General features: G+C 38.2%; 4 protein-coding genes, 1 long non-coding RNA gene, 1 other non-coding gene and 3 pseudogenes across 9 annotated transcripts; 6 read left to right on the top strand and 3 right to left on the bottom strand.

Moving 5' to 3' along the window:
* Window positions 1-886: 886 nt before the first annotated feature.
* On the top strand, window positions 887-4,464 carry LOC110760909 (uncharacterized). Its single transcript, XR_015826222.1, has 4 exons — window positions 887-1,140; window positions 2,063-2,207; window positions 2,287-2,618; window positions 3,617-4,464. It is a non-coding gene; the product is annotated as an uncharacterized LOC110760909 (long non-coding RNA).
* A 16,128-nt stretch (window positions 4,465-20,592) lies between these two features.
* LOC110760908 (phospho-2-dehydro-3-deoxyheptonate aldolase 2, chloroplastic) lies at window positions 20,593-24,932 on the top strand. The gene is made up of 5 exons (XM_021963262.2): window positions 20,593-21,183; window positions 21,688-21,965; window positions 22,872-23,148; window positions 23,407-23,652; window positions 24,392-24,932. The coding sequence occupies exons 1-5, from the start codon at window positions 20,704-20,706 to the stop codon at window positions 24,656-24,658; spliced, it is 1,548 nt and encodes a 515-aa protein (XP_021818954.2). The 5' UTR covers window positions 20,593-20,703; the 3' UTR covers window positions 24,659-24,932.
* Window positions 24,933-25,956: 1,024 nt separating this feature from the next.
* LOC110760905 (protein EXORDIUM-like 2) lies at window positions 25,957-27,179 on the bottom strand. Its single transcript, XM_021963258.2, has one exon. The coding sequence runs from the start codon at window positions 27,086-27,088 to the stop codon at window positions 26,207-26,209; it is 882 nt and encodes a 293-aa protein (XP_021818950.1). The 5' UTR covers window positions 27,089-27,179; the 3' UTR covers window positions 25,957-26,206.
* Window positions 27,180-68,129: 40,950 nt separating this feature from the next.
* On the bottom strand, window positions 68,130-71,398 carry LOC110747408 (homeobox-leucine zipper protein HDG2-like; annotated as a pseudogene). Its single transcript, XR_015826357.1, has 7 exons — window positions 71,159-71,398; window positions 69,938-70,039; window positions 69,608-69,811; window positions 69,314-69,488; window positions 68,885-69,156; window positions 68,663-68,752; window positions 68,130-68,537 (listed from the first exon to the last, which is right to left on the bottom strand). The product of XR_015826357.1 is annotated as a homeobox-leucine zipper protein HDG2-like (transcript).
* Window positions 71,399-74,133: 2,735 nt separating this feature from the next.
* On the top strand, window positions 74,134-78,054 carry LOC110744993 (uncharacterized). Its single transcript, XM_021945041.2, has 10 exons — window positions 74,134-74,442; window positions 74,533-74,613; window positions 74,715-74,805; window positions 74,893-76,054; window positions 76,143-76,387; window positions 76,472-76,675; window positions 76,748-76,837; window positions 77,125-77,238; window positions 77,316-77,639; window positions 77,754-78,054. Exons 4-9 carry the CDS (start codon window positions 75,775-75,777, stop codon window positions 77,514-77,516), a joined length of 1,134 nt encoding a protein of 377 aa, XP_021800733.1. The 5' UTR covers window positions 74,134-74,442; window positions 74,533-74,613; window positions 74,715-74,805; window positions 74,893-75,774; the 3' UTR covers window positions 77,517-77,639; window positions 77,754-78,054.
* A 10,630-nt stretch (window positions 78,055-88,684) lies between these two features.
* LOC110744996 (uncharacterized) lies at window positions 88,685-96,012 on the top strand. 2 transcript variants are annotated; one of them, XM_021945045.2, is made up of 6 exons: window positions 88,685-88,910; window positions 90,205-90,484; window positions 90,819-90,914; window positions 95,025-95,170; window positions 95,314-95,533; window positions 95,636-96,012. In XM_021945045.2, exons 1-6 carry the CDS (start codon window positions 88,807-88,809, stop codon window positions 95,837-95,839), a joined length of 1,050 nt encoding a protein of 349 aa, XP_021800737.1. In that variant the 5' UTR covers window positions 88,685-88,806; the 3' UTR covers window positions 95,840-96,012. The 2 variants fall into 2 exon arrangements, with proteins under 2 accessions (XP_021800737.1, XP_021800738.1); XM_021945046.2 differs by having other exon boundaries at window positions 88,691-88,910; window positions 90,272-90,484.
* A 5,193-nt stretch (window positions 96,013-101,205) lies between these two features.
* LOC110744994 (cytochrome P450 704C1-like) lies at window positions 101,206-102,470 on the top strand (annotated as a pseudogene). Its single transcript, XR_015826356.1, has 4 exons — window positions 101,206-101,535; window positions 101,619-101,935; window positions 102,055-102,260; window positions 102,384-102,470. The product of XR_015826356.1 is annotated as a cytochrome P450 704C1-like (transcript).
* A 15,300-nt stretch (window positions 102,471-117,770) lies between these two features.
* LOC148292334 (uncharacterized) lies at window positions 117,771-118,828 on the top strand (annotated as a pseudogene).
* A 3,398-nt stretch (window positions 118,829-122,226) lies between these two features.
* Window positions 122,227-122,333, bottom strand: LOC148292333 (small nucleolar RNA R71). The gene has a single exon (XR_015827221.1). It is a non-coding gene; the product is annotated as a small nucleolar RNA R71 (small nucleolar RNA).
* Window positions 122,334-129,869: the final 7,536 nt, after the last annotated feature.

The following is a 129,869-nucleotide window of genomic DNA, read 5'->3' as shown; positions in this document are numbered from 1 at the left end:
CCAGCAGCCTCCCATGTGCAGATTTCCAACGTTGGTTTTGTGGTTTTGGTTCCAAACTGAGTGCCAGAGTCTGAGCTAGTTTCTATCCTAATTATGTTGGCTTTTTATCCACATGATCTATCCAATGGATGGGGTGGCTTTGTCAAATGTTGGACTTTTTGGTTAGTTTACTCTAATTGGACCAATGGGCTTATTTTGGCTAGTTTATTCTAATTGGGTTAATGGGCTATTTTGGTTGAGGCAATGGTTCATCTCCTTCCTTGTGCTTACCCATGTTTGGGCTTAAGAAAATGGGCCTGAGTCCCGAGGCCCCCAAGCGACCCGAGACTTCCATTTCTTAACCCATTGATGGGCCCCATGATAACTTGTTACTATCCATACCACAACCCACTCAAGCAAGCCCCGGGCATTTGAGTGGCTTGGGCCCACTTAAGCTTGCAGTGTAATTGGGTGTGAAATAACGATTTCCCGCTTGGCATGGCATGTTGCTTGGCATGCTTTTAATTACGACGCTTGATAAGATAATTAGCATGGATTTGCAGAGCTAAATGCATTTTATGCTTTTAATCTTATTTTCTAGCATGATGGATTTTTATTTGGCATGGCATGCGAAGTATAACTCGTGCATGGCAGATTTTTGCGTGCTCCAAATCGAGTCTTTTCTCGATAATATATCGCTTTTGGGCCATGAATTCATTCGGGCCCAACCATGGATTTTTTGGGCCTCAACATTAGCCCCCTTAATTATTAGGGCCATGGATAAGTGCTGGAATGGGCCTGATAATTAAAACCCAACCCAAAAATCAAATTTGCACCTGCAGGAAACCCTTCTTCTTCCCGCGTGCAAAATGACGATGTGTAATGATAATCTCCAACAGTTACTTGCGGTTTCCCAATGCCAACTGCCTCATTCTTCTTTTTCATTTATTATTTCTTCCTTCTTCTCCTTCTTCAAGAATCCAAACCCGTGGGTACTGTTCATCAATTCAGAAGTAACATTTCGAAAGTTCCGATCAGAAAACTTTCTTTATGAAAGTTGTTCATCTGCTCGAAGACTAAAGCCTATAAAATTTTGAGAATTTTCTGAATTTTTCTGATGCCTCAAAACGGGTCTGTAGCTTCTGTATTCATCAATGGCTGGTGAGTTCCTGCAGATTCGGTTTCTGCACTTGTTCTTGATATCTACTGCTCTGGTGATTGTGCTTACTTCATGAAACTTGCTTGAAATTATGTTGTTTACCACATATCCAAAATTGGGGATCATCCGACCATTGTATTGTTCTCTGCTCTCATTTTTCCAAAGTGTGTACATGGATTGATGTTGATGCCTTTGATGCATGCTTGTTTTCTTGAAGCTTGAGTTCCTTCGTATTTCTCAAAATTTGTGAATTAGGCACTGAATTCTGTGGTTGAGCTTGTGATTTAGGGTTTTAGCTTGGTGATAAACAAGACTTCCACAAGCTTACTTAGGTAATGCATGCTAAGTGTTCGTGAAAATGACTCAAAGTAGCTTGCTGGCTGTTTTTTGAACTTTTGAAAAATTTCTTTTCAAATCTGGGTTGGAGCTTTCGACATATGAAAATAGGCTTTTCAATGGTCATGTTGGAACTGGTCTTGTGTCATTTGAAGCAAAAATGAATTTTTGGAGTAGTTTCAAAGTATGGGCTAAGCTGCTGAGGTTGTGCAATTCCTGCTGCATGACATGTTTTGGGAATCTGTTTGACAGCCTTCCCGAACTCTAAATGTAATGAAATTTTAGAAAAATGAAGTTTGATATGTCTAGTAAGAATCTGGAAAGTTTGGGATTTTTTGGTTATAGGCTTGATTTTTAGCGATTTTCCAAAGGTGGGATGTCCAGCTGACATGGTAGGAAAGTTCATCTATAAGTTTCGCTTGGCATGTTTTAGCATTGAGCGTGTTGGCCTCATTTATTCCTCTATGAGCTTGGCATAGTATATGTTGTGTGAGTTGGTATTATACCATGATCAAATGCTTGATTAATGAGCTTGCCTATTATCTTTGCATGTTGTTTGTGCATTTCTCTGCTTGATCGTCATCCAAGGCTAGTGCAAAAGTGGTCGCGATTAGCCCTCTCAAGGCCGGAGAAGAACTTTCTGCACCAATCCCCAAGCATGCTCAGTATGTGAAGTCTTCTGTGACAACTTCTAACGCTCGCATCCATAATAGCAAGTCAATTAAATGTCAAAGTAAGCACTGCAAATGCGCTGCAAATGTACTCTTGAGACATGATCATTCTTCTTTAATTGATGTATTTATGTTTTTCAGGAGTTGTCATATAGCCACGAGAAGAAGTTCTTGCAAGTATTAGTTGCCGAGGTATCCATCTTCAGAAAGACCAATTCTCAAGTATGCCTGAGAATAATGATGATGCCAAAGTCTATGTAGAAGAACATGGGGATAATTGCAATGATGGGTCAGCTGGTTGCATAAATAATGAGATCAACAATGGTGCTGAAGGAGATGGTAGGGTGAAATAGTAGATACGATATTCTTTTAGCACCAACTACCCTTCTCCCGGCACCAACTACCCTTCTTCTAGAACCAACTTCCCTTCTTTCTTGGTGCATTTGAGGTCGTCCTTCGAGGTGATTAACAAGGTATGCCCTTTCCTCTTTGCAATTTCTTGAATCTATTGAGGGGCTTGTTGGGTTCTTCATGCCCATGGGCTTTGCTTGTTTGCTGGAATCTCAGGTCCTTCTTTTTAACTCTGTAGGAATAGATATAGACTGATATCTTGGCCTAGGCTTGTTTTTCTTATGAACGCATGCTTGAATAAATCTGGACTTTTCTCCCATGTTGTGGAAATAGAAATTGACAGAATGCATGCTCTGCAATGCTTGAATCTTTTTGCATTTTGAGGGAGAATTTGCTTCTCATGGGAATTGCTTGAAAATTTTGCTTGCCATGGATAAATTGCATGCTGCTTGGATATTTGCTTAAGCGTTTCCTTTGGCGTGCGCTTTACCTGCCATGCTTGGCGTGTATTTTGCGTGTGCTACGTTCTTGACCACCTTCTTGATTGTTGTTGAACTATATGGATCAAGAGCGTATGCTTGTAACCGCATGATTAATACGTAAGATCAGAGGCTGTTTGAAAGCTTGAGGAAAGCACAATTAGTTTTTTTAATTTTTAATTAATTAATTAATTTATTTATTTATTTTAAATTTTAAATTTTTATGAGCTTAGAGCTTGTTCATGGATGGCTATTTATTTTTTTGGCTTTAGATATAAACATGTGTATGATGGGTCTGCAAGGATGCTGTGTAACTCATAGGGGTTCTGTTTTTTTGTTTTTGTGAAAAAGGTTACTAGGAGGTAAACAGTGTTCAGTTTGTAGCACTTGCTTTGTGAAAAAAGGGTCTGCTGGAATGATTGATTGAGCATGGAATGGGAAATTTTCTTGTCATGAGCTTGAGTAATAGATTGCATGATGCTTCGAAAATATTTTTTTTGTTTATGCATTTCGCTTGGCATGAGATAGCTTGCTTTGCTTGGCTTGTAAAGTTCATATCGCTTGCATGCTAGTGTGGAGATTGCTTGGCTTTAACACAGAGAACCATTTTTCAGCATATTCTTTGTTGGCAATTCTTGCAGGGATTCATTGCTTGTCAAGACCTGCCATGACATCAACCCGTTGTCAATTATTAGTGACCACCTTTATTCACTGGATGATAAATTGAAGAGGGGAAGACCCCCTCCATTGCTCAAGAATGCTTGTGAACATGTTGCAGTAAGCGAAGAGCCAGTGACGGAAACTGCTTCAGTGATTGATCCTGCGTCTATATCGAGGTGCTGCATAAAGAAGGGTTTGGTTTCGGCAGCCCCCCATGTTCTTGGGACATCCGATGCAGGTGTAGACAATGCCCTACTCCTTCCAGCAGTGCTGCCTCCTACTCCTCCTCTTCTCGGAACATCCGACATAGCTGCCGGCATGCCTTGCACCTTCCAGCAGTGCTGCCTCCTACTCCTCTTCTTCTCGGAACATCCGACATAGCTGCCGGCACTGCCCTGCACCTTCCAGCAGTGCTACCTCCTACTCCTCTTCTTCTCGGAACATTCGACATAGCTGCTGGCACTGCCCTGTACCTTCTGGCAGTGCTGCCTTCTACTCCTCTTCTTCTCGGAACATTCGACATAGCTGCTGGCACTGCCCTGTACCTTCCGGCAGTGCTGCCTCCTTTTATTTCACAGGTTGTTTTCTTTGGCTTGGGGTCAGTTGGCTCAGTGCACAGCTTCCATCTTTCTTGATACCATAGGATGTACAAATCTTCAACATGTGTAACTTTGTTTTTGCAATGGCCATGTACTTTTCAGATAGTCTAACGACTATGTCGTTACGACTTTGTAATGTACTATTGAACCGCTGGAACCTGCATTAATTTCTAAATGCTTGAGGCATGTTGTAATCCGTACATCTTATATATATATATATATTGCTTGGTTGGGAGAATTTGCTCTTGTGAACTTCTTGAAATCTTTCTGACAGGTTGGCTAGCCTTAAGAACAAGGTATATGCTGTCGAAATTTTGATAGGATCTTTGAGCTAAATCTTCGATGCATTGCTCTTTAAAACTTTCGCAAGGCTTGTCTACTCATTTGGCCTAAAATGCACCCTCTTGCCGCACCTTTAAAAGGGCCAGGCCATTGTATGCATGATTTTCACAAAGGCTCCTGTAAGAATTTCTGGATGTCGTGAAGTTTTGAATTGCTCATCGAAAGGCTACAATGGTTTCGTTGTTCCGGCACCTCAAGAATTGCATGCCCTTTTTGTAATAGCTTGGCTTTGCATGACTTGTGCTATTTTGCTTAGGCATGATGCTTGTTGACAGTTCGGGATCCCATCTAGGTGGCTTTGCTTGGTATAGTTACTGCTGAAAGGCTTAGTTTTGTAAAGAAAAGTTTGCTTGTCTATTTTTTTTTTTTCAAAGAACATGTTTTGCAAAACAGAAGAAGGTAAAAGCAAGGAAGAATTCTAGAGGCTTTTCCCTTTTCCAAAATACTCCATTCTCATTGCAAATATCGTCTCACACCTTGGCATGCCATAATGGTGGTGCATTTTACAAAAGTTGTGAAAGCATAGGGTGAAAATACATAAGAAGTTCATTTTTGAAATAAATTTGAAAAGCCAAAACAAAATGATAGGTGCAAAAGCAATTCAGCAATAATAAGACTTTGAGCCACTTTGCATTGATGAATACTCCAATCAAATCAAGCCCCCAAGTATGAAAAGGCCCAGGCGTGTGCATGACTTGCAATAGCATGAAAGCTTGTGGCCTAGGTTGGCATGTATTTGGCATGTGTTGTACTAGGATATCATGCTCTGCAGAGATATTTAATAGAGCTACAGTTGCTGCTTTGCTTGCCTGCAGCTCATAACCCAACTAATTAAAGAGTGATTTGCAGCTCATAACCCACTGTGAGTTTATGAGAGGTTACAGCAGCTGCTTCTTGATAATCTTGATGACCAAATGAAGCCCCCGAGTGGCTTTCTTCTAGCATGTCCAATGTGAATACTTCGCTGTTGGAACCATTCTCCCATCCATTTGCAAGTAGCCATGGGGTGTCATAGCTTGCAGATTTTGAATATTTGCTCTAGTAGGCCTTCTCCATATTTCCACAAGGTTCCCACATTGCCTCCAGTGGATTTGGGTCATTCTTCCACGGGTGGCACAATACGTTGTCGTCGAGCAAGTCATCAAAGCACGTAATGACAATAGCCATCTACTTTCCCCTTCGTTTTGGCAATAGCTTGCCTTTTAGAGTTCCTTCATGTATCTCGGCGTGCAAGATCTTCTTTAGAGTATGGAAAGCAGTGGTCGGATGTTGCAGGTGAAGAATAGATGAATATAGGAAAATACGCTTCCAGCACCCCTTTTCTTGAAAGCTTGACATCGCTTCAAAAATTCTGATTGCTTGGTAAAATAAACTTCATCTTGACAGCATTTAGGTTCTTCCAGCAGTATCATAGCATTACCTTCGCAATATCTTCAATTTGTCATGAATTGAGATGTTTTCCTTCTTGAGTACAACATAGTGCTTGGATTTCTTGACTAAGGCTTGGGGCTTGATGATGCTTGATTATGGAATTGCGGCAATTGAGACATCCCAATAGCCTTTCGGTTTTGACTCCTAAACTTGGTCATTGGAATGGTCAAGGCTTAGAAAGTTCTTTGAGGTGCTGGAGCATATCAGTTACGACAACTTTGGTATTGTTTGTTGCAGCTGTTGTGAACATGTTTTAGGGACCAAAAGCTTGGGCTTGGCTATTGAAGCTTGAGCTTTGCATGTGGTCACTGCAGCAAATGTGTTGGGTTACAACAACAAGTGATGGCGAACTTGGAGGTCATTGTAACATAATTGGAATTTCAAGGAGATCTTTGGTCTGAGAATAGTGGTTTTGGTAATAATGGATTTTTAAGCTCATTTGGGGTTTTGGAATCACTGCTGTGGTGATTGCAATGAATTCCTTCCTCAGCCCCCAAGTGCACCATAATCATTAGAAAAGGATTTGATGGGCATAAGCTACAAAAACCCTTGCAACATGGCCTTCTTAGTATTTGTTTGGGTCATTGCATGGCATGATGAACTTGGGATATCCCTTTGTTGCAATGGTGACAATTTGGCATGATTCGGTGGTGGTAGCATGTGCTTCTGGCAGCGGCTCTTCCAGCAGTGGTGTTTGGATTTCAACGACTGGCTCTGTTCTTCTTCCAGCCACTCTTCCGGCGGCTTTTCCAGTGGTGCCTGAACTTCTATGACTGGAAGTATAGAGAGATATTTGTCTAAGGAATGGATGATAATGGCAGTGTGTTGAGATGTTGGGTAGGAAACATAAGAGCCTTTGTTTTCTTATTTGTTGTTTGGAGGCTCGGGTCCTTTGCACATGACCAATATATTGCTTGGTGAAGTCATTCGCAGAGATGAGGCTGAGAGCATTGAGCAAGTGTTATTGAGTTGAGTGGTAGTAACTCTTTCCTCATGCTGGAAGTATTCTTTACAGAACCTGCCTGCCAAATCTTCCTAAGAGCATATGGAATTTGGTGCCAATGTTGTGTACCACGTATAAGCACGATCGGTAAGACTTATTGAAAACTCCCGGAGAAGGAGATTATGATTTCTAGCGTGTGGTCCCAAAGCATCAATGAAACGGTTGACATGCTCCTTCGGGCTTTTTTTCCTTCTATCGAAAAGGAAAAAGCTTGGTGCTTCATAGCCTTTGGGGTATGGCTGCTGGAGTAGGCTTGATGGATATGGTGGCTGAGGGGCATATTTCCAATCATCCTGGCTTTGGCTTAGTTTCTTCTCTAGCATGGCGATGGCATCTTCATGGGCGACAAAAGATGGCCTCTTTTGTTCAGAACCTATTCCGGCAGCGATAGACTCCTCTTGGGATGGCCTTCCATTTTCTTTGCTTGGCTTGGAAACTGAGCTTTTTGGCTCTTTGATTGTGTCCACAATCTCCCTCTGGGTTTCTTCCATAGCATGGATGGTTGCAACAAGGTTTGCGAGGGTGAAAGCTCCTTCACCTGCATGTTCTTCTTTTCTATGAGAGGCATCTTGCCTTGACTCTGAGTCACTGTGGTTCTGTCTATCGTGGGAAAAGCAGAGTGCTTGACAAATATATAATTTCTGCATGACCAAAGCAGATGGTGGTTAAAATAACATATGTGTTGCAACTGCAAATGAATATAGTAATATTTGTCGATTTTAAATGGATGTCATCCAACGGTATTAAACAACGAATGAATCACACATCAATATTAAAGCATGTGGTGATGCTCGTGCTTTTGGTGGTGTGTAAATGTCTATCGTTTGTATTCCTATCAAAGTGAAAGACAAGAAATAAAGGAAGCTTAATAGTCCAACTTTACTATGTTGGTATTAGCCTAAAACATGATATATCTATACATATATGTCAAGAAGGTAATTTATCAGTACATGTTTACATTTGAATAGATGACATGCTCGTGTTATTTTTGCAAGTATAAATGTAATGGCATATGGCATGATAATATATATTTTATTGTGAAATCTAAAAGGTAGGAAAAAAGAGATGTTCTTATCTTTTTTGTTGGCCTCCAACAGAGGGCATTTAGATTGTGGAACTGACATTGGCATAGAGAGTCGAGGCATTCTGTGGGTAGGGCCAAAGATGGAGGCAACGCAAGCAGTGTTTTGGAGAGGACTTGTTTAATTTTGAGTTGAAGAGCATGCGTAGCTTTGTGCAAGATATGAAGCTTTTCTTTTTGCGCTTCAAGATACTTATGGCATATTTTGGCTTCTTCAACTGCTGGAACATCTTAGGCAGAAAACTTAAAAAGAAGTTCAATTCTCTTTGCAGATGCTTGGCTTGTGGCTGGCTTTTTCTCTCTTTTTTTTTTGAAAAAAATTTGCTTGGCACGAAGCCCCCAAGTAATTTGGGCTTTGCATGTGTAGCTTGCTCAATGGCATGAATAATGGACTTGCCAAAGCCCTCGGCCTTCATACAAGGTCTTTTTTTGCTTGGAAATGGAGATCTAAGACACAAACAAAGAGAGCATGTGAGTAATTTATATTATGTTTGTTCTGCAAAGTCGATAGCCAACAAAAGGAAAAAACAAATAAAGACATAGGGAATGTTCTTATCTCTTTATTTTCTCTGGTTTATTGCTTATGGTCTTCCTCTTTAGGAGTATTGGTGAAGATAGCGGCCTAATCCCCAGCAGAGTCGCCAATTTATGTAGGGGTCTTTTTTCTTCCAGCAGCAAGTGGGCTGGGCTGATGAAGTTGTCCCCTTTGTCTGAGTTCGAAAATTAAGCCCCAAAATGCTTCGAAAGGGCAGCAAAGCCTTAGGAAGTATTTTGGTTATCTTCACCAACAAAAACAACAGCAACTTACAGATAATTTCTTCATGTTTACAGATAAACTTTCGGGCTTGGCATGAGAGGCATGTGGCATGGGAGCAAAATTATCATAGGTTTAGCACTTTAGAGAGAGAGAGTTGTGGGCTCCTACGAAGGACAGAGGTTCTAATGGAAGAAAGGAGGGGTTCTAAGGAGGATTGGTGGAGAGTTTTGGGTGATTTTTGTAGCTTCTGGCAGCTTGGCGGAGACTCTGCCAAAACTTCTGTCGATCAGCCAAAACAGAGGAAATAAAGGAGACTTGGCAGGGATAGCACGAAAATTGCTGGGTTTGCAAGTGAGAGAGAAAGCTTGCTCTCTGAAGGTTGTGGGTTGTCGTTCTGGCTGGGTAGAAGAGGCCCTATTTATAGTTGCTGGGGTTTGCTCTTCTCCAAGAAACCCTAATGGTTTCTTCCTAACTTAGCTAAGTTTTTCTCTTCCTTTCTTCTCTTCCTTCTTGACTTATCTCATGGTGGCAAAGCCAGCTCTGCCCTATCCCCTAAAATCAGAGATTTTGGGTGCCCCAAGCCTCTTCCAGCGGCTGCCTCAGAAGGGAGCTTCCCCTTTTCACTCATCTTCTTCCTCCTCTTTCTTCCAATTTCCATGGTCAAGTCTGATGAAGGAAAGAAAGTGGCTGTACCCGTTGGTTTAAGGGGTGGCATCCTTCTTGCGTGCTAAAATTCCTTGGTTTCTTGAATTCCTATACTTGGGACTAGTTCCCAGCAGCCTCCCATGTGCAGATTTCCAACGTTGGTTTTGTGGTTTTGGTTCCAAACTGAGTGCCAGAGTCTGAGCTAGTTTCTATCCTAATTATGTTGGTTTTTTATCCACATGATCTATCCAATGGATGGGGTGGCTTTGTCAAATGTTGGGCTTTTTGGTTAGTTTACTCTAATTGGACCAATGGGCTTATTTTGGCTAGTTTATTCTAATTGGGTTAATGGGCTATTTTGGTTGAGGTAATGGCTCATCTCCTTCCTTGTGCTTACCCATGTTTGGGCTTAAGAAAATGGGCCTGAGTCCCGAGGCCCCCAAGCGACCCAAGACTTCCATTTCTTAACCCATTGATGGGCCCCATGATAACTTGTTACCATCCATACCACAACCCACTCAAGCAAGCCCCGGGCATTTGAGTGGCTTGGGCCCACTTAAGCTTGCAGTGTAATTGGGTGTGAAATAACGATTTCCCGCTTGGCATGGCATGTTGCTTGGCATGCTTTTAATTACGACGCTTGATAAGATAATTAGCATGGATTTGCAGAGCTAAATGCATTTTATGCTTTTAATCTTATTTTCTAGCATGATGGATTTTTATTTGGCATGGCATGCGAAGTATAACTCGTGCATGGCAGATTTTTGCGTGCTCCAAATCGAGTCTTTTCTCGATAATATATCGCTTTTGGGCCATGAATTCATTCGGGCCCAACCATGGATTTTTTGGGCCTCAACACACCTCTTCTTTCGCATTTTGTACACACTCCTCTCTCAATTCGGCTACTCCACCTTCCTCGGTTTTATCACTCTCCTCTCCAGCATCCTCAATCTCATGTCTCTCCTCTTCAGCATCCTCAGTCTTATGTCTCTCCTCTCCAGCATCCTCAGTCTTAAGTCTCTCCTCTCCATCATCCTCACTCTTCCTGGCATCTGCATGACTGGTACACTTTTCCAAGCGTAACACTCTCTCCTCCAGCTCACCGTTCTCACGGTGCAATAGTGCAACCTCATTCTTCAACTGCTGCACAACAGAGTTTAATTCATCAACGTCCTTACATACCCGCGGGCCTGCACTAGGTGCATCACATTCAGGAACAACTAATCCCCAACTCCAATATGGTTGCCTCATCTCCAATTCACTTGGTCGTAAGAGCCGCAGTATAACTGTTGCGTCGATTCAGCTGCACCAAAATGGATTCAGCTGCATCCTCAACTTGTGATACTCGCAAGTGCATGAGCCGTTCGGTAGTATAGCATATGTAAGTGCGAGGTCGATTCCATAGGGATTGGTGATTGAATAATCCAATTCAGTTTTCCTACACAAAACAAAAGAACATGAAATAAAATAAATAAAACAAGAAAGAAAGAAAAGAAAATAACTCAAGTAGATAAGTTCCCAAGTTCAATTAGATTAACGGATTGATTCTAGCTAAAGTATGATTAAGCCATGGTGTTTGGTCCTAACCTTGTGTTCCTAATTCCCTAATTTGATCATTTGTTATCCAACCTAAAATTAAGCATTAGGAACCCATTAAGCATAGAAGAACATTTTAAACAACCAAGTATGTATCTAATCCCTATTGTCGAATGTTCATACATACTCTTCCTATCCATAGTTCAATTCGAATTAAAGCATGGTGTCTACTCTTAATTCAAACCAAGATAGCTAACATGCAAGCCTAAATGGTGATCAATCATTCAAACTAGCATATTAACTTATAAGCATAATGAATAAGAACAAAAATCATAATTGAAACTTGGAAACTAATTAAACTTGAATACTTAAGAAAGAATGTACATTACAAATAAAATTAAAGTAGAACTTGAAAACTTGGAGGAAAATTTAGTAAAATCATTTTGTTACAACAATTGACAACTTGAAAGGAAACTAAGAGAATTTGAGGGAGAGAAGGGAAGGGAGCTCTAGAGAAGTGTTTGAGAGCTCCCCCCCTTGGGGTGTGTTTTGAAGCTTGAAGACTTCTCTATTTATAGGGCTAAGAGGGAGGAACATCATGATGAATTCCAACACCACCATTCCTCTTTTAATACAACTCATAACTCTCACTTCATCTTGTCTATGTTAGTGTGGTTGGAATCAATTCCATCCCATACTTCTTTTGCTGCTCTTGAAGCTTTCTTCACATGGGTTTTCAAAGGTGTTCAATTGTGGCTGCCTTTTGCTTCCAACCCATGTGGTTTTCTTTTGATTGCTGAAAAGAAATGATTCTTCTGAACCAGACTTGGTGTAAGAAGGCCAGAGGTTTCAAAACGTATCCAATGGGGCTCACATTTGGATATGTTATACTAGACACCCATTGGAACAACTTCTATGAAGAAAGTATTCCCATCGGAGTAGTAGAAGTATGCGTTTTGGGCCTTGCAAATTGGCTGCCGAACAGAGACTGGAATTGACTTAATTTCATTTCATTTCATTCTTTTTGCTTCACATTCATGCACATGCTTCTCTTTAATAGCTCCAGCATGTACCAACTTGCTCCTTTAGACTTTCATAGCTGGAATGCCTCCCTACTTCACTCATTATGTTGGGTACAAAGTCAGTTATGGCTAAAAGGAGGCACATGGCTAAAAGCTGGCAGCTGCAAATCCTCCTGAGCAGGGTTCAGTGTTGGATGGGCTAAGGACTCCAGATATGTTCAATTGGGCTGAAATTTGGGTATGTTATAGCACACACCCATTGGAACAACTTTCATGAAGATCTTCACCTCATCCGAGCCCCAGAGCATGCTGATCCAAGGCCAAGAAGTTGACCTACGAAACTGGGCTGGCAAGGGTTTGTAGCCAAAATTAGTTTGTCTTTAAGCTCTTCTTCCATTCACCCAAATCAGGCCTTAACATGCATGGATTGCATCATTTCCTATCCAAAGCCATCATTGTTACCTAAAGCTCAATGAACTGAAAGATAAACACAAAAATGATTAAAAGCACAAGTTTAACTAAAAAACATAACCAAATCATAAGCTAGAATGGTACAAAATGATATACAATTATGAACCGATCAATAACAGGCTGTCAAACATATACAGTTAACAGGTCATATACAATAGTAAACACATTTCCTCATGAAACCAACATACTATTGAAATCAATTATTAACTACACACATGTTTGCTTTGAAATATATAAGCGTTCAGCTTTCTAAACTCGGGCACTTTCTCTGTGGATTCCCACCGGCAAATTCGAGGGATTAATGCAGTTTCCTCGATCCGCCTACAATCTCTAAGGGGGGGAATTCCCAATTCAGCAATTAATTCATACGCCCAAATCTACAACAAATAGATTATCAAAGTCAGTACTTAGTCACGAACTTAAATTTTACAAACACTAATTTTGAACTAAATCATACCTAGAAAGCATAGCTCAATCCCTTTATATTCCATGCAGGTCTGTTAATTCTTTTAGGCTTCTCATCCTCCACGTTTTTCTTCCCTTTTCTCACTGAACTCTGCACCGCCTTTTTTCGCTTTTTCTCCCCTTTCCCCTGCCCATCCTTGTCTTCATCTCTCTCTTTCTTCTCAGGAACAAACAACAGAGAATCTTACAGACACTCAAACGATATAGATCCCCACGGATATTTGTTGAATTCATCCATTTTATGAACCAAATGTAAGTAGTCCTCATTTATCTTTACATTTTGGGGTCTACCCATTATCATAGACTCCACAAAATACAGCAGTCCCAATTTGAACGAGTCCTCGCTTCCTCTTTCGGACTTTAGGAATGCATTTTCTAAGTCCTGGCCAGTAATGTGACTCATGTTGGTAAAATGCGCTTTCATAAATCGCTTATGATCTTCCCCGGCAGACGTTATGTCAGGCTCGGTTCCACATTTTAGACCACTTATCAAACAAAAATATTTTACACTGAATTGAGCAACGTTGGACCCTATTGCATAACTAAGGCCCATCATGTCCTTCACACCAAGTCCTCCGACTCGCCAGAGTGCCAGACCATGCAAAATTTGACCACTAAATGCAATTTTATGGAGTCCCAACAAGTGCCCAAAACAGCTCTCTCTAAATCTTTCCATAAGCGACTCACTGAAATGCGCCCCAAAATTACAAAGTACTGTTTGCGCCACGCACAGATTATTCACCCGCGCAGAATAGACCTCTGACTCCGGGAAACAAAGCTCAAACCCACAATCCATTTTATACCTGCGAAAGACACATTTTGCTTAAGAAACAGAACTGATACATGCTGACAATATTATGACCACATTAACATACAGAAGTGATACATACTCCAATATTATCTACACATTTTTAAACCTACAAACACTATTTTCAACACATTACATAATTGATACCTACTAACAGAATCTTCAACATATCAAGTTACAAAACTGATACACTATTTTCAACACATTAAGATACATAATTTCACCTACAAACACTAATTTCAACAAATTCAAATACATAATTGATACCTACTGTTGGAATTTTAAAAGATTTTAAAAATTTAACTGTTTTATTTACTTAATTATTTTTTTGTTTTATTTTATTTATTGTGGGGGTTATAAATATTTAATATTCATGTTTTATTTCTGGTTGGTGAATGCCTTAATTTTTGGTTGGTGAACTTTTATGGTTGGTGAAGGTTACTTGTTTTTGGATGCCTATAAAAGGCCACTCCTCCTTCACATTTGAAACACACACATTACACCATCAGAATATTACATACCACAATCACCACCATAAACTGATTCTCTCCTTTTCTACTTTTATATATATTCTCTACTTTATATTATTATTTTGGCAATGGTTCTGTGACTTGGATACCCATATCCGTCTATGAACGTGCTCATAGCGGATCTTGAGTTTGTGTACAAGGGGTCGTATCTTGGAGTCTTGTAGACCGTCAGTACCTGCACGTAGGGAGGCTACAAAGGCTTTAGGACAGCGTCTTTGACGTGCTTCACCGTACCAAACTCACCTTCTTACTTATTATTTATTTTCCTTTTACTTACCTATTATTTTGTTTTCTTCAATTTCATTATACCTTAAAAGCTTTCTTATTTATTTATTATAACATTATTTATAATATAATGTTTTGTGTTTGGCTTTACGGAAAAGAAAAACTATATTTTGTATATTTTTTTTTATAACAATCTAAAGCCTTTGTATGTTAAAATCATTTTCTTTCCGTACTGCTATAGGTTATTTGTAGTTTACAATTGTTGCAATTCAATATCTATATTTATAATATATATGTAAGCTCTGCATAGTTTAATTTTACAAAATATTTATTAAGTGTGTTTGGTAAAAGGCGTGCTGGTTTGAAAATATTAGTGTGATGATTTGAATTTATTGTTTGAACAACCAAATATGTTCTCAACCTTTTGCTCAAAGACCTGTTTATCCATAAGTTTCAAAGTTCTATCAAAATATATTTTTATTAGTTTGTTGGTTAAACATAATTATTGGTTTGTATAATTTTGAGGAAAAATTATTTGTTTTGTTGCATCTTTGTCATGCTATATATATATATATATTGCACAGTTCATTTTGTATACTTGAAACTTTGCACAGTTCATTTTGTTGTTTGGGTTTCGGCCTTTTTCAAAATTAAAAATTAAAACGCATTTGGCCGATTTATATCATATTATGCTATATACTTTGAATTAATGCATTGAAATTGTGACTCTTATGATTATGCTATTATTCCTCTAAATTTTTATTCAGACATTATTCCTCTGTATAAATTTTAGTTATATATTTAATTTGTGATTTGCAGTTGTAAGTTACTCAAAGAACACTTGTATTTTGAAATTGAGAGTTTGCTTTGATAAAATTTAAGAGCCTATTAATATATTTTCTTTAATTAATAATTTACATTACACTGACCATTCATTTGGATTGACTAATTGATATTTTGTAAAGTTCTGCAACTTATTTTATTAATATGTCTAATTAATGACCTTATTTCAATAGCGTTGGTATATTAATCATATTATTGCTGATTTTGGATATCAATTATCTTTAGTTTTTGGAAAATGGATCAAATTACGTTATGTGTGGTGTCTTTCGAGTATTTTATATAAATGTACATATATATTGCACGATTGTGTTAAAGGTTTATCTTATTTATGGGAATAGAGATTTGCGTTATTTTCAATTTGGAGTTATGATGGAATCGGTATCAGGGGTCCAATATCATGTACCACAAAATAAGTTCTACCAATTAATACTTTATCTTATGCAAGTGTGAGCATTGCTATAAATTTATGTGATTCGAAGAAATTAACTTAGTTTGAATTTTGTGAATAAGACAATACAGAAACTTATCATTTGGCACTTGTTTAGTCTTGTCAAATTTTAAATAAATAAATAAATAACCTGAAATGGAAATCTATTTCATGATCTTATCTACATGGTCCTTTTGTTCTTTACAAATCAGAGTGTGTATTGTGTTTGTTTATTGTTTTACTTAATCTAGAAATGCCAATCCATGAGAATACTTCTTCTTGATTGCATACACTTATACCTTTTCTTTTCTCTATGGAATTTCTTTATATTGGTGTGAATGCCCAATTTTGTCAAACCTTAATTTGGTGAGTTTTCTATGATTACTTGTTTTGAAACCAACTTCAATTTATTGAGAATTAGAATTTTTACATTTATGGAGAAATTAATTTTGACTATTCTATTTTGTGCATATGCATATGTTTTCAAAATTTTCATTACTCCCATATAATGTGCTATATTGAAATCTTAAATGTGGAACAATTTATTCTGGACGTTAGCTTTTGAGATCCATTGTTGTCATTAACTTTAATTAGAAGCTTTGCAACGGCCATTTCATTTATATAATTGTTTTGTACTTTGGTATTGCTTTAAATCATTATTTTAGTGGCTTCATTTCAATTGCTCTTTCAAATATGGGAATTTCTTAATGTGGTGATTATTTTGATTTGTTGAAAGTTGATTACAATTTTTTTTTTACTGAAGCAATCAAAGTTTTTTTTTCTCCCAACCGTGTAATATTCCAAGGAAATTCTTCATTCAACAAAATCTAATTGTTTCTGGTGAAGGAATTAATGGATTTTAATGGTGCTTCTCCATTACTTTTGTAAACGTATAATTATACAATATTTCAGTGAGTATGAATTAGCATGCCTTCTTTATTTTGTCGAATTGAAAAGGCGTGCACGCATAATTAAATTTTTCCTAAATTCTTTTCTTTCTTAATTGTTATATTAATTCTTTTGTATTCAATTGCGTCAGTTTTGGTATTAATTGTTTGAATATAAAATCTAGGAGCCTTATTTTTGGCAGTTAAGTTGTTGATATTGTTAGGTGATTATTGCCTTTAATGTTCTGAACATTTATGCAATTAATTACATTTAGTTTAAACATCTTGGATTCATTTTAAAGTTGCCAATGCCTATATATTTCAATTGTGCAATCCTTCATATTAGTTACTTGAGTTAATCTTGATAAAATATATTGAGTGAACTAATGTTCTTTTGATTGTGAAGTCTTAACAGCTGCCACATTGAGTTAATTGCCAGGAAGTGTACTTTGTGAAACCTTCTGGAGAAAACTGACATAAATGATAAATTATATCACTGTAAGCGGCATTTAATTTTGAGTTTTGGTGTAAGGTTTTCAACCCGTAAATCCTCTAAGGTATTATGGCATATCTTATGAATTTAAAATTAAATAAGGATTTGGTACAATGTTCACATATGTTGAAATTTTCCTTAAATTGTGGGGGTTGTTGTCTTGCAATCAATTTGCTTTGTAATTTATTATTTTTATTTTTATTTTGTGGCCAAAGTTGGAAACATAGAAGGGATGGGTTCTACGTTAACATATTTTAAAATGTGGGGGCTGCCTTAATTTCATAACCTTGATATTATCTTTAAGTAATTATAAAATGAGCATTTTTGGAGAACTTGGTGTGAGTGAAATTTTCTTATACTCCGAAATTTTATTATGAGACTAATTTTGTCTTAAATTTTGATATGAAAATGTGTGCAACTAATGATGATTTTGGTATAAAATTTTGGTAGAGACTTCTTATTGTCTTATAGGTTCCTATTGAGAATCAAGAAGATACAATTTCAACCTGGATATGCGATCATGATTTCAGCCACTTTGAGTGCACAAAAGGGAGTAAGAGTATCCTGAAATACTCAATGTTTATAGTTAAATTTATTTAAAGAGTTAATTGTTATATTGTTGTTCATAAGTGGTAGCAGGTGTACTCAAAGTTTCATGGACTTGAGAGGTACTCTTGATCATAAGATTTAATGTATGATGTTTTTTGTTATACTTAAATGTATACCAATCCGTATCTAATTTCCGATTATACTGAGGTGAAATCCACTAATCATTTGTGTGCAAGATTGTGTAGGAAATATTTCCAATAACATGCAGGTTTAGAGCGCGCTAAAACGAAGAATAAAGATATGACCTACATTATATATGCCTTGTGAAGGCTAGTCTTGATATGCATGCCTCGTGGAGGAGGCTATTAATGCAAAATGTCGAGGGGGATGTGCTTAAGCCCATAAGGGAGTCACCTAGGGAGGTAACCCAACTTCTGTGATTGGAGATCCCATGAAGGAAGTTCAATGTGGTAGAAACAATCCATATTGCGTGACTCATATAGCACTCATAAAACTATGGAGATATCCTTGAGATATTCTTCTGCTCATCCCTAAGGCAAAAGTGCTATTTTATGTGACGTCGGGAAGGGATTTATCCCTGAATGAGTTTCGAGGCGGGCAAACTCCCGCAGGGTGCAGGTCACATGTACTCTTGGAGAACTCACCTAAGTGAGAGACGTCGTGAGGCCGCGACTATGAGAATTGGGCTATTCTCTAGTAACTCTCATGAGAATCAAGATTAGCGCATGGCCATAAATAGCGCTACCCCGCATCCAAGTCTCAACTAATACTATGTGTGGGATATGTTGAAGTTTGGTCAAAGGTGCCGAGTTCAATACTGTGTACACTCAGGTTCCTCAAATGGAGACTATCATCACTAAGTGAAGGTTCAAGCCCGGAAGGCACCTACACCTATTACATAGTATTATATTGCCATATATATTATATATTTTTCACTGTTTTTTGTCACAGTAAAATTTTGAAAATCTTGTGGGGGATTGTTGGAATTTTAAAAGATTTTAAAAATTTAACTATTTTATTTACTTAATTATTTTTTTGTTTTATTTTATTTATTGTGGGGGTTATAAATATTTAATATTCATGTTTTATTTCTGGTTGGTGAATGCCTTAATTTTTGGTTGGTGAACTTTTATGGTTGGTGAAGGTTACTTGTTTTTGGATGCCTATAAAAGGCCACTCCTCCTTCACATTTGAAACACACACATTACACCATCAGAATATTACATACCACAATCACCACCATAAACTGATTCTCTCCTTTTCTACTTTTATATATATTCTCTACTTTATATTATTATTTTGGCAATGGTTCTGTGACTTGGATACCCATATCCGTCTATGAACGTGCTCATAGCGGATCTTGAGTTTGTGTACAAGGGGTCGTATCTTGGAGTCTTGTAGACCGTCAGTACCTGCACGTAGGGAGGCTACAAAGGCTTTAGGACAGCGTCTTTGACGTGCTTCACCGTACCAAACTCACCTTCTTACTTATTATTTATTTTCCTTTTACTTACCTATTATTTTGTTTTCTTCAATTTCATTATACCTTAAAAGCTTTCTTATTTATTTATTATAACATTATTTATAATATAATGTTTTGTGTTTGGCTTTACGGAAAAGAAAAACTATATTTTGTATATATTTTTTATAACACCTACTACAAGATGCATTGCTCCTTATGCATCCCAAATCATCTCATATTCAGAGTTAAGATTCAATTTTCTCTTATACGTAGATCAACTGGTACTTATTATTATTTATTTGCCAAGCCACATTAAATCCCTAAAATTATTCCCAACACTCACACCACTACATGCCCAAAGCAGGATTACAATGAGGAACAGATGAAGATTCCTCGAATTTTACGAAAACACAACAAACAACCAGAATGCAAACAAAAATACGAAGTACAACACACAACACAAATTACTCAGGCCAATTTATATTTTTGCAAACACTCCGTACAGAGACAGACTACTCTTACCCAGAAAATCAAAGCCCTCAAATCCTCCCTAAAGTCCTAAAGCAATTTCAATTAAGTGAATGCAGTATAACATGCAAACTTTAATATCAAAGAGAGGGAGGGAATTCGACAGAAATGTATTGATTCAGACGTTCAGATGAGAATTACTCGATCACGGAGGTTCTGCCACAACAGAAGAGCAAGTCAACAAGAAACAGTACACCAAGGAGTTTCTGTGAGAAGAGATGAGGAATAGAGAACTTGATGTCTGGTAGGTATTTGGGTGTTATGACTGGAAAGGCGCCACTGTCAGGAATAAGAAAGGCGCGATTTTTTCGAACCAGGCGCGACCTGACACCTCTGCTAAGGGGAAACTGCAGCCTACCCTAATGCACCGTAAGCTCGCTTTTTCTCTTCAACCGTTCAGATGCATTTCAATGGCTGCGATTTATTCTTATATAATGTTCTCACATAAGCGTTCTCACTTGATCCGAGTCGTTCTTTTATAGGTTTTTTAAAATTTCTAAATGGGTGGGTTTTGTACTGTTTCTGGCCCAATAGTGGGCTTGAAACTCAAGCTCCCTAAAATGAATGTTTAGGTAAGAAATTGACGCAAAAAAGTGAACTTTCAGGTATTATATTCAAATTCACCCTATATTTTTTTACTTTTTTCACTTTTTTCACTATACGGGAGAGCGGGAGAGCGGGAGAGCGGGAGAGCGGAAGGCTGAATGAAAGAGACAGGGAGGGGTATGCGTCAAGCTCAAGTGCGAAGAAGAACTTTTATACAATGGGGATGTGATCAATTTACAGAGCTACTTGACAAAATTGTAAAACATACCACATGGCGGTCAATTCACATATCTCTTAAATATTCGTACAAATTCCCAAAATTAAAAAAAACGTATATCGTCTCTGCCAAGTCAAATACCAATTTCCAACATCCAAATTGTCTCACAAGACGAAGAAAATGGCATTTACAGCTTACTCTGCTCTCTCGTTCAAATCCCTCCTCCACCCCGAACCCATAAAACACCATCCTTCACTCCCTCAGCTACCAACCCACAAACCCATCTCAGCCGTCCATGCCGCCGATCCATCAAAGCCCTCCGGTGCACCACAACCCACCTTTCCAACCCAACCCAAATGGACCCTCGGCAGCTGGAAGGCCAAGAAGGCCCTGCAGCTCCCAGAGTACCCAGATCAGGAGGAGCTGGTCTCGGTCCTCGGCACCCTCGAGACCTTTCCGCCCATTGTGTTTGCTGGGGAGGCCAGGAGCTTGGAAGAGAAATTGGGTCAGGCTGCCATGGGCCAGGCCTTCCTTCTTCAGGGTGGTGATTGCGCTGAGAGCTTCAAGGAATTTAATGCTAACAATATAAGGGACACCTTCCGTGTGCTTCTTCAGATGGGCGTTGTGCTTATGTTTGGTGGCCAAATGCCTGTTATTAAGGTTATGATTGCTTTCGTCTCCTCGTTCTTGTTCCTTTTTGGTGTTTAAATATTGAGCCTTTTTCTTTTTTGGTGTTGGTTGGGGTGGAAATTTGCATAAGATTATATTAGATTGGTAAATGTTGAATCAATCTACTATGTATGAAACAGGATCATGCGTGTGGTGTAGGTGTAGGTTTTTTTTATTTTCTGGGTTGGTGATAGTTTGTGAATAATTCTTCAATAATATGTGAGTGATGGAATTAGTCCTGGAGAAATAAATTGATACTTGGTGGAATTACAAATGATATTGAAATATCAGTTTAAAATAATATGACTTCATTGGTGGTTGAATGCTAATTTGTGAGAGATATGTTTTCCTATAATTGAACTGTAGTCGTAGAAATGGTTCATGGCAAAAAAAATTCATATCTATAATAATTAGCCATTGAATTTTAACTGCTGGACATTATAATAATTGTTAATGGTGCTGATAGATGACATAAACTATGGGTATATAATTTAGGTAGGGAGAATGGCGGGTCAGTTCGCAAAGCCAAGATCAGATCCATTTGAGGAGAAAAATGGCGTGAAGCTGCCTAGTTACAGAGGTGACAATGTCAACGGTGATGCGTTTAATGAAAAGGAAAGACGTCCAGACCCCCACAGGATGGTTAGTGCTTATTGCCAATCTGTGGCAACTTTGAACCTCTTGAGGGCATTTTCCACTGGAGGGTATGCCGCCATGCAGAGAGTCACCCAATGGAATCTGGATTTTACAGAGCATAGCGAACAGGGAGATAGGTATGGTTCTTACTCCTGCGAGTTAGTTTCAAATTTATAACTTGCTCTGGAAATTCGTTTTTTTTTTCTAATGGAATATTATGGTTTCAAATTGTGCTGCACACAGCATCAACTTTGATATCTTAAGTAGAACCCTCTTTTCAAGTGGTGCCAATATGGTGAATATTGAGTGATGGTAAAGTTTAGGTTAAATAATTTGTGCCAGAAGGCCCAGAAACCAGTTAATGATTTGGGCATGATTGACTTGATGACCCCATTTAGGATGGTTGAGTCCTTTTTCTATTTCTAGCATAACTTCATACACATAAGGTGACACATCTTTTAGGTGATCATGTATAGAAATGTTATTAGTTTGTTTTGAAACTTCGCACTTAAGTTTATTGTGTTTTTTGTTTTAAAATAGAATTTATAATGTTATACGGACTCTGTCGATCTTAAATTGTGCTTCACACGGCATGAACTTTGATATCTTAACTAGAACCCTCTTTTCAGGTGTTGCCAATATGGTGAATATTAAGTGATGGTAAAGTTTAGGTTAAATAATATGTGCCAGAAGGCCCAGAACACTAGTTAATGATTTGGGCATTATTGATTCAATGACCCCATTTAGGATGGTTGAGTCCTTTTTCTATTTCTAGCATAACTTCATACGCATAAGGTGACACATCTTTTAGGTGATCATGTATAGAAATGCTATTAGTTTGTTTTGAAACTTCGCACTTAAGTTTATTGTGTTTTTTGTTTTAAAATAGAATTTATAATGTTATACGGACTCTGTCGATCTTAAATTGGGTGTATGCAGTTTATTTCTAAGTGGGTTGATTTGAAGTAGCTCTAGAGTTCAACAAGGTTTTTAGTACTTGGGAAAAATTCAGGCGTAACCATATAATTGGTCTGGCTCAATAGGTACCGTGAACTGGCTAACCGGGTAGATGAAGTCCTTGGATTTATGGCTGCTACTGGACTCACAGTTGACCACCCAATCATGACTACAACAGAGTTTTGGACATCTCATGAATGCTTGCTTCTGCCTTATGAACAAGCACTTACTAGGGAGGATTCTACTTCTGGGCTTTACTTTGACTGTTCTGCTCACATGCTGTGGGTTGGGGAACGAACTCGCCAACTGGACGGTGCACATGTTGAGTTTTTGAGAGGAGTTTCTAATCCCCTTGGCATCAAGGTATCCGGCACATTTTGCTTTCATTTATGTTCAAAAACACTCGTTTTCTTTTTTCTTCTCATACTAAATTCCTTTGCATTGGTGGCATGAACAAGCGTAACACTATTATGTGTCATGTATTTTAAGTCTTTGTTGAATATCTTAGTTTGTAATTGTGAACCTGGTAGAGAGATATGCTGGTGGTTTCTTTTCTTTTTTTTCTTTTTCTTTTTCTTTCCAGAAAAATGTAGGCAGTGTATGAACAATATTGTAATGCAGGTGAGTGATAAAATGGATCCAAATGAGCTTGTTAGGCTCATAGAGATCCTCAACCCCAAGAACAAACCAGGAAGAGTAACAGTAATTGTGAGAATGGGAGCTGAGAACATGAGAGTGAAGCTTCCTCATCTGATCAGGGCTGTCCGCGGAGCAGGTCAAATTGTCACATGGGTTAGTGACCCTATGCATGGAAACACAATCAAAGCTCCTTGTGGACTCAAAACTCGTTCCTTTGATGCAATTAGGGTATGATGTTATAAATTCACACTTTCATTCTTGCCACTTGTTTGCTGGGTTCATCTTTATATATATATATATATATAAATTAAATTGTCTCTTCTGTTCAAGTAAGCCTGCCAATATCTATTCAAGTTAAGATACCTTTTCATAAAATAAAATAACAATAAAGAAGGAAATTAACTGCATCTCTTGAAGTCTATGGCTCTCTCTATGACTGAGTTTTTAAGGGTTGTCCTTTTTCAAAAATCCATTCCAATTATGCGTTTCATTGTCATGACACAATTGGTCAATAGTCAATTACCAATAAAACATGATGACCCATGTCTAGTAGGTTGGACATGGACACCCTTGAAATGAGCTATCTTAGTCCATGGAATTATTTAAGTTCTGTATGATTTATCATATAATACATATTACTTTTTTCTTTGAACATATCTTTGAAATGTGAAAATCCAACAAATGGGCTTGATTTCTTTCTTCACACTGTACATATGATTGCAATTTCAGATAAAGTAATGTATTGATCTCTAGATGGTCAGAAAAATGCTTGAAACATTGATCCTTCATAATTGTCCTGATTGATGACTACATTGAGTAGGTTGGAAAGATTACTAGTCATAGAAGCTTGCATCATTAAGCCTTTCAAAGTCCAAAACGTTCAATTTTTATTCTTTTTAGTTGAAGTTTTACTAATACCTCCAACTGTACTAATAGCAGCAATGATCTTGTTGTTTTATACTGTCAGGCTGAGCTGAGAGCGTTCTTTGATGTCCATGATCAAGAAGGAAGCTACCCAGGAGGTGTTCATTTAGAGATGACAGGGCAAAACGTGACAGAGTGTGTTGGAGGTTCACGAACTATAACTTATAATGATCTGAGTTCGCGCTACCACACTCATTGTGACCCAAGGCTCAACGCTTCACAATCTCTTGAACTTGCCTTTATCATTGCTGAGCGGCTACGTAAGAGAAGGCTTGGATCAAGGCACTTTCCGGCCTCTGCTGTTATATAGGAGATTCCACCTATGCTTGAATCTGAATTCAGAAAATCGTGGTGAGCTGTATGTATTATGTATAGAGTAGTAGGTGTGATAGTATGAGATATATAAAGCAAAGTCTTTCAACTGCATCAGGAAATCGAACAAATATGATATCGATGGATTTGCCAAGTTACAAAGATGATACTTGTGTTTGTGATGATGGTTTAAAAATTATTGCAGCAGACATATAATGATGTATTTCTCTGTGTATGAATAAGCTAATTTTGACTTAAGCTCTTCAGCATGATATAGTTTGTGGTTCGAATGTTCTTTTGTATCTCGGCCTGCTTCATGAATCTCATTCCTCTAGGTAGGACTTGTAAGACACAATACTTTAGACAGTTGTTCACTTTATTGAGAATCGGTTCCAGCATCAAATAACGGTAAGACTCTTGTCCGTTTTAATTCAAATAGCTCGGTCTAGTCCCACTTTAAAATGTTGGAACATATTCCTTCCATTTAATTAAACTTGAGCATATGGCATTGAGCAAGCATATCCCCATTTAATTCCTCCAAGGTATTGGTGCATCGTCTTGTTCTAATGGGGAAACGACGTGGTTGGAGCAAGAATTGGATTATTGGAGAGATGTATAGGGAAAAAAGGGGAAAAGAAAAAAGGCCAAAGGGCCTACCGCCTACTTATTGGGGTTTGTTTGTAGTGTTCTTAATTTTCTTTTGTTTTTGGGTAAACCGTAAATGTACCAACTCCATGGTCCATTCAATACGCTTTAAATTCGAAAAATATGCACACTTTTGGCGGAAGAAGAAAACAAACTCTCTCCCAACTTGTGACTTTTTTCTTACTAAATAAATAATTAATTAATTAATTAAAGTTAACCTTCCATTCCATTTGGAACCACTAGTTTTGCATATTACAAAACACAAAAAGTATAAGAGCTAGAATTTTATATTTAAAAAATCACATTTTTTAATACGGGTCTAATTGAGTGTTATATACCAATTGACGCAATGAGTGTTATAGACACAAGAATTACATTTCGACGTCTTTAATTAATTATATATATCATGTACGCAATAAAATAAAATTTATCATGCATTTCCTCTTGTCCTATATCGATCTCTCACATCGCTTGTCTGGTTTGTAGAAAAAATCCCGTGATGAGAGATATAGATATAAACGGGGGAAAATGGGTTGCGGATATAGGTAAGTTTATTCTCGCATACTTGTCATAATGGTCTCCCAGGGCCTAGCATAAAATCATTAAGCTTTCCTTTATCCTATAAATTATTGCCCAAAAGCAAACCCAAACTTCATAATGCCAATGCCACCTTTCATTTCTCCTTTTGCTTTCACAAACATTTTCCCTCTATTTTTTTTTTAAGACAGAGAAAATAAAATTTACACGTCACGCAAGACGACAACCTTCAAGTGTGTACAAAAACCCTTATCCACCCCATCGTACACCATCACATCACCATAATATATATCAACCTTAATATTATATTATTATATTAGTATCTACACGATCACGTGCGGCCCAGATTGCTTTGCCACATCACTCACACAAGCGGCTTGCATGCAGAGGTCTGCGGGTCCCACATGGCGGGCACCAAGAACTTACGCCCGTTGGCCCCAGCCGCGTTGTAGCTCGCCCCAGTCGCTTTATCCACCAGGACCCGACCCGGATAACCCGGGTAAGCCCCAGATCCAAAAACGCCCGTGCACGCCGAGACCGCCTCAAGCGGCGCGCTCGCCGGACCCTGGAAGTAGCCGTTGTTGAACGGATTGGTCACGGTTCCCGCCAATAGCGTGGCGAGGTTTATGATGACGCCGTCAATCCCAACGTCGCCGTTAGGCGCAATTAAAGGCGGCGTTTGTGGGCCGTAGATGGGCTGGTGAAACGGCCAGGCGCATTGGCCGGGGCACTGGGCCTCCGAGTTCCCGACCCAGATGTACGCCGTCTTCTTATCCTGGGTCGACCCGTGGGTACCGCACCGGCTGCAGAACCCGGCGACCGCCACATCACTCGCGGTCAGAACCACGTTTATTGCTTTCAGCGAGTTGACTTTGCCCGCGAGGGCCACCAGGTGTCGGTTGCCGAGGGACTTTCCCAGAGTGTAGGCCTCGTGGAGGACTTGCCTCCCGACCACGAGGTTCGAGGCCCCGCTTTTGTACTTCTCCGTCGTTTTCCACCAAGACGCCGCGGAGCCGGGCGGGGCCCACCGGGAGCTGAGGGATTGGACGAAGTCGACAACGATGGACCGTTGGATCGGGGTGAAGCGGCCGTACCAGATGAGATTGACGGTTATGTTGCCCTTGAGAAGCGCGCCGTTGTGGTACTTGAGCACCAGAGGCTGCTGCTCTACCAGAGCGCCCAAGTTCGGGCCGATGAGAGAGAGGAGGATTATAAAAGAAGTGGCATAGTGGTAAATAGAAGCCATCTCGAAGGTGGAGAATTTCAGGGTTTTAAGCCCGAGAGATATTTTTAGGCCGTGTGGGGTGGGGGAGGTGAGTCAGTGAGTGAAGCTGAATTGGGTTTGTGTGTGCTTTTATACTCGGGTTTTGAGGACGATAAGGGGGACAGCTGTAGAGAGGACAGGTACGTCGAAGACTGACGACACGTGGGAGATTTTAAGTGGGGGGAAAAGAGCTCTCGAGACCGGAGGCTTTTGCCAGGCTGTAAAATTTCTGATCGTATAGGAGGCGGGGTTGACGTGGGTGGTCTACAGAAGGAAGGGGGCTTGTTTGTTCCAGGCACTTGATGCTGACTTTAGCGTATTGAGAGACTCGTTACCCCGCATGCACCTAGATATTAATGTCATTGCTATCTTCAGCCGATAATGTTACGTTATGTGGAAATATTTCACGCGTGTTAAAGTATTATCGATAAGGTTGTCAAAATAGCGCTATTTCCATAGAAATCTTTTTAAATTATATTTTTGTTAATTTATTATATTTGCAAAACTACAGAACTTTTTATTTTTGTCTCCCCACAACACTTGCATTTGCCCAAATTATTAGGATTTTGTTCCCTGTTTACAACAACTTTTTTTTTTTTGGGGAGAATCATGTTTACAACAACTTTAGGAGTACCAACTAATATCTCATTTACGTAATTAGTAATAAATGTAATTACTAACTCGCCTAATTCTTTTGACACGTATATATCTTCTATTTTCTCTTTCACAACCTTTTTTTTTTTCTTCTTAAAATTAAGAAAGCGAACGGAAATATCATGAGAATTCATACCTGAGACCACTAATGTGCAAATTAAGGCAAGAAAAAGTAATTTCCCCTACGATATTTTTTTTTATAAACTAGGGGGTAAAACGCCAGTATATGATCCTTTGCATTTCATACGATTCTTGTCTTTTCATATAAAAAAAAAACGATTCTTGTCTTTGTTCTTGCACCTTCCTCTCCCTAATCTCTATCCTTTCTTTTCCAAAGTAATCTCATTCTTTACCAAACCCATTCCCAGTAGATTAGGCCCCACCCCAGTAGGTTTTTCCATGACCCATCACAGCTATGACGTGGACAGAAGACTGCCTATCTTAGCTGGTGCATAATTGGACAGTCAGAGGGAGGGGCCACTGTGGAGTTGATAAACGATGACATCATCACCCAGAGCAAGTGTAGAGCTTTGCTTTTGCGCAGACTCCGACACCAAATGGTTCAGCGCTTCGGGATTATTTAAATTAATTTAAAAATATATAAAGCTTCCCCATAATTATGTGTAGTTGCAATTTAAAAAAGGGATTTTGAAATTAAATTAAATTAAATTAAATTAAATAATAGTGTTTGATGCTCCATGCTCTCTAGAGGCCTCGAAGCTGGACCTTCGAGCTACGCATAATTGGTAGTTGCGTCGAGCCGTGAAGAGAAAAACTTGGTTGCAACAGGAATATAACTATTTTACCATTTAGGCTAATAAAGTAACGTCATGTGCAAAGTTATTGTTATTGATTGGAGATATCAAAACAGTGTTATTTCCGTTTCATGCAAGTATTTCTCGAGCAGTGAGAGTTCTAAGAGCATCTCCAAGGGAGATGTCAAATACCAAACATCAAATTTAAATTTGATGGCTGATGTGGCAATTTGACATCTTACACAGCTTTACACTCCACCCGATATGTCAAATTAAATTATTATTTTATTACATTTTAGTGTTAATTTATTTTTAATTAAAAAGAATAGAAAAGAAAAAATAATAAAATATTCATTTGACATCTTGCTTTTGGGATGTCAAAAATAACATCTCAATCTTCAGCCTTCATTCCACATCAGCTTTGACACATCGGTTGGAGTGTGTGAGATGTTATTTCTAGCTGTTAAATGTCTATGTGGCACTTTTGACATATCGGTTGGAGATGCTCTAAGTATCAACAATTAGAGAGAGGTCTGATGGGTTATGGCTGTGTGTGGGGTGGTCCAAGGTCTACATGGTAGGCACGGAACGTTGGCCGTCAGATAACTTGAATGTTGCAGTTTCCAAACATTGCCTTTACTTTTGGCTAACGCAACAGGTTTAACATTAAACATGCGAGTCCAAGTTGCCGACTGCACGTGACGCGTTCAATAATTCTGCTTCCGAGAGAGAAACAAATAAAATGATTTTTTTGGGCAAATAAAACAAAATGATTACTACAATGGACACCAAATTTCACCTCTTGCGTTTATGTAATTTAAACCAAATTTCAATTAGGTTTCTGTATTTTCAGATTTGTTAATTTTACTACTGTAGATCAGTACTCGTAGTAACACATCCACAATTTCCATCAGTTTTGTCAGGGTATTTAACTCCTTTTTTTTTCTTTCCAAGTGAAAAATTTTAAATTATTTTTAAAAAAAAATATTAGTATCATTTGATATGGCAAACTAATGTGTATACAATGTGGCACTTTTAACAGGTAGATAAAATAGCTGAGTCTCACTTCAACTGAAGTGTTTAATTTTACGTGGAATAATATTTTTCTCTCTTACTGTTATTTTGGCTGTTTGACCATGTGATGTTATTTTATTGTGTGTATAATATATATATATATATATATATATATATATATATATATATAATGAGCAGTGGCGGAGTCATGATTTTATGTATTAGAGGGCCTCTTACAATATATATATATATATATATATATATATATATATATATATATAATTCGAATTCGCAATACTTTCCGAAGTAACCAAAAAGACCAAAATACCATACATAATACATATATAATGAAATCTTTACAATTTTTTAATTTCGGTAATCTACACATTAATTAAAAGACCCATTAAACTCAATGGAGAATAAATCAAATGTTCACAAACCCTAACGAACCATAAGCAAAAAGAAAACAATACAAAAATAAGAGAAAGATTAACAAATCTTATTTAAGTGAGTCAACCCAATTAAAACTTAATAATATATTATATGGAGAATAAGAGAATAAATAGCCACAAATCTGGAAGAGAAATAGGTGAAAATGACTCTTAAATTTGGCGGACTTGTGTAAAAAATAATAATATGTATACAAAAAATTTAGAAAATTAATCTAAAACATTAGAAAAAAAAAAAAGAAAAAAGAAAAGATGTGGACTTGAAGAGAAAACCCTAGAAATATTAAAAGTATCATAAAAGATAATAATATATAATATTTTTTAAACTAGTCGCTTAATGACTCCGCCACTGTAAATGAGGTTATCGCTAAGAATTTTTGTGGGTCATCCATGTAACCGTAAATTTAACCCTACAAATAGAGATGCTAATGAGAAGAAGCAAGGAATACAACTACTTTCTCTATTATTTCTCTATTTTCATACTTTCATAACACATTATCAGCACGACATTGCTTTTTCTATAGTCTCTCTAACCTCGACTTCACAATACTATCGTTTGTTTTATTTTCCCTTGTATGAACTTCTTAGAAAAAAGCACAAAGAAGCAAAAGGAAAAAAATTTAAGAGGATGGCTAGAGGTCACACCAAAAGAAGATAGATACGAAGAGCATAAACTAATCTTAATTGATATCACAAAAGCCTATTTTAAAATGAATATATATATTGATTTCAATCCAAAATCAAAGTAAACCCTTTTAATTAGATAATGACACCCAAACACGGGACCAAATTGTTGAAACCAAATAGTAAAACAGAAAAACGACTTTAGCATTTAAACCCTATTAATTTGATCACATCCAAACGACATTACAAGAAAACGAAGGAGGAAAAGGCAAAAAGGTTAGCTCATGGTTCACGTTTTGAGCACAAGAAAAGCTTCAGTTTCACGTGAGTGGCAAGGGAAGGGAAGCAACGTCGGCAAAGACGTCGACAAAAAGCTCTGGTCAACCATCAAATGGCGGTGTCGGGGACTTGGGAGAATAATTCCAAGGCATGCATGCACCGTCTTTCACTCACTTCTGCCTTTCGGTAAATGACTTTTTCCAAATTTGACCCCAAAAAGAAGAAAGAAAAAAAACACTTTTTGTAATTGACACGTGTTTTCATTTTCGAGGACTCTTAGGTCTTTGTAGTGGCCCACACTGTGGACGTAGGTGTGCAATGAAAATGATGCAATAAGGATAAGCTTTTGTCATTACGAGATGTGTTAGTGTCTGGTAAATTGCTAATACAACCAAAAGAACTCTATTTATTTATTTATCCTTTTGTGTGTACGAAAAGAAAATATTGATCCTTAGTGATGTGAATGTCGTTGTTCGTACTTCAATTTGTACAATGAAGTGCATTGGAACAAGTACTTGTTTAAATAAAGAAGAAAGGTAATGGAAATTTCAACGGAGACAGAATATAATTGTAAATCGGAAGATTAGAGTACGTGATTATGAACTAGGGCGTATTCAAACTTGTTGAAGTGGTTCGATACACTGTTGTACGTTATAATAGGTTGTTAGTATGATATCAAATTGTTTTTGAGCTTTCGGCTATGTTTGTATCCTGTTTTCTTTGAGTTTTTTTAATGAGATCAGACTTTGACAAAAAATAAAATAAAATTCAATATCTATACTAGTTTGTACCATTATGTATGAGTCAAATAATATGGGTAGAATATTTTCAGATATATTTCATTCTCCGAAAGGATGTATTTATAATACAGGTTACAAACCCTAGTAGGGTTTAATTAGGAAATAAGTGGAATCCTAATTACATAATATCTACACAAAAGGTAAAATAAATAAAACCCAAATAGAATAGGACTAGGACTCGCCAACACTCCCCCTCAAGTTGGAGCAAAGACGTCACGCATGCCCAACTTGTCAAGCGAGTTGAGAAAGATACTTGTAGAAACAGCTTTCGTAAGAACATCAGCTAACTGATACTCTGAACGGATGAAGGGGAAGGACACAATCTGCGCATCCAACTTTTCCTTAATGAAATTTCGATCAACCTCCACATGCTTTGTACGGTCATGTTGTACAGGATTATGAGCAATTGCAATCGCAGCCGTATTGTCACAATATAACTCCATGGGTTTATTAGGCCCAAAACCAAGGTCTTTCAACAATCTTCTCAACCATAGTAACTCAGATACACCATGGGCCATTCCCCGATACTCGGCCTCAACACTAGATCTAGACACCACCTTTTGTTTCTTGCTCCTCCACGTAACAAGATTGCCACCCACAAACATAAAATACCCAGATGTCGAACGCCTATCTGTGGCTGAACCTGCCCAATCAGCATCTGTATACCCTTCTACATTTGTATGGCCATACTTGGAGAAAATTAACCCCTTGCCAGGAGTTACTTTCAGATACCTTAAAATACGAGTCACAGCCCCCATATGATCTACACTAGGAGAGTGCATAAACTGACTCACTATATTTACAGCATACGCAATATCTGGACGAGTATGAGCCAAATAAATCAACTTCCCCACAAGTCGTTGATAACGTTCTTTATCAGTTGGAACTTGATCGGGATATATCCCCAACTTATGATTCTGCTCACTAGGGGTATCAATCGGTTTACAATCCAACATTCCAGTTTCTGCAAGTAAATCCAAAACATACTTTCTTTGGGATAGAAAAATACCATGTTTAGATCTGGCAACTTCAATCCCAAGAAAATACTTTAAATCACCCAATGATTTCATCTCGAACTCAGAAGCCAGATACTTCTGAAGACTCTGTATCTCTACATGATCATCTCCAGTCACAATCATATCATCAACATAAATAATTAAAGCCGTCAATTTACCTTTATGACGCTTCAGGAACAAAGTATGATCAGAGTTACTTTGCACATATCCAAACTTCTTCATAAATGCAGCAAATCTTCCAAACCACGCTCTTGGAGACTGCTTTAATCCATACAAGGATTTCCGTAGTTTGCACACCACACCCTCCTTAGAAGTCACAGGGATACCTAGCGGAGGATCCATATATATTTCTTCATTGAGATCACCATGGAGGAATGCATTTTTGACATCAAATTGTAGCAGCGGCCAGTCACGGTTAGCAGCTAAGGATAAGAGTACGCGTACAGTGTTGAGCTTAGCTACTGGAGCAAAAGTCTCTGTGTAATCCACTCCATATGTCTGAGTATACCCTTTTGCTACCAATCTTGCCTTGTAACGGTCAATGGAACCATCAGCCTTGTGCTTCAAAGTAAACACTCATCTGCACCCAACTGCCTTTTTTCCTTTTGGTAAAGGAACTATCTCCCAAGTAGCATTCTTGTTCAAGGCTTCCATCTTAACATGCATTGCATCTACCCAGTTTTGATCAGATAGAGCATCCTGCAACTTAGTTGGCACACATACACTAGATAATTGACACAAATATGATGCATATGACTTAGATAAACGATGAGTTGACATATAATGGTTAATGAGATTTTTAGACTTGGCATGTATATCAGGAGAATATTGTACTTTAGGTTTCCCACGGGTAGTACGTGGGGGCAAAGAATAGGTAGGCATATCACTATAAAGTACCTCATTATCACAACTTGATTGAGGCATTGGCAGGGCAGAGGGGGGTCTTGTATCAATTTCATTTGTACGAGAGTCGCTAGTATCACTGTTATGTCCTTCTGAGAGAGGCTCGAAAAATTCCAAAATATCACCTGGCGACCGGTCGTGACATTCTGCTAGTCCTCGAGCAAAACAACACAAAACAAAGTTAAAAACAAAACTAGAAGTTAACTAAACCACTTTCGTAGGTAACTCGATTGCATTTAGCATATGCAACAAGCCTTTAAACCTCTAGGCATCCCTAGTAGGAGGAGTTGTGTCTCCTGAGGGTTTAACAGATACGATACCCACAAACGTTTTACTGACTCTGTAAAACAAAGTAATTAGAAAACTTAAAGATTGTTAGTCCTTAAGCAAAACCAAAAACAAAAACAAACACAAAAACACAAAGAACTTAAAACAATTTTTCCGAACATTTTCTGAAGAGAAATGACTCATGCACATGACTTAAACGTTTTAACAATAAAAGCTCAATTTTTAGACATTATTTACAAAGCGGCAAAGTTCTAAACACAATATGCTCAAAGTGTAGTAGTGTGATAGCCAAATGCAACAAATTCCCCAATCTTAGTTTTCACACAATTTCAAAAATCATACAAAGCATAAGTTCAACTTCAAATCTCACCAAAGTTGTCCTCTCACAAATGAATCACTCAGAATAGGGCTATAATGCACACTCAGTTATAAACATGAGAATAGAGTTAAACCATAAGGGACTTAACTCGCAATAGAAATATGAAGAACTTGCATTAATATGATCTCAAGAAGGATGTCAAACACTTAAAAGTAGAAAAATGAATGCAATTCAACCACATGACATTTAAGATCAATTTAGGTCTTTAACATGGGTTGTAATGGGGCCAAGGGTGTAAGGTGAGTAAGAAATGAAGGATATGGATAATACAAAGTCCAAGGAACTCGCAATGCAAGAGCATAAAATAATTGTTTACAAGACTTCGAATCATCACGATTAGATTTTTTTCTTTTACCTGATCAAAACTCCTTATACCTTCATTTACATTGATTGATACTCCTTTCCTTTAATTGAACAAACACCAATTTATTTTGAAGGCTCAAAAATGAAATTTCAATCAACCATCACTTAAATTTTCTCTTTTCTTTCACCAATTGTGTGATTTTTTTTTTTCTTCGAAATGTAACACCCATTCCCAAACTTAGTATGAAAAACACATCCCAATTAAAGCTCATGAGTTCCTTAGAAAGGTAAATATTTGTTTTTCGGGCTAAGGCGAGGAAATAAAATTGGTAAATGAAAGAAAAGGTTTACATGTAGGCTCAAAATGGTTAACAATGGAAAATCATGCTTAAGCATGCATAAGGTTAGCTTGAAAGGCACAAACGATCCAAAGAGGGCCTTAATATCACTTCTTAAATGTCATGAAATCAAATTGCATAAGAATGAATGACTTTTAAGTGTTCAACCAAATCAATGAATAATGAGATCAAACAACAACTTTGATGACAAGAAAATAAGAGTATGTATATAACACTCATGAATTGAAGTACAAGGCTCAAAAGCTCACTTTATATGGTTGGTTATATAAGTCTAATTTATGCTTCATACAATTCTTTAGATCATGCAAATCCTTTAATTGGAAAATTATGAAACAAATGGCAAGTTTAAAGAAGGTTTCAAGCATATCATGTTAGAACAATGCCAAATTAAAATTATTTTTTTTTTAAATTTATTTATTATTTTTTTAATAAAGAAAAAAAACACTAAAATAAAATGAAATCCAATTTTCATTTAAGTCATGCAAACATTTATCACAATCTCATCAAATGTGTTCGGAAAGTGAATAAAATCAAAATAAAAATAAAAGCAAGAATCAAACAAAATAAAATAAAAATAAAAACAAGTAAAAAAATTAAATTAAATTAAGGAAAAAAATCAAATTTACATGCTAAACTCCAATACCCCCAAACCTAGAAATGAACATTGTCCTCAATGTTTAAAAATTAGGAACAAGCAATGTCATAGCAAGAAATGAAAGGTACTAAAGTAAATATAAATCACAAAACACACAAGAATTAAAATACACAAATAAAATAATTACAAAAATAAAAATTTCAAAACAAACAAACAAACAAACAAAAAATGAAACAGTAAACCCTAATCACACAATTCTGAAACCCAAAAAAATTTGAAGCCCAAAGCCCACAATGAAATTAACCCACCTTGAAACCCAAACAAGGTGAAAAACCGACCCAAAATGAATTCTGAAGCCCACACATTTTATTATTATTATTAATTTTTTTTTTAAAAAGAAGATAAAACGTGAATTATGAGCGCAAAGTGGGATTTCTGAAAAGAAAGCACGTGGTCCCTAATGTCGTCTCATGGATAATCACGGGCAGAAAGCAGGAGCCACGTGTCGACGCATAGAGGCGCCGCAGACTCCACAAGCAGAAATTACGGGGCCATACAAAGTCGTGATGACTTTACTGAACGCGTCCGTTCAGAAAGGTCACGTCGAGATAAATGTGTTGGGTACGGTTGGAAAGCGAGAAGGTTGTGGGACTCGATGAATGCTGGAGATTCAGAAATGCTTAGACGCTGCAATGGCTAGGGTTTGTCAAAGACTATATCTATAAGAAGGAAAAAGAAGGGGATAAAAACAAAACCACAAACTCAGAAACACAAAAGAGAAAATAAGAAAAAAGTGAGAAATCAAATGGCCTCTTCCTACCCATTTTCGTTGGATCTCAACCTAGCTCCACCGACTCAAACACGGGGCCAAGCAGCAGCACCAGTATGGATGCCCTACTTTGGCTCCTCACGGGGGCCTGTGTCTGTCAATGACTTAATACTCCTGGACAACGATGTTGCCATTGGAGTTTGCAGAAATTTAGTGACTCCCAAAGATATACGTGTGTTCGGGACAAGGGATGACAACCGGGTCACGAGTGATGCCCTGGCACTGAGCGTGCAGAGTACAGCATGTGTCGCAAGTTTGGGTCATCGCTTACTTGCGAAGTCCCATGAGGTAGAGGTGCTTAAAGCTCAGTTGGCGGCGGAGCGAAGTTTGGTTGAAGACTGTCAGAGTGCTATAAAAAGCTTGAAAAGGGAGAGGTCAAGGATTGTGGAGGTGAATCGACACCAGCTAGAAGTATTGCGAGACGAGAATAAAAATCTATCAAAGATGGTAGAGTTGTACTCTCGCGACATGAGAAAGCAACTGGAGGACCTAGACCGACCGGGTAAACGCAAGCAAGCGGATCGCGAGAGTAGTTACGCTCAAGCTAAGATTGCGATCTTTGGGAGCTCAAGTGATGAGCCCCAAGAGGCTATGCGTGAAGCCCCGGAAGAGGACAGCCAGAGGGCCAAACTCAAAGCTCCTATGGTCGAGACACCAAGCGCCAAGAAGAAATGATTTCAGTTTTTATTTATTATTTAATTTTAAAGTGTATGTGTGTTTTTTTTTTTCTTTAATTGGGAAATAAAAACGTTAGCTATCTCAAAGAAACGATTGACCCTAAATGTAAAGAACGACAATCAAACAAAAACACGAAGACCCAAATAAGATTTTTTTTTTTTTTTTTTTTTTTATTTTTAGTTAAGTAAATACACAAATAACTGCTTCTTCTTTTAAGAGAAAAACTTAAGGATGACCAGTTAAGGGCCTCAGAAAACACAGTCAGGGGTTCCGGGAAGGTTGGAGGGGTCACAATGGTCCCGCTTAAAACCCTAACTTCTTAGACACCGAAGGTGTCGCCTTAAAGAACTCCTAGACACTGTATAGACTGCGGTTGCTCACTGGAGTTACCAAAAATTTAGCTCCTTCAAAGAATATCCTATGAGTTTTAAATTATACTACCTAATTAAATAAAAAAAACAAAATAAATAAATAAATAAATAAACTGAAATAAACACGCAATTCAAACAATAATTTAAAAGAAGAGTTGGGATTCTTGCACCAGGTGTCCAAGACGCATCTTTAATTTTGTCTCTTCTTCCAACTACATTATTAAGAAACCAGTCAAACAAGAAGAAAATAATTGAAAATAAAATAAAATAAAATAAAATAAAATAAAAACTGAAAAACAAAAACACAAACATCAGAAAACAGGGAGGCAAAAGTAAGTGAAAGTGTAGACATGCTCCCTTTTAAAAAAAAAACGTGCTCGCAATTTGCGCCAGAAATGAAGGGATCCGAGAGAAAAGAGCACAGGATAGCACCCTCGAGATCCGAAGTGCTTTCGGCTCCCTCGTCTGTATAAGTCTATTTAAACTCATCTCGGTGAAGTAGAAGAGTACCCCGCATTTCTTCCTGGAAATTTAGAGAAAACATCAAAAAATCCAAAAACAAAACAATGGCATCCTCATGCACTCACCTTGATGATCTTAGCCTTGAACTGTCCCTTGCACCACCGAATGCGCAGATAAGGGCTCCTCAAAACCATGTCTTCCCAAACTCCACATATCATCACGGTACGGCCTCAAACTTTGCTGAGGTAATACCGAACTTTTCTGAGGCAATGCCGAACAGAGCAGCGCTGCTTGGAGGCATGATTGGCAGCAAGCTCACACCGACAGATCATCTGCATGTGGCACAGAGGTCCGACAAAGCAGCGGTGGAGGAGTCCAATAATTTAACTGTTCTCCATGCGGTCTCGGCTACCAATTTGGGTATGCGATTGCTGGCGAGAACACGGGAGTGTGCCGCGATGAGCGAGGAAATAATTTCCTTGAAGGCTATGGTGGCGGACTTGCAGAAGCGGCTCTACTGTGCCAATCAGCACGTGGAAGCACTGCAGAGAAAAAATGAGGACCATGTGGAGCTGCTGCAGATTCTGCAAGTAAGAGACAATAGAGGCATGCCATGAAGATGAAGATGAAGATGAAGAAGTTGTTTTTATTTTTAATTTACTTGAATGTTTTTTTTGTTTTTTGTTTTTTTTGTTTTTTTTTTTGTTTTACTTTTTTTTTTCTTTGTTTGTAATGTTTGAAATGAAATAAAAATGTGTTTTTAACACTCAGAAATAAACTAACTAACCACACCACGTAAATAAATAAACTAACCTAACAAAACAAAAAAAAGAACATAAAAGAAAACAAAGAACTTCCAAATTGATTTTTTTTTTTTTAATTTATTATTATTTACAACTAACTGACCACACAAAGAAAAAAAAAACAACAAAGAAGTTCCAAATTGCAATTTACAAGGAAAATTAAATAAAAACTCAAATTTCAATTTTTTTTTTTAAACTTTTTAATTTTTTAATTTTTTAATTTTTGTTTTGTTTTGTTTTTTATTTTTGAAAAAAAACACACAAATATACAAGCAACTCATGGATGACCAGTTAAGGGCCTCAGAAAACACAGCCAGGGGATCCGGGAAGGTTGGAGGGGTCACAAAGGTCCCACTTAAAACCCAAACTTCTTAGACACCGAAGGTGTCGCCTAAAGAACTCATAGACACTGTATTGACGGAGACGCTCACTGGAGTTACCACGAGTCAGCTAATATAAAAAATCTTTTTTAATTTTTTTTTAATAAAAGAAATAGAAAATTAAAATTACTGAAGTAATAACAAAACAACTAAAGAGAAAGGATTGGAATACTCCCCCTTGAAGCGATTAGGTCGAGCATGATGCATTTGGAGGTCGCGACTTCTCCCACTGCTCCTCACTCCCCATTCTTATGATTGAGGTTGCCATCTCTCTCCATTTTTATTAAGCTATCATAAATTGCTAAAACGAACACAAAAAACTTGAAACAGAATTAAAGGATTACGAAATATAAAATAAAAAAAAACTAAAAATGAAAAGGAAAAATCAACACATGTCCAATTCCATGCTTCAAAGCAACAAGCACCAATGGGTTGTGTAAGCTGGGACTTAAACCCAGTTCTCTTGCTTGTTGGGCAATTGTCCTTTTCTGTTGGACTACAAACACAACTTGTCCATTAATGTCATTAACTTTAAAACTTGAAATTGTCCAGTTAAGAAAAAAAATAATAAATTAGGAAAGCCAAATAGAATCAAACAATGTTACCGATCCCCGGCAACGGCGCCAAAAACTTGTTGCGTAAATTTAGCTCCACCAAAATGGATTAAGCTGCATCCTCAACTTGTGATACTCGCAAGTGCACGAACCGTTGGTAGTATAGCATATGTAAGTGCGAGGTCGATTCCACAGGGATTGGTGATTGAATGATCCAATTTAGTTTCCCTACACAAAATAGAAACAAAAACAAAGAACATAAAACAAGGAAGAAAGAAATAAGTAACTCAAGCAAATAAGTTCCCAAGTTCAATTTAGATTAATGGATTGATTCTAGCTAAAGTATGATTAAGCCATGGTGTGTGGTCATAACCTTGTGTTCCTAATTCCCTAATTTGATCATTTGTTGTCTAACCTAAAATTAAGCATTAGGAACCCATTAAGCATAGAAGAACATTTTAAACAACCAAGTATGTATCTAATCCCTGTTGTCGAATGTCCATACATACTCTTCCTATTCATAGTTCAATTCGAATTAAAGCATGGTGTATACTCTTAATTCAAACCAAGATAGCTAACATGCAAGCCTAAATGGTGATCAATCATTCAAACTAGCATATTAACTTATAAGCATAATGAATAAGAACAAAAACCATAATTGAAACTTGGAAACTAATTCAACTTGAAAACTTAAGAAAAGAATTTACATAATGAAAAGTAAAGTGGAACTAAGAAAAACTTAAGGAAAATTTCAACACAAAAGATTTCATTACAACAATTGAAAACTAGAAAGAGAAACTAAGAGAATTTGAGGGAGAGAAGGGAAGGGAGCTCTAGAGAAGTGTTTGAGAGCTCCCCCCCTTGGGGTGTGTTTACAAGCTTGGGAAACCTCACTATATATAGGCCTAAGGAAGCTGAAAATCTGAATTAAGTATGGCTAATGCATACAACACTTGTTTTATAAAATCTGAAATGGTTGATGCACTTGTATTAGAAAATCTAAATTGGGTGATGCACTTGTATTAGAAAATCTTGAATTGGTTGATGCACTTCACCAATAGATCCCACCAGCAGCCCTAGCTCATCTTCATGTCACCATGACCAAGCTTCCAACCAGAAATGATAGCTCATACCTAGCTCACCATGACCAAGCATCCAACCAGCACATGCTGAGGTCAGCATGACCAGCAACTTCAAGGGCTTACAACTTGGGCTTCTCTTAATCAAATTAGGACTTTAAGCACTCTAAATTGAAGTTCAGAATGTCTTCTTTCCAGCCATATGTTATTTGGGCCAATCCAAGGTCGGAGGAAGAAGTTAAGGCCGAAACAAATTGCTAACTCATTTTCCGCGCTGATAAGATCCATCCTGAGCATGGTTCTGTGTTTGCTAGGTAACGGACTCCAGATTTATCCAATGGGGCTGAATTTTGGATATGTTATAGTACACACCAATTGGAGCAACTTTCATGAAGAATGTGGCCTCATCCGAGCTATGTAGGTTGCTGAAACAAAGCTTGCAATATGACCTACGGAACTGGACTGGCAGGGGGCTGTAGCCATAATGAATTTATCTTTAAGCTCTTCATCAATTCATCCAAATTAGGCCTTAACATGCTTGAATTGCATGAATTATGTTCTCCAAAGCCATCATTGTTACCTAAAGCTCAATTAACTGAAAGATAAACACAAAAAGGATTAAAAGCACAAGTTTAACTCAAAAACATAACCAAATCATAAGCTAGAAGGGTAAGAAATAATATACAATTATGAACCGATCACATTCCTGGCGACCGGTCGCTTCACTCGTATCGTCATTGTCGTCGCTCGTCGAGGCAGGCGACCGGTCGTTTCCTATGTGTGACCGGTCGTTTTCAGGCAGATTCGTTAGCGACCGGTCGTTCACTTCTATGTGACCGGTCGTATCTAGGCAGATTCGTTCACGACCGGTCGCTTCCTGTTCTTCAAAAAATCCTTCTTCATGTTCTTCAGAAATTCCTTCTTCAGGTCCAACATCTTCCATATTTTTCACTCCGAAACTCTTCAATTCACTCCCCCTCTCCCCCTGAATTGGAGATGAGGGAGATACATAATAAGGCACTTCTTCATGGAAAGTCACATCCAAAGTAACATGCACCTTCTGGGTAGGTGGATGATAACACTTATAACCCTTCTGAGTAGAAGAATAACCAATAAAGACACATCGCAGAGCACAAGGATCAAGTTTACTCCGTTGATGAGAGTAGACATGAACATAAGCAACACACCCAAAAACTTTAGGGGGCAACTTGGAAACGGAGACAGGGGAAACATGGTCACCAAACACATCATGCGGAGTCTTGAAATCAAGAACCCGGCTAGGAGTACGATTAATCAAATAGGCAGCAGACAGAACAGCATGCCCCCAAAGGTGATGGGGAACAGACATATCCAACATGAGTGAGCGGGCAACTTCAAGCAAGTGTCGGTTCTTTCTTTCAGACACACCATTTTGTTGAGGAGTAAAAGGGGTTGTCGTCTTGTGAATAATCCCTTGAGTACGGAAGAAAGACGCTAAAGTATTATTCACATATTCACCTCCGTTGTCTGTCCGAAATACTTTGACCCGAGCATGAAACTGAGTAGACACCATAGTACAAAACTCTGGAAGGATGGAAACAACATCATGTTTATTTTTCAGCAAGAAAACCCAAGTAAGTCGGGTACAATCATCAATAAATGTGACGAACCAACGAAATCCGTTCGAAGTAACGCGAGCCGGACCCCACACATCAGAATGCACTAAATCAAAAGGCTTTGCAGCTTTACTGTCACTTAAAGGAAATACAGTGCGATGGCTCTTGGCCAAAATACATGTCTCACACTTAAAACTGGACTCATCACAGGAGCGGAATAAAGATGGAAACAGACGCTTAAGGTAGCCAAATGACGGGTGTCCCAAGCGACGATGCCATAACCAAATTTGTTGTTTGTCTTTGACACTGCAACTTTGAACAGTATTAACGACACGATCACGAACTGGTGCAGAAGGCAATGTCAAATAATATAACCCCCCCTATCCGTTTACCATGCCCAATCATCTCGTGAGTCCTAAGATCCTGAAAAGAGCAATGGGTAGGATAGAAAGTAGCAGAAGCATTAAGTGTATCAAGTAAGCGACCAACAGATAACAAGTTACAATGGATATTGGGAACTAATAACGCATGAGACAAGGACAGAGTTGGGGTGAGAGAAATGGTGCCCTCGCCAATAATTGGAGAGGGCAAGCCATTAGCACTAGTTATGTATGGGTTACGGGTGTTACTAGACAACTCATCAAAAAATTTAGCATCATAAGTCATATGATCAAAAGCACCAGTGTCAATTATCCAAGTATTAGAGCCAGTACCTGGAATAGAGTCAGAGACACGCAAATTCGCAGAAGCAGCAGCAGCACCAACAATGGAATTATCACCCATGATTGTAGTAGAAACCCAACAAATCACGCAGAGTATACAACAGAACACAGCACATACACAAATCCGGCAGATGTACGAAGACAGTAGAGGCACACAGTAGAGGCACGAACACAGTAAAGGCAGATGCACACAGCGGAACACGGCAAAAGCACAGGAAATAGAGGCACGAACACGACAGAGCACACAGCGGAACACGACAAAGGCGCAGGCACAAGAACCCTAAAGAAATTAGGGCACGCAGTAGAACACGGGTGGGCACAACACACACAGGTCACCAGAAACTCGGCTCTGATGCCAAGTCAAATAATATGGGTAGAATATTTTCAGATATATTTCATTCTCCGAAAGGAGGTATTTATAATACAGGTTACAAACCCTAGTAGGGTTTAATTAGGAAATAAGTGGAATCCTAATTACATAATATCTACACAAAAGGTAAAATAAATAAAACCCAAATAGAATAGGACTAGGACTCGCCAACAGTATGTACTAATTTTTGATTTCAAACTTCCTTATTCCTAAATTATCCAATTCTAAGTAAGTAAACATATCAACTTTTAAATGGCAATCATCGATATATTCATAAAAGAAAGAGACGGTTTATCAACCTAAACTCAAGTGAACCCGTGAGACCAAACATTTTAATGACCTTTGATGTGATGAATATATTTTTTTTTTCACAATCATCAAATATTTAATGAATTTTTGGCGTTTATGATTTCTGATTTTGCCATATTTTATAAAGTGATAAGATTTTGAGTCAAATTAAGACGAAGATATGTATGTGCATGAATGGATGTGTATATGTACCAATCATTTGGTGGGAGTTAGGGGAGTGATGGGGATAAATCGACCCTACATTACCAAAGACTTTAGAGTCTAGAAAATTAGAATAACGACCCATGTAGAGAATGTCACAAGCCGACAAGGGAAGCAAAATAATGCAGCTGGATTTTCGCGTCCATTATTATCATGCATTGCATGGCCTTCCCCGTTGCCTCCTTTTCATTTGATTTGATTTGATTCGTATTGCTGGTTCAACTAGGTGGGACAGGCTCATTGCGACCAAACAATGAAACACCCATATTTTTCGTGTTTATTCCGTTTCTCTGGAGTTTTCTTTTTTCTTTTTTTGATTGTTTTTGTCTTTCCTTTTCTAGTTTTCTGTCGTAGTGTTGACGTTTTAAAAGGAATGAAGTCCTCAATTTCTTTTCAAATCCTTAATTAAAATTTATTTCAATGTAATATATATATATATATATATATATATATATATATATATATATATAATGTTTTTAGCTAGAATTGTCCTTGAATTTATACCTGAATTTTATTTTGGTTCTCAAAACTCGTCTTTTAGGTTATGTCGTCCTCCAACTCTCTTTCATTCGTGCCAATTTAGTTGTTATGTCAAAATATGTCAATTTGACCATTTATTTAAGATGTAAAGTGTCAATTTTGGTACAGCTATCATGTAAAACGATCTACCCTACTATTTAATTGTGTCCATAAAGTTGTTAGTTCGCTTTTAATTGCCACACGGGAGAGAATTAAAGAACTGCATAAATTAAAAAAACGAATTAAAAGATCAAAATAAAACTCGTTATAAGTTCAAAGACCATGGCAACTAAAAATTATATATATTAAATTAAAGAACAATGAAAAAAAAATTAATTTAGATTTAAAAGTGGTGTGATGTGAGTTTATCTAATTTGAAAATACTTCTAGAACCAAAAATTTCAAACGAAGTTTTGCATGAATTATTTGACCAAATTAAATTGGAAGACCCAAAAAGTTGGAAGCCAGCTCTGCGTGTGCCATAGCTAGTTGAAGAATTTGAATAATAATTAAGGTGGTGGTCTGGATATCCACATCCCAGTTGATCATATCACCAATAGACAAACAAGATGAGGCCAAGTTGACCAAAAAGAAAAAAGAAAAAATCTGGTCCATCGATCTTGTCATATTATTGATCTTCTTCGTGTGTTGACAAAAGCTATTAATTTATTAAAGAAAAAGATGATTAATTAGGACAGGGCAGGTTGCCGACTCTATACAAAACGAGGCCGGTCTGTGAGTGACTGGCCAACTATATACTGATGATGATATGCTCCAAGTGGGTCGAGTTCATACACTGTACACAGATGCAATGCATGCAGAGAGGTGGTAATTTCAGGCACTACCCGTTACACGACTAGAAACCCGTATGAGAATTTCGCGGATTAAAATTTGGGTTATTTTCGGGTCAACCTGTTATGACCCGTTTAATAAACGGGTGAGTTTCAGGTCAACTTGCAAACCCACTAAAATATCTATGTAACCCTTTTAACAAAACGAGTCATGGCAGGTCAACTCGTCAATCCGCTAAAATACCTATTAACCCACTAAAATATGTATGTAACCTGTCAACCGGCTAAAATACCCGTATAACCCGCCAACCCACTAACACCTTTATTTGTTTATTCTTTATTTTTCTATTTTTTTTAATGTCTTTTAATTTCTACCACTTTGCGGGTCAACCTGAAACCTGCACGAGAAATTAACGAGTCAATCCGTGCATGACACGTTTATTAAACGGGTCGGGTTTGGCTTGAGCATTCCTAACACGTATATAATCTTGACATGACACGAACCCGATATGACACGACCTATTGCCACCCCAGAGACCCGTTACACGACTCGAAACCAACACAAGAATTTCACAGGTTTAACCCACGCGATTAAAATTCGGGTTATTTTTGGGTCAACCCATCATGACCCGTTTAATAAACGGGTAGGTTTTGGGTCAACCTGCCAATCCGCTAAAATATCTATATAACCCGTTTGACAAAATGAGTCATGGCGGGTCAACCCGTCAACCCGCTAAAATACCTATGTAACCCGCCAACCCGCTAAAATACCCGTATAACCAGCCAACCCACTAACCCCTTGATTTGTTTATTCTTCATTTTTCTAATTTTTTAAAATGTCTTTTAGTTGCTACCACTTTGCGGGTCAACTCAACACGATCTGAAATCCGCACGAAAATTAACGGGTGAACCCGTGCATGACATATTTATTAAATGGGTCGGGTTTGGGTTGAGCATTCCTGACACGTATATAATCTTAAAACGACACAAACCCAACACGACATGACCCATTGCCAGCCCATTTTATAATAGGATTTGATTCTTTTTTAAAATTTTTGGAATATGGAAAACAATAATAATGTTGTTACTACTAATTAATGGTAGAGTTTGTCAATCTCAATATTTCAATTGGTTTTTCTTTTAGTTATAAGGAAAGTTAAAAAGGAGAGGGACTCGAACTACGGTTTTGAAGGTAGGTATAAAGCTTCAATATTTTTTTTTATTTTGCAGATGATTTTTTATTATTTTCTTTATAAATAAGTTGTTGAAGAATATAAGTCTCACATCGAAAACTACTAAACAAAATACAAAATATAATGAATATTGGTTTGACTATTAATATCACCGAAACCTTTTGTAATAAAACCTTACACCTATTGGCCTTCGTAGGTGGTTAAGTTGTGGACAATATCGGTGTTGCTATTAGTGAGCCGTTGACCTGCGGACCTATCTTTCAAAAATTTAACATAAGCAAAGTAAAGCATAAAACCCATTGGAGACTCTCCTCAACCATCAAAACTAAAAGATATCAATATGATAGGGGCAATATATTCAATTATTTCAAGAGTTTATCCATCATATATACACACAAAAACTTTAGACAATATGACACCCATACTTCACTTTCAGTGTGAATGTACCACCTTCATCTAACTTCATCAAAATCAATGTTAGTCGATTGTACATTTATGTCCCTATTCCCGTCTTCAATTGTGTCAAGCCTCCTCCCTTCCGTAGCCCCTCCCTCCACGACACCCATTCCCACCTCCAAATCCTCTTCCCAAGTCCCTTGCTTGATCTTTTATGGGAAAAAAAAATGATGATTTATGTCTTTGCTAACATCCTACTTGCATAAGAGTGTTCTTTTTTTTAGGGAGATTCACTATTATACCTAACATAGGAGCCCAAATTATAAAAGAACTCTATATGAAATAGACTTTAGAAACACACCCAAACCCATTTACAACATAATAAAAAGGCTTTTAACTTCCTTTAAATTACAAAACTGTCGTTGATTTCTTAAAACAAACCCAACCCCAAAACCTCATAAAAAGGCCCAAAACACTAAATAGGGCATCAAAGTAATTTAATAATCAAAATTAAATTAAATCATTTTTTGGATGTTTTTTGGGTTTGTTTATAGAAATTAAATGGTGTAGGGTTTATTTGTAGTTTTAATGCTAAGAATAGGTATATGACTAAATATCTCTCTTTTTTACTCGTCGTCCAATGGCCTAAATAGAAGTTAATTGATTTATTATTTTTACTTTTTTCATTGTGAATGTTTATAAAGCTAAATCGAATAGAAAAATAAAAACTTGGGTCTCAATAATTTTAATGTCATGATGATTATGCCTAAATAAAATAGCTAGAAAAACTATGGGAGCTAAGAGTTGAGAGCCAGCTATAGAGCACCAAATATTCCTGCATGTAACCAAAGGAAGAAGGACCACCCATTGTGTGCAACCAAAATAAATAAAATGAACCACTCCTTTGTCATTATCTTGCCGTGGGTACCGACATACCATTCAAAATTTTTGGAACAAAGGAAAAGCAGCCCACGCCTTATAAAACAATGAGCATTTATTGAAGGAAATTCTCAAAGATTATTCCAAGAGGGTTACAATACAATCCAAAGAAATGTTTCTAACTTTATGTCCAAGTCAAAGGTTTGGTTGCTCGTTTATTAAGTGGAAAAGCCAAAGAAAGCTCAAGTGGTTTACAGTATGGAAAGGAATTGTAATATATGTGTGATACTATTACAAAACAATATGGTAGGTACTGAAATCAATTAAGTTTTTTTTTAACTTTTTAAAATTTTAATTTTTAATGACACAGACGATCCTCTAAATTATAAGAGCATTTATAGCGAGAGGGGCTAGTCCAGGCAAGAGGCCCCTAGGCCCCTAATTCCGTTTCCAGCGCCTAATTCTTGCTAGGGCAAGCGTTGGGCTCCACTAGCCTGGGCAAGCCCAAAGGCAAGACTTGCCTGGGCTATTGTTTGGGTAAGATGACTTAATGTTGATGTCATTGTGACATCAACAGTCAATTTAAATAACAAAAAAAATTTAAAAAAAAGTTAAAAAATACCAAAAAATTTGGAATTTTTAAAAATAAATACATAGCCATATTCTTCACTTCTCACACCAAAACTCTATACAAATTCCTCTCCTCATCTCTCATATGAATAGTGGTTGCTCTTGAGTTCTCATGGCAATGGGTGGAAAACCAACAAAAAAATTGCTAGGGTAGACACTATTTATATGAATAGTAACAGCCCTTATCTCCCTTTGCCTTTTGTCGTGGTAAATGGGTGGAAATGCTCTAAGAGAGAGGATAGTTTTTTCACACACACAATCAAGATGCCATAAAAGTTCGAATATGAGACCACTAATCTGTAAGGTCTTTTTCCACTGAACACTAGACCTCGTTGGCATCATTTGAGCTTTTTAAGCTAGTTGTTTTAGTGTTTCTAGTAAATGAAATTATTTTCAGCATATTCAATTAATATGGCGAGGTTTATCCAAAAAAGTAAAAGAACATCGTGAGGCTCGTGTTGAATGTAGGTAATCCATGGATCCATTCCAAGTTGCAACGGAACTATATTATAATCATAATGTAGTTGCCAAAGTAACATTACTTAAAACAAGGGTTTAGGCCTTTTTAAGGAAAAAGAATGGATGACACGTCACACAATAACACGATTTGAATATGCAAAAAAATTAATTAGTGTTTTTGAGCCAATCCTTATTGAATCGGGTTTATAATGAGTTCACACGATAATAACATGTTATTAATAAGTCGAGTTAGTGTTCGTTTGCAAAACACAATAATTATTTGTGAACATACAAAGGGTATTTGGGCTTGAGTATAATCAAGAAGTAATATATATAGGCCCAAGTCATAATCCACTGGGGTTATGCAACATGTAGCTTGTAGCACAAACTCGTGAATGTCTGTAGCATATGGGTACGGCTTGAAGGAAACCTTGGTTATTCAAATATTCATTTGTGCAAAAGCAAAATCTTTAACCCAAGAAAAAAGAAGGAGATGGAAGGAGCGAGCCCTCAACTCTATCCAATCATTCCACCAAGGTTGATGAAGCTTCAAATTTGATCTTCTCTCCTCCACTTAAAAAGTTGGGAGATTCACTATTATATCCAATATAAGAGCCCAAATTATAAAAAAACCTTATATGAAATGGACTTTAGAAACACACCTAACACCCATTTACAACATTACAACATAACAAAAAAGCTTTTAACTTCTTATAAATTACAAAACTGTCATCGATTTCTTAAAACCAGCCTAACCCCAAAGCCTCATTAAAAAAAACCCCAAAACACTCAATAGGGCATCAAAGTAATTTAAAAATCAAAATTAAATTCAATAGGGCCAGCTGTTATTTTTTTGGTTTTTTTTTTATAGGTTTGTTTATAGAAATTAAATAGTGTAGGGTTTATCTATATTATTAGTGCTAGGAATGGGTATATGACTAAATATCTCTAAAAAGTTTTCCAAGTCACAAACATCTCTTCATCAACTTAATTGTGGATGAAGATGATGCAACCTTAGAGGGAGGATGGTGCTAGAAATAACTTTCTAAGGGGTGGGTCTAGCTAGGAGAGAATAGGAGAGTTGCCTAAATTAATTGGAATTTGAAGTCTTAAATTAAATCTAACTGAACAAACCACAAGACACGAGAAAAACTAAACACGAACACAAATTAGACTCAATCTTAACTAATGCCTAAATGAATTTGTAGAGATTGTTGTGTTGAGAATATGTGAAGCAAAACAAAAGCAAAGCAAGGTGTTTGTGTAAAAATTCTCATGGGAGAATATTCGCTTGTGGATTCTTCAATATTTGATTTTCCTTCTTTCTCTTTCTTGGTTCCTAAAAAAAAGACCGAAGTAAATAGACCACGCCTAGGGGGGAGTTGGCCAAAGGCCCTCCGATGCCTAAGTTAGGTCGATTGAATCTAGGAGAAACAATAGCTAAAAAAGTAGGGGTGGGCATTCAAACTGGAAAACCGAGCCAAATTGGGCTAAAAAAAATCGGAAAAAACCAAGTTGACCAAAAACCAAACTAGACCGGTTTGGTCCGGTTTTGATTTCAGTTCTTATAGTGAAAAAACTAAACCAAACCAAACCAGACCGGTTGTGTATTATTTTAATTTTTTTTACAAAATTATTTAAATTCAATGCTACATTTTTAATCTCATAACTAATGTTTCCCTAACCCCAACTTCTAAACATCTTTATTTTTTAGGCCCAATGTCTCTCTTTGTGTGAAATTGAATCATTTGTTAATTTTCAAGCCCAAAAAATAAAATTTTAGTTGGAATTTGTATAAAAAATTAATTTTAAAAAATAATAATAATAATTCGGTTCAAAACCGAAAAAACCGAAAACTGAACCGAAACCAATTCAAACCAAACTAGCTAGTTTCAAAATTTTGTTTCACTAAAACCGAACCAAACCAATTAAATAGTATCGGTTTCGATTTTAGTTTGAAGTGAAAACTAGACCAAACCGGATCGCGCCCACCCCTATAAAAAAGAGTATAGAGATTTATGTATGGTGTGAATCGGGCGACTGGAGCTGTGCGTGGTGGCCAGAGTCGTGTATGTTAAAATATGGAGAGAGGAGAGATGTGTGGCTGGCGGTGGTGGTGGCGCCATCGGATAAGGAGAGAGAGTAGGAGAGTTTCAGGTGTATTTCTCGGGTTTTAGAATTAGGTTTAGGATTACCTTGAATGCTTGGTGTAGCCATGTATTTATAGGCTCCTTGTGTGCTAGGTTTTGCAAAGAATAAACTCTATTTGGAAGGAGTTTATTCTTTCCCCAAATTGTAGAGATTGAGTCCATTAGGGATTTGATCGGAATCAAATCTCCTAATTTGATGATGATATCTCCAAATTGGGATAATATCTAAATTGGTGATATTATCCCTATTTTTAGTATTAATTAATTGGCCAAATAAATGGGCTCAATTAATTAACCTAGGGAATATTTTTCTTGTCCACATGGTGTCTCGTGATTGGAGACTGAAATATTTGCTCCCACAAATGCACCCCTAACTTCTGCATGGCGCTTGTGTGGCATGTAGGAGATGAAATTATTTTTCGGGTTCTCCAATTGTGTCTGGGCTTTTTCCAGTGAGTTGGACTCATTTTGTAGATTGGGTTCCTAATTGCAATGGGCTTTTGACTTTCCTTGGAGTTGGGCTCCCAATAGGCTTGTGATTCCTCCTTGACCTAGGATGCCCAACTTGTATAAATGTAGGACTTATCTTTGCTCTTCTCCATATTACAAACTTGTCTACCTTCTGCCTTGAGAGAAATTTCGGAAATTTCGTGCTGCTTTTCGAAGAGAAGAGTTGCCGTGCATCCTAAGGTAAGTCTAGCATGTATTATTATTATTTTCTCTTTTCACCAATGAGGACCACCTGGGTAGCTGGCTGGTGGTTGCTGTGACTGACGACGTTGGAGACGGCAGCAGTGGTAGCTACTGTGGCTGCAGTTGCCGCGACTTCTCCTTTATTTTTTTCTTTTTCCGACAGCAATGAGGACTGGCTGGCATTAGCTGCGGGTTGCTGTCGTCTGGCATCATGTGGAGGTTGCGGTTGCACTTCTTTATTGGAGCTGGGCCAATAGGCCTGGCAGTGTTGGCTGCGACCTATGAGCACGTCGTGGGCCTGGCTTCGCGCAGAAGCCTGCTTTGGCGCGGCTTGGGCCTTGTGAGTCCTTCCATTATTATTTTTTTTGTGCAAGCCCAATCTAGAGGTGTCGACGGGCCTGGGCTGTGTTGCAGCTTGGGTCGGCGCTTGCTGCTTCATGCGGCTAGGGCCCTTTGTGTGTGTGTGTGTGTGTGTGTGTAGTCGCAAGCTCCCTTTTTTTTTTGTTGTTTTTGATTCGTCATGTATTTAACTTACAAAAAATTTATTTTCGTCTTGCAGTTGTTCAGTCACTATGTCATCTGAGGAGGTAGCCGAGCACCAAGCTCTCAAGTGCCTTTGTATCTTTGGGGAGGCTCTAAAGCGCACAAGAAGAGGTTTGTGGCTAATATGCACCGTGTTACGTCTGAAGATCAGTTCCAGAAGTGGTGAGCCACTTATGCTTCTGCCATTCCTGATGACAAGCATGTCAAGCTGGTGGAGTCTTCGATTGACGATACGCCTTGTGTGGATGCGAATGACCCAGATGCCACAATCATCAACATCCACCCATTTTATTTCTCCTTGGGCTTCACATTCCCATTGTCAAAGTTCTTTAGGGAGGTGTTCTGCCCCATGGAGTGTGTTTTAAGTCAGTGTACTCCAAACGTTTATCGGGCGATCATGTGTTTTCAGAATCGGAACCGTTTCTTCAAGCTGGAGCTGACGGTGCGAGAGTTCCTTCACTTCTTTGAAGTGAGGTACTACGAGAAATATGCTCAAGTCCGCATCTGCCAAGCCAAGATGTTTGACAACTTTAGCCAAGGAGATCATGTGTGGCATGATGATGTGCTAGAAGTCAGCGGACCATGGGAAAGTGATGTTGGTGATGGTCCACTTGTTCCTATCACCTACTGCGACGGTACGCCATATTGTTGTTTTGATCTACTACCCTTTTATTTGAATTTCTTGAAATGTGACCGACTAACTTTTGTCTTATGCCTGCAGTGAATGACATCTGCAAGAGGTTGGAACTTGAGCTGGACATAGCTAAGGTTGGCCAAGCTCTGAACATCCCTATGAGGTTTCACTAGTCGTGCTGGCTATTGAGTAGTATCGGGAGAAAGTTGGTGGTCTGTCCCCTACCCGAGATGTTGAGAAATGGAAGCAGAATGGTCCAGACTCCGATGATCTGCTTGTTGAACATGAGAAGTATTTTGTTGAACCTTCCTCAAAGAGGAAGGCTAATGTCAAGACTTCGCAGGCGAAAGATGTCTCTCCGTTGAAGAAGAAACCAAGACTTCCTTATGCTGAGAAGACTTATGTAGGAGTTGCTCCCTCATCGTTTGTTAAGGTAAAGCATCTCGTCAGTGCAGATAGCAAGAATGTTGGCGGTATGCGCAACATTCAGGATGTTCTCCTCAAGCCTCCTGCTAGAAACTGTGATTTGGCCCACCAAGAGATCCGCTTGGGAACTAGTTCCCCTGCTGAGAGGCAAAGAGATGCTGACATTCCTCTTTGAAGTTTAAGTCATCTGCACCAGTCAGGGGATGGAGATCGAACTGGGAGGTTTGCTCATCCGCCCAACTATAGTGATCCAGCTATTGAGTCACGAGCAGTCAAACATGGAGGTGATTCAGCGTCGTTGACTCCTTTGGAGGTGAGGATGGCGGCGGCTAAGAAGGCAAGAGAGTCATCAGCCCAAGCGAAAGGTTCTTCGGAAGCGTGAATGGTTGACCCCAAGGCTGACAAGTCCAGTCCTGTTGGGGATGCATGTGTGCATGATCTACTTAAGATGAACTTCCTGTCAAGCCCGGCTGCTTGTGTCAAGCTGGCGACCTTGATACCTTCTCGAGTCTTTCCTTGGAAAAAAAAAGTTTGCGATAGTTCATTTGCTTAAAAAATGAGTAGTTTTTGTTGTGAAGACTATTCGAAACTCATCTGCTATTGCCCCCTCTTCTGTTCTGCTCAAAGAGTTGGAGAAGAAGAATGTTGAATTAACTAGCAAGCTCTCGGCTGAACAGATTCGTTATGAAAAGAAGAGTCTGAATTGAGGGCAATGATATCTGAGCTAAAGAGTTGCCTTGCTGAGAAAGATGATGAACTCAGCTCTTCTGCTACTGACTTGGTTAGTCGAAAAGACTCCTACTTTAGTCTTGAGGGCAAGATTGTTGATATCACCCAAAGCTATGACAAGCTTCTGGCTAGATTTGGTGCAAATCACAAGACTGCTGAGAAATCCAAGCTTGAAGCTCTCACAGATGCATACAAGTTGGGCTACTTGGACTGCACAAATGGGACTGCTCCTTATTACGCCATTGGAGATGAAGACATCGAGACGCTCTTCCCTGACTTGCTCCCTGTTTAACGTGAGTAGGTCAATGCTGTGGACACGAAAGGAGCGGAAGAGCAAGAGGCCGATGAGGTGGTAGCTGAAGAGGATGGAGTAAAGGAGGGCATGGCTGATGAGATGGCGGTAGATGTTGTGGAGCAGATTGCTGGAGCTACTGAAGGCATGGCTAAGTAGGTGGATGCTGAAGAAGTCGCAGACCAGAGGTCCCCTGCCAGAGTCTCGGAGTAGATGAAGACTCCCTTATCTTTTTAAGCTTTTATAGTCTGCTTTCTTGTTCAGAATAATTGGTCTTGTTTAACCATCTTCTTCTTGTTTAACTTGGCCAATTTGGTCACTTTGCTATGAAAATTTTAGTTATTTTTTCAACTTCAATTTGCATCTTGTCTTGTGAACTGCTTGAGTAACTGGTTAGTGTCTTGGTTGCGCATTTCCTTTAGGATGTTTGAATATCCACTGCCTGCTTGAAAGGTGCTCTTCTACTCCCTCTTTAGGATACTTCTTAATTTTCACCATGCATCTCCTTGACGATGCGACTTATGGGCGATGGTCTGACTGATTTATTTTGTAGTTTTCACCCTGCATCTCCCTGAGGATGCGGCTTATGGGCGATACTATGCTTGACCTGCTTTGTAGTTTTCACCCTGCACCTCCTTAAGGATGCAGTTTATGAGTGATGGTCTCGAAGGATGTTTTATGCCATGCGTCTCCCTGAGGACGCGGCTTATGGGCAAAGGTGTGTTTGACTTGCACTTTTCGGAGGATGTATTGTAGCATACACCCTGCATCTCCCTAAGGATGCGGCTTATGAGTGATAGTCCCAGGGGATGCTTTATGCCTTGCGTCTCCCTGAGGACGCGACTTATGGGCAAATGTATGTTTGACCTGCACTTCCCGAAGGATGTGTTGTAGCTTACACCCGGCATCTCCCTGAGGAGAACTACACATTTTTTTTAAAAACAAAAAGCTGAATATTGCATTGATACTTGTATGATGACATTGTTTGTGCCTAATAAATCACGGCCATGAACTGACCGAAGGGGCCCCTTTTTCTCGGCCCTAACACTTGCTCGTGAAACAAAAATGCGGCGTTTCGCCAAGATGTTTGGCCTTCCTAAAAAGCAAAGGAAAAGTTGAGAAGGTATGATCATCTCGGCTTTGATTATAGGCTGAGGCCGAAGTCGAACAAAATCATGGCCAAAGGTACTAACGTCAGATCATCAAGTGGCAGCAGGGTCCCACGCTTCATTTAATGAAGCAATGCCTCTGTTTATTGCAGCAAACCCACTGGCCACGAATAAGCATTTAATGCACGAGGGAAGGTGGGAAGTGATTGAAGTCAGGATTTGGTGATAGGAATCAGAGTGATTAGACGCAGACATTCTCACAAGAATTCTTGCAGCTTGAGAGGTTAGGTCACCAATTATCAGAACAATAAATGCGTCTCCATGGCCAGAAACGCAGAACCCATGATTAGGGCGGCGGCCGAGATTCACCAGGATTTATGGGGTCACACCACCATGCTTCACGATCCCAAATGTCGATTGGACTACCCACTTGCTCTAATCAGGCTCCACCATGCAGATTTTCAGCCTCGATTACTCCTCCAAGAACTCTTCCTATAAATACAAGGCTCAAGCTACATTCAAAGGGTTCAAACACCAAACAAAAGCCTCCCATGTAGCAAATTATATTTTCCTGTAATGCACTTTCAATATCTTTACTTGCTTTCCTAGGAGTAACGTTAGATTGTAAGGAAAATCCATTCATCAATATATCAAACGACCCTTGATTTTCAAGGCGCCGGAGCACCATCTCTGTTGCCCATTCATTCACCCCATATATTATACGACTGTCGCTCACTGAGCAGCACGCCGGAGCACCGCCCAAAACCCACCATTTTCACCACCATTAAACGGCCTTGTAGCTCAGGCCGTGAACCTGACGGCCGAGATCAGTTTCTCTCTCGGCCACAATCGTTTGATTAGGAGTCGAACCCAAATAGGCGCACCACTTAACCATTTTTCATCCACATCACCATCTCGACGCACGGTAGACCGTGCTGGCACGCCCGCGCACAACCGCACCGCATCCAAAAGCAGGAAGCCACGTGTTAACGCACATCCCCTCGGCCCGGAACCCCAGGCCGTGAGATTTGCGCCGCCAACAGACATTGCTTTATTCGAAATGGAAACAACTGGATAAGTAACCTGGAATCTCCAACAGTTGTTTTTTTTTTTTATTTCTTCAAAAGTGTGCTTGGCTCAGTTTTCTACCAGGGGCTGTGCCGATAGGAGGAAGTTTTATGCGTATAGCTTCCTCTGCCCATTCACTAGCTGATCACGTAAGAGCCTTCCTAATTGGTTTTCATCTTTTTGGACCCTTGTTTTTTTGCAGCAATAAAGGTTTTTCTTAGCACAAGGTCGCCTGGTTGGAACTGTCTAACCTTGGCCTTTTTGTCATAGTAAGACTTCACTGCTACTGGTAGGAACGACTCAGACTATGGCTTTCTCGCGTTCTCCTTCGAGTAGGTCGAGGTTGAGTTTCATTTGCTCGGAGTTCTAATCAATACTACCCACTTCAGTGCTTATGAAGCGGACAGTGATAGGAATGAACGATTCAGTTCCATAGGTGAGGGAGAATATGTCTCGCCCGTTGATATCCTTTTGGTGGTTTGATAAGCCCATAGTACTACAGGGCACTCATTAACCCATTTCCCTTTGACACCTTTTAGTCTCTTCTTTAGGCATTCCAATATAATTTTGTGCGATGCCTCAGCCTGGCCATTGCCTTGTGGATATCTCGAGGTGGACATGTGCTGCTTGATGCCATATTTTGTAAAGAAGGCAGTGATCTGCTTGTCAATGAATTGTGAGCAATTTTCGGTAACCAGCGACTGTGGGCAGCCAAACTGGCATATAATGTTTCTCCAGAAAAATTGTTCCACGTCTGCTTTTTTAGTAAAAGATAGAGCTTCGGCCTCAATCCATTTAGTAAAGTGGTCAGTGGCGACGATCATCATCTCTTTCTTGGTAGGTGCTAGTGGCATGGGTCCCACTAAGTCAATGGCCCATTGCATGAATGGCCATGAATTATTCTGTGGATGGTAGACTTCGGCAGGCAGATTAGGACCTGGTTTGTACCGTTGGCAACGATCACATCTTTTGACATACTCGGTAGAGTCATGGCACATGGTAGGTGATTAGTTCATAATTGTATATCATTTTGCACCCCTCTAGCTTATGATTTGGTTATGTTATTGAGTTAAAATTGTGCTTTTAATCCCTTTTCTGTTTATCATTCAGTTCATTGGGCCTTAGGTAGCAATGGTGGCTTTGGATAGGAAAAGATGCAAAATGGTGCAAAAATGAGCAGACTAAGTTAGCAATTTGTTTCAGCCTTAACTTCCTCTTCCCAACTTGTATTGGCCCAATTTATATGTGGTTTGAAAGAAGAGATTCTGAACTGCAAGATGGACTGCTAAAACGTATCAATTGATGAAGTCAAGCCCAATCCGTGGGCTCATCAAAATGCACACCATACATTCCAGTCTATTTTTCAGCAGTCAACTTGCAAGGCCCAAAACGTACACTTGTACTGCTTAGATGGGAATGCATTCTTCATACAAGTTGTTCCAATGGGTGTCGATTATGACATATCCAAATTTGCGCCCCATTGGATACATATTGAAACCTCAGGCCTTCCTACACCAAGCCTGGTTCAGAAGAATCTTTTATTTCCAGCAACCAAAAGAAAACCCACATGGGTTGGCAGCAAAAGGCAGCCACAATTGAACACCTTTGAACACCCATGTGAAGAAAGCTTGAGGTGCAGCAAAAGAAGTATGGGATGTGATTGATTCCAACCACACTAACATAGACAAGATAAAGTGGGAGTTATGGATTGTATTAAAGGAGGAATGGTGGTGTTGGATTTCATCATGATGTTCCTCCCTCTTAGCCCTATAAATAGAGAAGTCTTCAAGCTACAAAATGCACTTCAGCCATCCTCCACACTTCCATCATTCCATCAACACATCCAGAAATCATCCTCATACACTCCCATGAACCCCATACACTCTAGCAATCAACCCAATACTCTAAACTGCCCCAAATCACCAAAACAGCTCAAGAAAACCTCCCTTCCATTTCCCTATGAATTTCCTCTTTCTTAGCCATCACCACTCACCCAAACTCATCCCAAATCACCTACTAGCTGTCATACATCATTCTAGACGTGGGGAAGCTCTTGGAGAAGCATTAGGCGTGGAGAAGCACTTGAAGAAGTCTTGGACACCACAAGAACTTCAGAAAAGGGGTTTTTCTACTCTTATTGCATTCCTTATGTTTTCTCATTTCTATCTAAGTTTCTTTTCCATTATGAGCAGCTAATTTCATAACTAGGGCTTCGATGTAACCTAACATGAATATTCTGGGTTTATAAGTTTGAAGTTTGGAGTTTCAAGTTTGATTCATGATTCATGTTTTTATTCATTATGCTTATCAGTTAATATACTTGTTTGAATGATTGATCACCATTAGAACTTGTATGTTAGCTATCTTGGTTTGAATCAAGAGTAGACACCACGCTTTGATTCAAATTGAACTATGAATAGGAAGAGTATGTATGGACATTCGACAACAGGGATTAGATACATGCTTGGTTGTTTAAATTATTCTTCTATGCTTAATGGGTTCCTAATGCTTAATTTAGGTTAGACAACAAATGATCAAATTAGGGAATTAGGAACACAAGGTTAGAACTAGACATCATGGCCTAATCATACTTTAGCTAGAATCAATCTTTGAATATGAATTAGACTTGTTATTTGACTCCTTATAACCCAGAATTGAATTGTTATGGTGATTCGAATGCCCTAGTCTCCAAATCTATTTTCCAACTCTTAAAACCACTCTTTGTTACATTTGTTTACTTGTTTTTATTTGCAATTTCATTTTGCTTCTTTTGTTCAACAATCACAACCATGCACTCTTACTTTAAATTTTATTTTAGACATAACCTCCTACTTTCTTGAATTTGGTAATCTAAGTACATAACTAGTTTTAACTTCTCAGTCTTCGTGGGTACGACCTCGTACTTGTCTTGCTATACTACTAATTGCCCCGTACAATTGCGAGTGAACATAATATTAACAACAAATTTTGGCGCCGTTGCCGGGGACTGAGCGAAAGTTCTTCCCTGGTTATGTGCCCAAGGTTACCCTATTCTTTTTAGTGTTTCTCATTAATCTAATTTTCTGTTTCAGGTAGTTTATGTCTAAAAGGCCATTTCTTGAACAAGTGAGGTCTTCGTTTCTACGTTCCAGATCTTTGAACGCAAGACCATCGTTGCAACCCAATCGAGTGATCTCTGAAATTTAGAATCGTCTAGAAAGAGAGTTGTCATCTAAAAAAGAGCAAGCTCTGGCCACATTTACAAGTCTTGCTCTCCACACTGAACTTCTTGGTTCTTCACTTTCAAATTCAGAAGCAAGTTCAGACCAAGAAGAAGAAATGATGGCTGCCAATGAGTTCATGGGAGACCTTGATATCCCAACAATTCCAACATCCCCTTCAAGCATTTTACTAACCACTGTAGCTCGAAACTATGAGCTTAAATCTTCTCTTCTTAATATGTTACCTTCCTTTTATGGTTTACCTAATGAAGATCCATTGACTCATATAAAGGCTTTTAAAGAGATTTATGATATTTTGAGTAAAGTTAATATCAATTTGCCTTTGCTTGATGTTATTGAACAGATTCCTGCATATGGAAAGTTCATCAAGAACTTGAAAACTCACAAGCTCAATTTTGCTCCAAATGAAGAAGTAAAGCTCAACAAGAATGTAAGTGCTGTGTTGCAAAGGAAGCTTCCACCAAAACTAGAAGATCCTGGTAGCTTTGACATTCCCATTAACATTGGAGACAAGAAGGTTGGAAGAGCCATGTTGGACTTGGGAGCTGATCGGTTCATAATTGTATATCATTTTGTACCCTTCTAGCTTATGATTTGGTTATGTTTTTTAGTTAAACTTGTTCTTTTAATCCTTTTTGTGTTTATCTTTCAGTTCATTGAGCTTTAGGTAATAATGATGGCTTTAGAGAGCATAATTCATGCAATTCAAGCATGTTAAGGCTTAATTTGGATGAATGGATGAAGAGCTTAAAGACAAACTCATTTTGGCTACAGCCCCCTGCCAGTCCAGTTCCGTAGGTCATATTGCAAGCTTTGTTTCAACAACCTACATAGCTCGAATGAGGCCACATTCTTCATGAAAGTTGTTCCAATTGGTGTGTCCTATAACATATCCAAAATTCAGCCCCATTGGATAAATCTGGAGTCCGTTACCTAGCAAACACAGAACCATGCTCAGGATGGATCTTATCAGCGCGGAAAATGAGTTAGCAATTTGTTTCAGCCTTAACTTCTTCCTCCGACCTTGGATTGGCCCAAATAACATATGGCTGGAAAGAAGACATTCTGAACTTCAATTTAGAGTGCTTAAAGTCCTAATTTGATTAAGGGAAGCCCAAGTTGTAAGCCCTTGAAGTTTCTGGTCATGCTGACCTCAGCATGTGCTGGTTGGATGCTTGGTCATGGTGAGCTAGGTATGAGCTATCATTTCTGGTTGGAAGCTTGGTCATGGTGACATGAAGATGAGCTAGGGCTCCTGGTGGGATCTATTGGTGAAGTGCATCACCCAATTTAGATTTTCTAATACAAGTGCATCAACCATTTCAGATTTTATAAAACAAGTGTTGTATGCATTAGCCATATTGAATTCAGATTTTCACTTCCCCTAGGCCTATAAATAGGGAAGTTCTCTAAGCTTGTAAACACACCCCAAGGGGGGGAGCTCTCAAACACTTCTCTAGAGCTCCCTTCCCTTCTCTCCCTCAAATTCTCTTAGTTTCTCTTTCTAGTTTTCAATTGTTATAATGAGATCTTTGTGCTGAAATTTTCCTTTAAGTCTTTCCAAGTTCTACTTTAATTTTCATTGTTATGTAAATTCTTTTCTTTAGTTTCAAGTTTGATTAGTTTCCAAGTTTCAATTATGATTTTTGTTCTTATTCATTATGCTTATAAGTTAATATGCTAGTTTGAATGATTGATCACCATTTAGGCTTGCATGTTAGCTATCTTGGTTTGAATTAAGAGTAGACACCATACTTTAATTCGAATTGAACTATGAATAGGAAGAGTATGTATGGACATTCGACAACAGGGATTAGATACATGCTTGGTTGTTTAAATTGTTCTTCTATGCTTAATGGGTTCCTAATGCTTAATTTTAGGTTAGACAACAAATGATCAAATTAGGGAATTAGGAACACAAGGTTATGACCACACACCATGGCTTAATCATACATTAGCTAGAATCAATCCGTTAATCTAATTGAACTTGGGAACTTATCTGCTTGAGTTAGTTATTTTCTTTCTTCCTTGTTTTATTTATTTCCCTTCTTTTTCATTTCTGTTTTGTGTAGGGAAAATGAATTGAATCATTCAATCACCAATCCTCGTGGGATCGACCTCGCACTTACATACGCTATACTACCGAACGGCTCGTGCACTTGCGAGTATCACAAGTTGAGGATGCAGCTGAATCCATTTTGGTGCAGCTGTATCTACGCAACAGGAGCAAGCACCAATCTAATGCCATATTCAGTGTATCAAAAACTTGGCTTAGAAGGGATGAAGAAAACTTCAATGCGACTCGAACTAGCTGATCATTCTATAAAATATCCAAAAGGTATTGTGGAAGATATTTTAGTTCAAGTTAATTCACTAATTCTCCCTGCTGATTTTGTAGTGATGGACATGGAGGACAATCCAAATGGAGATCGTGTTGATCCCATTCTCTTAGGCAGGCCATTCATGGCCACTGCAGACACAATCATCAAAGTGAAAGATGGCACCCTTTCCATGACTGTTTTGGGTGAAACTATTGAATTTAAAGTGTTTGATGCTCTATCTCAACCTTCTATCTCTCTTGATACTTGCTTTTCAATTGATGTTGTGGATCATGAGGTTTCCTAAAAATTTTTGCAGGAAAAGTCTAATGATGCTCTAGAAGCTGTCCTAACACAAGAAGAGGAAGATCTTAGTGAGCCGGAGTTCCAAGAAGTGTTGGCTGCCTTAGAAGTGTTTCAGCCATACCCACCATCCTTTAGGCCACCACTCTAGCCTCTTGGACCATCATCCACGAAATTGGAGCCATCCATTATCATCCCACCAAAGCTAGAACTTAAACCTTTGCCCAATCATCTTAAATATACATATTTGGGTGCTAACGAAACTCTCCCTGTTATAATTGATGCAGGTCTCACCTCACATGAAGAAGAGAGCTTAATTAAGGTTCTAAAAGAGCATAAAACAGCCCTTGGGTGGACCATAGCAGACATCAAAGGAATTAGTCCAAGCATGTGCATGCACCGGATTTTAATGGAAGAAGACAACAAACCATCTCGTGATGCCCAAAGGAGGTTAAACCCCAACATGAAAGAAGTGATTAGAGCTGAAGTTTTAAAGCTACTCGATGTAGGAATCATCTACCCAATTTCAAATTCTAAGTGGGTGAGCCCTGTGCAAGTTGTTCCAAAGAAGTCCGGAATCACCGTTGTGAAGAATGAGAAGAATGAGCTAGTTCCTACACGAACCATCACCGGTTGGAGAGTTTGTATTGATTACAGGAAGTTGAATACATTCACAAGAAAAGATCATTTTCCCTTGCCTTTTATTGATCAAATGCTTGAACGTTTATCTGGCCATGCTTACTACTGTTTTCTTGATGGTTTTTCAGGATATAATCAAATTCCCATTGCTCCGGAAGACCAAGAGAAAACCACATTCACATGCCCATTCGGTACGTTTGCTTGTAGAAGGATGCCATTTGGTTTGTGCAATGCTCCAGCAACCTTCCAAAGATGCATGATGGCAATCTTTTCAGATATGGTGGAACGATTCATTGAGGTATTTATGGATGATTTTTCAGTTTTTGGTTCCTCTTTTGATGATTGTCTTCACCACTTGTCTCTAGTGCTTAAAAGATGCCAGGAAACAAATCTGATTTTGAATTGGGAGAAGTGTCACTTCATGGTGAGACAAGGCATTGTGCTAGGCCATGTGATTTCAAGCAAGGGAATTGAAGTGGATAAAGCCAAGATAGATCTCATCTCAAATCTGCCACCCCCTACCTCTGTTAAAGGAGTTAGAAGCTTTCTGGGTCATGCTGGATTCTATAGAAGGTTCATAAAAAATTTCTCAAGCATTACAAGGCCATTGTGTAATCTCCTTGCTAAGGAGCATGGAAGCTTTTACTACCTTGAAAAGGGAGCTAACTTCAGCCCCTATTATCATAGCTCCAGATTGGTCTTTACCATTTGAAATAATGTGTGATGCCTCTGACTTTGCTATTGGTGCAGTTTTAGGTCAAAAGAAGAATAAGCTCCCCCATGTGATTTATTATGCTAGTCGGACCTTGAATGATGCTCAAATCAACTACTCCACAACAGAGAAGGAGTTACTTGCTGTGGTTTTTGCTTTAGAAAAATTTTGTTCTTACCTTGTTGGTTCTAAAGTAATTGTTTATTCTGACCATGCAGCTCTTAGATACTTGCTCACTAAAAAGGATGCCAAACCACGCTTGATTAGATGGATTCTCTTGCTGCAAGAGTTCGATTTGGAGATTCGAGACAAGAAGGGATGTGAGAATGTGGTAGCTGATCATTTGAGCTGAATTGTGGTTGAAGAACAAGGAGAAGCTGTGCTACCCTTGAATGAGACTTTCCCTGATGAACAACTATATGCTGCCCAAGTCAAAGAGCCATGGTATGCTGATTTTGTTAATTATCTTGCTTGTGGTGTTCTTAGAAATGATCTAACTTCTCAGGACAAGAAGAAGTTCTTTTCCATGGTGAAACATTATGTCTGGGATGAACCTTTCTTATTCAAGCATTGCCCAGATCAACTCATCAGAAGATGTGTTCCAGAAGAAGAGCAAGAAAGCATACTTAGGCATAGCCACGAATTGGCTTGTGGAGGTCACTTTGGAGCTAAGAAAACAGCACTTAAAATTCTGCAATCTGGTTTCTTTTGGCCCACTCTATTCAAAGATGCGTTTAATTTTTGTGTTAAGTGTGATAGGTGTCAAAGGATGGGGAACATAAGTCGCAGGAACGAAATGCCATTGAATAACATACTCGTTGTGGAGCTCTTCGATGTGTGGGGTATTGATTTCATCGGACCATTCCCATCTTCTTTTGGTTGTACTTACATACTTGTTGCTGTTGATTATGTGTCTAAATGGGTGGAAGCCGTAGCCACCAAAACCAATGATCATAAGGTGGTGCTAAAGTTCTTGAAGGATAATATTTTCACAAGGTTTGGTACTCCAAGGGCTGTCATTAGTGATGGAGGCAGCCATTTCTGTAACAAGCCATTCGAATCACTCATGAAGAAGTACAACATCACCCATCGAGTCTCTACACCATATCATCCTCAAACTTCTGGTCAAGTGGAAATAAGCAATAGAGAAATTAAACACATCCTAGAGAAGGTTGTGAATAGTACAAGGAAGGATTGGGCTGCCAAGCTCAATGATGCATTATGGGCTTACAGGACTGCATATAAGACTCCCATCGGAATGAGCCCTTATTGTCTTGTGTTTGGGAAAGCCTGCCACCTGCCAATGGAGCTTGAACACAATGCTTTTTTGGGCCATCAAGAAATTGAATTTTGATATGGACAAGGCCGACCATGTTAGAAAGTTTCAGCTCAATGAATTGGAAGAAATTAGACATGAGTCTTATGAGAATGCAAAGCTTTACAAAGAACGAACCAAGAGTTACCATGACAGAAACATTCAACGGAAAGAGTTCTCCAAAGGTATGTCAGTTCTTTTGTTTAACTCACGTTTGCATCTCTTCCCAGGAAAATTGAAGTCTAGATGGCATGGCCCATTCACCGTGGTCAATGTTTCTCCCTATGGAGTTGTGGAGATTCAAAACCCTAAAGATGGCTCGACTTTCAAAGTAAATGGACAACGTTTAAAGCCATTCTATGAGGGAGTTTCAGCTGGCATCCAAACTGGCCATGTGGTAGATCAACTTCCCTTCGTACCATCAACTTAGCTGATTGCATAATGTCTTGCCAAGACAGTAACTAAGGCGCTTCTTGGGAGGCAACCCATGTGTTCAAGAAGAGGGTGCTTGGTAGCAATCGACCTAATCGCATCAAGGGGGAGCATTTCAATCCTTTCTCTTTACTTATTTTGTTTTTATTTTAGTCATTTTAAGTTTATGTTTCTTTTTATAAATAAATAAATAAATAAAATTTTAAATAAAAAAAAAAGATTTTTTTTCATATAAGCTAACTTTTGGTAACCCCAGTGAGCACCTCCGTCAATACAGTGTCTAGGAGTTCTTTAGGCGACACCTTCGGTGTCTAAGAAGTTTGGGTTTTAAGCGGGACCATTGTGACCCCTCCAACCTTCCCGGATCCCCTGGCTGTGTTTTCTGAGGCCCTTAACTGGTCATCCGTGAGTTGCTTGTATATTCGTGTTTTTTTTTTTTTTTTCTAAACCTTTTTCTTAACTTTTTCCCTTTATCATTTACGTGTTCTCAATCATCTTTACTTTGCTTTAACATTGAGGACAATGTTCAATTCAGGTCTGGGGGGAAGGTTTTCAAATTTCATTCATTTGTGTTTTCAATTTTCGTCCATGTGTCACTAATTTTTTTTTTTAGAATGTCATACAATCGATGCTATGGAGCTGCCATTGAGGTTTTCATATCAGAATTTTGCACTTCACAAAGCTTTGGCTCTTAGAATTCTGGTGGCTAAAGTACCATGCTCAAATTCTCGAAGGAGAATAGTGGAGACTACCCTAGTGAGCTATATTGAGCCTAATTGCTTTCTTGGGAGGGTTTAAAGTGTTTCTATTTCTCATCCCAATTTATTTTCTTCAATTCACTCTAAATGATCTCATTATTCCATTTTGATTGAATACTAAGGATGATTCTCTTTTGCAGATATCATGTGCTTGCTCTCATTCATGAATGAACTCATTGAAGTGATGCTAGGCTATGTGTGTATAACCTTTCTGTGTGTTTCTTTTCACCCTACCTATATGTGTGTTCCATCAGCCCTCTTGATGCCAAACACTTAAAGCCTTTTCTTCTATCACCCTCATCATTTCCCTACCTTTGTGTCTTAATCTGAGATACTTGACCTATTGTAGCCATACCCTATAGCTTAGAAATATACCAAGGTGTGCCAAGATAAAGTTTGAAGCAAGGAAGTTGCTGCCATGTGCCTAAATGAAAGATGGTGTGAATCTGTGCAATGAAGTTAAAGAAGAAGCAGATCAAATCAGCAAATAAGAAACATAAAGAGAAAGTGTGTTGATTTGATCTAAGTGTGAAATATAAGGTCTATGCCAGCGGATGCTATGATGTTTGCAGCCATGCCATTCTAATCAATGATACCTTGCAGATTAATGAAGAATGCAACCTTGGTATGTTCTTAAGTTACTTGTTTTTCCTTCCAATTCTTCCATTTCCCCTAACCTTAGCCTTTCATTACAACCTTGTGAAAGACCTAGCTGATCTTTGAGGATGTATTCATGGGTGCTGGTATGTATCACTACAAGAAAAATGCCCATTTGCGACAAATATTTGTGACGGTCGACGCGGCCCTCGCAAATACATGTAATTTTAAGCGGGGGAGATTCGCGCCAAAATAATTGCGACACTTTAATTAGTAATGTCGCATCTCACATCGCAAATAGGTATGGAAGTGTTTAATTTGTGACGTGCGTAAGTTTGCGCTGTGGAATTAGGCTTTTAACAACATACAGAGTATGTGTGTTGTGTTATATCGCTTTTAACAACAGCCTATAAATGCGCGTTGTTGAAATGGAATTTCGAGGATATTTTAACAACGCATCCTGGCGTGTTGTTGTATCTGGAGTTCAACAACGCTCAGCTCATGTTGTCAAAACTATATTACTTTACTACAGTACAATGTTCCTAAAAGAAACTATCAGAATTTCCCTCACTCTCCCTCACTCTTTAGCTAAAAATTTCAGTCTCTCTATCAAACTCTTTTTAAATTTTGAGTGCCGCTTTTTTGTTGTTGGGTAAACTACTAAAATGCCCCCTGAACTTGTACATAATTATTAATTTACCCCCTGGCCTTTTTTTTTAGCGAATTAAAGACTTGAATTAAATTGTATTATCAATTTTCCCCTTACCGTCTAAATCAACAACATGTCATCTAATAATCCATCAAATCATTAAAAAAAAAAAGAAAAAAATATATACTTATGGACCCCACCCCCCCTTCCCCCCAATTAACTAAGGTGAATTATTTCTAGGGGTGGGCATCTCTATGTTCCATAAGGAGATAAAATGAGTAAGCTACTATGTGTTTATGTTGCTGGACTAGTATTCTTATGAAGCAGAGCTTGTGTCATACAATACTCTTATGAAACTCATTATTGTTGTTTTTATGTGCAGAATGAGAATATCAGCAGAGGGAGAGAAGTTCTATTTTACTGTTTTGATGTGCAGAATGTTGTGTTGAATCTGATGGGGCTGCTGTTTGGAAGGATTCACTGTTTTTTAAATCATGATTTGTAATAACTATATAATTAAGCATAATAGGATTGTATTTCTTTGAGAATCATGTTCTGTAATAATTATTATTGCTTGCAGCTTTTTTTCTTTCTTCTGTTTTTTCTTTACCTCTTTGGGTTGTATGATTAGTGAATGTTTTATGTGTTTGATATTAGGAAACTTGAGAATGAACATGTTCGGTGACATGGAGAAAATGATGTTTTCTTTTATGCCTAAACCGGTCGAACCAAACCACACCAAACCAGGCCAAACTGCAATGATAGAATATTTTTCACAAGAACCAAACGACCAAATTTTGAAACAAGGAAAATCACTAAATACATAAAAATTAATTGAAGTTATGTCATGAAATTCATGCAGTGTCAGAAGACAATGCAGCTTTGATCCTCTCAACAGTGCAAGCAATCAGATTGGTAACTATTGCCACTGACCTGAGAGAGAGCTTGGCGGTCAGGCCAGAATCAACTAGAATTTGAAAGGCAATAGTGAGAAGGGAACCACTAGAGCCAGAATCCCCCATGCCTCCTCCATCTGGAAGGATGGCAAAGCCAGAAGGAAGAAGAGCAACATAGTCAGGGTCACTCCCAATTAGTACCACATTCATGGCAACAATGTCCACTGGAGCATAAATCACAAAAGAAGTTGTTTTGTCTGTGCAGCTCTCTTGCAATATCAGCATGTTGCTTTGGCTTGAATTCGCACTCTATAAAATTAAGTTCATTTTTGAAAAGGGCAAGGTTAGTAATTCATCAATTGTGCTTAGGAGCAGAATATGGAATAATTAAGAAAATTAAAATAATAATAACAATAAGAGAGAGCTACATTTACTCGCAGTAGAGACACGCAATTTCCAGTGTTGCGACCATTAGCAATGTGTGCCATTTCTTGAACAATTCCACCATTGGAAAAAATGTCCCACTGCAACCACAAGTGATGAAGCTCAAGTAATTAGTCTAACCATTTTCATTCTTGTATTTCATGAATAATTTGGTTAATGTATTAGATCTGATAGATCATCCTAAGAATTTGAAGGATAATTAATTCACGTACCTCATTACGAGAGTTCTCATCACGGAGGAATTCAAATACCCTTTTGGGAGGAACTGGAAGCCAGAAAGATGTGGCGACGCTGAGCACAATACCGGGAGGCCTGCCAGGATCATCCACGCTGTTTTGGGTCATCACTCGAACATCATCAGCCCTTGTCCCAGACAGTGTTGTCCATGTGTGAGTGGTTGAAGCGCTTACTCCAGCACAGAAGCTTATGACCATCCTTTCAGCCAATTTTAACAGACTTTTTATGCCTTCTTGATGTGTAATCACTAATTAATCATGCATTAAAAAAAAAAGGCTTAATTAATGAATCCATGTGCGTGTACAACATGCTATATTAGACACATGCAATCTTTTAAGAGGACGTCTCTCGTGTTAGACAATACTAGAACGTAAAAGAATAGCCCTACACAAAATTGTTCTTACCACCAACATCACCAGTAGGGATGTTTGATGCCAGGGAACTGGCAAGACGTTCACATTGACGGTCCAAGGTAGCGACCCATCGTCTCGCCCCAAATGCATTGCCAGAGTTAACCAGCTGCTTGTACAGATTGTGAACACCACGTTCATCCACATCGACATGCTCAACCCATGTAACCTAAAGCACCAAAAGTTTTAAAATTAAATGACAAATAATGTAATGAGTTAAATACATGATGCAAGTCAAATATGAATCAGAGTTAAATACATAGTGTGTTTAATTATTAATTACATTACCTTTGAGTATCCATTTGGCATTTCTTGGATGAGACATCAAGAGGGTCTTCTTTGGCATGACCTTGGTGCAGGATTAAGGCGCAGAGTGTCCAAGGAGTCATCAACCACAGCCCAAGTGCCATCAGCATGCTGTTTGTAGTACCTCACATAATAACTCTCACGAGTTGGAACAAGCGGTGAGGGTACTTGAAATTCTGCGGTCATCTACCAAATCACAAATAATATAGTCAACCCGAACATATAATTAACCACGACAAGATAATGTTATTAAAAATATTTGAGATTCCAGGGAGAAGTTAATAGAATTGTAAAAGTAGATATATATTATACCACTTGCAAGGTTCCATTGTAATTTCCAGCCACTCCAGTTGACAGCACTTCCAGAGTCATAGCTCTCGACATAATCCCAGAAAACACAGTCGACCATTGATTCTAAGCAAGAAGATAAGTAAAACAAAAAATGATTAGGGTTTATGTGTTATTCCTCTATTTAAAGACATAATTAATATTTGTTCAATGTTGATGACACAAGTGCCAAATTCTTGGCCCATATAGGCAGGCTATATACCCTTGATATGCATATACCGTATACCAAATTCTTACTTAGTCACAGAAGAAGAAAATGCAGGTAGCGGGATAAAGAAGAAATAAGAAAAAGATGGAGAGAGAAGAGAAGAAAGAAGAAATGATGGCTGGCAGTGGCGGAGCCAGTGCATGCCCAGGGTGGGCACTGGCCCCCTCTCAAATATTGTTATACATACAATTTTATATTAGTATATTGTACAAATATTATAAAATTCCTCACAAATTCTTTAATGGCCACTATTTTCTTTGTTTCTCTTTCATTTTCATGTCTAAATTTCTTTTGAATTGCATGTATTTTGTTATCATAAAAGAGTGATAGATTGTTCATTCAAAAAGTAAAGAAAAAAATTTTAGAGAAAAGTGATAAAATTAGGAATTTCTTAAAAACTAGGTTGATTTGTTATAAAAGAAGGTGTTTGAATTTTTAAAGGTGCCCCCTCTTACTTCAATTCCTGGCTCCGCCACTGATGGCTGGGAGAAAAGAAGAAAAAGCAGATGAAGAAGATGGAGAGATGGAGAGAAGAGAAGAAAGAGGGAAAGGAATGATGACGGTTGGGAGAAAAGAAAAAGAAAAGAAGAAGAAAAGAAGAAAAAGCAAAGGAAGAAGATGGAGAGAAGAACGAAAGAAGGAAAAAATGATGACGGCTGGGAGAAAAGAAAAAGAAAATGAGAGTTTGTGGGACGGTTAGATTGTAATAAATACTACATTTGTATGGTTATTCAACAAGAAGATGCATCAGTCCAGTGGTGTTTGAGCCTTGTCTCCAAACTCCTGACCAGAGTTCGATTCCTCATGAGTTTACAAACTCCGAATTTTTTTTTCATTGAAGCAAGTTACACCCCAAAATTGCAAACACGAAAAAATTTATGAATAAACAATCACATTGAATTTGAAATTTCAGCAAATTAGTAGATCTAGATATAGCAAATTTGTTCAATGTTGATGACACAAGTAAATAAGGTTACCACATCCATGAGAATCTCAACAAGGTTGCTGTGGTTCATGACAACAACAGTGCTCTCGCGTGAAGCTTCACATTTGAAATGATTGTTTGGTTTTGGAGCAACACGAGGGAATGTTCTGATGTACTCGTCTTCATTGACCACAGTGGTGTTGCCATCAAGGCTGGTCATCCACAAGGGTTCACCCATTTGAGCCATTCTGATTAGCTCTTCCATGGCTGCCACTGCAATCTCGATTATCATCTCTCCGATAGCTGTCGGGCCACCGCAATTGGGGCAAGAGGCACTGCCTAGCTAGGGCTTCTCTGTACCTCATGTTATCGGCACGAAGCTTTTCATTTTCATTACGAAGTTGTGTGTTCTCATGAAGCTCTAGCTGAGTCTGTCAAAAAGGAAAAATAAATAAAACAAAGTTGTATATATTCCCAAACCCATTTTAATTAAAAACGTGTCATGAACAAAACATTATATACCTTCATATGGTTGCGCTTATTTTGAAACCACCATTTCACTTGGAATGGTTCCAAACCTAATTCCCGGCTCAGTTCCTTCCTCTGCTTGGGTTTTGGGCAGGGACACTCCTTGAATAAACTAAATAATAATATCCCAAGAAAAAAAACCAGAACATTAATTCAAGGTTTATTTTTTTATTTAAAAAAAGGACCATGATGAACTCATTAATGCTTAAATACTACTCACCTTCCATTTCTTGGATCTGATGCTGAGTGTGGCGGCGATGCGTCTTTTTCGGGCGAGGATCTTGGTCACCGAAACCGCCCTCAGGGTTGTTGCTGCCGAATTTGGTGTTGATCATATCCAAAGAGCTTAAAGATTTTGATTTTGATCCCGAGGCTTAGCAAGCTTATGGTACAATCACAGATATTACAGCGTCATGGAAAGTAGAGACAATTACGGCGTCATGGAAAGTAGAGACAATTACAGCGTCATGGAAAGTAAAGTAGAGACGACTTCTTGAACGTGTTCGTGCACGTCGCGACAAATGGTTTGGGGACGGTTGAAGCTTTAATTGCTAGGGTTTCTCTAAACTATAAGAGAGAGAGCAAAGAAGAAAGAGAGAAAGCAAAGAAGAAAGAGAGAAAGCAAAGAAGAAAAGAGAGGGAGCAAAGTAGAGATAATGTCTTATTCCTTCCACTCTTCTCTGAATCTTAATTTAGCTCCGCCAACACAGACAAGGGCCCGTGACCGTCAATGACTCGTTACTCCTTGAAAACGATGTTGCCATTGGAGTTGCGAGGAGTCTGGTGACTCCCAGAGATATGCGCATACTGGGAATGAGAGATGATAACCGCCTAGTGAGTGATGTCGTGGCAATGGGCGTGCAGAGTGCTACATGTATCGCAAGTGTGGGGCATCGCCTCATTGCAAAAACTCATGAAACGCAATTTCTAAAAGCTCAGTTGACGGCAGAGCAAAAATTGGTTGATGAATATCGGCACGACAACATAAGATTGAAGAAGGATGGGGCAAAAAGGGAAGAGGAGCATCGACGCCAGCTCGAGTTTTTGCAGGCAGAAAATGAAAGGTTATCCAAACTGGTAACTTTTTATGCTAAAGAAACGCAAAAACAGCCAACAGCCTCAGAGCAACCGAGTAAACGAAAACGCGGAGATGACGAAGAAGCGGTGCGTGAAAATCCGGAAGAGGATATTCAGAGCGCAAAACTAAAGGCTCCTTTGGTGGAATTATGAAGCATGGCGAGATGATGATGAAGAATATGAGGAAGAGGATGAAGAAGAAGAAGAGAAAAAAAAAATGTTGTTTTTTTGTTTTTTTTTTTTTAATGCAGCCTGTTTTAACACTCAGTTGTGAAAGAGTGTGGACTGAATTTGAATAGTGTAGAGAACATATAGTTTTTGTAAATTAAGAGTTGCAGGGAATTTCTATTTTTGACTGTGAAATGCGAAGTTAGAAAACACGTCAGATTGGATAGGGACATGCAAGAAAAAAAGAAAAGAAAAGAAGAGAAACAGATAGAAACATAATTAAGAAAAGGCATTGATGCCCCATTTTTTATGAAAAGGCGTGAAAGAAAAGTGCATAGATTGTAACAGGGGTAGTCAAAAGTGCAATCCTATGCAATTTCCATCAAGGGAAGGCCAGCCACCTTCAATTAATGACCACATGCCAACCCACGTGATGTCTAGCCAAAGAAAGACTTCTGCACACACAACACAAAACCTGATTTCTTCTTACAAAGATTGCTATACACGTGTCTCTCTGCTGATGGTTTCCAAGTTGGGCATTAAAGTAGTATTGAATTGATTGTACCAATGTCCTGTGGAGGTCAGACTCATCAAACATCTTCATTCTTCTAAATTTGAAAAAGGAAAACCGAAAGGAAAAAAAAAGAAGAAAAGGGATTTGAAAGATTGATAATAGCGTACCACCAATAGGCAAAAAGGCATTTCAGATCATGTAAAAGAGAAGAGAATCATTTTCTGTACATAATGGTGGTGTGAAAGGGGACCTTTTGGGACTTTTACAGTAGTTTTCTTGTTTTACATATATAATTTTGCATATTGTCTGTCCACTACTTTGGCATGAGAGGGAAGAGACACTCTCGTTAAGTAGTTTTTGTCTTCATTGTCACAAACACAAGTCTTTCCATTCTCTAGTTAAGGGAATAAGGAAAAATGAAGTGCAGAGAGATGGTAGTGGATCTGGGATGAAGGGAATAAGGAAAAAATGAGAGGTCTTCCTATCATTGCAAAAAACAGCATCATTAATTAAAGACAAATGATGATGTCTTCACATCATTGCAAAAGACAAATAAATGGCCCTTATAATTCTACCACTTTATAAAAAGTATGTTAAATATGCGTGAGTAGTTAAGATAATAACAAGCAGTAGCATTCTTTACATTTATTTTAAGAAAATAGTACACAGGCATACATGGGGCATAACAGTGTGAATTTTTTGGGGCACAACTTGTATTATGGTCAACATTCTTTTTTATAGTACAGACTTGAAGTACAATGTTCCTTCTTCTTTTTTGGTATGAGGTTCCAAATTTCCAATGACTCATTGAGCCAAAACAAGGTACACGTCCATTTCCCTTCACATGCTAAGACAGCTAGGCACTGTGTACCCTCTTAACCAAAACAAGGTACACGTCCATTTCCCCTTCCTCAGTATATGGACACCTATCCCTTCATATCAGCACCATTCATGCCTCTCTCTCTCTCTCTCTCTCTCTCTCTCTCTCTCTCTGTGGGTGATGTGTTTGCCCTTTTGTTTGTTCAACACATAGCTTGTTTGCCCTTTTAGTAAGTAGATGTAAAGCAATAGTATATGCTGCATGTTATTGGACTTAATTGCACAATTAGAATCATCCCGATCTGTCTTTCTTATTGCAGATTCAAAGATTTCAATAAAGAATTGTTCGTGAGAACGATAGCTATGGTTTACATTGATATAAAAAGCTGAAATTTTAGAAGGTCAGATTGCCTATCTCCCACAACTTTATGTTTCTACAAATATTGTTTTCTAGTATTGATTGGTAGGTATTATTTCTTCTTTCTTCTTGGATAACAAATAGAAAAGAATGGACAAGAGTTGGATAGATATACGAGATCGAACATTTACGCAATATCTCACTGGAGTTGAGAATTTTTTGGTTTAAGAACTATGTAAGTACTCTAAGTCATTTGTGGCTAAAGCTTGATACATGAGTAGATTAATTGATAATTGTAGTTATGTTTCTTTGGTATATATAGGTGACGACACAGAGAAGAACTTCTAATATGGTGTTTTATGAAGAAATCATTAGTTTGGCTAATGGTCCTGATGAGTTTGCACGAAAATTTAAGGGATATTTTGTCAATGGTTTTAGATTTCGTACAAAGAAGTATGAAAATCATAGAACCACTCAAAATTCTGGTGTTGTTTTGAAGGCAAATACTATGAGTTATGCTAGTGTGAGAGATCAAAATCCTCGATCAGGTGATGTGACATTTCATGGAGTGTTGACAGATATAGTTGAAATTTGGTACACCGATACCTTGAAATTTGTCTTGTTCAAGTGTGATTGGGTTGATAGTCTTGTGGGAGTGAAAGAGGATGAGTTTAAATTCACACTGGTGAACTTTAATCATTTGTTGTACAAAGAGAATGGAATAGGGGACGAGCCTTTCATTTTGGCTCAACAAGCAAGACAAGTTTGTTATGTGCAAGACCCTTTGGATTCCGATTGGCATGTTGTTCTTACGATGACTACCAGAGATCTATTTGATATGTATTCGAAAGATTCATCTCGTACTCCTACAGCGGTACCTCAAGTCGAGCTTTACGCAAGCCAACAATTGGATGAAACTATATATTTGCACGATAAAGATGTTAATTGGGTGCGACAAGGAGTGGAAGGAACTATTGTGGAGACAAATGTTGTTGAAAATCTTCTTGAGATGGAAGAATCTGATTGACCATTATATATTTATCCTTGCTATAATTTATTTTCTTTTTCATTAATATATAAGAATAATTTAGTATATGGAGTGTGGTTTAATGTAATTGACGTCTTGCTGAGGTTTATAATTTAAATTTTTTTACACTTGTCTTTGTTGGATTTTTTTTATATAATTATTTTATTCCAGTGGTTTATGGCGCCTAAGAGAACAAGAGGTATGTCAATGGAGGAATTGCTTCCCCCATCTCCTTTGAGACGTAAAAAGGGCAAGCACCAGGCACAAACATCTCAACAACGTAGTTCGAGTTCGAGCCAGCCTCAAGTTACTTCATCAAGACAGCCTACTTCCTCGGTTCAAAGTGAACAAGCATATGTTGTGAGACGTCAACGCGCCCAGCTAGAGACACAACTATCTCAGCAAAATGTTGTTGCATCTGAGGATGACCATTTGACAGGCCAACCAGATGAGTCAGGTTCTTATGTGCTTATACTCATTATCTTCATTTTATTTAATGATATTTCTCTTTATTAAAAGTTTTTCAAATACATAATTATTACTAGGGCAAATGGAATCCGAAGATATTATTAAAGGACGTGGTGCTGCTCGGAGTATTCCTCAATGGGGGACTGGAAACATATTGCATGTTACGTTTGATCCTGAGTGGAAGCCAATTAAAGCTAATGCATCATTGTTTAGTTCACAGCTTGGAATCATAGCACGAAATGGAAAAAAAATTCCTCTAACATATCCTACATGGAATGACATGCCTGATGATATATTAGACAACATTTGGAAGGATATCACAGTAAACTATACTTACAAAACCTTCACATTTGTGATAATGTATGTGTATTCAGTTTGATTGATAATTAAAATGTTATAATTGTAGGATAATACAGATGCCCCTGAGGCATATAGATTCCATTGCCTAAAGGTAGTTGGTAATAGATGGAGGGATCAGAAGTGCCGACTGAAGCAGAAATGGTATGATAGATATGACACTGATGAACAACGCTTAGCCATCACTCCTCCTCGGGTGGTCACAGAGCAGTGGAAGACACTAGTAAAATATTGGGGTCTTCCAAAAGTAAAAGTAAATATCTAATAAGTTTATAGTTTATGTTTGTAGGAGAGATGAATTATCATTGATAAAACCATCTTGTAGGAATGTTCTGAGATGAATAAGGTCAATCGTGCACAAGGAGGTGCTCCACATAGGACTGGTCGCACATCTTTTGCTCAGTTGAGAAATGTGGTAAGAACACTAGATTGATTATAAATGTGGTTGGCTTTCTATTGATTTATGTTGTTGTATTAATTTTTTTTGTTATGTGCTAATGATTCTTTCTATAGTCATTGACCATATAGGTATTGTTATTAGCTAATCCTTTTTGTTCAGGCATATATCTTGAATGGCTAGCAAATAATGCTAACAGAAGATTTAGAATTTGTACTATGGCTGTATGTAACAAATTGGTCATTGTTCATTGGTCTTCTTTTTAGATATATATTTAACGAGATCAAATTTTTTTTCTTACATAGATGAAAGAGAAAGGAGAGAAGACTGATCGTCTGAGCATGTTTATCAAAACTCGAAAAAAGAAGAAGAAAAATGATGAAGATGAAGTTTTTGATGAGGACAGTGCTGATATTATTGTAAGTTTGAATATAGAGTTGTTTTGAAATTTTATCTTTTAGCCAAATGAACCAATTCTGCAAGTGTGATTTTGTAGAATCAATTCAACCAATGTTTGGAAGAAAGGGTAGAAGATGAACAAGATGAGTCATTTAGAGAGGAAATATTTACTAAAGTGATGGGAATTGATGCACATGGGCGTGTTCGCATGTATGGGGCTGGTGTAACTCCATCTCAAGTGTTTGGTCAAAAATCAAATTCTGACAATAATGAGAATAGGATGAGAAAGGAGCTATAGAAACAATATCAGTCAAAAATAGATGATCTCCAATCCAAGTTAAATGAAGTTAGCTCACAACTCAGTCAAGTAATGACTCATGTTGGTTTCCAAACCACCCCAGAAGAAACCGGAAGCGGCCAGGTACATTATATTTAATGCCTTTCTCTTATTAAAGAATAAATACTGTTTAAATTGAAGTGATCTTAGTTTTTATTGTAACTTTGAAATGTTTTATATTTCCTATATCCTCAATAGATTCCAGATGCCTCAAGTATGCATCAACGAAGACTTAGTGTTAATAGCGAGCTGCAGCCTAATTTAGACTTGGAGGCATAAAAGAAATTGTTTTCATTAAAAGGTTAGATAATTATCTTCGGAAAAAAATTAAAATGTATTTTTTTTCCATTCATTTATTTATGTATTTGTCACTATTTTTAGGTTAGGGGTGAAGATGAAATACAAGATAATGATGACTCCTTCAACTTTGAACTCTATTAATTTTAGTACTTTTGAATCCTAATATTTTGTTTTATATCTAGAGATGGTATTGTTTACATATGACTTGAGATTGAGATTCTATAATTATTAAATTTTTTTGTGTTAATGCAAAAGATGATACTTTCAAGTACATGAATGAAGTTATTTTTGTTTTGATCAAGATATAACACCATTTTATAAGTTTTTATAGTCAATTCTAATTAAAAATCACAGTTTATATGTCAATTAAGAGTGTCATTGGTGTTGCAAATTAAATTTTTTGCGTTGAAGCAAGCTGTGCAAAATAATAAATTCAAAAATAATTCAAAAAACTGAATTTATTAAAATTGCGTCACATAATTATTGCGACACTACATACAATCACTAAATCTTTTTTAACGACGCATGCCACCGTCGTATATATTGTCGCCAAAAAGGCATTTCCTTTGTCGTGTAAGAATTAGCAACGGAACGGCACCGTTGCAATTACTTTAGTTGCTACACGAGCTCGTGTCGAACTAGTGTTGTAAAATCACATCTTAAATTTTACGCTCAGTTTATTGTGACAATTTTTAACCATCGCAAATGCGACGCAATATGTTATTACGACGGGCCCTAAGTGTCGTAAAAAGGGCTCAAATCATTTGCGACGATCATTTGCGACGCCTTTTATTGCGACGTGACAAAAAACGTCGCATTGCCATCGCTAATCTCTATTTACGACGCTTTTTTGTTTTTTTGTGACGGACTTTGCATGTCGCTAAAGGCCCTTTTGTTCGTAGTGTATGTGTGTATCTCTACTCTTAGTATTTGATTCCCTTCTTGAGATCTAACCAAATATTGTGCTTCTATTTCATATACTCACTTAAGCTTGTTTGAGAGAATAAAACCATAGGTTCTGAGTGATTGAGTGCTATATGTGAGAATTAGAGTTGAAGCATGTTCTTTCTTCAAGGCTTGAGTGTGCTTGCTTTGAAACCGTGTGCCTTTGAGTTATAGCTTCCACATTACACACTGATTGATCACCTATCTTGGCAACTATATGGTGTTGGAGGTATGACCAAAGTTTTCTTTCGTTTTCATTAGTTGATTTCAAGTTTTACTAACCACTTTGTTTTGTAGAGTTAGTAAAGCGTTTGTGGGTAACGTTTCTGTTAAACCCTCAGGAGACACAACTCCTCCTACTAGGGATGCCTAGAGGTTTAAAGGCTTGTTGCAAATGCTCAATGCAATCGAGTTACCTGCGGAAGTGGTTTAGTTAACTTCTTGTTTTGTTTTTAACTTTGTTTTATGTTGTTTTGCTCGAGGACTAGCAAAATCTATGTCTGGGGGTATTTGATCAGTTCATAATTGTATATCAGTTTGCACCCCTCTAGCTTATGATTTGGTTATGTTATTGAGTTAAACTTGTGCTTTTAATCCCTTTTCTGTTTATCATTCAGTTCATTGGGCCTTAGGTAGCAATGGTGGCTTTGGATAGGAAAAGATGCAAAATGGTGCAAAAACGAGCAGACTGAGTTAGCAATTTGTTTCAGCCTTAACTTCCTCCTCCCAACTTGTATTGGCCCAATTTATATGTGGTTCGAAAGAAGAGATTCTGAACTGCAAGATGGACTGCTAAAACGTATCAATTGATGAAGTCAAGCCCAATCCGTGGGCTCATCAAAATGCACACCATACATTCCAGTCTATTTTTCAGCAGTCAACTTGCAAGGCCCAAAACGTACACTTGTACTGCTCAGATGGGAATGCATTCATCATACAAGTTGTTCCAATGGGTGTCTATTATGACATATCCAAATTTGAGCCCCATTGGATACATATTGAAACCTCAGGCCTTCCTACACCAAGCCTGGTTCAGAAGGAGGAATGGTGGTGTTGGATTTCATCATGATGTTCCTCCCTCTTAGCCCTATAAATAGAGAAGTCTTTAAGCTACAAAATGCACTTCAGCCATCCTCCACACTTCCATCATTCCATCAACACATCCAGAAATCATCCTCATACACTCCCATCAACCCCATACACTCTAGCAATCAACCCAATACTCTAAACTGCCCCAAATCACCAAAACAGCTCAAGAAAACCTCCCTTCCATTTCCCTATGAATTTCCTCTTTCTTAGCCATCACCACTCACCCAAACTCATCCCAAATCACCTACTAGCTGTCATACATCATTCTAGACGTGGGGAAGCTCTTGGAGAAGCATTAGGCGTAGAGAAGCACTTGAAGAAGTCTTGGACACCACAAGAACTTCAGAAAATGGGTTTTTCTACTCTTATTGCATTCCTTATGTTTTCTCATTTCTATCTAAGTTTCTTTTCCATTATGAGCAGCTAATTTCATAACTAGGGCTTCGATGTAACCTAACATGAATATTCTGGGTTTATAAGTTTGAAGTTTGGAGTTTCAAGTTTGATTCATGATTCATGTTTTTATTCATTATGCTTATCAGTTAATATACTTGTTTGAATGATTGATCACCATTAGAACTTGTATGTTAGCTATCTTGGTTTGAATCAAGAGTAGACACCACGCTTTGATTCAAATTGAACTATGAATAGGAAGAGTATGTATGGACATTCGACAACAGGGATTAGATACATGCTTGGTTGTTTAAATTATTCTTCTATGCTTAATGGGTTCCTAATGCTTAATTTAGGTTAGACAACAAATGATCAAATTAGGGAATTAGGAACACAAGGTTAGAACTAGACATCATGGCCTAATCATACTTTAGCTAGAATCAATCTTTGAATATGAATTAGACTTGTTATTTGACTCCTTATAACCCAGAATTGAATTGTTATGGTGATTCGAATGCCCTAGTCTCCAAATCTGTTTTCCAACTCTTAAAACCACTCTTTGTTACATTTGTTTACTTGTTTTTATTTGCAATTTCATTTTGCTTCTTTTGTTCAACAATCACAACCACTTTTACTTTAAATTCTATTTTAGACATAACCTCCTACTTTCTTGAATTTGGTAATCTAAGTACATAACTAGTTTTAACTTCTCAGTCTTCGTGGGTACGACCTCGTACTTGTCTTGCTATACTACTAATTGCCCCGTACAATTGCGAGTTAACATAATATTAACAACAGTGGGCCAAAAATAGCCTATACTTAGAGCCTTTTGGGCAAGTGATTTGCCCCTAGAGTGGTTGTCACACTCGCCGTCGTGAATCTTGTAGAGCATCTAAAGTGTTTGAGGGTATTTTATGCAGGTGAGATGAGGGCCGGAGTATGATCTGTGAATAAGCTTGTTGTCTTGCATGTAGTATCTCGCGGCCTTCTACTGGACCTTCCTAGCTTCAGATTTTTCCTTTGGCATATTTCCATTTTCCAAGTAGTCGATGATGGGGTCTTGCCAGCTAGGGTCCTCATCAATTTGCATTGAGTCAATCTGCTCTTTCTCTTCGATGCTTCATCGGTCAAGGTGTACGATCGGGATGGAGTGTTCGAACTAGGTGTCCATCGCTGATACTAAACTTGCCAATGCATTGGCATGAGTGTTTTCTACCTAGGGAACTTGTTGGATAGTGAAAGTAGGGAATTCCTTCAAAAGTGTTTGGACTTTGTCAAGGTACTGGATCATTCTTAGATGTTTCGCCATGTACTCACCTGAAGCTTGATTTGTGATTAGCTGGGGATTTGAATAGATGGCTAATCTTTTGATTGAAAGTTCTTTTGCTAGGGGCAATCCGGCAAGCAGCAAGACGGGGTGACTCCGAGGCCATGGTGGCAATGTGTTCGTGATGTGGAGTGGCAACGGGTACTGTAGCGGCTGCTGTGCTTGCTGCGAGGTGGCCGTGGGATGGCGCGGTGCCCCCAGCTAGGTGACCTTGCGGCTGTAGCGCGGCGGTGAGCAGCAAAGTGGAGTTGTCGGTCACGGGATTGAGAGGAGGTGCAGCGGCGGCAACAGGGTCTGCAGTGGCAGCTACGGCGCTGTGAAGGCGAGCCACGACCTCGGCTACAGCGTGGGACATGCTTGGGGCCACATCGTCGTGGTGGCCTGGGCCAGTCGCGGATTGGGCAATCGCGATAGTTTTTCTCCTTGTTTGTTTGCTTCCGGCCATGGTTCTTCAAAAGGCTTTGATTGAGTGAAAAAAATGGAGGAAGCGAATTCCTTTAAGTCAAGAGCACGTGTTGAGTATAACTCATGCTCTCGATGAAAGCACCAAATGTTTGTGGAAAAATCCTCACTGGAGAATATTTGCTTGTGGATTCTTGAACCTTTGATCTTCCTTCTCTCTCGTCCTCGGTTCCTAAAAAAAAGAATGGAGTAAATAGACCACACCCGGGGGGTGTTGGCTAAAGGTCCTTTGATGCCTAAGTTAGGTCGATTGATATATGGTATAAACCGGGTGGCCGAACCCGTGCATGGTGGTCGGAGCTGTGTATGTAAAAATATGGAGAGAGGACTGAGGTGTGGCTGGCGCCGATGGTGATGCCGTAGGCTAGAGAGAGAGAGAGAGAGAGTGGGAGAGTTTTGGGTGTATTTCTCGGGTTTTGGGTGTATTTCTTGGATTAAATGAATAAGTTTACGTTTTCCAAGAATTTGAGGAGTATTAATTAAATAATTTTCCTTATCGTATATCTTGATATTAGTATACTGAATTGAATTATTTTCAAGTATCGAACGTTACATATGTACGTATACAAAAGGATTTTGTTGCATAGTGTTTTGGCATTATTTTCTAAAACGGAGGGGGTTATTTATGTTGAATATAAATTATGTTTAACACTTTGTTTTTGTCCACTCACATTTTATGTATTGCTCCCTCCCAAGTCCTAGATATCCGAGGTCAAGACCACCATGTCGACTCGAGGCATCGAGGCTGTCCCCACTGTAGGAATTCCTCCTTTATCTTTCTTTACTTTCCTTTTCCCCGGGTTGTAAACTTAATCTTTAGTTGCTTTGCTTGCTCGTTTCGAGTTTGGGTAGAAGGTGTGAAGCCCATTTCAATAGTCTTAATTATTGTGCGTGCATTTACCTTGTGCATGCTGGAAGTTGGGTTTGTTCTGTTATTTGGTTGCAGGTAATGTAAATTGGGAAGTGTTCCATTTACAAGTTAGACTCTGCCGAAATTTTGGTAGATGTCGAAGTCTTTATACGTTTAATTAGGGCTAAAGGGCTTCTTATTAAAGAGGGTCTGACATCCACTTGACGGGAAGCAGGGTTTGTCACGGATTTCGAGGGGGAATAAAGGGCGGGTCCTGTTATGAGGTCTTGATACATAGGCCACATATTGACTCTTTCCTACTCCCACTGAAACCCACATACTTCTATTTTTGTTTCGGCTTGGGTTCTGTAGATCAACATCTTCATGCCTCAATGGTATCTGCTGATTTCTTCTCTTAGGCTGATATCGTGGCCTCTCGCACCTATCTTGGTACTCATGTAATGGCCGTTTGTTCGGCCTTGTCTCCATATGGCCCTTGGGCTATATGGGCTGTAATTCTTGGCTGGACTTTACATCATATTCTTCCGAGCAATTTTGGGTCTACTTGTCTGGATTTGCTTTTCTTGACCAACTCCCTAGTTGGTTCCCTGGATGGCTCCTTGGGTTTTGGTGGAACTACCTCCAATGAGACCTCACATTGACATCGATTGCATAGCACAATGGCCTTGGGAGGCTCTTTCCTAATTGGAATCTTCACATTTAGAGCCTTGGTCACTTCCGGGTGCATCTTGGCCTTACCCTTCGCCTTATGATCCACCTGGGTCTCCATTGCTCTTCTCTTCGTCACTGCTTTTCCCGAGCCACCCAAGTTCAATCTTGGTCGAGGTTGATCTGGCCTTAGGAAGTTGGCATTCACCATATTGCCCTGAGCATTAGGAAACGAATTCTGATCGATACCCATTATAGCTTTCTTCGGAAATTTCAAGATCTTTCGATCAATGAGGTCCTGCACAACATTCCGAAAAACAAGGCAATTGTTAGTCGAGTGAGACCATACATTATGCCACTTGCAAAAAGTCTTATTTCTAAGTTTGTTAGTTGGCGAAATATCATGACCATTAGGCAATTTTATCATATTTTCTTTTAAAAGTTGGTCAAAGATTAGTTTGACTTTGGAAATGTCAAAGGTATAGGACTTGGTTCCGATTCCCTTTTGTGAGGTTTTGTTAAACTTAGAAATTTGGACCGTCGTCGGCCTTTGATCCTTGGAGGCTTTGGACAAAGCCTTGCATACGTATGGTTCGCTGACCACTATTTAGGCCAAGTGTACCCCAACCGATTCTTCTTCTTCCTCTAGAAAGACTTCCTTGACTCTTTCCTCCGAGTCCATATCTTCAAAGTCCACTACATGGACAACCATGGTTCTAGATGTGGAAGGCTTTGGCAGATCTCTATAAAAGGTCGGCCGAGATGTTAATCGATTCTTTTATTGTTCCTCCTTCAGAAGAGCTTCATATCGATCCACTCGAAGTAGGAGGTCGTAAATACCACCGAACTCAATACCCTCGAACTTCTTCTGGAGGTTGAGCAACAACCCACCTTGGGCAAACCTTGCAAACTCATGTTCACGCATGTTGACCGTATATCTGGCCCTTGCTTCTATGAACTTCCCCAAGTATTCTTGGATTGACTCATTTGGTCCTTGGCGCATCTTAGCCAAGTTAGCCATCGAAACCTCTGGCTCCGGCAGATAAAATTGTTCGTGGAAGATTTGCTCAATGGTATACCAATTTGGAACAAAGTTCTGAGGAAGTTTGACATACCATAAAAAAGTAGCCCCGTGAGGTACTCGGGAATAGCCTTAATTTCAAGGCCTCACGATGTCTGATTTCCGCACATTGAGCCGTGAATCTGCTAATATGCTCCACCGTCAACTGAAGTTCGTCTCTTGAAAATAATGTAAAATCCGGAACTTTGAATCCTCGTGGAAACTCCTCTTGATCAAAATGATCCGGATATGGCCTTCGATAAACTGGTATACCAATCCTCCTAGCACAAGGCACCGTATCTTGGATCATCTGTTTGATCGCGCTTTGGTCGAGCGCTTGGTTTCCTAGTAGTGGATTATTCAAGTTTGCATTCCCACAAAGATTATTCCATCCACCGATTCCGGCAAATTGGTTGATATGAGGTCTAGTAAAGTTAACTCTTGCCCTTTGGTGGGCTTGTGGGCGGAATTAGTTATGTGGTGGGAATCCTTGGAATTGGTTGCCGCCACATATGTGTTATTACCCATCGGCGGAACATTGACAGCTGGGGCTAGGTTTTCCCCAGCTAGTGGATTCGATTGAGGCAGATTTGCACCAAAGATGTTTGGTTGGACCTCCACCTGAGGCCCCGTCGCTGGCACTCTTTTCAAAACCACCTGATTCCCATTTTAGCCATTTTGCTGGCCTAGCAATCGATCAAACCTCTCATTTATCTAAGCATTTTGGGTAGCTATGGTTTGAGGCATGTCTTACATTCGTTGATGGTTGAGTTGGTTTGATGTCTCCATTGCTCGGATGAGTTGTTGAATCTCCAATGAAGTGGCCGGGTTCGGCCTTAAGACTGGTCCTCCAAAGACTTCCGCAAAATGTTCGACCACCACGTGGTTGGGGTCGACGATTGTGGCTCAGCCAATAAACTCGTAAACACTGTTAGTGCTACAAGTAGAAAGAGAAGTCATCAGTTACTTGTAAACTGTTGCTCTCAATTAATATGTCTGGTCACTTCCTATATTAGTCAACTCAAAATTAGATGCATTCATTTCAATTCCATCTAGTTTTTCTGACCGTTGGATATTGGGTATATATAATACTATTTGCACCCCTTCACACACAACAGTTAGAAGGCACCCCTTCAAACACAGCAGTTCGAAACCTGTTATAATTTAAATTCAAATTAAATGAAAAAAAAAAATGAAAAATAGCAATTTAATTAACGGTGGAAAATCAAGTTGATGAGACACTAGAGCATTCGATTTCACAATAACCAATTCCATTTAATTCTTATAGCCAATTAACCTTAATTACTACCTATGTTGACAGTTGGTTTCTCCTAATTCATTCAATATCCTTTTCCGGGCTCAACCAAAAGTATTCTTGATTAACAACCCATTCTCTCTCGAGCAATGAATTTAGAAAATCAAGAACCCATTAAGTTCTATGAGAACCTGCAAGAAAACTGCATAAGTCATGTTAGTCCCTCTTGGGCACTCATTTAAGAGTCTTGTTTTCTCCTCCTTAGGAATGTCCCGGACTGACATCAATTTCCTTGATTGCTTTCCTTGGATGGATTTTGTCACGTGCATGAAAACATCCGGAGGTTTTGGGCCTACTTCCGCAGGTTGGGCTTGGCCCTCCGAGGACTTGGCTTGACATATGGTGAGACATCGTGGCTTCCGGAGCCCTAGTATTGATTGAAAATAATCCACCGAGATGTTGGGGAGGCATGAGAGCCCAATGAATTGCGTGAGCTTCCTTGACGTATGACCAACTCGTGACGAGCCCACAAAATCTTTGAATTAAGAAAACACTTTCTTATATATATATATATATGATCTTAAGTTTGAACCGAGAAATTTCCAGCCACCCCAACATCGGTGAATTTCTTTTAGTCACGACTAGAGACTCCGAAAGCCATGACGTCTCACCATATGTCAAGCCAAGTCCTTGGAGTTTCAAGCCTAACTCGTAGAAGTAGGCCCAAAACCTCTGGATGTTTTCATGCACGTGACGAGATCCATCCAAGGAAAGCAATCAAAGAAATTGATGTCAATTCGGAACATTCCTAAGGAAGAGGGAATCAAGTGATCAAATTTGCAATCCGATGATCTCATTCAAATAAATTCCGCTGATTTAGGAAGCCGCACAAGGAAAGATTTTGAATGAAGTTGACCTTTGGCCATTTGATGGCCAGCCTATGGGTTGATGGATGCCCCTATATAAACCTCATCAGACAAAGAGCAATGGACCCTGAGATCAGACACAAAAACCTACTTTTTGTCTTTCACTTTTCTATCCCTAGATTAGGTTTTTATTTTACAAGCCAGTAGACTAGATCAGTTCTTCGCTTTCGTTAGTGTAAGTTTAATTTCTTGCATTTTTCATTACGTTATTTTAAGATTCAAGTTTATTGCTTTACTTTTAATTGTTATCGAATTTGCTTTAAGTTTAATTTAATTTCAGATTACTTTATTTTATTGCCTTTATCGTTCATATCGTTCTCGTTTCATTCCTACTTAAATTTATGTTTATTGTAGCTTTGATCTTATTTTTACATTTACTTTCTTATTATTTAGTTTAATCACCTTTTAATTTAATTTGCAACATTATTATTAAATCCCAAAAAATACTAAAAATACCCATACGAAACCTAACCATCATTGACCTCGAGGAAGTAAAAAAACCTAGGCCAAGAGGAGGTTTCTTGCTTGGCCGATCAATTGGCTGGTTAGAAGTCAAAAGCTCGAACACAATAATCTAACTTTTTCCCTTTAAGCCAATCAGTGGCTTGGTGATGGCATACCTACGCAATCTAAGAGAAGAAGGACCAAAAGTTCCTTCCGTCGGCCACCTCAGCCGAAAAAAGGGAAACAACATGAAATACTTGAGACAAATCATTCTCTCAATGAAGTAGACATTGTATCTACTGGTCTTTACGGATTATCAATGACGAGTTGAAAATCCTATAACTAGGAACAATACGAAATAAGGGTTATAGATGAAGGTATCTTGAATCTAACTTATTTATATTACTTTCTCTCTATCTTTCAAACTTCTTGGACTACTGTTTAAAATAACTATTAATGAGACATTTTCTATAAACAATAGACTTGACCTTAGATTTAAATATGAAATTGGGTGCTTGAGGATGAGGAGGGGGTGCTTGACTGGGTTAGTGTATTGGAGGTGGGCAAGGGAAAATTGGGTGGGCTGAGAGAGTTAGGTGGTTAAGGTTGTGGAACCGCATGGTGGTGGATTTGAGGAGGTGTTGGGTATCGTTGAATTGGGTTTTGCGGAGCTTGTGGATTGGTGCAAATCAAGGTGGTGGGCGGTTTTGTTGGAGGACCAAAATGGAACTCATGCATAAATCCAGGCACCTTTTCAATGAAAAACCTTTATTTTTTGTGTGTGGTTAAAAATCCAATTTACCCTTAAAAATTATAGCATGTGTCATCTACGTGATTCAAACTGATGGAAAATGTGAGACTAGTTTGCTACGAAATAGAGACTGGCATGTGCCATCTAGTTGGAGAACGAAAATATAACTCGTGCACAATATTCATTTAGGTCGAAAACCCAAAGAAAAGTTTGTGAGAGTTGTAATAGAGAAAATAATCGGGTGGGCTGGAGCCTACATGGAGGGGGTGATATGGGACCCAAACTGTCTCACAAATGATTTTTCTATTTTTATTTATTTAATTATGATTTTGTCTTTTATACAAACGACATTCCAGAAGGAGGAATCAAACCAATAACTTCAAATGGGGGTAAATGTTCTTGGCTACTTGAGCTTGAAAAAACAGAAAAAATCAAATTTGAGTACTCTTCTAACACTGGAGAATTGCGATTGGAGTTGATCAGCATAAAATTATTATTGTTGTGGAAAAAATAAGAAGGAAAATCCAGAAGTTGACGTCCTCCCTTACGTTATTTGGAAAATAAAAATAACGCATTAGTTTTTAACTTACGTGTGTAGAAACCAGAAACAACAGGTCTCCTACATAAACATTAATAACACTGTCCACGTTCGCGCTTCATCACTCAGCAGCAGCCATCTTGCTGCCCACTGAGCAATATAAAAACATATATACAGAGAGAGAGAGAGAGAGAGAGAGAGAGAGAGAGAGATGGGTTGGGGTGGGATATTGGGTTTTGAGTATGGAATTGTCCAAGCACCATTGGGACCTGATATTTCTGGACCCGAGCTTGTTGCTGCTGTTGCTAATGCTGGGGGACTTGGTTTCCTCAAAGCCCCTGATTGGGTATGCTTCTTTCCTTTCACTTTTCTTTTATTTACATTTCTTTCTTTTATGATCTTAATTTCCCATATCAGAATTCCAATATTGTTCTTGATAGTGGTTTTATCTAGTTGGAAAATAATATGATTAAACTAGCTAAGGATGGTTTGCAATATTTCTGTGTTTTCCCTGCAATTGCTCAAGTAATTAAGCCCCTTTTTTCTTTAGATGAATCTTCAGCCCTTGGTTTCTGAACTTAAATTCCCATTTTCAAAACTTAAAGGTAGATTTGGAGATCAATTTGACTAACCGCTTCAGGTCTAGTCTGATCAGCAATATCAGCTAAATTTTTACCTCTTGCAAATTTTAAAACTTAAAAGTACAAACCCTGGTCTTTTTTCATGTAGTCTGTGTTGTGTACCTTCAATTTTTCCACATCATTCAACCATTGCAAGTTGGCTTTATTTGAATGTTCACACTTTAATATGTGCTTTAACAATAACGATTCGAGACGCATATGTGGATCGTGCCAAGCAATAACATCCAGCTAGCCATTGGAGTTACTCTGCATCCATGTCAATTTCCCCGAATACAGACTTCTCTGCCTCAAATTGGTACATCAGTTCAACTGAGTAATGCTCTAATTTTGAGATTTTCCTTTGTTCATAAACTTTTTTAGGACTTGTAGTCCATTTTCTAAGTCTTACTCTTTTTATTCTTTGGATTAGATTGGCCATTTGTCTTCTTCCAACCAGTTTGAACGTTCTTTCCCTCTTGTAGTGAAGAAAATAAGGACTGAGATGACCGTGAGCCTTAATGATTATCACTCAGTCTTCATGCCTTTGATTGCTTTTTCTTGGCTGCATAATTCATATACACCAGAAGTCTGATCACAAATGCACAAATACATGCCCACCCAGTCTCAAACCTGAGAGGGTGAGGAGGCGTAATTATGCCCGAGGCCACTTTCCATGCCTTCACCTCTTTTGTTTTCTATGCCACATCATTAGCTTTTCCAAGGAAGCTCTTGCAAAATTCAGATCAGTGGTTCAAGGTTCAGTATGGTCTGTCATTTGGAAATCTGGAAGTGCATCTGTGATAGTTATAATCTCTTCCATAAAGGTGGAAACAAACAGGCAAAGAGGAAAAGAAAAAGAAAGATATGGAAAAAAGCAGCTAAACGGTTCTCCGAATTGATTATGTGAATATATCAATATAGAATAACTGGCCTTTCTTGGTACTATGGTCTCCTTGCAGTATTTTAGCAGCAAATCGCTGTTAAGCTTATATTAATATAATCACTATGGTCTCCTTGCAGGATAACTTGTGAACATAAATATGCCATTAAAGAAGAAATTTCTGATATACTAATTCTGACTGATCAGGAGTCACCACATTACCTGCGGGAGCTCATAAGGAAGACTCGAAGCTTAACTGACAAACCGTTTGGGGTTGGTGTTGTTCTGGCATTTCCGCATGAGAAAAATATACAAGTCATTTTGGATGAAAAGGTAGCAGTGCTGCAGGTTTTCTGGGGTGAATGTTCAGAGGAGCTTGTGTTGAAAGCTCATCAGTCTGGGGTTAAGGTTGTTCCTCAAGTAAGTGTTCCTTAAACAATACTGTCGTCGGTGATAATTATGACATAGTGAGCTGTTTGCTTTCATTTCTCTCCTCATTCAACCATTCATATCAGGTTTATCAGAATTGTTTTGTTTGCTTTCCCCGCTCTTCGGAAAGTATCTTTTTTTCTCTCCATCTTTTTTAAGAATTGTATGTAGAGTGCTGAACATGGCTCAAAGGTTAGACTAAGGGCAGTATGGTTTACTTGGTGGATGGTTGGTCAATCTTTTCACTTTGATGCAAAATAATTATTGCCTTGGTGATTATTTTTTCCCCGGACTTCCTGCTGAGTTCCATATAATTCCATTGCAGGTTGGTAGCTTGGAGGAAGCGAATAAAGCAATATATGCTGGTGTAGATGCAATTATTGTTCAAGGGCGTGAAGCAGGAGGGCATGTGATCAGTCAGGTGAGAGTGCTTGTTGGGATCCAAATGTATGAGTGTTATTATAACATTTTCGCTTCTAGAGTTAATGGTAGTTGTATCTGATTACTCTGTCCTTCTTCACTTGGAATATAAAATAACATTAAAAAACAGTTTGAAAGAATGTAAATTTCGGTTTGGGATGGTTTACCTCTCCTTTGAAACAACGACTCCAAAAGAACTATAAGTTGTGAAATCTGAATTGTATTCTTCTCTATTGGAGGAAAGTATATATACAGCCCGGCTAACGTTACAATAGGAAATAGATATAAAAGAATTCCTAGTCTATAGGGATTGACAATTAATATAGTTGACTGGAGAGATATAAACGGGATATACATCAATTAGTTATAAATCAGAGATGCTGTCTAACACTTCCCCACAAATCCGACGATGTGGAAGAGATGAGATTTGAACGAAGGAGGTGGAAACGATGCTTAGAAAGGCCCTTGGTGAGGATGTTAGCAAGCTGATCAGAAGAGGAAACAAATTGAACTCGGTGAGAGCCAGACATAATGCGCTCCAGAATGAAATGGTAATCGAGTTCAATATGTTTAGTGCAAGTATGAAACACCGGATTGGAGGCCATGTAGGTAGTGTTGAGATTGTCACACAACAATAAGGTTGGTCCAGACGGAGAAAGCGCCAACTCATGAAGGAGATGAGAGATCCATGTAGTGTCTGCACAAACATGAGCCAAAGAGCGACATTCAGCCTCAGCAGAGGAGCGAGAAACTGTCGATTGTTTCTTAGCACACCAAGAAATAAGGTTGGAACCAAGAAACACACAAAAACCAGTGGTCGAACAACGGGTATCAAGACAACTAGTCCAATCAAAATAAGAGAAACCACGAAGAGCAAGGGGGCTAGGAGACCGACGAAAGGAAAGACCAAAACCAAAAGTGCTCTTCAAATAATGAAGAATACGCTTAGCAGAAACCAAGTGAGGAGAACTAGGAGCGCTCATAAATTGAGCAATATAATGAACGGCAAAGGAGATGTTGGGTCTAGTGAAAGTGAGATATTGAAGGGAGCCCACAAGCTGCCTGTACTCAGTTGCATCAAAAAGTAACTCACCATCAAGAGAGGATAGCTGATGAGATGCACAAACCGGAGTATTACAAGGCTTACAATCAGTCATGGAATGCCATTTGAGAAGATCAACAGTATATTTGGTTTGTGAGAGGAGCCAGAGCTAGTAGAGCTGGCTTCAAGCCCTAAGAAATAAGAGAGCAAACCCGTATCAGTAAGTTTAAACTCTTGACCATGTGTAAGAACAAATGAGGAGATGAGAGAGGGTTGATTCCCTGTCAGAACAATATCATCAACATACAATAAGAGAACCATAATGTCAGAAGAGCAGCGAAAGATAAATAAAGAGGGATAAGCTCGACTCTGAACAAACCCAAACTGGAGTAAAAAGCCACAAAGTCGCTGAAACCAAGCATTAGGAGCCTGCTTAAGACCATAAATGGCTTTATGAAGCCAGCATACATGAGTAGGGCGAGCTGGATTAAAAAACCCCGGAGGCTGAGACATAAAAACAGTAGTCTTCAAATAACCATGAAGAAATGCATTCTTCACATCCAGTTGACGAAGAAGCCAACCAAAGGAAACTGCCAGAGCAATAACGATTTGAACTGTTGTGGGCTTCACCACAGGACTAAAAGTCTCATCAAAATCAATACTAGGTTATTGATGGAACCCCTTAGCAGTAAGCCGAGATTTGTACCTCTCAATAGACCCATCTGACTTCCGTTTAAGCTTAAAAACCCACTTACATCCAACCACATGTTGCTGAGAAGGAGGAACAAAAGCCCATGTCCGATTCTTGAAAAGAGCATTAAATTCAGTAACCTTGGCCTCACGCCATTCAGGAAAACTAACAGTTTGCGAGAAACAAGTGGGTTCTTCGGGAGTAAGAGAAGCATGAGCCAACAAAGCACGGGGAAGAGGATACCGAATGGTGCCGTCGGTGCGAACTCGAGGGCAAAGAGTACCAACCTGGCGGCGAGTAAGTATAGGATGACGCACAGCAACAGGTGAACCAGAATTAGAAGTTTACCCATCAACAGTGGGCTCAGGAGCTGTAGGAGAGGATGGTGCAGAATGAGACTGCGGATCAGGAGGTGGACGTGGGCGGCGCTGGTTTGTTCGAATAGGAGCCATGTGTGGGGAAGATGATGCCTCTGTAGCCGGTGGCAAGGTGGGATAGGGCAAAGTAGCAGGAGGGGGCACAACAAGTGAAACAAGGATTGCAACCTATTCACTGGGATGAGGTAAACGTTTCTGTGCAGTAAAGGGAAATGAATGCTCATCAAAGCGAACATGGCGAGATATGTAGAGATGACTAGTATTGTGATCTAGGCATTTGTATCCTTTATGTTGCAAGCTGTAACCTAGAAAAACACACTCAACAGTTCTTGGTAAAAGTTTGTTAGTCATATATGCACCTAAATGCGGATAACATGCACAACCAAAAACTCGCAACTTAGAATATGAAGGAATTTTTCCATAAAGACAAGAATAAGGGGAAGACTAATGAAGAACAGGTGAAGGAAGACGATTGATGAGAAAAACAGCAGCGGAGACGACATCAACCCAATGACAAGTAGGAACCTGACTCGAGAGAAGAAGAGTTCGAGACATGTTAGCAATGTGACGGTGCTTGCGTTCAACAAGGCCATTCTGTTGAGGAGTATGGGGGCAAGAAAAGAGATGATGAATTCCATAAGAAGAGCAGAGTGCTTGAAATGCCTCGTTATCATATTCTTTGCTGCCATCACTCGGAGAGGCATTAACCAAGTCTGTATTAGAGACTGGTTATCCTATCAAAGCTAGCTAGTTAGAAATCAATTTGGCCTATTAAAGATAATCTGAGACAGATCTAGTCCCAGGAGAAATCTCATTAAGACAACCCCAAAGATGAGAGGAGTTGGCGGTTAACTTCTAAGTGAAGTATTTGGAGATAAGAGACCACATGGAGGTAGAGGTTTTGCAGCCAACTACAGAAGCAAGAATGGGTTCTGACAAGGTAGCAGATAGTGTACTGACAAGAGTCTTGTTTGTGCGAACCCAATGGTATAATCTGGTGAAGAGGTGGCTGCACATAGATGAGTGCCATCAACATATTTGAATAAATCTTGTCCAATAAGGAAGGCTTCAACCTGATGATACCACAAGAGATAGTTATCATCATTAAGCTTCACCATGGTGTGTGATGTTGGGGAGAGAATACGTGGCCATGGCAGCAACGGTTGAGGAGGCAGTAGCGAAAGAACTCATCTTAGAGACAGAGGAACGGGGGGGCACTTTGATTGTGGTGGTTGGACTTTGATGCGACAAATCTGGAATGGTTGGGCAGCGATGGAACAAGACCGTTTAGGTGTGTTGTGCGACAGGCCTGAGAAGAAGAAAGAAGAGTGGCGCTGTACCCAGAGAAGAGAAGAGAGAAAAAAAAGTAACCCAAAACCCTAGGAAAGAATTTGCGGTGACACCATGTAAGGTTGTGAAATCTGAATTGTATTCTTCTCACTGTTGGAGGAAAGTATATATATACTGCCAAGCTAATGTTACAATGGGAAATATGTATAAAGGAATTCCCAGTCTATAGGGATTGACAATTAATATAGTTGACTGGAGAGATATAGACGGTATATACATCAATTAGCTATAATTCAGGGATGCTGTCTAAAAAGAACAAAGCACTAGATAGAGTTAAAGCAATTAAATGTATTACCAGCTAGATCATTATCTGTTATCACGCTGTGTTAATACTTATAAATAAAATAAAAAAGAAGAGAAGAAACTATCTGTTCTTTGATGAGTTTCTTTTCGTTTCAAATATCCCTTTTTGCATATGTCACATGGATAAGATTGCATATGCATCGTAATTTTTTCTTTGGAGTGTCAATGTCTTGAACTAAAACCTTTGACCTCGTCCCAGAAAGAACTCTATGGATTGGCACTGCTGCTTCACATTCGTGTTTTTGTGTTTTATTTTCGTTCTTTGCTTATTTGTTGCCTGATTTTTTGTCTAAGGATTTACTGATAAGTGTTGACACCCATGTGCTTTCTATTGTTAATATATTACAGGATGCTTTGATTTCATTGTTGCCAAAGGTGGCTGATCTTGTTGGAGATCGAGATATACCTGTTATCGCGGCCGGTGGTATAGTGGATGCCCGTGGATATGTTGCTGCTCTGGCCCTTGGTGCTCGGGGGGTCTGCCTAGGCACTAGGTTTCATATACTCCATCTTTATATAGTTCAACTAATGAAAAACATTCTGAACTGTCACAGTTTGAGAACTTTCATCTATCAAACTTAAGTTTTATCTATGTTGATTTTGGTTGATATATAAGATTTTTCTCATTATATTACAGGTTTCTTGCAACTCAGGAAAGCTGTGCTCATCCCACATACAAGAGGAAGCTGGTTGAATTTGACAGAACTGAGTATACTGATGTATTCGGGCGTGCAAGGTGGCCTGAAGCACCGCATCGCGTTCTGCATACACCGTTCTTCAATGATTGGAAATCTCTTCCTCCTCATCAGAATGAAGCGGATCAGCCTGTCATTGGTCGTTCGAAAATACATGATAGGGTGAGAATGAAATCCTTTCATAATTGACAAGTAAAGCATCTACTTTGTTTGAAGATATAGGCCATGAACCATTAACAATTTCTGGGTTATGTTCTTCAACAGGAAATAGACATTCGTCGTCTTGCCGGTACTGTTCCGAATGTGACTGCAACTGGTGACATTGAAAGCATGGTGATGTATGCTGGCCAAAGTGTAGGCCTCATCAAGGAAATTTTACCTGCAGGGGAGGTGGTAAAGAGGCTAGTTGAAGAGGCTCAACTTCTGATAAAGCACAAGTTCAGTGATATATTGTTAACTCACAGCTGAGCAGATGAGTTTCACACTGTAGAATTTATAGAGTTGGGCTGCTGTGGTCAACAAAGTTTGTTGATGGATGACTTTCCCCTCCTCTCCCCGTAGTTTAGATTTTATTAAAGTAGAATATCACCTGTATAAAAATATAAATATAAATAAAAAAGACCACGGATGTTCTCTTTCTATTAGTACAATCTAGTAACTTCACTATAAATTTTGTTAATGCTATAATAGGTTAAGCAAATTCTACAGAAAATTAAATCAGCAGAATGAGATAATAGAGTCCTGCACCCTTAACGCTGAATACAGATACAATTCAGCTGTCTCAAAGTACTTAAATTTTGTTGGTGTTGTGAAATAAGAACAAAGGAGAGAGACAAGGATCAGAGAATTGAATGTGTCATTCCAACTTATTAAGCTTTATACAATGTATGCAAGGGATTTATAGCTGAAGTGGTTCGTTAAGAATATTTACCCGTGAACTTGAGGTCTTAGGTTCGATTCTCCCCTCCCCAATATTGTTTGTATCCAAAATGAAAAAGCTTCCTATAATGTACATGATCTTAAATCAAATAAAATTCTGAAGTAATTATCTTGGTATTATCACCCTAGATCATATAAATATAGGATATCGTGAAATTAATGATTTGGATGCCAAACCAAAACCAAATTACAGGACTAAATTTGCCTGCCAATGATACTGAGAAATAGCATAAATTATAGAAGTTATGACTATTGAATTAACAAAACAGAAATAATAATAAAAAATGACGCATAAATTAATGAAGTCATGACTATTGAATTAACAAAATAGAAAGGTTGAGGTTGGCCCCAATATGTTTGAATGTATTATGTAGCACCAAAAAACATTTCAAATTCACAATATCTTGCATGGATCTATACCTCATATTCCATATTGTCAAACCTTTCAAAGGCCAAAGAGTTATAAAATATTTTTATAAAAAATTTAATTTTGCTCAAAATTTTTAAATTACACATTCTTTATCGTTATATCCTATAAAACTTAATCTATAGACATTTTCTCTTTATAAACTTTCAAAATGCAATTAAAAAATTCACTAATATTCCAATCCCAGCTAGGTCAAAAAAAGATGGTGGTAGCTTTTTTCATGGTGATGGGCCATCACTGATGGCAGCTTTAGCAGTTTTGTTGCCAGCTCTAGGTGGAGGAGAAGTGTATGTTGTAGGAGCACCTCTTCAAGCAAATGAAATTTTGACGCTTATCAAAGTTCAAAACAAAAACAGTTAAAAGAATTTCAGAAAAAGAAATTAAACGTAATTGACGTCTATCAAATTCAAATGTAACCTTATATCTCATTAAACAAAACCTATGTAAACTTTCTTCGACCTTTAATTGGCAAAACATACATGCCAATTTAATGGAATATGGTACGTGAAGAGCAATGGAAAAAGCATGGAGTTGGTGTTACTGAAAACAAGAGCATTTGAATGAATATGGTGGTTTCAAAGTAACCTTTATTCTATGTTTTCTCTACTCTCTCCAATTTTATATGTTCAAATTTACTAGTAGCTGTAGTACAGCCTGCATGCACCAAGCTACAATGCAGAAAAATACTAGAACTCTTTGAATTTGGGAATTATCAAATTTGGGATAACAGAAAAAGTCCTTACTAGGGGTGGGCACGGTCCTGTTCGGGTTGGTTTTTGCCTCAAATTGGAATCAAAACTCGTACTATTTATTCGGTTTGGTTCGGTTCAGTTTTAATAAAAAATTATAAAATTGTCCAGTTATGGTTGAACCGATTTCAATCTAGTTTCGATCCGGTTTAGTTTTGAACCAAATTATTATTTTTTTTCAAATTATTATTTTTTATACAAATTTCAACTGAAATTTTATTTTTTTGGCTTGAAAATTAACAAATTATACAATTTCATACGAAAAGAAATATTGGGGCTAGAAAAGAGAGATGTTTTGAACCTGAGCTCGTGTAAATATTAGTTATGAGATTAAAAATATAGCATTGGATATAAATAAATATTAAAAAAAAATATTTTTTAATTTGACCGGTTTGGTTTGGCCCTGTTCGGTTTGAACCGGAATGGTAACCGATTAGAATCGGTTCGGTTCAGTTTTTTGAATTAGGTTTGACTTTTTGGTGAACACGGTTTTTTTTGGTCCGATTTGGTTCGGTTGATCAGTTCTTCGGTTTCGATGCCCACCCTAGTCCTTACACTGATTTGAAATTGACCCTGGTATACATTTCACTATTCCACTTGTTCATCAATCTATATATATAAAGCAAAAGGAAGAGAATGGTGAAACATTCAAAAAAACCAAAAATGCCCTTTGCCAATGAAAAAATTAAAAACACACCATTTTAATTAAGAGAGGGTGAAATAGTAAAACACCACCGACTTAATAAAAAGAAAAAAGAAAAAAAGAGTCGTGCTGTGCTACCACAGGGGAAGGGTGAAGAACGGTTTAACCCACGAACAACGGTTGCCTAGAAAAGAAGAAGAACTAAAGAACGCGGAGACAAATTAAAAAACAAATTGAAAAACCAACTCAAATCCGCTGCAGTTCATGTCAGTTTTAACACTTCCCACACGACCCAATATCCTCATGCCATTACACATCAGTTCCTTTCAGTTTTTTTGCTTCAATGAATCTTCTTTCTGCAGAGCATCAAGATGTCAGGGGTACAAATCTCTCTCTCTCTCTCTCTCTCTCTCTCTCTCTCTCTCTCATTTTTGGTTCCTGATGGAATTTTTGCTTCAATTTTTGCTCTTTGTTTAATTTTTTTTTTCCTATGAAGCATCAATGTAGAAAGCATTTAGGTTTGATCTGTTTACTGTGGGAGCAATTTCTTCCCACGAGAATATTCGATTGAAAGATCCCCCTTTCTTCTTCGCTGCCTCTTTCTCCCAGCAAAACAAATTGAATAAGAGGACCACACCCGGGGGGTGTTGGCCAAAGGTCCTCCGATGCCTAAGTCAGTTCAAGTGTTTTGTAAGAAAGCACTAGCTAAATAGGGTACGAAGATATATATGTAAGGTATAAACCGGGTGGCCAGAGCCGTGAGTGGTGGCCGGAACCTTGTGAAAAAGGGAGAGAGAGTATGGCGGCTAGGGTTTGTGAGGGATAATCTCTGTAGAGTTTCAGTAGGAATTTAGACGTACCTCAACCCTTGTGTGTAGCCATCTATTTATAGGGGCCTCGGAGGCTAGGGTTTCAGAGGAATAATTCCGTCTTTTGAGCAGTTCATGCACCTATACTCTGTGTCCAGGCGACAGGGTAACTTTGGCTGTGTCCAGGCGATAGGGTAACTTTGGCTAGGGTTTCAGAGGAATAATTCCTAGAAGACGTGGCGAAATCGGTGGTTTTTTGCCTTTGGAGATTAGGAATGTTGGCCAAGGAGGGCGGTCCACAGACATGTACCTGCTCACTTTCAGACTATAGGTGTTTTTTGTTGGGGTTTGGTTATGTGTTTGTTGGTACATGTTCCTATACCGAATGTTGGATGACTAAGATTTCTGTTTTCTGTGCAGGCTCAGTGAAGTGCAATCTTGTGTCGAAGTAAGAGGAAGAGGAGATAGAGTTTGTTAGAAGTGCGATTTCTGAGGATAGGCGGGCTGCGAAGAACATGTGACGCCAGAGCTTCTGCTTGAGTTAGGGTTGCTTCAAAGCAGTGAGTGTTTGTCCCCTTCCTGTGTCTGCATTCATGTTTTTTTTTTTTTTTTTACAATCTAACAATCACGTTTTGTGGTGGTTGCAGTGGCTGAGGTGCCAAGAGCTGTGGTCACGATGGGGGACTCACCGAAGGTGGCTGTGGATCTTGAGAAGAAGCAGCAGAAGCTGAAGGAAAGGCGAGAGAGAGACACGGCCAAGCGGGCGAGGAAGGCTGCAGCTAAGGGTGCAGCCAGCGCTGTGGGGGGGGGGGGGGGGGGGGCAGAAGGGGTAGCTGCAGAGAAGCGTCCTCGAGAAGACGAAGGTACTGGGTTGGGAGGTGGACAAAAGGCGGAGGGTATTGGAGGAATCGATCTGGACCCCCCACCGAAGCTGCCGCTGGGGATGGAGGAGCTCTTCCCTAAGGGCACCGAGGACACGGACTTTGCCGCTATTCAGTGGCAGAAGAAGGAGGTAACCCTGGCGATGCATCGCCAGGAAGTGCCCCTTGTGAACACCTTCCTAACAGGGGTGAAGATGGATGCGGGGGAGCTTGCTCGGACGAAGGCCACGGACTTCTTGGATCGAGTCCAGAAGTCAGTCCTCTCTACTGCCAATGTGAGTATACTAGTACTGTGATGAAACTTTTTATACTTGCGAGTTTTTGTTTGAAGCTAAATCTGATGACATGTCGTTGCAGGCGTTCGGGGATATGTACATCACCCTGGCCAGGGCTGAGAAGGAGGTGGCCTTGGCGAGGCGCCATTCCGAGATTGTGAAAGCTGCTACTGCTGAAGCCCAGGCTACCATTCGAGAGAAAAACGAGCTGCAGCTAAGGGTCGGGAGGCTCGAGCGGGAGCTGAAGGAGACGGCGCGGCGGCTAGAGGTGGTAGAGGAGGCCAGGGCTGAAGCTGAGAGGAAGAAGGTGGAGGAGCTAGCTGCGGCCCGCACCGAGGTTGTCGAGGGGTACAAGGGTTCGGAGGAATTCAAGAACCTTGTGTTTGATGCGATGGTTGAGGAGCAGTATGGGTGGGAGAAGCTGGTGGCGAGGTTTAATCCAGACTTGGATATAAACTTCGACACCAGTAGTGCCCCTCCACCTATTCCTCCTGGCAGGGAGTTGCTCTTTGCTTCCCCCTCGTCTAGAGATGCTGCGAGTCCTTCTGATGCCGAGGCTGGTGGCGGTGCGGCGGTTCCCGAGGCTGAGTCCGCACATGAGGAGGCACCAGAGCAGCCTGCGCAGTAGAGAAAGCAGCGCAGTAGAGACTCAAAATCGAGAGAGAGGTGGGGAAGCATCAGGAATAAGGAATAAGAAAAGAAAAGAAAAGCACACGTTAGACTTGGAGTTCTATTTCCACATAACTGCTGCTATTTCCTCATAACTGCTACAGTTCCAAATTTCAACTGCATAATCAAAACTTCTTCGCCAATCTTCACAAACGAGTTCTTCATTATATTTTTTTATCTTCCTTTTTTTCTGTTCTTTATAGCTGTTTCGGTTTCTTCTCCTATTTTGTTCTAACTTATTGGAGTTGGGGGCCCCTTTGGCAGAGCATCAGGTAAGAATCTTCTCTCTAGAAACTACTCTAATTTTTGTTCCAAATACAATTCTAGAGACGTGGTAGTGGTTGCAACTGAGGTGATCTATTTTGTTTGGTTCAGTTAATGCTGTAGATTATGTGCAGGTAAGACTTTGGCGTTTGAGGTATATAAGCTATTAGCTGAATGAAACACTTTGGCCTTTGGTTTCTTTCACTTTGTGGTTGCTGGAGGAGCCGACTATTGGTGGATATGTTTCTCTTTCAGTCTCCTTGATGTCGAACTAGACACTTTGTGTGGGACAAATGAAGAAGGTACCCGGTTTTCCAATTCTTTTGATGCGGCAAACGAAAGCACTATGTATGGTTATGTTGATTTCTCCTGGAAGATCAGAAGGTTCTTAAACATTGGATCAGAAGCAGCATTAAGGAAGAATATGAAAATCGTAGATCAATTTGTTTATAAATTAATCAAAGACAAGATTGAAACAGTTCATAATTCAGAAGATAAGCTACGAGCTGTGAGTTACCTTCTAGGTCATGTTTGTCCTGGATTGAATTAATTTCATGTTATTATTGATTAATATAATTGAATGAATGGCAGTTGAAGAAAGTAGACATTGTTTAAATGCTTTTGGCATCGGAAGAGACTGATCCAAAGTACTTGCGAGACATGGTCCTCAGCCTCATTGCATTTGGAAAAGACACAACGGCTAGCACTCTTACATGGTTTATTTATATGCTCTACAAGCATCCTCACAAGAAAAGATTTCACAGGAAGTGAGAGGAGCAACAAATCTGAAAGATAATTCAAGCATTGATGAGCTTGCAGACAACCTTACTGAAGAGGCCCTTGAGAAAATGCAATATCTCCTTGCAATTTTGAATGAGACAACCAGGCTGTACCCTGCTCTTCCACTGGTAACTCTAATTCAAACACAATTGCAAGGCTAAGCTGATATAAACAACATTGTCTGCTGACCAGATGGATTTGAATCTTTATAATTTACATTTAACAAGTTTGTTTGATGTTGTCGTAGAATGGGAAGGTTTGTTTTTCTGATGATACCTGGCCAGATGGATTTAGTGTCAAAACAGGTGATGTGGTGGCACACCATGCTTATGGCATGGGCAGGATGAAATATATATATGGGGTGATGATGCAGAAGAATTTCGGCCAGAGAGATGGCTTGATGAAAATGGTCTTTTCCAACAAGAAAGCCCTTTCAAATTCATAGCCTTCAGTGTAAGAAATAAATTAATGTTGATATGATCAGTAACACATGCCACATTTTATTAAAACATGCACAAAGGATGAGTAGACTTATAAACTATGGGGAATTCTAAATACATTTGTTGATTTAAACAGAAGGGTCCAAGGATTTGTGTGGGGGAAGGATCTATAAAGGATTTGATATTTCTGCTGTGCTTTGGGGCCGCTACATGTTCAAGCTGAGTGATGACAACAAAGTAGCACGTTACAAGACCATGCTCACCCTCCTTTTTAAAAGGGGGCTTTATGTCCAAGCCTCTCCAAGATTGGGGCATGCAAAATCTTAATTAAACTATATATTAATATTATTTTTATATATTAACTTATTAATTAAACTTTTCTGTATAATATTAGTTTTTTTTTTGTCAAACTATATATTATTAGTATTGAATATGTTATTGTAATGTTGCTTATATCCTCTTTATTTATAATACCACTAGCCTCCCTACACACGCGTAAGCGTGTGCGGGAGGTCTTTTTTCGATCATGCGCTACGTGCGACTTATAATTTTTCTAATTTTTCTATTTTTGTAATTGTATTTTTTTAGATGACCATCTCAAGTATTTTTTTTTTATCGACCTTCTATATGTGCATCTCAACAGTTTACACACATCTAGAAAAATAAGGGCGATAAAAGAAAATACTTAAGACGATCATCTAAAAATTGTAAGTAGTGCGATAAAAGAAAAATAGAAAAATTGTAAGTAGTGCGTAACGTGCGTGATCGAAAAAAGACCTCTCGCACACGCAACCGTTGGATTCTTTTCATATGCTGATGTATCAGCTGTGGCTGAGACGGGACACCAACAGATACGTGCGTAGAGAATCGGCTTAGAGATTCTACTCCTCGTTGGATGATGATGTACAGATGGAATGAATGAATTTTGTCAGTTTGTTTAGAGAGTATATCCATGTATGTGATTTTAACTAATTGAGATTCTACCCACCGTTGGATATGGTTGGTGTCAAACAAAGTAGGGCAAATATTTAGTTATGCTCAGATACGCTCATATTTTATTCTTCTCCAATATGGAGGTATTTATAGAAAAGTACAACCCTAAATAAAATAGGAAATAAATCCAAATTACAATAGGAAATAAATCTTAACTATAATTGGACTAGACAAATAGGTAAGTAACTAAAATTCTAATGAAATAAGGAACCAAAATCCTAACTAAGTAAGGACTTGCCAACACTCCCCCTCAAGTTGGGCAAAGATATTTCGCACGCCCAACTTGACAAGCGAGTCACAGAACACCATACTTGAGAAGCACCAATTGTAGAGAAGGTCTTTTCGTCAACCATAAGCAAAGTTCGCAGCAGAAACACAAAAGCAAACCCTAAAAAATAGGGCACATAGCAGAACACAGAAACCCTGTGAACATGGCAGCAGATAAGGCAGAACACAGAAGCTCTGTGAGCACGGCAATAGATAAGGCAGAACACAGAAACCTTGTGAGCACGGCAGCAGATAAGGCAGAAACCAAACCCTAAAAATAGGGTAAGGCAAGGTAAGGCAAATAAAGGCCAAGCAAAGGCAAGGTGGCAAGGCATGGCATAGAACCCTAAAAATAGGGTAAGGTAAGGCATGGCAAGGCAAATTCAAACCCTAACAAATAGGGTAAGGCAAGGCAAAGAAAGGCAAAGCCAAAGGCAAGGTCAACGGGCATGACCATAGCGGAAACACACCAGTAAAGGCATGAGCAACAATACTGGCACCAACAAGAGCAACAAGGTAGAGACATAACAGGCATCATCAACAGCAATACAAGGCATTGGCATTGGCACCAGCAACAGCAGAGACAACTTCTCTTCACTCCCCTTCTCCCCCTGAAGAGAAGGGGTCGATGGAGCCATATGATCAATGGTATTTAAGAAACATGCACTGACTAACACTGAGATGTAGCAGAATCAGCCATGGCAGATAAGTGGTTAAATTGTAGCGGAATAGATGAGCAACGGTGACAATAGCAAGGTAGGCAACGATGACGGTAGCAAGGTAGACGGCAGCGGCGGCAGACTAGGATTATAAGCTAGATTTATAGTGCAACGAAAATAGGTAGTCTCTAGGGTTAGGGTAGAGACAGATCAAAACACAGTAACATCATCGGCAATGACCATAACAACGGAAACAATAGCGGCAATGGTAACATCAACGACAGTAGTAGAGGTAACGGCAACGACAATAGCAACAACAACAGTTCTTCCATATCAACTTTAGCTAATTCACACAGACAACTTCTCTTCACTCCTCCTCTCCCCCTGAAGAGAAGAGGTCGTCGGAGTCAAGAAATAAGCAACATTTTCATGGGAATATGTCAAGCTAATGAGGATACGTCAATAAACATATCCTTTTCACTCCCCCTCCCCCCCTTAAAGAGGAGGGGAGGAAAGCACTTAAATTGTAAGGAGAACGCAAACACAGGTCACAAGAAAACCTAGGCTCTTATACCATGTCAAACAAAGTAGGGCAAATATTTAGTTATGCTCAGATACGCTCATATTTTATTCTTCTCCAATATGGAGGTATTTATAGAAAAGTACAACCCTAAATAAAATAGGAAATAAATCCAAATTACAATAGAAAATAAATCTAAATTACAATAGGAAATAAATCTTAACTATAATTGGACTAGACAAATAGGTAAGTAACTAAAATTCTAATGAAATAAGGAACCAAAATCCTAACTAAGTAAGGACTTGCCAACAGTTGGGTAAGTTCTCACCTTGGCTAATTGATGGATGGAGGATATCTCATAGGCCTTATTAATACTAGCCTATTTGCACGCGCTTTCGCGTGTGCGAGAGGCTTGTTTTTGATCACGCGCGCTACACGCGACTTACAAATTTTCGTAAATATTTTTTCGCAATTGTATTTATATAGATGCCCGTTTCAACAGTTTCATATTTTAATCGCGCGTGTGTGATAAATCGTTGTCTTAAAAGTTTTCCTTTATCGCCCGTATTTTTCTAGATGTCCATCTTAGCAGTTTCATTGTTTTCTTTTATAGCGTGTAACCTGTTAAGATGGACCTCTAGAAAAATACGGAGATAAAGGAAAACTTTTAAGACGACGATTTATCACACGTGTGCAATTAAAATATGAAACTGTTGAAACGGACATTGTTGCGTAGATACAGCTGCACCAAAATGGATTCAGTTGCATCCTCAACTTGTGATACTCGCAAGTGCACGAGCCGTTTGGTAGTATAGCATATGTAAGTGCGAGGTCGATTCCACGAGGATTGGTGATTGAATGATCCAATTCATTTTCCCTACACAAAACAGAAATGAAAAAGAAAGGAAATAAATAAAACAAGGAAGAAAGAAAATAACTAACTCAAGTAGATAAGTTCCCAAGTTCAATTAGATTAATGGATTGATTCTAGCTAAAGTATGATTAAGCCATGGTGTGTGGTCATAACCTTGTGTTCCTAATTCCCTAATTTGATCATTTGTTGTCTAACCTAAAATTAAGCATTAGGAACCCATTAAGCATAGAAGAACAATTTAAACAACCAAGTATGTATCTAATCCCTGTTGTCGAATGTCCATACATACTCTTCCTATTCATAGTTCAATTCGAATTAAAGCATGGTGTATACTCTTAATTCAAACCAAGATAGCTAACATGCAAGCCTAAATGGTGATCAATCATTCAAACTAGCATATTAACTTATAAGCATAATGAATAAGAACAAAAACCATAATTGAAACTTGGAAACTAATTCAACTTGAAAACTTAAGAAAAGAATTTACATTACAAAGAAAAATAAATTACAACTAAGAAGCAAAAGGAAAGCTAGAATTGAGAACTAGAAAGCAAAATTAAGAGAATTTGAGGGAGAGAAGGGAAGGGAGCTCTAGAGAAGTGTTTGAGAGCTCCCCCCCTTGGGGTGTGTTTACAAGCTTGGGAAACCTCACTATATATAGGCCTAAAGAAGCTGAAAATCTGAATTAAGTATGGCTAATGCATACAACACTTTGTTTTATAAAATCTGAAATGGTTGATGCACTTCACTAATGCATACAACACTTCCATTATAAAATCTGAAATGGTTGATGCACTTCACTAATAAATCCCACCAGCAGCCCTAGCTCATCTTCATGTCACCATGACCAAGCTTCCAACCAGAAATAATAGCTCATCCTGAGGTCAGCATGACCAGCAACTTCAAGGGCTTACGAATTGGGCTTCCCTTAAGCAAATTAAGACTTTAAGCACTCAAACTTGAAGTTCAGAATGTCTTCTTTCCAGCCATATATCATTTGGGCCAATCCAAGGTCGGAGGAGGAAGTTAAGGCCAAAACAAATTGCTAACTCATTTTGCGCGCTGATAAAATCCATCCTGAGCATGGCTCTGTGTTTGCTAGGTAACAGACTCCACAATTATCCAATGGGGCTGAATTTCGGATATGTTATAGTATACACCCATTGGAACAACTTTCATGAAGAATGTGGCCTCATCCGAGCTATGTAGGTTGCTGAAACAAAGCTTGCAATATGACCTACGAAACTGGGCTGGCAGGGGACTGTAGCCAAAATTGAGTTTGTCTTTAAGCTCTTCATCCATTCATCCAAATTAGGCCCTAACATGCATGGATTGCATCATTTACTATCCAAAGCCCTCATTATTACCTAAAGCTCAATGAACTGAAAGATAAACACAAAAAGGATTAAAAGCACAAGTTTAACTCAAAAACATAACCAAATCATAAGCTAGAATGGTACAAAATGATATACAATTATGAACTGATCAAATACCCCCAAACCTAGATTTTGCTAGTCCTCGAGCAAAACAAAAGGAAAACAAAGATAAAAACAAACAAGAAGTTAACTAGACCACTTTCGTAGGTAACTCGATTGCATTGAGCATATGCAACAAGCCTTTAAACCTCTAGGCATCCCTAGTAGGAGGAGTTGTGTCTCCTGAGGGTTTAACAGATACGATACCCACAAACGTTTTACTGACTCTGTAAAACAAGGTAATTAGAAAACTTAAAAGATTGTTAGTCCGTAAGCAAAATAAAAAACAAAAACAAAAATAATTACAAAAACAAAACAAAAATAAAAATATAAATAAATAAATAAAAACTCAAAACAATCTTTCCGAACATTTTATGAAGATAAATGACTCATGCACATGACTCAAAAGTTTAAAAGCTCAATTTTAGACATTATTTACAAGGCGGCAAAGTTCAAAACATAACATGTTCAAAGTGTATTAGTGTGATAGCCAAATGCAACAAATTCCCCAATCTTAGTTTTCACACAATTTCAAAAATCATACCAAGCACAAATGCTACTTCAAATCTCACCGAAGTTGTCCTCTCACAAATGAATCACTCAGAAGAGGGCTACAATGCAACACTCAATTATAAACATGAGATTAGAGTTAAATCATAAGGGACTTAACTCAAAATAGGAAAATGAAGAACTTGCATTAATATGATCTCAAGAAGGATGCCAAACACTTAAAAGTAGAAAAATGGATGCAATTCAACCACATGACATTTAAGATCAATTTAGGTCTTTAGTATAGGTTGTAATGGGGCCAAGGGTGTAAGGTGAGTAAGAAATGAAAGGTATGGATAATACAAAGCCCAAGGAACTCGCAATGTAAGAGCATAAAACAATTGTTTACAAGACTTCGAATCATCACGATTAGATTTTTTTTTCTTTTACATGATCAAAACTCCTTATACCTTCATTTACATTGATTCAAACTCCTTTCCAAACACCAAATTATTTTGAAGGCCCAAAAATGAATTTTCAAACAACCGCCACTTAATCACAACTTTCTCTTTTCTTTCACCAATTGTGTGATTATTTTTTTTTCTGGGTTTTTGATGTAATATCCCTTCCCAAACTTAGCTTGAAAAACACATCCGAATTAGAGCTCATGAATTCCTTAGAAAGGTAAATATTTGTTTTTCGGGCTAAGGTGAGGAAATATAATTGGTAAAATGAAAGAAAAGGTTTACATGTAGGCTCAAAATGGTAAACAATGGAAAATCATGCTTAAGCATGCATAAGGTTAGCTTGAAAGGCACAAACGATCCAAAGAAGGCCTTAATATCACTTCTTAAAATGTCATGAAGTCAAATTGCATAAGAATGAATGACTTTTAAGTGATCAACCAAATCAATGAATAATGAGATCAAACAACAACTTTGATGACAAGAAAATAAGAGTATGTGTATAACACTCATGAAATGAAGCACAAGGCTCAAAAGCTCACATTATATGGTTATATAAGTCTAATTTATGCTTGATACAATTATTTGGGTCATGCAAATCCTTTAATTGGAAAATTATGAAACAAATGGCAAGTGCAAAGAAGGTTTCGAACATGTCATGCTAGAACGATGCCAAATTAATTAATTAATTAAATTTTTTTTTTTTACAATAAAAATTTACAAGGAAAACAAAATAAATAATAAATAAAATTCAATTTTCATTTAAGTCATGCAAACATTTATCACAATCTCATCAAATGTGTTCGGAAAGTGAATAAAATCAAAATCAAAATCAAAATCAAAATAAAAGCAAGACTTAACAAAATAAAATAAAAATAAAAACAAGCAAATAAAAAAATAAAAAAATAAATTAAGGAAAAACCAAATTTACATGCTAAACTCCAATACCCCCAAACCTAGAAATGAACATTGTCCTCAATGTTTAAAATTTAGGCACAAGCAATGTCAAACATAACAATTGAAGGTATTAAAGCAAATAAATAAATAAATAAAACAAAAAACAAAAATAAAATAAAATAAAATAATTACAAAATAAAAATTACAAAACAAACAAACAAATAAGAAGAAATGAAACAGTAAAACAGTCGAAACAAAAAGCCATAAACAGACAGTCTTACGCAAACCAAAACCCAAACAATTAAAAGCCCAACCCAAAAGAAAGTTAACCCACCTTGAAACCTAAACAACGGTGAAAACCCGACCCACAATAATATCCGAAGCCCAGACGTTTATTTTTTATTTTTTATTTTTATTTTTTTTAATTTAAAAAAAAAATGTGCATTGGGAGTGCAAAGAGTGTGATTTCTGAAAGGGAAGAGCGTGGTCCCTGATGCCTTGGTTCCTGGGGAGTCACGGGTGAAAGGGGTGAGGGACGTGTCGGCGTGCAGAGGCAGCAGTCACATCCCCCAAGCCAGAATTATTGGCTTCTTGGGTGAAGCGGGACGACTTTTTCACTAGAAGGTGGTGAAAGGTGAAAATGCAATTAAGGGGGTTGGGAAACGGGTGCGGCGACATATAGAGATAAGCGGTAAGGGCCGCACAGAACTCAGAACCGCAGCGGCTAGGGTTTAGCAGACTAAGTCTATAAAAGGTAAAAAGAAAGGGTAAAAAAAACACAAACTCAGAAACACACAAAAGAGAAAAGAAAGAAAGAAGAAAAGAGAGTGAGAAATCAAATGGCCTCTAACTACCCATTTTCGTTGGATCTCAACCTAGCTCCACCGACTCAGACACGAGGCCAAGCAGCGGCACCAGTATGGATGCCCTACTTTGCTTCCGCACGGGGGCCTGTGACAGTAACTGACTCAATACTCCTGGACAACGATGTTGCCATTGGAGTGGCTAGAAATTTAGTGACTCCTAAAGATATACGTGTTCTGGGGACAAGGGATGACAACCGGGTCGTGAGCGATGCCCTGGCACTGAGCGTGCAGAGTACGGCAACAGTCGCAAGTTTGGGTCATCGCCTACTTGCGAAGTCCCATGAGGTAGAGGTGCTGAAAGGTCAGTTGGCGGCGGAGCGAAGTATGGTTGAGGAGTGTCAGACTGCTATAAAAAGCTTGAAAAGGGAGAGGTCAAGGATAGTGGAGGTGAATCGACACCAGCTAGAAGTATTGAGGGACGAGAATAAAAACCTATCAAAAATGGTAGAGTTGTACTCTCGCGACATGCGAAAACAGCTGGAGGACCTAGACCGACCGGGTAAACGCAAACAAGCAGATCGCGAGAGTAGTTACGCTCAAGCTAAGATTGCGATCTTTGGGAGCTCAAGTGATGAGCCCCAAGAAGCTGTGCGTGAAGCCCCGGAAGAGGACAGCCAGAGGGCCAAACTCAAAGCTCCAATGGTCGAGACACCAAGCACCGAGAAGAAATGATTTCCTACTGCATTATTGTTGTTTTTATTTTATTTTGTTGTTTTTGTATTTTCGTTATTTTGTTTCGGAAATAAAAGAGTAAGGTTGCAGAAAGAAAAAGAAAAAGAAAACACACTTCCCAACTAAAATAAAATAAAGACGACAAACGGAAAAGAAAACACATTTCCCTAACTAAAATAAACTAAAGATGATAGCCGAAAGGGAAAAGCAAAAACACAAAGCTCTAGAAAATGAAAGTAACGGGCAAAAACATTAAACACCAGAAAACACGGAGGAAAAAAAAAGAAAAGTAAAGTAAAGGTGCTCCCCCTTGAAGCGATTAGGTCGAGCATGCCCGGGAAATCCGAAATGGTGTTGGCTCTCTCTCATCAGCATATGTCTATTTAAACCACACCTCTGCAAGCGGATGATACCCAGCATTTCTTCCTGCAAACTCAAGGAAAAACATCAAAAAATTCAGAAGCAAAACAAATGGCATCCTCATGCACTCACCTTGATGATCTCAACCTTGAGCTCTCACTTGCACCACCGAATGCCCAAACAAGGGCTCCTCCAAACACTGTCTTTCCAAACTCTTCATATCATCACGGCACGGCCTCAAACTTTGCTGAGGCAATACCGAACTTTTCTGAGGCACTGTCGAACAAAGCAGTGCTGCTAGGAGGCATGATTAGCAGCAAGCTCACTCCGACAGATCATCTGCATGTGGCACAGAGGTCTGATAAGGCAGCGGTAGAGGAGTCCCACAATTTAACTGTGCTCCACGCGGTCTCCGCTACCAATTTGGGCATGCGATTACTGGCGAGGACAAGGGAGTGTGCCGCGATGAGCGAGGAAATAGCTTCCTTGAAGGCTATGGTGGCGGACTTGCAGAAGCGGCTCTACTGTGCCAATCAGCACGTGGAAGCACTGCAGAGAAAAAATGAGGACCATGTGGAGCTGCTGCAGATTCTACAAGTGCGAGAAAATAGAGGCAAGCCATGATGATGATGGAGATGAAGAAGATGAAGAAGATGATGATGAAGATGATGATGATGTTGTTTTTTTGTTTTTTTTTGTTTTTATGCAATGTTTGAATTGAAATAAAGTTTGTTTTTAACACTCAGAGAAAAAAAAAAACTAACTAACCATACCACGTAAATAAATACATAAACTAACTTAACAAAACAAAAACAAAGACTTAATAGAAAAGAAAACAAAGAAAATAAAAAAAAAATAAAAAAAAATAAAAAAAACTTAATTTAAAAACACACGAATATACAAGCAACTCATGGATGACCAGTTAAGGGCCTCAGAAAACACAGCCAGGGGATCCGGGAAGGTTGGAGGGGTCACAATGGTCCCGCTTAAAACCCAAACTTCTTAGACACCGAAGGTGTCGCCTATAGAACTCCTAGACACTGTATTAACGGAAGTGCTCACTGGGGTTACCATAAGTCGGCTCATATGAAAAAAAAAAAAAATTTAATTATTTTAAAATTTTTAAGATAAGAAATAAAAACAAATTAAGATAAAATGAAACAACAAACCATAAACAAAAATGAACTAAGTACTGTAAACAAATTCAAACAAACAACATAAATTGTTGTACTAAAAGAAACAAACCAAGAAACCAAAGAAAAAAAAAACAGCACTTTCTATCACCCGTTTATCACCATTTGGACAGATTCGTTTCTATGTTTTTCAGCTTCGACCTCTGTTCAGTTTTTAGGCTATAACTTTCCAACCGTAAGTCCAAATTTTACGTTCTTTATATGGTTGGATTCAGCATAGAAAAACAAAGAACTCAACGCGGACCAAAAGGCAAAAACAACTACGAAAATAAACAGAATTCAAAGAAGAGAAAGGATTGAAATGCTCCCCCTTGAAGCGATTAGCTGGAGAGTGGTTGGCCATAGCAGCTGGAGGTCGACTTCTCCGCTACTCCATACTCCATGTCTCTATGGATTGGGTTGTCTCCTCTCTCTCCCTCTTTCTTATTGAGCTACTTCAGAAATGCTTAAAGAAAGACAAGGAAACTTGAAACAGATTTTTAGATTTATTGGATTAGGAAACCATAACTTAAATGAAAAGGATAAACTAAACTAAAACATCAAGATTAGGGATCTTGACCACAAACATCTAATTCCATGCTTCAAAGTAACAAGCACCAATGGGTTGTGTAAGCTGGGACTTAAACCCAGTTCTCTTGCTTGTTGGGCAATTGTCCTTTTCTGTTGGACTACAAACACAACTTGTCCATCAATGGCATTAACTTTAAAACAAGAAATTGTCTAGAAAAACATGAAACTGAAAAATAAAAATAAAATAAGGGAAAAGAAATAGAACCAAACTATGTTGCCAATCCCCGGCAACGGCGCCAAAAACTTGTTGCGTAGATACAGCTGCACCAAAATGGATTCAGTTGCATCCTCAACTTGTGATACTCGCAAGTGCACGAGCCGTTTGGTAGTATAGCATATGTAAGTGCGAGGTCGATTCCACGAGGATTGGTGATTGAATGATCCAATTCATTTTCCCTACACAAAACAGAAATGAAAAAGAAAGGAAATAAATAAAACAAGGAAGAAAGAAAATAACTAACTCAAGTAGATAAGTTCCCAAGTTCAATTAGATTAATGGATTGATTCTAGCTAAAGTATGATTAAGCCATGGTGTGTGGTCATAACCTTGTGTTTCCTAATTCCCTAATTTGATCATTTGTTGTCTAACCTAAAATTAAGCATTAGGAACCCATTAAGCATAGAAGAACAATTTAAACAACCAAGTATGTATCTAATCCCTGTTGTCGAATGTCCATACATACTCTTCCTATTCATAGTTCAATTCGAATTAAAGCATGGTGTATACTCTTAATTCAAACCAAGATAGCTAACATGCAAGCCTAAATGGTGATCAATCATTCAAACTAGCATATTAACTTATAAGCATAATGAATAAGAACAAAAACCATAATTGAAACTTGGAAACTAATTCAACTTGAAAACTTAAGAAAAGAATTTACATTACAAAGAAAAATAAATTACAACTAAGAAGCAAAAGGAAAGCTAGAATTGAGAACTAGAAAGCAAAATTAAGAGAATTTGAGGGAGAGAAGGGAAGGGAGCTCTAGAGAAGTGTTTGAGAGCTCCCCCCCTTGGGGTGTGTTTACAAGCTTGGGAAACCTCACTATATATAGGCCTAAAGAAGCTGAAAAATCTGAATTAAGTATGGCTAATGCATACAACACTTTGTTTTATAAAATCTGAAATGGTTGATGCACTTCACTAATGCATACAACACTTCCATTATAAAATCTGAAATGGTTGATGCACTTCACTAATAAATCCCACCAGCAGCCCTAGCTCATCTTCATGTCACCATGACCAAGCTTCCAACCAGAAATAATAGCTCATCCTGAGGTCAGCATGACCAGCAACTTCAAGGGCTTACGAATTGGGCTTCCCTTAAGCAAATTAAGACTTTAAGCACTCAAACTTGAAGTTCAGAATGTCTTCTTTCCAGCCATATATCATTTGGGCCAATCCAAGGTCGGAGGAGGAAGTTAAGGCCAAAAACAAATTGCTAACTCATTTTGCGCGCTGATAAAATCCATCCTGAGCATGGCTCTGTGTTTGCTAGGTAACAGACTCCACAATTATCCAATGGGGCTGAATTTCGGATATGTTATAGTATACACCCATTGGAACAACTTTCATGAAGAATGTGGCCTCTATCCGAGCTATGTAGGTTGCTGAAACAAAGCTTGCAATATGACCTACGAGGGCTGGCAGGGGACTGTAGCCAAAATTGAGTTTGTCTTTAAGCTCTTCATCCATTCATCCAAATTAGGCCCTAACATGCATGGATTGCATCATTTACTATCCAAAGCCCTCATTATTACCTAAAGCTCAATGAACTGAAAGATAAACACAAAAAGGATTAAAAGCACAAGTTTAACTCAAAAACATAACCAAATCATAAGCTAGAATGGTACAAAATGATATACAATTATGAACTGATCAGACATCTATATAAATACAATTGCGAAAAAATATTTACAAAACTTTGTAAGTCGCGCATAGCGCAGCGCGTGTGATTAAAAAAAAGCCTCTCGCATGCGCTAAAGCGCATGCAGGGAGGCTAGTCTAATCTAATTGTAAAATAAACATACACACACTCTCTCTCTCTCTCTCTCTCTCTCTCTCTCTCTCTCTCTCTCTCTCTCTCTCTCTCTCTCTCTCTCTCCGAAGTTAAAATTTTGAAATTACGTAACAAATTCACATGCAGGCAGCAACAGCTTCAACAGTGACATGGTAGCATCTACCCTCAACAAATTCCTATTTGAATTGCTCAAAATTACCGGACTTAATTGCCTCCCTTACAGTGCGTTTGGATGAGGGAAATAAAATTGGGATTTTGACAAAAGTCAGAATTTCTAAATTGATACAAACCAATTCCCAATTTTACAAAATCCTGACTTTTGTCAAAATCCCATTTTTATTTCCCTCATCCAAACGCACTGTAAGGGAGGCAATTAAGGGATTGCATTCATAATTCATGCCCAAAGATCCTCAGTCACAAGACTAATACAAATACAAATACAAATAACCACATAGGGTTAATACATATACGAAAACACAGTAACCACAAAGGGTTAATCCAAATAATACAGAGGAGTTCATGGGCAACAGCAAACCCAAAGGGTCAAATAACAGAAAAAGTTCTTGCATTGATTTGAAAGTTTTTTTTTTTTTGGTCGAACATTGATTTGGAAGTGACCCTCATATACGTTTCACTATTCCACTTGTTCATCAATCTAATCTAATTGTAAAGCAAAATCACACACACACTCTCTCTCTCTCTCTCTCTTCTCAAAATTAAAATGTTGAAATTACGTAACGAATTCACATGCAGGCAGCAACAGCTTCAACAACAACATCAACATGGTACATATCTACCTTCAACAAATTCCTGTATGAATTGCTCAAAATTACTGGACTTAATTGTCTCCCTTACTGAGCGGAATAATTCTAGATAATGGTGAGTACTATGTCTGCAAAATCAAAGGACAATTTGATGATGATGATGACAACTACGATGAATGATGATAACAAAGATGAATAATGATGATGACACACATTTCTAGTAGAGTATCGAGCCGGAAATTTATGAACATTGAGCAGGTGATTGATGTAAGCTTTTGTATGATTCTTGCATGTGTATAGCAGTTACAATTTTCCACAATTGGTGACATATCTTTCCAGAAAAAGTAAAATATGTTGTAAAGATAATGGAGGGAGCCCACATACTGGATTCTTTGTTAGCCACATTTTGGAGGAATTTCTTACACACCCACGTGAAGCTTGGCTGCTTCCATTGAATTAGCCTATAAATAGGCCATCCTCACTACTTGCAAAGACAGAAAAAAAAACACCATCTGAGAAGAAAATGAGAGCCATGAAGGGAGGAAGGAAAAAGGAAAGGAGAGTGAGAGGAGAGAAATATCAGTGAGCCAGAGAGATTGTAAACACCAAGTAGCCCTATTATTTTACATAGTGGAAAAGTTACTGTTGCTGCTCTCAGAGGATGTAGGCATGGACGAACCTCATTAAATATTGTGTCTCATTTACTTTACGTTCTGCCCAATATTCCCGCATATACCGTTTATTTTACAACAGGTTATTAGCACGAGAAACTCTCAAGAAGAAAAGCAGTGGAGGAGTTGTGGTCTGCTAGAGAGAGGGAGTTGCTGACTTTTACAGGAGAGAGATATACGAGCAAAGCCACCGAAAAATGATAAACTCTATGTCTCTTTACCTTATTCATTTATTTTATTGATATTCTATACTATTCAATACCACTTCCTCATGCTTGACCATACAAAGAGAGTTTGTACTAGTGGCAGGTGAGAAAGCAACATGATTGGAAGCATGCGCATATGCACAAAGACCATTTCCATATATAATATTATTATAGTATGATATTAAAACATACATCTTATTTTATATAAGGCCCACATGGGTTATTGCAATATACTTTATATATATATTCGATGGTAGTTTTATCCTTATATTTACTTTATTTATGGTATAGGTTTATTAGCCATATTGTTATAAAGTAAAAAGTGAAGTCCACATAAATAAAGCGAGAGGGTATTAGTCAAAAGATAAAATTATAATGTTGGAAAGAAATCATTATGTCTCCCTTAAGAGCCATTTGCTTTGCCTATAAATAGGCATTATATCTACTTGTAAACACACACGAATGAGAATAAAAGAGAGTGAGAGCAAGAAAAGAAAAGAGAGAGTGAAGTCTATTCTGAAGAGAAACTATATTAGTGTAAACACCACAAAGAGCAAATATAATTCCACTCCCAATATTTAGTGGTACTTCCTATTCTCTGATTATTTTATTTTATAACACGTTATCAGCACGACAGTCTCTCCACCTTTAAATTTTCTCAGCTCAACACTATGTGGTTATTTCTCTTTCTCCTCTCCATCATATGTCTCCTCTCACTATACTACTACGACGACATGCAAACTTTCTTTTTTGTGCTCTCACAATTTTTGTGTTGTTTCATCCATGTTTGTTTAATTTATTTCTTTGTAATATAATTTGGAATGGCGCGGTTTTATACCCCATTCTGTCATTTTATGGTGGTGTAATTTTCATTACCCATCGCATTGTAACACAAGTTATCATAATAAAATGATGGTGTGATCTTAAAACCCATCTATTATATCTTGAACAGTGGTGCAGTTATATTGCCCACAAAATATAATATATTTTTAGTGGTGGTTTTATCCCCACATTTACTATGGACGGTTTTCACCTCCTATATTTTTAGTGGTGGTTTTATCCCCACACTTATTTTATTTACTGTATGGTGTAGGTTTATTACCCATACGGCAATATTTATTTAAAGTGTGGTGCGGGTTTATCGTCCACACAACTGCTTTTATTTAAAAGTATGGAGCAGGATTAGTGCCCATACCAGCACGTTTACTTTACCGCACATTTACTTTTATTTAAAGTATGGTGCGGGATTAATGTCCATACAGCAAGCAATTTACTTTATGAATTTACTTTATCGCACATTTACTTTCATTTAAAGTATGGTGCGGGTTTATCGTCCATACCAGCAAATTTATAGCACTTTATTTTTATAATCAAAATGAGGACCTGGAGTTCCTCAAACAATTAGAGGGCCAGAAGGTCCTATTAATAAATGGCTTAATGTCCCAGATCTCGAACTTGAAATTTTGGGTAAAATATGCATGATATCTTTTGACCTGAAGTTCAAAAATATATTAAGCTTGAAGATTATTGCGAATTCTAATGCATCTCATTTTTCTTTTGAAGATGGCAAATTTGGCAAAATTGGAATTCGCTGCCCTATACATTTCTGGGGACAACTACCTATCATGGGTCCTGGATGCCAAGATCCATCTGCGTGCTAATGGCCTTGGAAAAGCAATTGAAGATGGAAGTGATGCATCACCTAAGGAAAATGCGAAGGCCATGATTTTCCTTCGCCGCCACATTCATGAAGCGCTGAAAAGCGAATATGTGGTAGTTGATGAACCATTGGTCCTATGGAAAGCTTTATGTGAGAGATATAATCATCAGAAGACGGTGACTCTCCCAAGAGCTAGATACGAATGGACACACTTGAGATTTCAGGATTTCAAGACAGTGTCTGAATACAACTCAGCTATGCACAGGATCACCTCCCTTATGAAATTATGTGGTGAGAATATCTCTGAGGAAGATATGCTCGAGAAAACTCTGAGTACATTCCATGCCTCAAATGTGCTCCTGCAGCAGCAATATAGGCATAGTGGTTTCACGAAGTACTCAGAACTTGTATCTTGCCTCCTGTTAGCTGAGCAGAACAACGAGCTTTTATTGAAGAATCACCAATCTCGCCCAACGGCTCAACACCACTTCCTGAAACAAATACTGCATCTCGGGAAGTGAATGCCACCTCATCTCGTGGCAGTATCCACAAACGTGGGCGAGGAGGCAAGCGTGGCCAAAGACAAGGGAGTAGAAAAGATCGTGGTGCTCATTCATATGGCTTGAGGCCAAGGAGCAATCCATCCACGAATGGCAAAAATGCATCCAGAAATAAGGGAAAAACACAAACAAGCCATGTACCCAGAAATGATGAAAGCACTTGTTACAGATGTGGTGCAAAGGGACATTGGTCGCGTACATGTCGTACGCCGAAGCACTTGGCGGATCTTTATCAAGCTTCACTTAAAAATAGGAAAGTGGAGACAAATTATGTTGAACCAGATCCGCCAGCCATAGAAGGCTCATCGGAAATATCGCATCAGTTAGACAAGACGCATCTAGATGTTTCCGATTTTGTAGCCGAAGGGGGGAATGAAGTTTATGGGTCCGAATTGGATTAGATTCCTTCATGTAACATTTGTATTATCTGAAGCACTGTTTTTTTTATTCCTGTCTTCATTTCAATCCAATAAAAGTGGCAATGTTTGAATGATTGTTTATTGATTCAACTTATTTTATTTATTTGAAGGCATGGATATAAATTATGGATGCCCCCAAAACACGAGCTCTAGCAAAGATATTTGTCTTGCAGACAGTGCGACTACTCATACAATCCTCCGAGATCGAAAGTATTTCTCAAACTTGATGCTTACAAAAGCAAAGGTAACAATCATATCAGGTCCTGCAGATCTGATTGAAGGCTCAGGAATAGCCCAAGTTATGTTACCAAATGGAACAATACTGTCCATTCAAGATGCCTTGTATTCATCTAACTCCAGAAGGAATCTGTTGAGTTTCAAAGATATACGTTTGAATGGCTACCATGTTGAAACAAAGAATGAGGAAAACATGGAATATCTTTGCATTACTTCCAGTGATACCCAGAAGCGTATACTAGAGAAGCTTCGTGCTCTATCATCAGGATTGTACTATACAACCATACGGACAATTGAGGCACACAATGTCATGGACCAGAAGTCCATTGACTCAAATACTTTTAAGCTTTGGCATGACCGGTTGGGTCATCCTGGATCCACCATGATGCGTAGGATCATCACCAACTCTAAGGGACATCCCTTATTAACAAAACACATTATGGTATCAAGTGACAGCTTTTGCCAAGCTTGTTCACAAGGGAAGTTGGTGATTAGACCATCACAACCGAAAGTTGATGTTGAGTCCCCATCATTTTTGCAGAGAACCAAGGGGACATTTGTGGACCTATTCATCCTCCCTGTGGACCATTTCGGTACTTTATGGTCTTGGTGGATGCATCTACCCGATGGTCACATGTTTGCCTTTTGCCCACTCGGAATATGGCATTTGCTAGGCTCTTGGCTCAGATAATTAAATTGCGAGCCCAATTCCCAGATTATCCCATTAAGTCAATTAGACTCGATAATGCTGGTGAATTTACATCTCAAACTTTTGATGATTACTGCATGTCGCTAGGCATTGACATTGAACATCCTATTCCCCATGTTCATACTCAAAATGGCTTGGCAGAAGCTTTGATTAAGCGTCTTCAATTAATAGCACGAACATTACTAATGAAAACAAAGTTGCCAGTTTCTGCTTGGGGATATGCCATTTTACATGCAACATCTCTGGTGCGGTTGAGGCCCATCGCCAACAATCAATACTCTCCAATACAACTTGTGTTGGGTAATCAACCAAATATTTCACATTTAAGAGTTTTTGGTTGTGCGGTATATGTGCCTATTGCACCACTGATGAGCACATAAACTATCACATTTATTATCCCTAAATATATTTGGTAGTAATTGATTTTCTTACAATTTTAGTTAATTAGGTTTGTTTTTCACTTTTGCACTTGCTTACATACCCATTACATAATTGATGATGATTTCATTTTAAGGTTGAAGAAGATCATTGGATGCTAGTAGGCAAATGGATGCAACAACCAATGAAACAAAAAGATGAAGAATTTGAAGAATGGAGTCATCAACACTATGAAATAAATAAAGGAAGCAAATTGGCAATTGGTTTGATGGCAAGTGGAAGACATATTCAATTCATGCATGGAGTGGATGAAGCAACAAACAAGATGGTGGCTTGAAGATGTGGAATCATGAACTATTAAAATTGTGAGTTAAGCAAATGAAATGAAGGATGATGATAAGAGGTGCAACACTTAACCAAAAGAAAGGATTGAATAACAAAAGCAAGTAGAAGTGGAGCAACAATTGAAGAAAAGAAGAAATATTAAGATGAGGGTTATGGTTGTGCATTGAATGAGATGAGAATTTTAGATTTTAATATTTCCCTAGTTGTTGAGATTTAAGGCTATAAATAGGAAGCTCTACAAGCCTTCAAACCACACCAAGCTCACAATCTTCTCTTGAGCTCTCTCTCCTTCCTCCAATTCTTCTAGTTCTAAATTTCTGTTTTAGTTTTATTTTATGGGGAACTAACTCCCTAGCTAAGGCTAGGGGGATAGCTTTTAATATGAGTGTGTAATTGTTATTAGTTTGATCCAAACTTAAGCTTTAATGTGAATTTGTAGTTTTTGTTCAAATGGAATTTGTAGTTTTCTTTTTAATTAATTGATGAATGTTTGATAATCTATTTCATGGGTTCAATCATGTTTTTCCCATTGTGTAGTAAAAACTTTCATGCTTTTAAAAGAGAAGAGAATTACTAAAGATTAATAGAATTTCGATGAAGTTTATTTTTTGATAGTTTGTTGCCAATGGTACAAGTTATGCTTAGAATACTTTTAAAGGAAATTAAAAAGAGCTTTAATTATTTTGAACAACTACAATGGAAAATATTTTGTGGATCAAATTATTAAGAGTTGCATGCTTATGTTAAAAGTGGAACCCCAATGCCTTAGTGTTTTAATCAATTAAATTTTCTCTAAATCAAATCTTGCATAAATCAACCTCTCAATCACACTTGTTCTTTTTCATCTCTGTTATTTTCTTTACACTGCTCTCTGTGGATACGACACTCGGACTTCCGAGCTACACTGCTATACGACACCTCCCTTGGGTTTTGCAAAGTGGTGCGAACAAATTGGCGCCGTTGCCGGGGAGCGGCTTGTCAAAGAGTACAGAGATCCCCTTGGTCAGAGGTTTGCTGGTTATGTGAAATTCTTCACATATGGTACACTCTTTCCAACTTTCATCCTATTGTTGATATATTTTTTTTTTTAAATTTTGTTTTTGTTTATTTATTTATTTACTTTATGCGACCTAGAGATCATCTAGGAATGTTTATCAGAAAGTCTGAAACTGTTAATTTAGAACATTCTGCTTCAACTTCTTCAACTGAAATATCCAATAAATCTGAAAGCATGGCAGCAATTGTGAATGATGAACAAGAAATTGCGAATAATGAACAAGAAATTGCGAATAATGAACAAGAGGTTAATGCTCAGATTTTGAATAATGAAATGAGAGAAGAAGTAGTTGCACCTAGAACTTTAGAGACATTTTTGCATCCTATTCGTGCACCAAATCCTTCATGCATCATGTTTCCACCTAACATGCCAAATTATGATTTCAAACCTGGAATGATTCAATTACTACCTATTTTTCATGGCATGGAAAGTGAAAATCCTTATGTGCATGTTAGGGAATTTGAAGAAGCAATTGGCACCTTTTACAATGTTCAACTTGATAGGATTAATTTCATAAGGTTGAAATTTTTTCCTTTTTCCTTAAAAGAAAAAGCCAAAGGTTGGTTGTATTCATTAAGGGCTAGATCCATAGGTTCTTGGGGGGAAATGACTCAAGCATTTTTTAACAAATATTTTCCTAATCACAAGACGATTGCTCTTAAAAAAAGAATCTCAAATTTCTCTCAAAAGGAAAATGAAACTTTGTATCAAACTTGGGAAAAATTTAAAGAGCTTTTGAATTTGTGTCCACACCATGGCTTTGAAAACTGGCGTCTCGCTAGTTATATCTATGAGGGACTTCTCCCCCGTGATCGCCAATTTGTTGAGTTTATGTGTAATGGAAATTTTATGCAAAAAGACCCTGATGATGCCTTAGAATTTTTGGATGAAATTGCTGAAAAAGCTCATCAATGGACTGTCCCCAGTCTAGTTGAGACCACTGATCGTTCAAGAATTGCCACATCTTCTACTAATAAAGGAATTTATCAATTAAAAGAAGAAGATGATTGGAAATTAAAATTTGAGGTTTTGACTAAAGAGATAGCTGCTTTGAAAACGGAAAAATCAAATTTGCCTCAACCTGTTTTTCAAGCTGATGTTAATCAAGTATGTGATTCTTGTTATGAGATTGGTCATACTGTTAAAAATTGTCCAATTTTTCAGGAAATGAAAGGAGCTTATGAGGAGCGTTGTGCTGCTGTTGGAAACTTCAAACAACAATATTCTCCTTTTTCCAACACTTACAATCCAGCAACAAGGAATCATCCAAACTTTCGTTGGAGCAATGATTCACAACCTCAGGTAAGTGATAGAAATTCTTTCAATCATCAGTTTCCTGCAACTAATACATTTAATGCTAGGCCTTCTTTGAGCGATACTCTTCAAGCATTTATGCAGGAACAGCAGAAGCAAAATCAAAGGTATGATACCTTGTTTGGTCAAATGGTTGAAGAAAATAAAGAAATTAAAAGCCAAATTTCTAAATTGACAAATTCTTTTGCAATAAATGAAAAAGGAAAATTTCCTTCCCAAACTCAACCAAATCCAAGGAATGTTAATTCATGTGAAACCTCAATTGAACATGCTAAGTCTGTCATTGCTCTTAGAAGTGGTAAAATAATTGATAACACACCTTCACTGAAGGAAGTTGAAAAATCTAAGAATAATGATAAACTTAACATGTCCAACTTGAATGAATCAAATGAATATCATTTTCCTGCTCCTTTTCCTCAAGCTTTAAATCCTCCAAAGAAATTGAATCAAAATTCTGAAATTTTGGATGTTTTTAAAGAAGTCAAAGTTAATATTCCTCTGTTAGATGCTATTAAACAGATCCCTTCTTATGCTAAATTTTTAAAAGATCTGTGCACATTTAAAAGAAAGCATCAAGTGAAGAAAACTGCATTTTTGACTGAACATGTGAGTGCATTGTTGCAACATAAGGTCCCTCCTAAATACAAAGATCCAGGAAGTCCCACTCTTTATTGCCATATTCAGTATATTTGCAGTTAGGTCTTGGTGAATTGAAGCCCACAACAATGAAGTTGCAACTTGCTGATCGTTCTGTACGAGTGCCGAGAGGGGTAATTGAGGATGTATTGGTCCAAGTGGACAAATTTTACTACCCTGTTGACTTTGTTGTTTTGGATACACAACCTGTTTTACATTCTGAAAATGAAATTCCTGTCATTTTAGGACGTCCATTTCTTGCTACATGTGACGCACACATTAGTTGCAGAAGTGGGGTAATGAAACTCAGTTTTGGTAACATGACATTGGAAATTAACATTTTTAATGTTTTCAGGCAACCTTATGAAGATGATGAATGTGCAGTGGTGAACTTGATTGAAGCTCTTGTGCAAGATCAATTTGAGAAGACCAGTATTTCTGAACCTCTAGAGGCTCTTTTATTGAATTCTAAAGAATCTGAATTACTTGAGGATCCGGAAATTGCTTATCTTAATTCATTATTTAATTCCTTGCAGGTTGATAAATGGACGCCAAGGTTTGAGAAGCTTCCACCTCGGAAGGAAAAGACATTGCCATCAAATGTGGAAGTTCCTAATCTAGAATTGAAGCCTTTACCCATGGGACTTAAACATGCATTCTTGGGGGCCAACAACACTTTTCCAGTGGTAATATCTTCTGAACTTGACTCTTTGCAAGAAGGTAAGTTACTTAATGTGTTGAATTCTCATAGATCTGCCATTGGTTGGACTCTTGCTGACATTAAGGGAATTAGTCCTCTTGTTTGTACTCATAAAATATTTTTAGAGGAAGAAGCCAAGTCTTCCAGGGAAGCACAACGTAGGTTAAACCCAATCATGAAAGATGTTGTTAAAACTGAGGTGTTGAAATTAACAGATGCAGGTATTATTTATTCCATCTCTGATAGTAAATGGGTAAGTCCTACTCAAGTTGTACCTAAGAAATCTGGCATAACTGTGGTTGAAAATGATAAAAATGAATTGATACCTACTAGAGTTGTTTCAAGTTGGCGCATGTGCATTGATTATAGAAAGCTAAATTCTGCAACTAGAAAAGACCATTTCCCTTTACCTTTTATTGATCAAATCTTAGAAAGGGTAGCCGGTCATGAATTTTATTGCTTCTTAGATGGATACTCAGGTTATTATCAAATTGAGATTGCCATTGAAGATCAAGAAAAAACTACTTTTACATGTCCTTTTGGTACTTTTGCTTTTCGTAGAATGCCTTTCGGATTATGTAATGCTCCTGCTACTTTTCAAAGATGCATGATCAGTATTTTCAGTGATATGGTTGAGCAATTTCTTGAAGTTTTCATGGATGATATATCTGTTTTCGGTGATTCTTTTGATAATTGCTTGAGTAATTTGGAAAAAGTGTTGGTTCGATGCCAAGAGAAAAACTTTGTTTTAAATTGGGAGAAATGTCATTTTATGGTTTCTTCTGGAATTGTTCTTGGTCATATTGTTTCATCTAAAGGAATTGAAGTGGATAAAGCTAAAATTGAATTAATTTCAAAATTGCCAGTTCCAAAAACTGTTAAAGATGTCAGATCATTTTTAGGTCATGCTGGTTTTTACAGGAGATTTATTCAGAATTTTAGTGCAATATCTAGACCCTTGTGTAATCTCCTATTAAAAGATAGTAAATTTGAATGGTCTGATTCATGTCAAAAGGCTTTTGATAAATTAATTGAAATGCTCACATCTGCTCCAATTATGCAACCACCTAACTGGACTTTACCTTTTGAAATTATGTGTGATGCCAGTGATTTTGCGGTTGGAGCTGTTTTGGGGCAAAGGAAGGATAAGAAGCCACATGTCATCCATTATGCAAGCAGAACCTTGAACAGTGCTCAGATGAATTATTCTACAACTGAAAAAGAACTCCTTGCTGTGGTATTTGCTTTGGATAAGTTTCGTGCTTATATAGTTGGATCACCTATTGTTATTTTCACTGACCATGCAGCTTTAAAATACCTTTTTGAAAAGAAAGATGCTAAAGCTCGACTGATTAGGTGGATCCTACTACTTCAAGAATTTGACATCACAATCAAAGACAAAAAGGGAGTAGAAAATGTAGTGGCTGATCATTTGTCTAGATTGAGTTTTGAGGATTCCATTGAAACATTGCCAATTAATGATTCTTTTCCAGATGAGCAATTATTTGCTATTTCAGAATTACCTTGGTTTGCTAACATTGTTAATTTTCTTGCTACAGGTAAAATTCCATCTGATTGGACTGCTCAAGACAAGAGGAAATTTCTTACAAAGGTTAAAAATTTCTTTTGGGATGACCCCTATCTGTTTAAATACTGCCCTGATCAGATCATTAGGAGGTGTGTACCTGATAATGAAATCCATGTAGTAATTTCTTTTTGTCATAATGAAGCATGTGGTGGTCATTTTTCTGTAAAGAAAACCGCTGCAAAGATTTTGCAGTGTGGATTTTATTGGCCTACGCTTTTTAAAGACACTAATTCTTTTTGTCGAACTTGTGACCGTTGTCAAAAGTTGGGGGCAATTACCCGTAGAAATATGATGCCTTTGAACCCAATTTTGGTAATTGAAATATTTGATTGTTGGGGCATTGATTTTATGGGTCCGTTTCCCGTTTCTTTTGGATATCTTTATATCTTGGTCGGTATTGATTATGTTTCCAAATGGGTAGAGGCTGTTCCTTGTCGACATAATGATCATAAAACTGTTTTGCGGTTTTTAAAAGAAAACATTTTCTCAAGATTTGGAACACCTCGAGCTATAATAAGTGATGGGGGGAAACACTTTTGTAATAAACCTTTTGAGGCTTTAATGAAAAAATATGGTGTCACTCATAAAGTCGCTACCCCATATCACCCACAAACAAGCGGTCAAGTTGAACTTGCTAATCGGGAGATAAAACAAATTTTGGAAAAAACTGTGAGTCCTAACCGTAAAGATTGGTCTTTGAGATTAACTGATGCTTTATGGGCATACCGTACAGCATACAAATCCCCCATAGGGATGTCACCGTACAGACTTGTCTACGGTAAGGCTTGTCATTTACGAGTTGAACTTGAACATAAGGCATATTGGGCAATTAAATTGTTTAATTTTGGTTTAAATAATGCAAGTTCGAATAGGAAGCTTCAGTTGAATGAGTTGGCAGAATTAAGGAATGATGCTTATGAAAACTCTCGAATTTACAAAGAGAAAATGAAGGTTTTTCATGATAGAAATATTTTGAGGAAAAACTTTGAACCATCACAAAAAGTTCTCTTATATAATTCAAGATTGCATATTTTTCCTGGTAAACTGCGTTCCAGATGGACAGGTCCATTTGTGGTCACAAAAGTTTTTCCTTTTGGAGCAGTAGAGATTGAGGATCCAAAGAATGGTAATGTTTTTAAAGTTAATGGTCAATGTCTTAAACCATTTTTGGAGAATTTTGTTTTGCAGGATGACACGATTCACTTGGAGAATCCTGTTTATCAGGATTGAATTTTCAGACTATTTTTACTTGGTATCATGCTCAACCTAATCGCTTCAAGGGGGAGCATTCCAATCCTTTCTCTTTACTTATTTTGTTATTATTTTAAGTTGTTTTTTTTTAATAATTAAAATAATATGAGTTGACTTTTGGTAACTCCAGTGAGCGTCTCTGTCAATACAGTGTCTAGGAGTTCTTTAGGCGACACTTTCGGTGTCTAAGAAGTTTGGGTTTTAAGCGGGACCATTGTGACCCCTCCAACCTTCCCGGAACCCCTGGCTGTCTTTTCTGAGGCCCTTAACTGGTCATCCATGAGTTGCTTGTATACTTGTGTGATTAAGGGTTCCTGTTTCTATTGTTTGTTTGTTATTTGTTTTGTAATTGTATTTTCTATTTATTTTGTATTTTAATTCTTTTTTTTATTTACTTTAATACCCTTCATTTGTTGTTATAACATTGCTTATTTCTAAGTTTTATACATTGAGGACAATGTTTCATTCAAGTTGGGGGGGAGTGGAATTAGTTATCACAATTTGTTTCTAAAATTTTCTCCTTAAATAAAAAAAAAAAAAAAAAAAAAACCTCTATGCTTGTTGTCATCGAAATATATTTGCATTAAATTGAGATTTGATATTCATGCATGAGTTTAAAATTGAGAACACTTGAGCGATACGATAACTAATCCAGTCTTTAGTCTTTTTCATTTATTTCTACTTAATGAATGATTTATGAGCTAAGCTTTGAAAAATTCACACTCACACTAATGCGCTTGAGAAGATAGAGTTTGAGATTGATTGTATTTATCTTTGTTGTCTTAAAAAAAAAAGAATAAAAAAGAATAAAAAGAGAACTTTCACTTAGTAACCGGGCCTCTTGCCTAATCAGTAGTGAGTGTTCGCGTCAAACCGTGAAGTTCTTAAAAAAAAAAAAAAAAAAAAAAAAAAAAAAACAAGCATGTGTGACTTGTTTAGCTTTGTAGCCTTTTTAACTCGAGTTATTAAGCTCATCGGGGTGTTTCAACACCTAATGCCTTAAAGCCTTTGTGTTTGAGAGTCATTGGCCTAACACTTGCTACATGGGTTAATTAGAAAGCTTAAGGGAGCTAAACATTGCACAGTCCACATAATAGCATGTATATATTTATTTAAATAAAAAAAAATTCTAAGATAGCAAGGATGGTGTGATTATGATTGAGTTTTTATCTTCTCAACTGTGTTAGTTCACTTTACACCAAAGAAAGCAAATGAAAAGTTTATTAATGGTGATAAATGACTTTGACTTTAGACTGGGAGAACTTAAAGTTTTGGATTTGTGTTCGCTCTTTTAAATTTGTTCATGAATTGAGAATCTTGGTTTTTGAGCTTTGACATTCTTGATGATGATTTGGCAGGAGAGTTACTTAAAATTTCAGATGTTTGTGGGTATCATCCCTGTAAACCCTCACGAGACTACAACTCGTCCACTAGGGCAACCTAGGGGTTTAAAGGCTTATTGCATGCGCTAAATGCAATCGAGATCCCTACGAAAGTGGCTTAGTTAGTTTTCATTTATGCTTAGTTTTTAATTTTAGTTTGCTCGAGGACTAGCAAATTATAGGTTTGGGGGTATTTGATGAGCACATAAACTATCACATTTATTATCCCTAAATATATTTGTTAGTAATTGATTTTCTTACAATTTTAGTTAATTAGGTTTGTTTTTCACTTTTGCACTTGCTTACATACCCATTACATAATTGATGATGATTTCATTTTAAGGTTGAAGAAGATCATTGGATGCTAGTAGGCAAATGGATGCAACAACCAATGAAACAAAAAGATGAAGAATTTGGAGAATGGAGTCATCAACACTATGAAATAAATAAAGGAAGCAAATTGGCAATTGGTTTGATGGCAAGTGGAAGACATATTCAATTCATGCATGGAGTGGATGAAGCAACAAACAAGATGGTGGCTTGAAGATGTGGAATCATGAACTATTAAAATTGTGAGTTAAGCAAATGAAATGAAGGATGATGATAAGAGGTGCAACACTTAACCAAAAGAAAGGATTGAATAACAAAAGCAAGTAGAAGTGGAGCAACAATTGAAGAAAAGAAGAAATATTAAGATGAGGGTTATGGTTGTGCATTGAATGAGATGAGAATTTTAGATTTTAATATTTCCCTAGTTGTTGAGATTTAAGGTTATAAATAGGAAGCTCTACAAGCCTTCAAACCACACCAAGCTCACAATCTTCTCTTGAGCTCTCTCTCCTTCCTCCAATTCTTCTAGTTCTAAATTTCTGTTTTAGTTTTATTTTATGGGGAACTAACTCCCTAGCTAAGGCTAGGGGGATAGCTTTTAATATGAGTGTGTAATTGTTATTAGTTTGATCCAAACTTAAGTTTTAATGTGAATTTGTAGTTTTTGTTCAAATGGAATTTGTAGTTTTCTTTTTAATTAATTGATGAATGTTTGATAATCTATTTCATGGGTTCAATCATGTTTTTCCCATTGTGTAGTAAAAACTTTCATGCTTTTAAAAGAGAAGAGAATTACTAAAGATTAATAGAATTTCGATGAAGTTTATTTTTTGATAGTTTGTTGCCAATGGTACAAGTTATGCTTAGAATACTTTTAAAGGAAATTAAAAAGAGCTTTAATTATTTTGAACAACTACAATGGAAAATATTTTGTGGATCAAATTATTAAGCGTTGCATGCTTATGTTAAAAGTGGAACCCCAATGCCTTAGTGTTTTAATCAATTAAATTTTCTCTAAATCAAATCTTGCATAAATCAACCTCTCAATCACACTTGTTCTTTTTCATCTCTGTTATTTTCTTTACACTGCTCTCTG

This window comes from Prunus avium, chromosome 8 (genome assembly GCF_965620075.1).
Source record: "Prunus avium chromosome 8, drPruAviu1.hap1.1, whole genome shotgun sequence".
Lineage (NCBI taxonomy): Eukaryota > Viridiplantae > Streptophyta > Magnoliopsida > Rosales > Rosaceae > Prunus > Prunus avium.
The sequence above is the reverse complement of the archived record's forward strand: the minus strand, read 5'-3'. Positions and strand labels throughout refer to the sequence as shown.

What these genes read in the sequence shown, in the direction of transcription:
- LOC110760905 (XM_021963258.2), bottom strand. Translation starts at nt 27,088, where the DNA reads ATGGCTTCTATTTACCACTATGCCACTTCTTTTATAATCCTCCTCTCT.
- LOC110760908 (XM_021963262.2), top strand. Translation starts at nt 20,704, where the DNA reads ATGGCATTTACAGCTTACTCTGCTCTCTCGTTCAAATCCCTCCTCCAC. An exon ending in GCCAAATGCCTGTTATTAAG is followed by an intron (nt 21,184 to 21,687) that starts GTTATGATTGCT and finishes TATATAATTTAG; the next exon opens with GTAGGGAGAATGGCGGGTCA. An exon ending in CATAGCGAACAGGGAGATAG is followed by an intron (nt 21,966 to 22,871) that starts GTATGGTTCTTA and finishes CTGGCTCAATAG; the next exon opens with GTACCGTGAACTGGCTAACC.
- LOC110744996 (XM_021945045.2), top strand. Translation starts at nt 88,807, where the DNA reads ATGGAATTGTCCAAGCACCATTGGGACCTGATATTTCTGGACCCGAGC. An exon ending in GGGTTAAGGTTGTTCCTCAA is followed by an intron (nt 90,485 to 90,818) that starts GTAAGTGTTCCT and finishes ATTCCATTGCAG; the next exon opens with GTTGGTAGCTTGGAGGAAGC. An exon ending in GAGGGCATGTGATCAGTCAG is followed by an intron (nt 90,915 to 95,024) that starts GTGAGAGTGCTT and finishes AATATATTACAG; the next exon opens with GATGCTTTGATTTCATTGTT.
- LOC110744993 (XM_021945041.2), top strand. Translation starts at nt 75,775, where the DNA reads ATGGCGCCTAAGAGAACAAGAGGTATGTCAATGGAGGAATTGCTTCCC. An exon ending in TTGCTCAGTTGAGAAATGTG is followed by an intron (nt 76,838 to 77,124) that starts GTAAGAACACTA and finishes TTTCTTACATAG; the next exon opens with ATGAAAGAGAAAGGAGAGAA. An exon ending in AGGACAGTGCTGATATTATT is followed by an intron (nt 77,239 to 77,315) that starts GTAAGTTTGAAT and finishes GTGATTTTGTAG; the next exon opens with AATCAATTCAACCAATGTTT.